At 46.3% G+C, this 105,242-nt stretch overlaps 2 protein-coding genes and 4 pseudogenes across 4 annotated transcripts; 4 read left to right on the forward strand and 2 right to left on the reverse strand.

Moving 5' to 3' along the window:
* Positions 1 to 3,484, forward strand: part of LOC136511108 (cytochrome P450 71A1-like) — an 11,232-nt pseudogene extending 7,748 nt beyond the window's left edge.
* A 7,529-nt stretch (positions 3,485 to 11,013) lies between these two features.
* LOC136512370 (cytochrome P450 71A1-like) lies at positions 11,014 to 14,425 on the reverse strand. Of its 2 annotated transcripts, none has more exons than XM_066506334.1 (2): positions 13,376 to 14,425; positions 11,014 to 11,788 (listed from the first exon to the last, which is right to left on the reverse strand). In XM_066506334.1, the coding sequence occupies exons 1-2, from the start codon at positions 14,345 to 14,347 to the stop codon at positions 11,177 to 11,179; spliced, it is 1,584 nt and encodes a 527-aa protein (XP_066362431.1). In that variant the 5' UTR covers positions 14,348 to 14,425; the 3' UTR covers positions 11,014 to 11,176. The 2 variants fall into 2 exon arrangements, with proteins under 2 accessions (XP_066362431.1, XP_066362432.1); XM_066506335.1 differs by having other exon boundaries at positions 13,388 to 14,424.
* Positions 14,426 to 20,550: 6,125 nt separating this feature from the next.
* On the forward strand, positions 20,551 to 32,817 carry LOC136511109 (uncharacterized; annotated as a pseudogene).
* Positions 32,818 to 42,790: 9,973 nt separating this feature from the next.
* Positions 42,791 to 44,981, forward strand: LOC136512115 (cytochrome P450 71A1-like; annotated as a pseudogene).
* A 3,363-nt stretch (positions 44,982 to 48,344) lies between these two features.
* On the forward strand, positions 48,345 to 53,870 carry LOC136512114 (auxin response factor 14-like). Of its 2 annotated transcripts, none has more exons than XM_066506111.1 (10): positions 48,345 to 49,239; positions 49,337 to 49,393; positions 50,126 to 50,308; positions 50,403 to 50,487; positions 51,134 to 51,224; positions 51,306 to 51,470; positions 51,861 to 51,977; positions 52,052 to 52,127; positions 52,575 to 52,740; positions 52,830 to 53,870. In XM_066506111.1, exons 1-10 carry the CDS (start codon positions 48,991 to 48,993, stop codon positions 53,693 to 53,695), a joined length of 2,055 nt encoding a protein of 684 aa, XP_066362208.1. In that variant the 5' UTR covers positions 48,345 to 48,990; the 3' UTR covers positions 53,696 to 53,870. The 2 variants fall into 2 exon arrangements, with proteins under 2 accessions (XP_066362208.1, XP_066362209.1); XM_066506112.1 differs by having other exon boundaries at positions 49,107 to 49,239; positions 50,047 to 50,308.
* Positions 53,871 to 56,507: 2,637 nt separating this feature from the next.
* On the reverse strand, positions 56,508 to 59,561 carry LOC136511940 (O-methyltransferase ZRP4-like; annotated as a pseudogene).
* Between the last annotated feature and the right edge of the window lie 45,681 nt (positions 59,562 to 105,242).

Here is a 105,242-nt window from a genome sequence, read left to right on the forward strand (position 1 = left end):
GCTACGTGTTTGATGAAATGTCCTACAGCTGCTTACTTGAATCAGTTTGATCATACAGTATGTGCAGTCATATAGTTTGATCATGCAGCTGTAAATGCTAAAACCTAGGTTTGTCACATAGTGTGTGCTGTCTGTTTCTTTGTGTTTCTAGACGTATTGCTAGTAAGTAGTACATTGTTACTTAGTAGCACGTTGTTCAGCTCTATTCATCAGTATACTGATAAGAACAAAAGCATAATTTTATTTTTGGTTACTAGGATAAACATAGTAGGGACTCGTAATACTTGACAGAAATTGCTCTCTGAACGTTAATGGTAGTTTGTTTTTAGAGTACTTGTATTTTCTCTATGAAACAAACTTATATTTTCTCTGTGAAACCATCTTGTGCATCATTGGAGCATGGCTGGATACATATGTGAAATCAATGGCTGGCCTCACCTCGTAGCTTGCAATTGCAACTACGCTCCCATTAGGCGGATACTCAATGTTTTTGGAACTGTACCATCAATGCTCAATGTTTTTTGATGTGAGGATGGAGTATATATACTTTAGACCTATAGAACTAATATATGTCCAAACTTGTCATGGAATTCTCTATGCTATCAGCATAAAGATGCATAATTATTAACTTATGTAAGATTACAAGTAATACATAGTTATGTAGCCTTGTGCATTAAACTAGAAATATTTTTCAACAATCCTATCTTATTATGAGTTTTTGCATGTCACTTTCATGGGATAGTATGAGATGCATATTTGTCCCTACCAACCATGTAAGTTTTAGATCAAAGTATCACTAATTTGAAAAGATGCTTAGCTGCACTGATACTTGTGAAAGAACCTCACGCCGATGGTTGGATGATTTATAGTGAGACTGAAGACTCTGAGACATCTCTAGGAGTATATTCAAAAGTCTTAAACTGGCTCTCTAAATCATCATTTGGTTTTTAACAAATAAAAAATATTCTTTATATCTTTCCTACATCTAACAACTATTACTAAGGCACATGAATAGTTGTTTTTCAAACACTCCTATCTATGCAATGGTTGTGTGTTATTCGTAAATATATTAAATTGTATAAGAATACATCATGTTTGAATGACAACCTAATTTACTTAAATGTATAGGCAACCATGACATGGTATGTAGTGCATGTTGGTCACATGTCTGGGATTTATCGAACCTGGAAAGATTGCTATGCTCAAGTCAATCGCTACCCTGGTAATTTGCACAAAAAATACAACACAGAAGCTGAAGCTTTGAGGGCCTACTATACTCATCCGGCCTACCTTGCAATCCATGGGCAACCGACCTACTATGGTCCAATGAATGCAAACCATGGCCATCCACTGTCACTGGAGATCGAAGAGAAGCCACCCGCTGGAGATGTGAAGATTAAAATAAATGCTCCTTGGTCTTAGAAAGATGTCATGCTTTTATTTATGGCTATGGTCATCGCTTTTCTTATTTAGAAGTTGATGTAGGCTTAGTTTCATAGAATAGTAGGTGGACTTTGTTGTATGTGGTCAATCAAACAATGAATTTGTTCTAGGTGAACATATGCTATTATTTGACTTTGTTGTATGTGGACTTATTACTAGACTTTGCATTAAACATATTATATATATATGAACATATGCTATTAGTAGTTGTCCGCGGCCAAAACTAACCACGATCGTGTCATAGCCATGACTCATTGTCGCATGTTACCCCGTCGCCGAAGAACAGATCGGCAACAAGAAGCGGCTGATATCGCTTGGACGGTAGAGCCGCATGATCCGACAAACGGTGACGGTGTCAATCAGGTCAGTGAGAACGAGCAGCCATGGACCCCGTCCAGCCTGCTCGATCTGGGTTAAAATGACCAAGATGGCCAGGTAACTTTAGTATCATATGACTATGTAGCCACGCACGCTAATCAATTGAGAGGGTTATAGCTTACTTGGTGTCTCTAGCAGGAGCCTCCGTCGGTCGAGGAGCCAGAGGGTTCGGGTAGTAGGAAGGCCAGATCCAAGCGAGGCGTGTCAAAGATTTCTATTGGTAGAAATACACACTGGCACATTACTGAGTTCGATGAATTCGGGGATCCACTCTCACCGCCTATAGCTTTGACCAAATACAAGACTATCATCGGGTTACTTGTTAGGGACTTCATCCTGATTAGGTACAGAAAGTGGATTAGAAAAGATGATAACCCGTGGAGGATTCCTGAAAGTGAGAAGGATTACATATGGGATGTCAAGATCCCAGAGTATTTTACTTTCCCAACCGAGTATGACCAGGGAGTTAGTCAAGAAAAAAACAAAAGAAATCATGGGGACATGCTTCAAGAATTTTAAGGGGACATTATACAAGAATTTTGTCCTCCAAAATAAAGAGTCAGATTTCGATGGTGGACAGTTTAGCAAGCAGAAGGACTTCTGACAGCATTTCAAGGAATACAGGTTATCGGAGCTCGCAAAATTCATCTTAGCTGAGGTATTAGAAAAAGATGGAGTATTTTGCATTGCACAATCCGTGAGGTACAAGGACTAGTATGGCCAGAGCGGCTCGCCAGATTATTGTAAGAAGTCCAAGAAGCATTGCACGATCTGTGAAGTCCGATAACATTTGTTTTTTATTTTGAGGGATCGAGATCTGGATAAGAATATTTGAACTGTAACCGTAACATTTATAATATTTAATATTGATGGACCTGTCGTCTACGTAGCGTATATAAAGCGAAACCCGATTTCACGAAAAAATATAAATTAAAATCAATTATAAAACAATAAAATGCGAATATGCCATCACTGCCGGTTAGCAACGAACCGACAGTGTTGTCATGCAAAACACTGCTGGTTATCAACAAACTGACAGTGTTGTCTTGCAAAACACTATCGGCTTGAACCATGAACCGACAGTGTTGTCTTGCTCAACACTGCCGGTTTGAACCATCAACCGACAGTGTTGGCTAGCTCAACACTGCCGGCTTGAACCATGAACCGACAGTGTAGGCTTGCTCAACACTGTTGGCTTGAGCCAAGAACCGACATTCTTGAAGCAACCATCACTGTCGGTTAGGACTACAAACCGGCAATGCTGTTCAACTAGACACTGTCGGGTGGAGCCAGAAACCGACACTGTTTCCTGTAGATCAGTGTCGGTTTTTAAGAACCGACAGTGATGTCAACCCTCCATCACTGCTGGTATGCCACTGTCGGTTCAAAATCCGACAGTGAAGGGGGTTTTTGAACTGATAGTGATGTCCAGATCTGAGGCAGTGACTGCTTCATACCATTTGGCGCTGGGAGGAGGGGATGCCCCGGCAATGCCTTTGCAATGCGCCTCGCCGAGCTTGCACTTGCCAATTTGCTATTTCATTTTGATTGGGAGCTGCCGGAGGGCCAAGACGTCGAGTCATTTGAAGTTGTTGAGTCTAGTGGCCTGTCGCCTGCTGTTAAGTCTGCCTTGACCCTTGTCGTGAAACCCCTGCAAGTATGAACCTTTGCAGACTGCAGTAGGCACTTTTGTAAATAAATAAAGAGTACGTGTACACTTGTCTAGCTATATATACTAACAAACTCTATATATGTATGTTGATATAGAAGGTGGACAAGCAATTTATCCACATGAAAATTAGATTGGAACACAAACGAACGTGTTCTGAGCAAAGTATAACCATCGGAGGAAACAACCAGCATATGACATGTAACAAACTGAGAGGCAGAATGCGAAGCACTCTATATCTATATCTTTATATCTATATAGATTTTACAATTGTAAACCCCTCGATGGATTCTATCTCGACATGTAAGTCATCTATATCATCCATCCATGCAAGTTGTCTCCGTCAGCAATCTACATCATCCCCTAACATAATTTTGTCCATATTACTATACCAGACCATGCACTCAAATTCATTCGTGATCCTCGCAGCAACATGCAGGTACTCTTCTAGTTACTAAACGAGAAAACATATTGAAAATGAATATGACACCTTTTTCTTTCTAGATGGACTGAACACGGTACCTGATTCTTAAAAGCTTCAATATTGAGTAGAAACTACAAAGCACAAATAGATTTTAAGTGCATTTATCTGATTTTAATTTTTTTAGCTTGCACGCAATGTTTTTAAAATGACTAATGAGCTAAAGCAGTGATGTATACATAGCTTTGGCTTATTCTTCACCTGGAAGATTTCAGTGATCACACAGACAATGGGGCCTTAAGAAATAATTGACACAAACAATTATCTCCTACCTAAATTTGCAATAATGTGTGTGAGAATATGAAATGCACTACTGCACATGTTAAATCATCCTTCACATATTCCGTGCTTCAATTCGATCTGTAGCATACCATGAGGAAACAATTTCTATAGCCTACACAAAAGCTTGTGAATCTGCCAATGTGGTTTAGGACATGTTTTGCTTAAAAAAAGCATTGATTCAGACCGACACCAACATATATTGCAATTGCTAGTATTTTCTATATAAAATGAAACAGCACAAGTTTTATTACCTCGCTTGACAGATCACCGGATTTGACTTGATCTATCAGGTATATATTTAGCGTCAAATGGCTAACAGGTATGCTTGAGATTAGATTAAATTAGGACGCTTTCCCCGAGGATACAAATACGATACTTTGGAATACTCTCGGGTGAAGTACTACAGTGATATTCGGTGCAGATGCAAAATTATCCATTTGAGCACAGGAAATATCGACAGAGTGGAGTTGGGAAAGATAACGACTTTGGAGAGAATGGGCAGCTAGCAGTAGACGTATAGGACGACAAGTTGGCTAGGGTTTTGAAATTAGGAGCGGTATGCCATGCCGAACGAGAGGAGGATGGTGTGCATGGAGTGTTTATGTGAGGGTGTAGGAGGAGGAGGCTCAAAGGAATGAATCACGAGAACGCGCATGGGCCTTGCCATGGTGCACAAGGGAGGTGTCAGCAACACATGGATCGAGCTGAGGTAGCTCGTGTGCGGGAACAACCGAGGGAGGCAAGGAGAGTAGGCCCACATGGGGCACAAATTTGTGGGAGAGTCGTGGAGGCGTGGATGCAGGACGGGAGAGGGGCATCCCAATTGCAAAACACGGGGTTACGTGCAGCCTGGATCCCAAATCTTGTCGTGCGAGGCAAAGATCGCAGACCAAGGTTAAGGCATGTGTGGACACGTTTCCTCGCAAGTGGGGACGGGGCACAGGGAAGGGAGCTGAGACAAGTGTTGTGAACGGATTCCCTTAGACTTTTTTTAAGAGTAGCGTAGAGATAGTCACGTAATTTCAGTTCAGAAAGATAATGCGGGAGCGGGACATGCAACAACAAAGCATGTAGCTCCTACCTCTTCCTTATCACTGCCATATATTATATTGATTGCAATTCATATTGGGAGAAAAAAGAGAGAACTACCCCGTATCAAAAAGAAAATAATACATTAATCATAATTCTTAATAGATATACTTTGAAAATTATAATTTGATCTAAGACAAATTATTTGACTATATTTATAGAAAACAATATCACTAAAAAATAATTCTTACTAAATACTTGTACAATTAAAATGTATTTCATGACAGTTATTTGCTATCATAAATATTAGTATATTTTGTAAAAATAATTGGTCAAACTAAAGATAGTTTAACTTAGCATCGATCCATAATTTGGTGTTACTGTTTTTTCCGAATAGTTTTGGTTAGGTGTTAGAGCAACTCCAACAGAAGAGCTATCCATGTTGTGTAATCTATATTTGACTACTTTGAAAAAAAAAAGAGTCCAATAGCTATAGTATCTGGCTTTCTAAAATAGCAAGTCATGTGTTCCGGAATTCTCGCATGTTAAATATAGCTTGCATGTGTTGCTAGCCATTTGCCTCATCCTATTGGAAAGGTTGTTGGGGTTTTCTGTTTTTTTGCTGGGGTTTCTATTTTAGAGATTGGCTAAATCATGAGCTTAGCCAATTATTTTTATCAAATCTGTTCAAGTTGCTCGTACGGACATCTCTTTGCATAGTCGGAGACTGTTTACTGATTGGCGACGTTTTATCTGTCGTCGTTATCTCTCTAGCACCACTAGAGATCATTTAGCACCCAACGCCCCATTGCGCTGGAAATAAGTGAACAACAAGGCTAGCTGGGAGCATGTGGCCGCACCTCACCCTCTTGTTGGCAATTTTTTACTGCACTAATCGTGTCTCCGTGCCGTGCGTGGCTCCCGGTGCCTTTTCAGTCGACATCCTTGATTCAAGTCCGATTGGACACCGGCGTTCATCCTTTCGTGTGCTGCTGACTCAGCTCACTATTTTTTTTTTTTTGAGCTTCAGCTTATCTTCTGTACCTAAACAGGAGAATCTCACTGGTATATTTTTTTTGCAATTTCGTAAAGCCACGTCATTAAAAGGTCCCACAAGTTACTAACTTCTAAGTCATGTAGCTGCAGCCCAATCGTCTCGATCCGCCTATCTATTGCTTGACCATCTCAGCGTCTCAACGTTAGTATCCTGTGACCTCCCTTCGTATTCTCACTTCCTCCACCCATGATAGTTGACACGCTATAAAACTGAACCATTCCTCGAGCTAGCATATAGTAAGAAAATGTTTTCCGCTTCCGCCTATCTGTTGCAGATGTTCGTAGCGTCACCACTCATGGTGACCGAGAGAACACAGTAAGCGGCACCAAACAGCCCGACGCCACCCTAAGCTTCAAGGTGAATGGTGGTGGTGGCCTTCACAGGCTCTTGCAAGTCGAGAAGATCTGGAAAGTCCATGTTCTTCAGCATTACTTCAGCAGTATTTTTCAGCGAACTAACGAACAATATTTTTCTCTCGTAATAAATCAACATAAATATCAGCGTAAGCCAAATTTCAGTGAAACCAACAGGGCCATAATGTACTTCTGCTTCATAAGCTTGAGCATCAGCCGCTGTCCTACTTAACAGGAATCGATGAGGGGCTCACTATGACGGTGGCTCCTCCCTCGCGTGTCTTCACAGTTCGCCCTCGATCTGAGATATGCCGGAGCAGAGGACGGAGGAGTCTGGGCGGAGAGCACACGCTTGATCCATCCGGAGGAAGGTTGGTGATGACATCGACGAAACGATAGGCAAAAGCAGTGCCCCGAACGGAGAGACGGTGCTAGACGATTGGGATTTGTTGGATCTTTTATTTGTTAGCGGGGCCCACATGTATAGACCAACCCAATTTCAGTACTGTATTGTGCTATATGCGACCACCTGAGAAGCTCCAAAGGCACTTTTACATGTTGGACGTCAGTAGTTGTATGCCTTTCTCTCTTTTTTTTGTCATATTTATTTGTACATCTATTTTCTTTACTAGCAAACGTGGCCGTGTATTGCAACGGGATCCAATACATATTGAAATAAGATATCATATCATTATTGGACTAGAGTGAGTTGTAGCACAGGTCATGAGTTTGAGTCAAAAATTAAATTAATTTAGTGGCAAAAATCTTTGTTTCTTAAGGAGTCAAAGATTAAAATGGTTGTGGTCTCTTATTTATTGTTGTTTTTACTCTTATTATATTTATTAGAACACGAAAAAACCAGGTGGAGAAAACCATGAAAAACAATGGAAACAAAATCAGAAAAGTTGAGCTAGTGTAAAAAACAAGCGCGAGAAAAAAATCTGAACATACTCGAAGTCAAGTAGAAAACAGTCATGACAAAAATTGGAATGTACTCTAGGAAATAGCCACAGAAAAAAACAGAACATATTCAGTGCCAAAGTGAAAAGCGTCCAAATCAGAACGTAAAGCAACACGTACTCGGAGCCAGTAAAAACAGACAAATCGGTAAAAAGTGAAAAAAGAACAGAAAAGAAACGAAACAAAGAAATTCTACCCTGTTTTTCTCTTTATTAGATTTCTATTCTTATACTTTTTTTTATTTGATTAAGATTCCTGTTTCGTTTACTCAGAGAGTCAGAGAGATCTAATTGGATTAAGATTCCTAACTATCCATATTATTATATATTTTTTCTATTTGATTATGATTCCTGGTTATATAAAGAGAAGGGCTATAGACGGTTTTCCACATTCACATAGTTAGCTAAGGGATGGCCGGACCAGAAAAATAGAAAAGAAACGAAACAAAGAAATTCTACCCTTCTTTTCTCTTTATTAGATTTCTATTCTTATACTTTTTGCATTTGGATTAAGATTCCTATTCCAGTTACTCAGAGTGGGAGATATCTAATTAGATTAAGATTCCTAGTTGTTCATATTATTATATTTTTTCTGTTTGGATTAGGATTTCTAGTTATATAAAGAGAAAGGCTATAGGTGGTTTTCCATATTCACAAAGTTAGTTCAGGGATGACCGGTCCAAAAAATAGGTGGAGAAAAATTTTGCCTCTTTAATATTAGGTATAGACAAGGAGATATATAATGTTTGGTCAATAAATGCTTTATCAGGCTTGAATCATTGTTTTCTATTAAAATTTTTAGCTACATTCATGAAGAAGCCAAGGAATATTGCATATAGTATATATGTGCATTTTTCTCTACATGAAGGAAAGTGTCTAATAGTTGCTAAAAATGACATGTTTTCTCCTACGTACAACGTTATAAAATTTCCACAGCAACGCACGGGGTATCATCTAGTTATATATATGAAGAAAGGCTAAACAACACTCAGTTGTTTCTCTCCCTCTCATTCTTCTCCAAATCTGGCGACTATCCCCCTCTTCATCTCCAAATCTAGCAGCCTTGGAAGGGGAAATCGGGGGAGACAGGCCAGCCAGGTAGTGGGGACGGTGGAAGGGCGGCGTTCGAGTCCTGGGACGGTGGAGGCAGCCGGGCCAGGTTGGGGCGGAGGCACCCATGGTTGGAGCTCGCCACGCGGAAGGAGGAGAGGGGAGGGGGTGGAAGGAGGCCGCCGTGGCCGTGGCGAACGGGGGTGAGGAGGAAGAAGAACAGTGAAAAAAACGGGTGCTTGACACTTGGTTGTTGGATAGACAGCTCCTTGTATTTTGTAGCAGCAAGGTACAGTTCCTTCTTCCTTAATTAGTTAGGAGTGTACGCTGCAAGAGGTCTACTACTCATGGATCCTCCTCAGCTCGGCACGGACCTAGCACTCGTCCTAGTTCTCGTGGCTTCATGTTTCGTCATTGTTATTAGATGCCTCCATTCAGGCCGCAAGAATATTGGCCAACTGTTCCCGCCTTCGCCTCCTGGGTTGCCAATCATCGCAGCTCCCAGTCTGGCCCCGCCCCTCCCTCCTCGATGTAGTCAATCAATCTCGCCTTCGTCTCCTACTGGGTTGGGTTGGGCCCTTGAGGAGATGGGGCAGTGCCGTCGTAGGGTTGCGGCTGCCACCTACGCACAGAGACGGACAGCTCACCGCAAATGACGCCAGTCATGACAACCCAACTCACATGCTGTTCATTCCAGCTGCCTGCCGTCGGCGGAAGCCGGAAGGTGATGTATCCATTTCCACGCCTCAGTTTCATCTTGCGATGCCTATTCGATTTGTGTAACACCGGTACATTTGGTTTCTGATTTTCGTCCGACAAAGGGTCTTAGTTGTGCCGCAACTGCACATTTGTGCTTTTTTCGAGCGAAAACTCTAACGCACGACGGTCGTGCTGGATTTGCAGCACTGCACGACCGTCGCACCAGCGGCGCCCCCGGCTCACCAGAGGCATGTAGGGTTTGGAACTCTTCCCTACTCTAGATCCCTGGCAGCAGGTTGGCCCAGCGGTGGGTGACGGTTGGTGGGCGGGGTGGCGAGGCAGTGGAGTGCCACCGGCCGTGGTGGTGATGGTGGAGGCAGCGGTTAGGGTGGGGCAGGGGCGGGGGAGGCTCTTCAGCGACCAATAATGAAGACGACGGGTTAGCGAAGGGCAGGGGCACACGACAGGCGGGGCAACAAGGCGGCAGGGTGCTTGCGGCCGTGGCCAGTGGTGGGCACGGGTGGGGTCACATGCTCCTCAACACGCATGATGGGTCGCGCATAACTCTCTCCTTTTTCGAGCCTCCGATGGGACAATACACCATATAGATGTCAAAATACATGGTTTCAGATTTTTGTATTTTGTACAGCAACCTGCAGATTCAGAGAACTACTTATATCAAATCTCAGTTGGCAGTTTGTTGCTTAGGTTTTGATTCTGACCATGACCCAAGCCATTTTCAGAAACGATTACTGTACTGCTGGCCCAAGCCATGTTACTGCAGTAGTACATAAAACTGATGCATGTTGGACTGAAATTTTGCTCAATGGTACCATGCTGGATTTATCAAAGCGACTTGTGTTGTTTTATTTTCTAAAGAAAAATACTAGCAATTGCAATATATGTTGGTATCGATCTGAATCAATGTTTTTTGAAGAAAAAATGTCCTAAACCGCATTGGCAGATTCACAAGCTTCTGTGTCTATAGAGACTGTTTCCTGATGGTATGCTACGTACAGCATTGCAAATTTGGGTAGGAGCGTGTCACCACTAAAATCTTCCAGGTGAAAATAAGCCAAAGCTATGTATATATCACTGCTTTAGGTCATTGATCATTTTAAAAACTTATCTGTGTGCAAGCTAAAAAAAATTAAAATCAGATATATGACCGTAAAGTCTATTTCCTAAAATCTTTAACAGAGACGTTCCATTAAAGTGTGTCCGTCTCTAAAAATAAAAGTCTATTTTTACAGTAGTGGCTCCGTCGCTCCCTGTTTAATGGCCCAACCGTTGGTGGGCGGAAGGCATGGTAGCACTGGTTGGTCCGGAGGATTTCCGGTATGGAAGTACTCCCTAGGCTTATTTCGTTTTGTTAGAAAAATCCTTTGGTCAACAATTACTTTATTGATGTGCTTTTTTGAACACAATAATGGTGCTATTCGATCATATTAAAAATACTTAGCATGTTTATGATTTTGTATCACATAGATGAAATATTATATCATTTTGTATCACGCACATATATAGGTCAAAGTCTTATTGTAATGAATGGCGGTATACACCTTGTGAAAATACACAGAAGGAAAGGAGAATATAGATGGATAACTTCCAAATTTAGAGAATTGTGGCCTTCTTCTATATATAAATACATGCCCGACAAATTTCTTATCAGTTGTTGTTTCGAAAAAAAAAGGTTAGAGGTTGTATTTATACTAAACAATAGGTGGCCTTCCACCTTATCTAACATACATAATAAGTTCTGTGTGTTCCCCTAGTTCATGCTTGCGGTGTTTTCGATACAAGGGTCAAGGGATACTTAAGACCAGGGGAAAGGCCACTCGACTCCACGACTTCAAACGACTCAAGGTCCTGGTCATCTGGTAACTCCCAGTCAAAATGATACAACAAATTTGCTAGTGCAAGCTCCGCGAGGCGCGTCCCAAAGCCAATGCCAGGGCATCCTCTCCTCCCAGCACCGAACGGTATGAATCGGAAGTCTTTACCACTGTAGTCAAAGTTTGTATGCACAAACCTCTCTGGCCTGAATGCATCTGCATCCTCCCATAACTCTTCGTCTCTGCCAATCGCCCACGCGTTGATGAGGACCCGGGTCTTGGCTGGGATATCGTAGCCATGCAGCTTGGTGTCCTGGACCGCCTCGCGGGGGACAAGCATTGGCACTGGTGCATGCAATCGTAGAGCTTCTTTGATGGCAGCCTGTGGTCGTGTCGTTGTACTCAGTAACTCCTCTGTGACTCGTCCATGTTCCCCTACAATTTGTCGCAGCTCGGCCTGTACTTTCTCCATTTCCTTTGGGTTCTTCACTAGCTCGGCCATTGTCCACTCCATCGTTTTGGAGGTTGTGTCGGTGCCAGCTAGGAAAAGGTCCTGCATTAAGAAATTTGTAGTATTGCTGTGTTAGTGACGAATACTAGCGTGCTTACTACTCAATGTGTCGTTAATTCAATGAAGTTTATTGGAAGTCAGGGATCCACAATTTTAGTCGTGTTGACATTATGAAGGTTAAATACATGTAATTTTCAAGTTTTAATATCCACATTGGTGGATAAATTAGACTCTACCCCCTCCTTCGCAAGATAAATCAACTCCAAGAATCATCCTAAGTCAAACTATATTGAGTCTAACCAACTTAATAGTAAAAAATGACAACTCCTAGAATCGCCATGTAGTATGACATACTCCCTCTGTCCTAGTTTAAATGCACGTCTAGGTTTTAAATAGCAAACTTAGTATCCATGTAAAATAACACTGCTACCCCTATGACACATCCATCTGACACTCCACTCGCCAAGACTAGCAGGTACACCGAGGGATAGAAGCCTCGGTGGGGAACAGATGAACGAGTGGAAGAGAGCAATCGAGGGCCCCTAGTGGGTTTTCTTTTCTTTTTTTAATAATATATTGTCGTTGGACTCGTCCATGGAAAGAGAAAATAAAAACTAGTGTTGCACTTCTCTCTTGTTGGTTCCGTCTAGTGCTGCACGCCTCTACACTTTCAGGCCTATATGTATGGATTATTGCGGGACAAATTTTGAACCACAAAGGTGCATTTAAATCGGGACGGAGGGAGTATTATCTTGGAGTTCAACTTCAACAAGCAGACTTCATTCGTTAAAAAAAAGTAGACTCCAAAACTAAGATCCTAAGTTCGTGTCAGAGCAAATGTAATTTTTTGACCTATTTAATTGAGTAGAAATTATGTGTTCTTTGATAAAAAAAAGATATTATATTCCTATTTGTAGGTTATTTACAAGGACACATACTGGACTCTCAAGTATACTCCAAACTAACATCCTAAGTTCGTGTCGGAGCAAGTGTAATTTTTTTGACCTATTTAATTGAGTAAGTAGAAATTATGTGTTCTTTGATAAAAAAAGATATTATATCCCTATTTGTAGGCTATTTACAAGGACACATACTGGACTCTCTTCTGTAAGATTGTACCAACCAAAAGAAAAACGACAAACTGAGGTAGCCATCTCGTGTTGCTAGAGACGATGGTATTGAAGATCTACGCTAGGCATGGATGGTTGTCGTATATAGACTTATTATAATGATTAGCTAGACGTCGCGTTTTTTAGTTTTGCTTTTTCAGAGCTTACCTTTTACGTTTAGAGGCAGGAACGTACTATAATAATAACATTGATTATACTCCCTCTGTTCGTTTTTTATGCTATAAGTTTAACTAGATTTATAGAAAATACGTATAATATTTGTATCTTCTAATTAATAAATTTATTATGAAAATAGATTCAACGATTTATCTAATAATATTAATTTTTTTATATTTAAAATTAATTAAAGTTATTTATCGGTAAACAATAACGATAATTATTTAGGAATGGAAAGAGCATGCGCTATTTCATAGATAGTAGACAGGTATAATTTCCTCCCTTTTCCAAAAAGGAAAAATAGTCAAGATCAATAAAATGTGTACGATAGTGAAAGGAGAACCCTTTGGCTTACGACGATGAGTCCCTTGACATCAGTCCTGTCAAGATTTAAGCCCGCGCCGCCTTGCTCCACGGCCGAGAGCAAGTCGTCGAGGAGGTCATCGGCATCATCCCCGCGCCCGCTGATCTTCTCGTGCTCCTGCAGCGCTACCTCAAGAACGGCGTCAAGCTTCCTCGCCGTCCTCTTTGTCCTTGCGTCGAGCCCCGTCGCCCAGTCCACCCAGCGGAGGCACGGGAACACGTCGCTCACCGCGATCGTCTCCAGCAGTTGGCTGGTCTCCATCATCATCGCGCGGATCGCTCCGGGCTCTATGCCTCCGAGCTTGCTCCCGAACGCTGCCTTGGAGATGACAGTGTAGGTTAAGCTGATGAACAACTCACTCACATTGACCCCTCGTCGGCGCTTTCCACCGCCGTCGTCCACATGGGCGCTAGCGGCAGCGCGGACCCGGTCCACGAAGGACGCGACCGCCTCTTCCCGGAGCACGCGGAAGGAATCGACCCGCTTCGCGCTGAGGAGGTGCACGACGGCGATGCGGCGCAGCTGGCGCCACCGCTCGCCGTAGGCGCTGAAGGCAACGTCCCGGCAGCCGTAAAGGAGGCCACGCGCCGTGTGCTGCTGCGGACGGCCGCAGAAGACGTGGTCTTGGGCCTTGAGCACCTCCTCGGCCATGGAAGCTGAGGAGACCACGAGAGTGGGCACGGAACCAAGGTGGAGGAGGAAAAGCGGGCCGTGGCGCCGCGCCAGCTCCAGCAGTGTCCGGTAGTGGTGGCTCCGGCCGAGCTGGTGAAGATTGCCGATGATGGGCAGCGCCGGAGGGGAAGGCGGCAGTACTCGGCTGCCATCTTTGCGGCCTGATGACCTGAAGCTTCTTACGATGACGAAGCAGGAAACCGCGAGGACGACGACAGAGAGAAGCAGGTTAGAGTAGTCGAGCTGAACGGGAGCCATCAGCCACGACTCCACGAGCATATAGCGATGCTTAGCGGCGGAGCTCAGGAGCGAGGAGTGAATTCAGCAGTGGCCAATGAATAGATCACGCAGAAATTAGATTATGCTAGCTTTAAGGACGCTTGCAATGCATTTTTTGCCACATGACACAAGAGGACACATGCAACTGAAGAGATAAGACATGTGTGAATGATAGTACAAGTGTACAACAACCTTCTCTATCAATGAAATATGCATAATCTCGTGCCCCTTCATTCCAAACACTAGAAGCGAAGCACACCGCGACAACCGCATCGCTATTTTTAGATAAAGGACAACCGGATTGCTATGTTTGAGAAATGAGATCCACATATAAGACTCAAACTAATAGGAAACGATAGCGAAAATACAACAAACGAGATTTTTTCAGACCAGAACCTTCGTGCAGCAACGAGACTAGAGGTGGGATTTGGATCGTGTCGTACGTGCCAGCATGGCCCTAATTTTTTATAATTTAGCTCTTTTTTTTTAAGAAAATTTACGTTTGACCCTCTAGAAGATTTAAACTCATCTTTGGACCATGGGGTCGGCGCCAGGAATCATGGTGCCGAGGTAACACGTCTCGACACCACAGATCTTAGCGCCGAGGTGCCTGGCCGAGCACAGCAAGCCATCCTAGGTGGCGTTCACGTGGCCGGCACCTCGGCGCCACAAATCTTGGCGCCGAGCATTGATTCAAAACCCGCGGCCGCAGCTCTCTCTCTCTCGCGCGCTCTGTCTCTTCCATCTCACCGCCGCCGTCTACGCCCTGTCCGCGGCGCCGTTGACCGCGCCTCCTGCGCCGGCAGCAGGCCACCGGCGGCCGCCCGGTCCCTGCGCCTCCCTTTCCCGGCTCCTGCTTCCCCGTGCAACCGCCCGCAGCAAGCCGCCGCCGCGCCCCCGTCGCCGTGCGAAGCCCGGCCGCCCTCGTCGCCCCTTCCCTCCTCCTCATCTCTGTCCGGCGGCGAGGGCGGCCCGCCACCGCCCGCCAGAGCTCCCGTCGGCCGGCTGGGCTCCGGGCCCTGCGCCCCCTACCCCTCCAGGTCCCTGCGCCCCCCTGCCCCTCCGGGCTGTGCGCGAGCAGCCCATCCAGGTAACTTAAATTAGTTAGTAATTTTTTAGTTAACTTAAATTAGTTAATGTACTTTAGATAATTTAGTTAGTAATTTTTTTAGAATATTTAGCAAATTTAATTACATAGGTTGAAAGTTAGATGCTTGTTTATTTTGTTATATTATATACTTAGGAATATATGTATGTAGCTTATTTAGTTAGATTAGATTGTTAGAGACATAATTAGGAAGTTAGTTACCTATTGATTTAGTTAGCTAGTTGGTAAGTGTAGTTACCAAATCTCTTATCTTGTTATAGAGATAGTTAGGCAGTTAGATACTTATTTGTTTAGTTCAATAGTTAGGTAATTTAGTTAGCAAATGTAGTTAGATATTATGGTTAGTTATCTTATAATAATATACCCGTAATAACTTGGTTGATATGCATACCAACTAGATGGACAACGTAGTCACCTTGTATCATGGAGGAAGTGTGGAGGAAGATAAGTTTGGTAATGTCAGTTTTGTTGGAATGCAAAGGGTGCCAGTGATATTCGACGATCGGCCATTGTTTTGTGAGTTGTTTGGTAGGGCTCGTGATGAGCTTAAATGCAATTCAAATGAAGATGTCATCTTAGTTGAGGGGGGTACTTCACTATGGCAGGTCAAAGACAATTTTGAGGCGGTTGGTCCCAATTGCATCAGAGGCTCAATGGGACAAATATGTCAAAACTGTCATGAAGAATGAGTTTCAATGTTTGGATTTGGTTGTGTGGAAGTTGTCCAATGATCCCACCCCTCATTGGTATTCACCCCTAATGTTCATTCACCCCCTCATGGGTTGTTTCCAGCACCAGAGAATCCGGCACCCTATGAGCCTCTGTTACCCAACTGTGAGGTGGATGTGGAAGATGCAGTTGTAGTGCCCGATGCTCAATCCACCCCCAATGAGGTTGGTGTATGTCCTGGTGTCCGTGTAGAATGTGGGACTGATAATATTGTAGGCGCCCCTTAGGAGATCCCTTTGACCCAGAATCATCCTAGTAAGTGATTTAGTAACACTTTGTGTCGAGTTCATAAACCCGGGGTCCCTAAGGGACCGGCTTCCACGCTAAGGCTAGGCCCAAGCAGACAACACGTAACTCATGGGCCGACCCAAGAGTCTAAAAACAACAGGCCAGAAGGACGGTCCAGTCACCGACCGGAAGGTCTGGCCAAAGAGGAACAGCGCCCGCTCATCGACTACTTCGGCCCACCTCTCCGACCGGAGCGCTCGCTTCGGACTCCAGCCGCCTCCGGATGGCCTCTCCGATCGGAAGGCCTGGCCCAAGCACTACTGCCGATTCCGACCCCGCGTCTTCGGCCGGGGTTCATAGAAACCCTGCTCACCGCTCTTCTCCGACTGGCGCGACCAGAGCCGACTGGGGCCATCCGACCGGGGACGCCCGCTTGGAAAGGACCAGGGGACAAACGGAGAAAGCAAGCCAGGGCGCAGAAGTCAAACCACGACCCAGGGACCATACCCTGTACGCTTGCAGAAATAGTACTCTACAACCGCCCTAACACAAACAGTATTGTAGGCGCCGACATTTCCCTCTATAGTATTGTGGGCGCCATTAACTCCCATACGGTAAGACCCCCCACATGCCTCTGTGCATCGATAGTGTTGTGGGTGTCGGGATTTACCGTACCAGGTGAACGTGGTGAAACTCCTCACATGCCTCTAGGCATCAAACAGTATTTGCAGGTACCGACATCTACCATTCCTGAAGAAGGCAATGCAATCTCCCATAGGCATCTGATATTCTATAGTGACATCAACAATATTGTGGGCGCCTACCATTATCTTGTACCCGTCGGCATGGGCAACAAAGCTTAGTAGCATACGTACCCTCACCCTCTCACTTGTGAAGCCATCCCCTTTATCTATAAAATGGGATGTGCTCCCTCCAACGAAGGAGAGTCTTTTTAGTTAGTCAACATCGATCAAGTTCACTAGCTCACAACCATAGAACCGCCGAGTTCGAACCTCAGGCACACGCTTGAACACTTAGCTCATAGCGTAGCTCCTGTCGCTCTCGGCCCTTCCGACCAGAGCCGACCGGACCTCTTGTACACCCCATCTTTCTCCTTCTTGTTTGTAACCCCACTGCAAACTTTGAGCACCTGGGCTCAGGAATAAAGTCACTGACCGACCCAAACTGGACGTAGGGCACGTTGCCTGAACCAGTATAAACCCTGTGTCATTGAGTGTTAGGCCACCTCCGATCACAACGTACGGCAAAACTACAAATATTTACTAGTTGGTCACTTTCTGCACTGACAGTTGGCGGCGTCCGTGGGGAAGACGATGTACGTTCAACACTTTTTGGTCATCGGATAGCCCACTTTTCTGCCACCCTCGTCGTGGCGGGCTCGGGCGATACGATTCGCTTTGGCTCGCTGGAGTTTCCCGCACTCTCACCTGTTGGGATGTCGGCTCCACCCGACTTCGAGCCATCCCATGCCTTCCTCTTTGGAAGCCTGGACTTCGTCGCCAACCGACTCGGCATACTACACCTCCGCGAGGAGGCTCACGTCTCGGCACCCGTTGGAGGGGCGCCCTCCATCGACTCCGGGACGCACAACTTCGATGATGCGGCATCTGTGCTTCATTCCGAGCACACTCTCTACTCAAACCCCACTGTAAGTAATATGCGTACTTTTATTTACTCTTTATTTACTATCTCCCACCGATCACCCAGAGGGATTGTATCCCCTACGCCACAAACAATGTACGATCAGTTCCCCTATGGCCTCGTGTCCTCCACGGACACGTATGCTCGGGGGCTCCGAAGGATGCTGGCACCATCCCCCCTCGCATCCGAATTCGTGGGAATGGCAGGCTACACTCCTGCCGTTTTCCATGAACTCCCGGATGACGTGGGTGAGAGCAACGATTACAGCATCGGCGATGTGGCACCCCGCCACCGTCCGTCCCAGGAGTGCGCTATGGCGGACGCTCCGGGACAGCCGCCGGTGGTTGTGGAGTCTACGCAGACTCACACCCCTCTGGACCCGCATGCGGGGGCCCTCGCGTCTATGCACACGCATGCTGAGGAATTACGACAACAGCGGCAGAACCAGTCGCCGCCTGTGCTGGCGCAGTCGGCACAGCACATTGCGCCCCATGCACATGGCCTGGCGGGTGGCGCCCGGGGTCACGCCCGTCAGGTCCAACACGACATCATAAACGAGGGGAACGATCTCCCACAATTCACCTGAGCTGGCTAGAACATCGCTATTGCGGCAATGCTTCTGCGTGGCATTCCTGAGCCCGTTGACCCCTAGGAGCGGGTAGTCTATCGGAACCTCTGGGTTCTAGTAGAAGCCGCCGCCATTCAACAGGCCGAAAGCTCCGTGTCATGACTCCGACCCGCGCCCTCTCTCCCCACCGGGGGAACGGGGACGCTCCATTCAGATCGCTCCATTCACTCATCGCTACAGCCGTCAAGCGCGGCTCGGGGGGCGGCAGCCGCGCCACGGTCCAACTTGGCGCCTGCTCCACACCGACCGCTGGTACACGAGCGGTCCGATCCACACCAGGATGCTCGTAGCATCATCAGCAACCGGCATCGGCCCCGACATGATGATGATGTCCACCATACGGTGGTAGGCGACACAGATCCTGGCTGAACCATCGAGGGGAGCGATGAAACACGCCCAGGCGCGGTCACCGGCCAGACGACCGGAGCCCCCGCCCTGAGGGCTCGGGACCATAGGCCTTCAGCCGGCATGTCCGGAGAGCACCGTTCCCGCAGCGTTTACGACCACCCGCCAACATCACCAAATACACCGGGGAGACAAACCCAGGCATTTGGCTCGAAGACTTCCGGCTCGCCTGTCGGGCCGGAGGAGTGGATGATGACTATTTCATCATTCAGTATCTTCCCATTTGCGTGGGGGAACATGTTTGGGCATGGCTTGAATTCCACCCACACGACAACATCAGCGACTGGGCGGACCTCAAGATGGTCTTCGTCGGGAATTTCCAGGGGACGTATGTCCGCCCTGGAAACTTCTGGGACCTCAAGAGCTGTCAGCAGGAGCCCAACGAGTCCCTGCGGGATTTCATCCATAGGTTCTCCGAACGATGCAACTCCCTCTCTGATGTCATCAATGCAGACGTCATCAACGCATTCTTTCCGGGACGAACTGCGAGTCCCTGATCCACAAGCTTGGCTGCCAGAAACCTCGTACCACCCGCGACTTGCTCGATGTCGCCACTAACCATGCCTCTGGTGAGGAGGCGGTCAGCGCGGTCTTTAGCGGAGGCCGGGACAAAGGCAAGGCCAAGTGCGCAGACCCAGATGAGGGCCCCTCCACACAGAGGGCCAAGAAGAACAAAAGGATCGGCGCCGATCGGACAACACCACGATGGTCGCTGCGGCTGATCGCACGGGCAAGCAGCCCCAATAGGGGCTGCCTGACCACTTCAACAAACTCATGGATAGTCCATGCACCAACCATGTCTACCCCATCAAGCACCTCTACAAGGACTATGAGCTCCTCAAACGTTTCCTCCGACAGGCCGGTGGGCCAAAGGAGGGAGACGGCAAAGAGGCGGCGGCCAAGAAAGGAGGCGCGACAGGCAAGGATGGGGACAGTTTCCCCGACGCTGACGAATGCATCATGATCTTCGGCGGATCTGACACCATCTGGTCCAAGCGACAGCACAAGGTTCGCTATAGAGAGGCATGCACCGCCGAGACGACCATCCCCTCCTTTCTCAGCTAGTTGGAATCTCTGATCACCTTCGATCAGAGAGACTATCCCTCCCACGTCGTGAGACCGGGATGCTACCCACTCGTCATTGACCCCATCGTCCGCAAGAAGTGCCTTACCAAGGTGCTGATGGACAGAGGCAGCGGCCTCAACATCCTATACATCGACACCCTCGATGCCATGCGTATCCCCCAATCGGAGCTCCACCTGGTGGGCTCCCCCTTCCATGGGGTAATCCCGGGAGCGCAGGCATACCCACTCGAACAGATCGATCTACCCATCATGTTTGGCAGCCGGGCCAACTTCTGCTCGGAGGTCCTCACCTTCGAGGTGGTGGACTTTCCAGGGTCCTACCACGCCATCTTGGGGCAGCCATGCTACACAAGATTCATGGCAATCTCCAACTACACCTACCTCAAGCTGAAGATGCCTAGAACAAACGGTGTCATCACCGTGAGTAGCGCCTTTTTGCACGCCTTCGCATGCGACCGTGAGCACTATGAGCTCACCACTACGGTCGTCAACTCGTCCGAGCTCCCACGGCTCAGGGAATCGTCGGCCCCGGCAGTCCCAGACTGCAACAAACCAACTTTCTCGATGGCCTTCTATCTGCTCGAAGAAACCAAGGCGGTGGGAATCGACCCCACCAACCCAACCAAGACGGTTTGGATTAGGACCCAGCTCCCAGCCAAATAGGAATGCGAGCTCGTCGACTTCCTATGCGACAATCATGATGTCTTCGCATAGCAGCCTTCTGACATGCCGGGGATACCGCGGGAGGTCACCGAGCACGCATTGTGCCTTATCCTGGGCACAAAGCCCGCCAAGCAGTGCCTGCGTTGCTTTGACGATGAGAGGCACAAGGCCATGGGCGAAGAGATCGCCAAACTCCTGGCAACCGGATTCAGCAGAGAGGTATTCCACTCCGACTGGCTTGCCAATCCTATTCTTGTCAAAAAGAAGACTGGGAAGTGGAGAATGTGCGTTGATTATACTGGACTCAACAAAGCGTGTCCAAAAGATCACATTCCTTTGCCACGCATAGACCAGATAGTCGACTCCACCTCGGGTTGCAAGATCCTCTCCTTTCTAGATGCCTACTCAGGCTATCACCAGATCATGATGAAAGAATCCGATTAGCTCGCAACCTCGTTCATCACCCCGTATGGTTCGTACTGCTACGTGACCATGCCTTTCGGCCTGAAGAACGCTGGCACCACCTACCAAAGGTGCATGCAGCAATGCTTCGCTAACCAAATCGACCCGCTCGATCAGCCTGATCAAGCCGAGCGGCCGAAACCAACAATCGTTGTCTATGTTGATGACATAGTGGTCAAAACAGCTCAAGCTTACGACCTGATCACAAACTTGGCCGCGACATTCACGAACCTACGATGGTTCAACATCAAGCTAAACCCCGAAAAATGTGTTTTCAGGGTTCTAAAGAGGAAGCTACTTGGATACATCATGTCCGAGCGCGGCATCGAGGCCAACCCCAAAAAGATCATAGCCATCTCCAACATGGGCCCCATACGCAACGTCAAGGGCATACAAAGGCTCACCGGCTGTTTGGCTGCCCTGAGCCGCTTCATCTCCTGGCTCAGCGAACGGGGGATGCCACTCTACAAGCTCCTCAAAAGGACGAATGCCCTCATCTGGACTAAGGAAGCCCAGCAGGCTCTCAAGAGCCTTAAAACGTCCCTAACATCAGCCTCAATCCTCGTCGCTCCCAAACAGGGAGAACCCCTCCTCCTTTACGTCGCGGCAAGCAACCATGTGGTGAGTGCCACCCTGGTCGTCGAAAGGGAGGAGCCGAGACACCAGCTCAAGGTACAGCGATCCGTATACTTCATCGAAGAGGTACTTACCGACCCCAAGGTCCGGTACCCCTAGGTGCAGAAACTCCTATACGCCATGCTAATGGCGACCAGGAAGCTCGTACACTACTTCACCGACCACGAAATTGCGGTCGTCACTTCATACCCACTCGGAGACATCATTCGCAACCGCAACGCCGCGGGACGAATCTCCAAGTGGGCACTCAAACTCATTGGCCATGTGAAGGGTCGAGATGGCGGACTAGAGGGGGGTGAATAGTCTTTTCTAAAATTAATTATGTCGGCTAACCGATACAAATGCGGAATTAAAACTATCGGTCTAGCCAAGACTATACCCCACTATATATGTTCACTAGCACCTTGCAAAGATAACAATTATGCAACAAAGGTGCCGGGCTAGTTAGAGCTCTCCTAACCAATTCTAGAAGCAAGGTCACACAAACCTATGCCACTAGTACTTTAAGCTACAAGGGAGCTCCTACACATGCTAGTAAGCAAGAGCACAAAGCTAACTAAGCTCACTAGCAATACTCAATAACAAGGCAACCAATGCCTAATTAGAGAGCGCAAATACTTAGCTACACAAACTAAGCAATGTGACTAACAAGGTTACTAAAACCAAATTAGCCACGCAAGGGAGCTACTTCTATGCTACACAAGCAAGAAGGTAATTAGCAAGCTACACAAGCTATCTAATTACAAGAGCAACTACACAAGCTTAATATGTATAAAAGTAATTGCAAGCTTGTGTAATGGGGATGCAAACCAACAGGAAGAACAAGGTTGACACGATGATTTTTCTCCCGAGGTTCACGTGTTTGCCAACACGCTAGTCCACGTTGTGTCGACCGCTCACTTGGTGGTTCGGCGGCTAATTAGCATCACCCGCTAAGCCCGCACGTCGGGCGCCGCAAGAACCTACCCCTTGAGTGAGGGTAGCTCAATGACACGCTTTACTAGAGTTGCTCTTCACGGCTCCCGCGGGGCGAGCACAATGCCCCTCACAAGCACTTCTCCGGAGCGCCGCACAAGCTTCTTGCGCGCTTCGACGGAGACCACCACCAAGCCGTCTAGGTGGTGGCAACCTCCAAGAGTAACAAGCACCACCGGCTTGCAACTCAATCACCTAGTGCCACTTGATGCAACCTCACGATGCAATCGCACTAGAATTGCTCACTCACACAATCGGATGATCGCTATCAAGTATGTGTGAGATGGAGGGCTCCTAAGCACTCTCAAGCATGGACACAAAGTCCCCCAAGGTGCTCCACACCAGCCATGGCCGAAGGCCACTTCTATTTATAGCCCCAAGGGCTAAACTAGCCGTTACCCCTTCACTGGGCAACGGTCGGGCCGACCGGACGCTCCGGTCGTATTGACCGGACGCTGGACCTCAGCGTCCGGTCGCTCGCAGACGACCACGTGTCCCGATTCCAATGGTCACTTGACCTGATCGGACGCAGCAGCTTCAACTGATCGGACGCTGGACCCTCAGCGTCCGGTCGTTTCCAGTAAGCTCCCGAGCATGACTGGACGTGTCCGGTCGAACGCGATCGGACGCAGCACCAGCGTCCGGTCACTCTCCAGCTACTGCTACACTCCACGTCAGCGCGATCGGACGTAGGCAGTCAGCATCCGGTGCATTTGGATCCAGCGTCCGGTCACTTGACCAATGCTGGCATCTCCTCCATTTTCTTCACCCTTGCTCAAGTGTGCTAACCACAAGAATTTGCATCCGGCGCAATAGAAAATAGACATTCCATTTTCCCGAAAGCGCCGAATCCCGAGGGACCCAAAACCCATCTCACCCCTACAAACACCACCTCCTTTGTAAATGTGCCAACACCACCAAGTGTACACCATCATGTGTATGTGTGTTAGCTTTTTCACAATCATTTCCCAAAGGATGTTAGCCACTCAACTTGCCACGCCACTCGATCCTAGCGACAATGCAAAGTTAGATCACTCGAGTGGCACTAGATGACCGATATGCAAACAAGTTTGCCCCTCTTGATAGTACGGCCATCTATCCTAAACCCAGTCATAAACTTCTCTACACACCTATGACTGGTGAAATGAAATGCCCTAGGTTATACCTTTGCCTTGCGCATTCCATTCCATTTCCTTCAATGTCGATGCAACACATGCACCAACACGATCAACAATGATATGATCCACTTCATATCATCACATGATCATATTGGTTCATCGATCTTGACTTTACTTGCTCTTCACCGTTGCTATCGTCCATCGGCGCCAAGTCTTGCTCAAACTTCACCGCCACGCGGTCCATCACTCCAAAGCCTTTGACTTGCCCTTCACTCTTGCAACCGGTCCATCAAGCCAAGTCTTGTCTTGATCTTCTCCACCTTGATCATATGACTCAATGTCATGTCTCATGTGCAATAAGCTCCTTCATCATCACATGTGTGAGCTTTGCAACATCTCCAAGCCATTTTCACCTCCATGGCATATGTTGCTCATACACATGTACCTGTGGACTAATCACCTGTGTATCTCACATAAACACAATTAGTCCACCTAGGTTGTCACTCAATTACCAAAACCAACAAGGACCTTTCACCATGACATCAGATATACCCCTCGCACCGCTATTAAGTCTCAGGCTCTCACGGATTTTGTCGCCGAATGGACAGAGGTCTAGCTACCGACCCCGGACGTCACCCACAAGTACTGGACAATGTACTTCGACAGGTCCATAATGGCGCCCGGCTCGAGGGCTGGAGTGGTTTTGATCTCCCTGGATGGGAGTAGGCTCCGCTACGCAATCCGCCTCCACTTTTTAGCTTCAAACAACATCGCGGAATACGAGGCCCTTATCAACGGACTACGCATCGCCATTGAGCTCGGTGCTACGTGACTCTACGTTCGCAGTGACTCGGAACTAGTCGTTGATCAGGTCATGAAGGAGTCCTCCTACAAAAAAACCCCTCATGATAGCATACTGCCAAGAGGTGTGCAAGCTCGAGGCTAAATTCCAGGGGATCGAACTGCATCACGTCCCTCGAAGGGACAACAATGCAGCCGATTTCCTTGCAAAACTGGCCGCCAGGCGGGATCCACCCCCGAGTGGGGTCTTCATCAACGACATCCACGAGCCATCCACCCGCATCCTAGAAAGTCCGATCTAGACACACCCTGATGCCCAGCCGGCGCTCGGGGGCTCCAACCCCAACGCCAAGCCAGCGCTCGAGGCTTCGATCCTAGTACCTCTATGATGTCGTCACCCGCGAACATCGCCGTATTGGCACTTGGTCAACCCGACTGGCGAGTACCGCTACTCGCCTACCTCCTCGAGGAGGTTCTCCCACCCGAAAGGACTAAAGCCCAATGGATCGCTCGACGCGCCAAGACCTTCATCACGCTCAGTGACAAGCTCTACAAACGAAGTCCATCAGGGGTACTCATGAGGTGTATCCCCACCAACCAAGGGAGGCAGCTCCTCCTCAAGGTCCATGCCAGGATTTGCGGGCATCACGCGGCCCCAAGGTCGCTGGTCGGAAAAGCCTTCCGCCAAGGTTTTTACTGGCCCACCGCGCTACGAGATGCAGATGAGGTTGTCCGCAGGTGTGAAGGATGCCAGTTCTACGCTCGGCAAACCCATTTGCCGGCACAAGAGCTCCAAACCATCCCCATCACCTAGCCATTAGCGGTCTAGGGCCTTGACATGGTGGGACCCCTCAAAAAGGGCCCAGGCGGTTTCACTCACCTACTCATAGCAGTCGACAAATTCACCAAGTGGATAGAGGCCAAGCCCATCACCAACATTCGCTCAGAGGAGGCAGTCAAATTCTTCCTCGACATCATCTATCGATTCGGCGTTCCTAACTGTATCATCACTGACCATGGGACTAACTTCACCGGAAAAAAGTTCCTAGACTTCAGCGATGGATACGGCATCAGGATCGACTGGGCTTTGGTCAAACATCCACAAACTTACGGTCAGGTCGAACGTGCCAATGGCATGGTCCTCCAAGGACTTAAGTCACGCATCTTCGACCAACTCAACAAGTACGCGGGGTGATGGGTTGCAGAGGTCCCAACGATCCTCTGGAGCCAAAGAACGACCCCAAACCGATCCACAGGGTTCACATCCTTCTTCCTGGCCTACGAAGCTGAGGCAGTATTGCCCTCCGACCTCGACCACGGCGCCTCAAGAGTGAAGGCTTTCGACCACGACCAAGTTGCAGAGGCTCAACAAGACACAATCGACCTGCTCGAAGAGGCCCGTGAGACGACCGTCATCCGCTCTGCTCGCTACCAACAAACCCTCCGCAGGTACCACGAAAGGAAGATCAGAGGGAGGATACTCGAAGTCGGTGATCTTGTACTCTGGAGTAATCCGACCGGGCGCCTACCGACTGGAGGACAACAACGGCAATGTTCTCACCAACACTTGGAACATTGAACAGCTACGTTGTTTTTCCCCTAAATTTGGTCTAACCGCTTTTTAGTTAACACATGCTCCTGTAAGAGCGCCCTAGCCCGAACACTTTTAGCCCGGGTCGCTCGGGGGCTCCATAAGGGTACAATATTGAATATTACCCCTCTTTCTTTTTACTATCACATGATAAACAACTTTGTCCCCGAACGGAAGCACATTCCATTCCTTTGATTGCCCTACGTAACTCTGTTCTTACTCCCAACCGAACGCACCCCGCCACGACCTACGGTTACAAGCGGCCGAGCCCCGCGGGCCATGCCCAGGCTCTTAACAGTTGTAGCCTACGGAACTAACGGGTAGGTGAGAGAGAGAAAAGGATAAAAACAAAAGTTATGCTAGGATAAAAACAAGGAACAGATATCATGGTTCTATCACAAAGCAGTACTGATGTATTCATTGATACAAAAAACTATTCACATGGGGACTCACCCACAAACTCAAACTATTACATTTTCTACTACTACAAAATACTACTGCGGCCGCTCGACGACATCACCTGAAACACCAAAGGAGAAACCACGGCACACGACGCGAGACATAACCACAACCGCTGGTGCCCCACCCGGTTCTGCTCCCTCAACTTCGGCGAGCGCAACGGGTACCTCAAGGGACCCGCTTGGTTCTGCTCCCTCGACTTCGGCAAGCGCAACAGGTACCTTAAGGGCGTCGCACCCATAGATGCTCAGTAGAAGAGCATGGAGCTCCTGACCTTCTCATGCAGTCGAGGCAGCTCCTGGGTAGGGGCACTACTACCGAGGTATGACCGCCATGGCTGGAAGAGATCTCATCAAACTTTATGAACTGGCCAACCTGAGCAGCTATAGGCATGGGACCCTCCACTAGCACGATCCTAAGTGACTTCCCCTCCGACAAAACTCGCCCGGTGAAGATCCACAGGAGAAAATCCACACATGGCTCCACCCCGAAGAAGGCCTCACAGGTTAATCTAGCACCGCCTGTGGTAGTCTCTAGTTCGACATCACGCTCTAGATTCATAAAAGGATCTGTAAGTCCTCCCCATCGCTCACCCCCTCTCTCACTTAGGAATCGCCACAGCATACAGGCACTCTCGGTGAGAAAGAAGGAGGAGAGATAATAGTTGGAGAATAGGCGATCGGACATTTCTGACTGAAGCTCTTCGAACCCCGTCACTCAAGTCATCAAGGTGAACACTACCAACCCCCTCTATTTCCTTATAATCATTTCATACATCCATACACGCATTCATTCCATATGCCCGTGCCTCCCAGATGATTCGGGCCCTGAACCGCTGGAGGCTCGGGAACTAAGCATCGCACGTGTAGCGAAATGCATCACAATGCTCCGTGTTGCGTCACGAAGCGACGGTTGCCTCATTCGACATGAGCAACCAATAGATCCAGGGGAGAAAAACATAGATGAGCCCCATGCGGCCCTCGCCCAGTCTGGCAGACTGGGTCATCTCAACCTTCTTGTTCGATCCTGAACCTCTCGCCAATCCCACATAATCTCCATCGAGGGGAGGCCGTTAGGCCACCCGGGTTGGTCTCTGGAATGGCCTAGGCATCTATCGAGTTGCAGGTAAAGGAGCAGTGGAATGTCACAAGAGGGCTATGCCGACCCCATCACGAATGACGGACCCGGATTCCGCTCGATCATACCCGTTAGCGAACTCACCGAGCGCGTCACTCGAGCCCGAGCGATCGGGACAAGCGACAAAACTCAGCCCCTCCGGTTGTGAGGAACCGAGGATGGGGTAATGCACACAACTCACACCGACCCCTACTAAGGTCCAACGAGGCTCGGGGGCTCAAAGACACAAAAAGTCTAGGTCTGTGACCCCGAACTCGCCCCTTCTGACTACGCTCCAAAAAACACCTGGGTCTGTGACCCTGATCTCGCCCCATCTGGCTACGCTTTGATTGCGCTCCAAAAAGCCTAGCTCTATGACCCCAAACTTGCCCCTTCCGACTGCGCTCCAAAAAACACCTGGGTCTGTGACCTCGATCTCACCCCATCTGGCTATGCTCCGACTGTGCTCCAAAACACCTAGGTCTGCGACACCGATCTCGCCCCATCCGGCTACGCTCCGACTGCGCTTCGAAAACTACCTAGGTCTACGACCCCGATCTCTCCCCATTAGGATCCGCGAGCACTGCCTTGTCGCCTCACCCGATCCCAAACTAACTATATAAACTGCCTCACCCGATCCCACAGCGCGCATCGACGCCAGGATCCACAAGCTCCATCTCACCAATCTCTCAAGCGACTAAACGCCACGGCTGTGCAACGATGCCTTGGTTGACAAAACTCCATCCCAACTAAAAACACGCACACACGCCTGCAACCAAACACCCCCCAGACAGTTCTGCCTGAACCGCCTGAGGGCTCGGGGGCTACACCTGCGGGTGCGCTCATGCGCACTCATCGACAAAATGAAAACCTCCCCCACTGACAACATAGAAAAACCCCCCAGACGGTTCTGCCCAAACTGCCTAGGGGCTCGGGGGCTACACCCACGGGTGAGCTCACGCGCACTCACCGACAAGACAAAAATCTCCCAGACGATTCTGCCCGAATCACCTGGGGGCTCGGGGGCTCCTGTCGGATTCATATACTCGGGGTCCCTCGGGGACCGGCTTCCATGCCAAGGCTTGGCCCAAGCAGACAACACGTAACTCATGGGCTGGCCCAAGAGTCTAAAAACAACAGGCTAGAAGGGTGGTCCAGTCATCGACCGGAAGGTCTGGCCAAAGAGGAACAACGCCCGCTCGTTAACTACTTTTGGCCCACCTCTCCGACCGGAGCGCTCGCTTTGGACTCCAGCCGCCTCCGGACAGCCTCTCCGATCGGAAGGCCTAGCCCAAGCACTATTGCCGACTCCGACCCCGCGTCTCCGACCGAGGTTCACAGAAACCCTGCTCACCGCTCTTCTCCGACTGGTGCGACCAGAGCCGACTAGGGCCATCCGACCGGGGACACCCGCTCGAAAAGGACCAGGGGACGAACAGAGAAAGCAAGCCAGGGCACACAAGTCAAACCACGATACCAGGGACCATACCCTGTACGCCTACAGAAATAGTACTCTACAACCGCCCTAACACAAATAGTATTGTAGGCGCCGACATTTCCCTCTACAGTATTGTGGGCGCCATTAACTCCCATACGGTAAGTCCCCCCACATGCCTCTAGGCATCGATAGTGTTGTGGGTGCTGGGATTTACCGTACCAGGTGAACATGGTGAAACTCCTCACATGCCTCTAGGCATCAAACAGTATTTGCAGGTACCGACATCTACCATTCCCGAAGAAGGCAAGGCAACCTCCCACATGCATCTAACATTCTACAGTGACATCAATAGTATTGTGGGCGCCTACCATTATCTTGTACCCGCCGACTTGGGCAACAAAGCTCAGTAGCATACGTACCCTCACCCTCTCACTTGTGAAGACATCCCCTTTATCTATAAAAGGGTATGCGCTCCCTCCAACGAAGGAGAGTCTTTTTAGTTAGTCAACATCGATCAAGTTCACTAGCTCACAACCACAGAACCGTCGGGTTCGAACCTTAGGCACACGCTTGAACACTTAGCTCATAGTGTAGCTCCTGTCGCTCTCGGCCCTTCCAACCAGAGCTGACCGGACCTCTTGTACACCCCATCTTTCTCCTTCTCGTTTGTAACCCCACTGCAAACTTTGAGCACCTGGGCTCAGGAATAAAGTCACCGACCGACCCAAACTAGACATAGGGCACGTTACTTGAACCAGTATAAACCCTGTGTCATTGAGTGCTAGGCCACATCCGATCACAATGTACGGCAAAACTACAAATATTTACTAGTTGGTCACTTTCTGTAGCAACACTTTGGCTCTCCTTATTCTTTGTTCATTCCATTCCTTTGTCTCAGTGGTATCCATATTTGTGCTTTAAATGCAGGAGACAAACCTGATAATGATGGTTGTGCCCCTGTTCCTCCATCAACCAACGTGGACCCAGGGTTTATGGCCTCTAACAGTGTAGATGTTGATATTGCGGATGAGGAGGAGCCTTATGGCACAGCAAGGGCTGTTGATTCTGACGATGACCGCCCAGTTGCAGCTTTGAGTGAACAAGAAATGGAGCTCATCAGACGCTTGTGTCCTGATCGTGATCCACTGGTTCATGAATTCAGCGACCTTAGTCATTCTCAACATGCTTATGGAGAAGAAAGAGATGACAAGCTGCTAGAGGCTCCTGAGGCCGATGGCAGCGTGGAAATTCAGTTGGGCATGGTCTTCAAGGACTTGCCCACCTTAAGAAGGTGGCTACAGGAATATTCTGTGAGACGTAAGAGACCATTCAAGGTGAGGCACTCCCATGTGGAGCGCCATTACATGGTGGTGTGCGAGATGGCAGATTGCAATTGGAGGGTCTGTGCTCGCAAACAGAAGGCCACAGGGAAATTCAAGATCACCAAAATTGTAGGTCCACACACTTATGCCCAGACAGATCTAAAACAGAAGCATAGATAGTTGACCTCTACCCTCATTGCCAGAAAGTTATACACAACTTTGAAGGGTCAGCCCAACTTGAAGGTCAGGACAATTATGGAGATGAGTAAGGAGATATTTAAGTATGACATAAAGTATGGGAAAGCATGGAGGGCAAAGCAACGGGCCTGGAATATGATATATGGGGACTGGGAGGGGGGTACGAGTAGTTGCCTGCATGTTCAATGCAATGAAAGCAGCAAATCCAGGCATGCATTACGAGTATATCCCAAAGCCAAATGAATGGAAGGATAGGAGGCAGATATTCTTTCATGCATTCTGGTGCTTTCCCTAGTGTGTCGAGGCCTTTAGGCATTGTCATCTAGTGTTATCCATTGATGGTACTTTTCTGCTTGGCAAGTACATGGGCACACTTTTGGTAGCCATTTCCTATGACGCAGACAACGTATTGGTTCCTTTGGCTTTCGCTTTGGTGGAGAGGGAGAACAAAGATAGCTGGGGATGGTTCTTGCGGCTTGTTAGGATCCATGTTGTTGGCCCTCATAGGGAGGTAGGTGTCATATCTGATAGACACCAAGGCATATTCAGTGCCGTACAGGAGTAGATTTAGGGGTATGCACCTTTGCACCACTGTTGGTGCACTCGACACCTTGCCGAGAATTTACTTCAGAAGGATGGTACGAAGGACAACTTTCCTCTATTTGAGGAGGTTGCTCGCATGCTTGAGGTGCCGTTCTTCGAGGAGAAGTTGGAGTAGCTAAAAATGACAACAAATGCAGAAGGTAGGCAGTGGCTAAGAGGATTGATGAGAGAACCTGAGAAATGGACAAGAGCCTACGATGATGGTGGATGGAGGTATGAGTTTCAGACTAGCAACATGGCGGAGTCATTTAATAGTGTACTCAAGGGTATACGTGCCAAGCCCATCAATGCCATTATATCATTCACCTTTTATAGGCTAGTTACATGGTTTAACGATAGACACGCTCAAGCAATGGCACTACAGAGTAATAATCAGAAATGGGCACCTAAACCTAATAAGCAACTCGACAAGGCAAAGGAAAGGGCTATCACACATGACGTCGATTGCTTTGACCACAGCACCGGCAAGAACCAGGTCATAGAAAGGGGTGGTACAATGTCCGGTGGTGAGGTCCGACCATCAAGGGTTATATTGTGGTACTTAGTAATTTATCATGCCGATGTGGGAAAACCAGGCAGTACCACTTCCCTTGTTCTCATTATGTTGCAGCATCTCAGCATCGCAACTTTGCCTACGAGACCCAGATACCATCAGAGTTCAGTGTTGATAGCCTTGTACAGACTTGGTCTCCCTGTTTTGAGCCTTTCCTAGATGAGGTTTAGTGGCCACCTTACACTAGGCCAAAATGCATTGCGGATCCAGGTACCCATTGGGACAAACGTGGAACCCGGAAGAGGACGAGGCACAAGATGGTCATGGACCAGGTTTCTGGTAGAACAAGGCGAGGGAGAGCAACCCCCTTTCTTACTGACCCCGAGCAGAACCAATGTGGCAAATGTGGTCGACTTGGGCATAATTCATGTACATGCCATTGGCCGCTTAGTCAGGTGTAAATAACTAATGTTTCACATGCATGTTTACTAGTACCAAAAAGTTATTTATTTGTTCATATGAAACTTATCTGTACTTTATCATTATATTTTGTAGGATGCAGCCGTTCCACCTGCTGGAGCCGTACTACGAGGAGAACCACCGAGGATGACTCACCACAGAGGGGGAGGTAACAACTTTACTTCTGCATGTTATTTTTCCTCTGCACATGTACTTGTGTTCATGAATTAATATAATAATTTCTATTCTTTGCAGGAACTGAACCCTCTTCGTCCTCGTTCCCACGATAAGTTCGAGGACATGCGGTATGACGATAGGTACACTCCTCTCCTTGAGAGGGCTGGACTTGATGTTGTATTGTTCTAGGTTCACCGTGGGGTGCCTGCCTTCAACCCCGCAGTGATCTCAGCTCTAGTCGATAGGTACCAAAATTATGAATAGATTCACTTCCATTTATATTTTCGGTTCTCGATGTGCATATAACCTTAGTACTTCCTTCTTGTTTTGTAGCTGGAGGTCGGAGACGCACAGCTTCCACCTACCTTGTGGAGAGATGATCGTTACTCTTCAGGACACGTAGAAGTTCCTGGGTGTCCATATAAGTGGCCGCCTAGTTATCGGCCCCTGCACTGCTGCTGGTTGGAGAGGTAGAGTGGAGGCCTTCCTTGGAAGAGAGCTTCCTCTAAAGACACCAGGTGCCCCCTCCTCTGGAGTACTCATTAGTTGGCTGAGGCAGAACTTTGGTTAGTGTCCTGATCATGCGGATGAGCAAACAGTTACCTACTACTGTAGGGCATGGATCATGCATCTTTTTGGTTGTGTTATGTTCCCCGACGCGACGGGAGACACCACGTCATGGATGTACCTGCCCTATCTTATTGACTAGGACACGGCGGGGGGGGGGGGCTATAGCTGGGGCGAAGAGGCACACAGATCATTGACATGGCACATTGAGAGGCCTCCATTCCTCGTCTCAACCTATAAATAACCCCTCACTCCCTCTCATTCAAACACACAACAAGGAGGAAGAGCACTCCTCAGCATTATCTTTCATTGCAGTACCAATGTCTAGAGGGTCGTCTAGAGGGAGAGAAAAGGGGAAGGGAACTACCATTAGGTGGGAGGGTCCTCTTGGTCCCGATTTCTTTGAGGAAGCTCTTTATGAGAGGTTCCTAGTCGAGAGCAAAAGTGATTTCACCAAAGAGGCACCACTGATAGGATACGATGAATGGAAAGAAGAGTGGCCAAAATGCATGCATGGTGAGGGAATAGATGGAGGCCAATGTTTCTTCAAATGCCCATGAGCATGGGTAATTGCTATTACTATTTGTTTCTTCAATATGTTCATCTTCTATACAACTTACATGACATACTTGTTGCAGTCTTTCTTGTCCGAAGAAAACTATGGGTTCACTAGGTGGGTCGATCCTCGACCTATTTATCCACATGCGGAGTACATCTACTACCTGCAGGACCGTATCTTCGATCTAGAAAGGGAAGTTAGCAGTGGTTACAAGGACGACAAATAGGAAGACGACAACAATGGTGCCAGTTCATAGGAGGCACTCTGTAATGATCCATATTACACCTGCCCTAATCACAGGAACAAGGGTCCTCTGCCGCCACCCCCACCACCGCCACCACCAACAATAGGAGGATACTTTGGAGAAGGTGCAACACAATTTGCTATGTGGCCACACTACTAGGACAAACCAATCTTTTTAACGGGCGACATCCATGTGTTTGTCTTTTTGCTTTAATCATCTAAGGCATGTTAGGGTTAGTCGAAGAAAATATGTACCCTTGTTTGGCACATGTTCTCACATGCCATTTTATGTGCTTGTTGTTTGTTTCAATTACCTAAGGCATATTAGGTTTAGTCCAGGACCTCTGTACCCTAGTTTGGTACATGTTATCACATGCCATTTCATGTGTTGTGTGTGTTGAATTAGGTAATCCACTACTTCGTTACATTTTATTTGCACTACGTGACCTTGTTTTACTACCTATGCAATATTAAACTCAATATTATGACAACAAATAATAAAACCAATGACACTATGAAACGTCCAATAATAGAGCACATTAATCAACATAACAACATTTGAAGTACATGACGACAAACTAAAAGTGCATTACATGACAACACAATGCAAAGTCCAAGATTAGACAACATTGTTCGTGAATATACTATAGAAATAGCAAGTTATGAAGACTACTGAGTGCAACGAGGCCACTTTCCCTTCCTCTGGGCATCGAGATTCTCCTCCATCAATGCCTTCACTCGCTGCGCACGCTCAAGCTTTCTCTCCCTCTCCTCCCTATGTGAAGCAACACGCCTCCTTTCCTCCTCTTCCTTGTGCTCCTTTTCTAGAGCCTCCTCTCTGCGTCTCTTCTCCATCATCTCCTTGTCCTCTGCCTCCCACCGTAACAGTTTCTGTATCCACTCCTTGTCTTTCAGCTTGATCTTAGTGTCGATCCACTGCTCAAAATCACAGAGCGGTGGAGGGGTCTGCAACAAATGCAATTGTTACAAAACAAATAAATCATGCAAGACTTTATTTGACACAATAAATATTAAACAACATTAATTTCTCACCATCTTGTTAATGCGGCGCTGATGAAGTGTAGGCTCAAACGCAAAATTGGCACACATCCAATACCTCTGCCTATATGTGTCCTCTTCATCGGACTTGGCTACCTTGCAAGGATCGCCGCAAAAGCACATGGGCACTGGAACACCACTAGGCAGAGGCAACGGGTCGAAAGCATTTCAGTCATCCGGCCATAACTACAATTGAACATAAATACAAAAAATAAAACATAATACCAAAAATAAAAACATAATATAACAAGATGATAAGAGATTACCTTGGCTTACTAGCTTTACCACGCCTTGGCATCCTACCGTCACATAATATAAAAAATAAAAAATCACTTCAAACATTAGGTACTAACGTATCTAGGGTCGCAAAATAGACGTAATATATACCAAATCAATGCGTAAAATTTGAAAAGGGGAGAGAGGATACCTTGCTCGTGAAGATGTATGGATCAAATCCAAGTATCCAAGGTCAAATCCGTGGATTCAAGAGATTGGGCAGGGTAGGGAGAGGAAGAAATCGAGAGGGTGATGAAGAAATGAGAGCAGCATCGGCAAGGAAAACTTGGTTTTGGATTTTAAATCAATGCTCGGCGCCAGAATACATGGCGCCGAGCTCGGTGCCAAGATCTGTGGCGCCGATGTTGGCGCCAAGATCTGTGGCGCCGAGGTGCCGGCCACATGAACGCCACCTAGAATGGCTTGCTGTGCTCGGCCAGGCACCTTGGCGCCAAGATCTATGGCGCCAAGATGTGTTACCTCGGCGCCATGATTTCTGGCACCGACCCCCAGGGTCCAAAGATGAGTTTAAGTCTCCCAGGGGGGGGGGCAAACATAAATTTTCTTCAAAAAAAGGGCCAAATTGTAAAGATCTCTCGTGCTTTATGCTGTTTTGGATTGTAACCTAGAAACGTTGGGTCACGCCGTTATGGCACAAGATAAGTGTCATTGCTTCAGTCTATATCACGTCTTTGTGTTGTTCCGACCCTAGCACGGTCCTCTTGCTGATAATGCCAACTCCAGCTCAGCGGACCATTCGTACTGATTATTGCTAACTCCAGCTCAGTGGACCTCTTGCCCGCCGACCCATCACGCACACTGCCAACCTGGTTTTTTAGTGAAGAAGTCTTTTCTTCGTCTCCTTTTTGAACTAGACTTTTTTTAAAATTACACAGTACAACGTAAACGTCCACAACATGCACGCAATCTCACCTCTATGAATACACGTACACAAGCCCCTATCTCTATGAGTACCTCTGAAGGACTGAGGCGGCAGATTCTGAGATTCACGAAGTCACCACAGGTGCCTCGCTATCGACGGGGACGTTGTCTACCACTGAAAGCATAGCGCCGTTAAATCTTGGAATAAATCCAGGAAAATGCGAGCACTAATCTTCCTTTCTACCCAGGTGGAATTTAATTTTCTTCTACCAACCCTCCATGTGGGCTTGTTTCTTTAAATGTTGGCAAGTTTCTTTCGCAATGTTAGCCCATGGGTCCTAATAGACCGTTTATTTGTTTCATTTATTTGTTTTTATTTTATTTTTACTTATTTTACTCTATTAATTGAATTGAATATAATTTGAATTTATTATTTGAAGAGTTTCATAAGGATACATTGCCCCTTTTTAATTTAAACTTTGGCATAATAACCCTTTACTAAAACAAAAGGAGTCTCAAAACATAAAGCAATATTGTCCTATTTGCGTACTCAATGTTAGTTTTAAAATTTTCACGAAGGTATCCTGCAATAGGTTAAGTTTGGTGGCTGATAGTATTATACTATTCTAAGGCCGTCACAAACAACTTTCATATCAGGTAGAAATATTATGGAGGGAGTGGTAATAATTCATGAGACCATACATGAATTGCATAGGAAAAAGTTGAATGGTGTTATTTCAAAACTTGACTTTGAGAAGGCTTATGTTAAGGTGAAATAGTCCTTTTTGCAACAATATTTGCGAATGAAAGGATTCTCTCCAAAGTGGTGTTCTTGGATAGAACAATTTGCCACAAAGGGTTGTCCCGGTGTGAAAGTAAATGATGTTGTGGGAGATTATTTTCATACAAAAAGGACTTAGACAAGGTGATCCACTTTCCCCAATATTTGTTTAACCTAGTTGCTGATATGTTGTCAATTTTAGTTTGCCCAAGAAAAGGAGGATGATCAAGTTGTGGGAGCGTTACCACACTTAGTGGTTGAGGGACTTTCTTTATTACAATATGCATATGGCACAATTATTTTTATGGGGCACGATTTTGAGCAAGCAAAGAATATGAAGCTATTGTGATGTGTTGTTGAACAATTATCGGGGCTCAAAATTAATTTCCATATGAGTGAGCTTTTTTGTTACGAAGAAGCAAGGGATTTTCAAGAACAATACTCTCATCTTTTTAGTTGTGGTCTTGGTTCATATCCTTTTAGATATCTCACTATACCAATGCATCATAAGAAAATTAGCAATAAAGATTGGAGAGAGGTAGAGAATAGGTTTCAAAAGAAACTTAGTTCCTGAAAGGGATGTGTCTTATGGAGTCCATTTAGTTTTAATTAATTCATGCTTAGCAAGCTTGCCTATGTTTATATTATCCTTCTTTGAGATTCCTAGTTTTTTTTTAAAAGTTGGATTATTTTAGATCCTGATTTTTCTAGCAAGGCGATGGCCCAAAGAAAAAATATTGACTAGCAAAGTGGAATATTCTTTGACGCCCTAAAGAACAAGGGGGGGGGGTCTTTGGGATAAAAGATCTTGATGTGTAGAATAAATGCCTTCTAAGTAAATGGTTTTTCAATTTAATTAACAAGGATGGGGTCTGGCAACGTTTATTACAAAATAAATATTTAGAGTCCAAACCTCTTTTAGGGGTGGAAAAAAATACTAGTGACTCCCAATTTTGGACAGGTTTGATGAAGGTTAAACTTCTCTTTCTTAATGGGGGGAGATTATAAGGTCAACAAAGGGATCCAAGTGAGATTTTGGGAAGATAAGTGGCTAGGAAGTCTTCCTTTAAGTGAATAATAATATCTGAGTCTCTATTACATTGTGCATATAAAACATGATACTGTGGCTAATATAATGAGCACAACTCCACTAAATATATCCTTCCAAAGAGCACTAGTGGGAAATAAGCTAGTGGCATGGCATGATTTGGTGGCAAAAATTGCTAATATTAGTTTGAATGATCAAATTGATTCATTTAGATATGGCTACAAACAAAAAATAGACAATTTACAGTACAATCTATGTATAGAATTCTTATTGACGATGTTGCGGTGGCTCAAAACCTTATTGTTTTGGAGGCTCAAAATACCTTTAAAGGTTAAGATTTTCATTTGGCTTTTACATAAAGGGGTTATTCTTACCAAGGATAACTTAATTCGAAGAAGGTGGCAAGGAAGCAAACTTGTTTTCGTTCAAAGGATGAAACAATACGTCATTTTTTTATTGTCCTTGTGCAAATTTCCTTTGGAGTATTTTTTGGTGACTTTTGGTTTACAACCTCCTTTTAATGTTGCACACATGTTCAGTTCTTAGCTAAATGGAGTAGACAAAACAATAAAACACCAAATTTTGGTGGGAATTTGTGCTCTATGCTGGGCTTTATGCCTAAGTCAGAATAACATTGTGTTTGATAAAACAAAAGGTACCATCTTTTATGCAGGTTTTATCAAGGCCACATAATAGATAAGGTTCTGGCCATTACTACAAAAGGTGGAGAATCGACCGTGATGGCACCGCATAGAGGCATGTACGATCAGGCAGGCGAACAAGACTACTTGAGGCCACCACCACCATTCGTCCTTAGGTCCGTTAGGCTATTAGTGTCTAGACTAGGCCGTCCATTTTTGTTCAGGGAAAGTCCATTGGACTTCTCCCAACTTCTATCGAATTGAGCAGTTTCAAATTTAATAGCAATTTTGTCCAAGTTAGTACAAAATAATTACATACTCCCTCTATTCAGAAATGGTAATCGTATTTGAACAGAGGAAAAGTATGTAACACCCTAAAATTTGCTCCTTTCGAAATAGAGTTAAAATGATTTAATTTTGTATTTTTGTGCTCATGAAAACATAGGAAAATAATTTTTTATTAAATTAAAATTCATCATAGGGAGTAGCAACATTTTTGTGCATACATGTTGGTGCATATGTTTAATTGTGATGAGTGGTTTTGACTTAAACTAAAAAAGGATTCAAAACTCTATTTGAAAATGGCTTTGGAAATTTAGAAAAGAAAAGAAAAACCTCACCCTCTCTCTCTTTCTGTCCGAAGGCCCAGCTCGCTCCGCCCGCAGCCCACTCGATTCCCTCCATCCTAAGCACTCGCAACCACCGGAGCCCTCCTGAGCTCCCCAAACCCTAGAACGCCGCCGTCGCTCTTGCCTTCCACATCCACCACCTCGCCGCCGCTTTGAGCCACTCCCTGAGCTTCACGTGCTGGTAAGAAGTACATCGGTACCTCCGTTGCTCTCTCTCCCTTCCTTTTTCATAAACGCGCACGCCGGAGCAACGCCGGAGACCCAAGCCGCCAAATCGAGCCCGCTCTCGCCTCTGTGCCCTCGCGGCCTCTCCCGATCCCCTAACCGAGTTCGCCTGGCTCTGCTCTATCTTCGTATGCTTTCCATTCGGCCGATGATGCTTGGAGTCGCCGTATTGATGAACTCCGGCGAGGTCTTGACAATTTCGATGACGGCGCCGCCGGCACACCTCTCCCTTTCCCCTCTAATCTGGATCATCCAGGTTCGATCCAACGGCTGGAATCAGCCGATACTGTTTCGGCTGGTAACTTTGCTAAAGAGTCCCTGCACTTTTACATATTCAAACTGTAGTCCACTCAGATTGAAAATCCTGATTTTTATTTATTTTAATTTGAATTAAAATCTAGTTAATTACAGTTTTGCCACTGAGTTTGTTTTTACCATAACTTCTACGTTTTAGCTCCAATTTGATCCATTCAAGTTGCGTTAGATTCATAACGACATAATCTACGTATTAGTAACAAGGTTTACTTTGTCACTAGCTCTAGAATTTCATGGTTTAATCCTAACTTGATTAATAATTATGCAACTGGATTTATAAGTAAAATATGATTAATTTTACTTTAGTTTTTCAATACAAATATAATTTGGTTTAATACAATTTAGATGTTTCTCCAAAGTATCTTATACATGCTTTTATATAGTTAAAATAAATAAAGCTTAAAAGTAAATCTTTCGGTAGCCGTTTCTTTCGCATCATAGCTCCGATTAGCGTGATTTTCGTGAGTGTGTGTTCGTAGCAATATGTAGATTAGTTTTCAAACATTTTTATTGATTGGTGTAATGTTCTAATCTAGTTATATTTGTATGCTATGCATATTTGTGCTTGGATGTGTGTGTGGTGCTTTATGGTCATGTCCAGTCGATGAGTTTTACGTGGTGATCAAGAAGCAATCTTTTGGAGCTACGAATCAGCAAGAGATCTGAGTTTAAGGCAAGTATAGTATGGGATCATCCTTGTCGTCCTATTTAGATTAATTATATTTTAATCATACTGCATGTGTCCCCCTTGATTACCACTAAGGATTCTCTTGTACTTGGTTACCTTATACCTTGATTCCTATGGGTTTATGCATTTGAGTAGTATGATGCTAGCGCTCAATTAAAGACCATGATTTTATACCTTAACTAATGGTATATGCAATAAACACTTAAAGATATTTTTTAGCAACAAGGAACAAGGGGGCTAAAGCATAGTTTTTGTGATGTTCTAGATTCCTCTCCTTAAGGACTTATCTGTAAGTGGTTAACCAGGACTTACAATACAACCATGAGGGCTATATGGCTCTGGCTTTAGTCAAGTATAAAGATCTTTTCTAGCTTGTTAGTGGTTATCTTTATGGCGCAAGAGGGGCTTGACGAGATGGGTACGGTGCGGCCTCTATCCCTATGTGTACAGTCTGCGTGGAATGTGTCATTCGAAAGGGGGCTCTACATCTGCTTGCCAATTGAAATCCTAGCGGCCCTAACTTGTTAGACGAACCTTTGAAAGACTTCATAGTGAACCCTGTCGGCCATCCTTGGTAGTGGGTCAAGAGGCTAGCTACATCGGACAAAAGGGTAAATCACGGCTCATGGTGAAAGTGTACAACCTCTGCAGAATGTAAAACTGTTATAACAGCCGTGCTCATGGTCATGAGCGGCCTTAGAACTCTTACGAAATAGATGATCATTAATGGTTAATTGTTTATGCTATTCATTATTCATGTTTACCTGATCATGTGTTTATATGGGCTTATAATAAATTTGATGCTACTCAGTTGCTTAAAACCGTGACTTACTAAAAGCTAATCGTAGTAAACCAGTGTCAACCTTTTAAGCCTTATAAACCCTATGTTATATTGCTGAGTACGATATGTACTTACGCTTGCTTTACTTTTTTATACTTAGATAAAAACCCCGGATGGGTATCAGATTGCTAGATTCTATAATAGTTAGGCTTGTGATCAACCAGTCAGTTATCCCTATGGAGTAGAGTTTTCACCCGAAGATTGAAGTTGTCTATCCAGGTTTGTGCTAAGGTTATTTTTCTCTGTACTAATATGTTATACGTTAAGCATTGTCTTTTGATATTACCCCTATTTGTAGTTATATGTGTGTGATTTGACTTCTTAGACTCACATATGGTATGTATCTGGTTTTATCTTTAAAATCGGGTGCTATAAAGTCAAACTTTATAAATTTTGACCAACAATTTGTTAAATTTTATGAAAGCTTAGAGAAAAACTTGCATCAATATATTTGTATTAAAAGTGCCTATAAGATGATATTGACTTTTAAGTTGTCAACTTTATATTATAAGAGAAATTAGTAGTCAAAATCTATTTTGTATGACTTTTTCTCTGAGCTACGATTACTATTTTTGAACGGGTGGAGTGTGTTATTAGAAACAGTTTTTTTCAATTGGGGTAGGCAGATCAAACTCGGAAGTTAAAGAGGTCAGATAGACTTTTTTATTTTTTTAAGGAAAACTTCTTTTTAATTTGTATTTTTAGCAACTTTTATTTTGTTATTATATATGTTCGAATGGACTGATGAAGATCCAGATGGATAGGCCTGGATGTACGATCAGCTAGTTCACCACATAATATTGGATCTCTAGATTGGTTCAGTATTTACTCTCTCGTTCCAAAAATAAGTGTCGCTACGACGTGTCGATCAAGCTTTTTTAAGTTTAACTAAATTTATAAAAATATTAACAACATTTGTATGTTCAAACAAGTTTATTATAAAAATAAATTGAACAATTCATCTAAATTATGTACTATCAATATTAATACTTATATATATATATATATATATATATATATATATATATATATATTTGATTAAAATTTAAAACGTTTGACTCCTCCAACAGCAAGAAGAACACATTGTACTACTATCATGGAGTGTCATTCACACACGTCTTATCTCTTGAGACACACGGCGCCCTATGCCCTATATGCACGTGTGTGCGTATGTCAACACAAGGCTTCCTTAAAGCCAACAGCAGATCGAGCCGATGCATGCCTCCCCTCTAGTCTCTGGTTTTGTGACGACCTGTATGTAGTCAACATATATTTCCACGTAATCCGTTTCATCATCTGGATACTCCTGAATTCACTCCTCAGCGTGCTCTCATGGCTCCCGTTCAGTTGGACTTCTCCAACCACAGCACCCAAAATATAAGACACATTTAATGTTTGGGTAGCGCTACAGTTAAAGGGTTCAATACCTATTCGACGTCCTCTCCAACAATAGAACCCAAAAGAGAATTATTTCTATAAATGAGTTTCCAGAAGAGAGGATACTCATATTTGGGTTGTGCCTCTCAGACAACCTAAAATAGATCTCCCGTATAAATACTACGTTGAAGGTTGATTTTGGGTCTTCTACTGCCTATTGATCCTAGTGGAGACGGTCTAATCAGCTGCTTCTCTACTACGGCCTTGTTTCGATTGTAAGTTTTTGCAATCTGGACACTGTAGCACGTTTCATTTGTATTTGACAAACTTTGTCCGATCATGAATTAACTAGGCTCAAAAGATTCGTCTCGTGATTTACAACCAAACTGTGCAATTAGTTATTTTTTTTACCTACATTTAATACTCCATACATGCGTCCAAAAATTGATGTGACGGAGAAAGAGTGAAAAAACTTGGAATTTGGAGGTGATCTAAACAGGCCTACGTCGTCCACGTGGTTTCCTGCTTCGTCATCGTCAGAAGCTTGTGCAGGTCCGGCCGCAAACGTGGTGGCTCGGTACTGCCGCCTTCCCCTCGGGCGCTGCCCGTCATCGGCAACCTCAACCAGCTCGGCCGGAGCCACCACCACCGGAAGCTGCTGGAGCTGTCGCGGCGCCACGGCCCGCTTTTCCTCCTCCGCCTCGTTTCCGTGCCCACCCTGGTGGTCTCCTCAGCCTCCGTGGCCCAAGAGGTCCTCAAGACCCAGGACCACGTCTTCTGCGGCCGCCCGCTGCAGCGCACGGCCTCCTCTACGACGGCCGAGATATCGCCTACGGCGAGCGCTGGCGCCAGCTACGCCGCATCGCCGTCCTGCACGTCCTCAGCGCGAAGCGGGTCGACTCCTTCCGCGCGCTCCGAGAAGAGGCGGTCGCGTCCTTGGTGGAGCAGATCCGCGCTACGAGCGCCCATGTGCACGGCGGTGGACGAAACCACCGCCGAGGGGCCGTCCATTTGAGTGAGTTGTTCATTAGCTTAACCTACACGGTCATCTCCAAGGCAGAGGAGACCACCGTGCTGCTCGAGACGATCGCGGTGAGCGACGTGTTCCCGCGACTAGGGTGGGTGGACTGGGCGACGGGGCTCGACGCGAGGACAAAGAGGACGGCGAGCAAGCTGGACGCCATTCTCGAAGGGGCGCTCCAGGAGCACGAGAAGGGCAGCGGCGGGGACGCCGATGACCTGCTCGACGAATTGCTTTGGGTCGTGAAGGAGGCAGGTGCGGGGTTAAACCTTGACAGAACAGATCTCAAGGGACTCATTCTTGTAAGCCAGGGTTATCTATCCTTTCACGTACTGCCATGATTGATCTTGCCTGTCTTCAACTTCAAGGCATACTTCATGCTGCACAATCAAAAATTTATACGTATTTTTCGATATACAGAAACTTTTGATGAGAAAACTAAAGTGAAACCATAATATGAAACGGGGACAGTACTAAATATTGAGTGTAGCTAGAATGCTGGCATTTGTTGCTAACACAACAATACTACAAATTTCTTAATGCAGGACCTTTTCCTAGCTGGCACCGACACAGCCTCCATAACGATGGAGTGGACAATGGCCGAGCTAGTGAAGAACCAAAGGAAATGGATACAGGCCGAGCTGCGACAAATTGTAGGGGAACATGGACGAGTCACAGAGGAGTTACTGAGTACAACGACACGACCACAGGCTGCCATCAAAGAAGCTCTACGATTCAAGCTGCATGGCTACGATATCCCAGCCAAGACCCGGGTCCTCATCAACGCGTGGGCGATTGGCAGAGACGAAGAGTCATGGGAGGATGCATGCAGATGCATTCACGCCAGAGAGGTTTGTGCATACAAACTTTGACTACAGTGGTAAAGACTTCCGATTCATACCGTTCGGTGCTGGGAGGAGAGGATGCCCTGGCATTGGCTTTGGGACGCGCCTCGCGGAGCTTGCACTAGCAAATTTGTTGTATCATTTTGACTGGGAGTTACCAGATGACCAGGACCTTGAGTCGTTTGAAGTCGTGGAGTCGAGTGGCCTTTCCCCTGGTCTTAAGTATCCCTTGACCCTTGTATCGAAAACACCGCAAGCATGAACTAGGGGAACACACAGAACTTATGTATGAGGGTGTTTGTTTTCGATTAAAATCGGATCTGTGCGGTCTCCCTACCGCGAGAATCAATAAGATCCTTGTAATTCAAATGTAAGGAGTACTTGCATACGAGAATAAGTATGATGTGACGATTCAGAAGGTGGATTATGAATTTAACCACAACCGCAAATCATCATCAAGAAAATTTATCATATAAGAATTCATCTCAAGTTAAAGCTTTCTTCATCTAAAAGACCGACCGACATATATGTAAAAAAATACAGTTTGTCTAGGCAAGAGTGATTTAATGGAAACCATCATTTGATTCTTTTCCCCTTATATTAGATCTAAATTGAAGAGGCCCAGATCAAATCTCCATATATCTTCCTTCCCAGATCAAATCTCCATCTACCTGGGCTGAGGGGAGGATTTCTGAACTGTAGTTCAAGGAGACGAAAAAAAGACTTGTTAAAAAAATAGAAAAAGTTGGTCATGTGTGATGGGCCGGCGTGGACAAGAGGGCCACCGCATGCGTTTGAGTCAGCCATTAATAGATCAATTAATGATTAGCTAGAAGACTACTAAGCCCATGTTTAGTTCTAACCCAAAATCCCAAAAAGTGCTACAGTAGCCATCACATCGAATGTTTGCGGCCCGTGTATGGAGCATTAAATGTAGACGAAAAAAACTAATTACACAGTTTGGAGGGAAATTGCGAGACGAACGTTTTGAGCCTAATTAGTCCATGTTTGAACACTAATTACCAAATAAAAACGAAAGTGCTACAGTAGCCCAAAATTCCAACTTCCTGAAATTAAACACGCGCTAACTATTAGTTCCACTGGCAGACATAGAGCTGCTAATAGTAGTAGCAGGTCCTAAGACGTCAACCACTTTTTTTTTGAATTAGTCAACCACTTATTAGCAACATATTAGAAGATGGATCTAATTAGGCTTCTACTAAGAATTAAGGGCTTTTATTCCGCTGCTCCTGTCCCGGCCCATCTTGGAAGCCCATCAAGCGGCCCAGCTCCTGACATCCATGCAGCATCAAGGGCTCCCGGAGAGCAGTAACGACTACAGTAAACGGCCAGCTGAAGCGGGAACTCCCGGGCTCGCTGGGGCTCACCACAGCCCACAGGTATTTCATGGTTCACGCCTTGACGGCCCCAGAAAAGCCACCGACGGGCCCTTCTCTCTTCGAGCGTCACATCACTGAGCACGACTACAGTATCGGTCACGGTCGCCGAGGCAGAAGCACTGCTGCATTGACCGGTCGTCAACAGGAGTGGCAGCCGCCAGTGAGGCCCAATGGCCCGGCCATGTTTAGTTGTCCTCCAAAACGCTAAATTTTTTAAGAATTTTCGTCACGTTGAATCTTTTGACGTACGTATGAAGCATTAAATATAAATAAAAAATAAAACTAATTACATAGTTTAGACGAAATCCACAGTACAAATCTTTTAAACCTAATTAGACTATGATTGAACATTAATTATTAAATAACAACGAAAATGCTATAGTGTTATTTTACCAAAATTTTCGCATCTGCCCGTAAAAGCGGTCGTGTCACTCGTATCACGGGCGGGCCACGCCACGTGAACATCGCCAGACCTGCAGGGGCAGACAAGAAGGGCAGAGGTCAGAGCCGAGCAAAGACGGCTGGACGCAGCGCGCACTCCCGGAAAAAAGCAGAGCCGCAGCAGCAAGCGCGCGCCGGGTGGGCGACACCGCCCCCCGTGAAAGCCGCGCGGCCTCTCTCCCTGCTGCTGCTGCTGCGTGCCGTCATGTCGTCTGACGCGACGCGCCCCCACCAGAAAGGAACTCGCCGCCCGCACGGCAAAGGTGGCTCTTTTGTTTTCTCCTCCTCCTCCCCGCCGAATGGGCCCGGTTGTCTGACGCCCGGCGAGAGGAAAGGAGCGAAAGCAAGGGGTCGAGCGCCCGGCCGAGGCGCTGCTCGGCTGCTGGCCCGGCCGTGGCACAGGCGCGCTGCGCTGCGCAGGCAGGCGGACCCGGCGCCGGCTGACCGCGCAGTCGCCACAAAAGCGACGCGATGGAGCGGCTGCCGCCGCTTTTATGGCGTTGCCTCGAAGAGCATCGCGTTGGGCCGTTGGGCACTTGGGCTCGCTTGATGCGCCGGGCTGGGCGACGGCGGCGCAGTAGACGGGCGATTTTGCGGTCGGGTCGCCGTGTTCCTGACAAGACGCAGACGCCGCTGGTGGTGCGCATGACTCGTACTCGACCGGGGCCTACTTGGCTGTTTCGGCTAAACACTTGCCGCTGTATGAGAAAGGCAGGAGGGAATCGTCCGAGTGTTCAACTCGGCTGTATCTGTATCCGTATCCCTGGGCTCTCTTCTCTGCCCAGAAAACGCAACCAGGTGGCAGGTGGGGGCGTGTCCTGTTCCCTCGTAACACTGTCCCAACAATAACACCTAAACTATATAAGACCCATTTAATCTTTGGATAGTACCGCAGGTAAAGGGTGATAGTACCACAGGTAAAGGGTTCAATACCTGTTTCGACATCGTCTTTGACAACAGGACCTAAAAGAGAATTCTTTATGTAAATAATTTTTAGTAGAGATGATACTCATATTTGAGTTTTGTCAACCTAAAATAGGTCTCCCATATAAATAGTTTGTTGGAGGCTGATTTTAGATCTTCATTACATATTTTAGGTTTAGATGGCCATATAGGCCTCTTGTTGCAGATCGTGTAACGTACGGCATCAAGGTCGTCCATTGGCCCAGTCGGGCCGGCACAGCACGGCACGACACGGCACGAGGGCTTTAGGACCGTGCTTGGGCCATTGGTGTCGCCCGTGGGCTAGCACGGCATGGCCCGCAGCACCAGACGGGCCATGCCGAGCACAGGTGCGTGCCGTGTAGGGCCGGGTGGTCCGAATTGTCATCTATATCCGTAACAAATCTGTAACGAGGGTTCTGTTCGCTTGAGCTTATAAGCCAGAATCAACTCTATATTTTCAGTCATAGAACAATATTTTTCTCTCACAACAAATTAGTCATGCAAAACAGCCTCAGCAGCTATAAGTTCAACCGAGGTTCCGGCCACTCTCCTCATCCAGTGGTTCCCGTATGAAAGACAAAAGTAACTACTCCACCGTTTACCTGCTGCTCGATTTGATGACAATTATAAAATGAGACCACGGATTGCGCATTTGCGTTCTCCCTGGCAAAAGACAAACAATAGATTCCATTTGCCAAAAGCAAATCTACCCACAATTCATGGGAAAAAAATAAAGGTAAATCTGCCGGTAAAACGAAGCAAAAACCTCCTCCGCCTTTCCGGAGCGCGGCGCTGCCGCCGGGGCCGTTATTCGCGAAAGCAGCACGCACAGCACACAAGCAACGCAAAAAAGCACCAAACAACAATGGCAAACGAGCGAACGCGGAGCAAAAGCCACCTTTTCTTCGATTTATAGCCGGTCCCGACGCCCGAGGCGGCGAGAGGAGCAGACACCGGGCCTCCCTGTGCGGGAACAGTCCCGTCCGGCGGCCGTTACGGCACGGCACCAACGGTTCCGCGCCTACGGACGCTGTGCCGCGGCGCCCGATGGGAAGAAACCCCACCAAAACCACCCGGAGCCGAGCCAAAAGCCCGGCGGCCCCATCGCCACGGCCCTGGCCCCCACCATAAAGTCGCCACGGCCACTGCTGACTGCCGTGCTGCCGCAGCGGGCGTGGCGGGAACAGGAGCCGCGGCCCGCACGCATCGAAGCCGCTGCGCTGCGGACTGCGGTGGTGGGCTCTGGCTCTGGCTCTGGCTCTGGCGCAGGGGCGTGGGGGACGGGGCACTGCCCAGCCTCGGCGGGAGCGGCGCCTCCGGGGGGACAAGCGCATTAATGCCACTGCCGCCTCCGCCGATTTATCTGCACCGCCCGCCTCTATCACCCTCATCCCACTTGTACGCCGTCGGCTTCTTCGCTTCGGAGGTTGCTGCCTGCCTGCCATTAACGTGCTGCCGCGGGTCGGCCGACGGACGGACCCCATTAGAAGGCGGGAGAGAGAGATGGGGATTGATCTAAACACCGTGGAGTTGGACGAGCCGGCGGGCGGCGCGGTGTGCGCGGAGCTGTGGCACGCGTGCGCGGGGGCTGGGGTGGCGCTGCCGCGGCGGGGCAGCGCCGTGGTGTACCTGCCTCAAGCGCACCTCGAGGCCGGCGGGGGCGACTGCGACGGTGGGGAGCTGCCGGCCCTTGCGGCGGCGGCGCGCGTGCCGCCGCACGTGGTGTGTCGCGTCGTCGACGTCGAGCTACGCGTGAGTTGGTCCAACCTTGCGTCGTGCTGCACGACTGCTGATTTGGTTTGGTTTTGTTTTGTTTCTGACGCCGGTGCGTGACTGCGTGTGCGTGCAGGCGGATGCGGCGACGGACGAGGTGTACTCGCGGCTTGCGCTGGTGGCGGAGGATAAGGTGAGTGCCGCCCTTCCATCCCTTCGAACAAGTTTGTAGCTCGCGGTGGGGGCGCAGTGTTTTCGGCCAAATTGTTTGATTGATTTCTAGTTTTCTACTGGGGATGTTGGATATGGTATCTGTTCCATTGACTTCTTTCCCTGTTCCTTCTGCAGTTTGCATTTTGACAGAGCGTTTCAGCTAGATATCACTAGAGTATTTTTTGGTAACGGAAAGAAACGTGGAGGACAGAACCAATTTAGAGTTTTTTTCTCTCGAAATGGTTGAATTGGAGTCAAGAGTACAGTGTCACATCGATTTAGAGCTAGTGCTTAGTACTAGTACCTTGGTAGAGGCTTAGGCGTCGTTAACAACATTACCTTGTCATTGATTTTTTTGGTCCTTTTCCTGTTTTCCTTATTATTAATATTAATGCTTGGTTTCACTTTGGTGACTTACGGCTTGATAATTTGATATCAGTCACAGTAACAAACTATTCCTTACTGTAGTAGTAGTCCTTTTTTCCCCCTTGGGATTACTTTATTATAACTTAATTTTGGAGGCATTGCTTCGTTGTTGGTGTTAGTACTAGTTGCTTACTAGTACTGTACTACTAGGAGAATCGATCATAGCTTATTTCGGCACCTCATTGTAATGGACAATGGATGAAATAGGTATCTTGCATGCTGTGTGGTTGGAAACAAGAAAACTTTCTCCCATAGGTCTCTAGAAACATTGTTTATTTGGACCCAGATGTTTGGCCGAAACATCCATGATGGTGAAACTGAAGAGAAGAATGGTGAGCAAGAGGATGGTGATGGAGAAAAGAAGCTCACATCGCACATGTTCTGCAAGACACTCACAGCTTCTGATACAAGCACACATGGGGGATTCTCTGTTCCTCGGCGGGCTGCAGAGGACTGCTTTCCACCATTGGTGATACACATGGAACAGACTTTAGTTTGCTCTTAATCCCAGATTAGGTTGAAATGCTGCTCTAACCAATTCCTGTTTCATCTTTTTCTTCTAGGACTATGAGCAGCTTAGGCCTTCCCAAGAGCTTGTTGCCAAGGATTTGCATGGCGTGAAATGGAGGTTCCGTCATATCTATAGAGGTACCAACACATGGTCTAGTATTTTGGAGTACTCCTACATTGAAGGTCTAATTTGTATTAGAATTTATAATTGCTAATGCAACATCTATATGGCGTATGCTTCTTCATGCTTCACATGGAAAGTGAATGTGCGCTACTTTTCCCCATGTAACGTTGTGTTATGCTTGGTAAATGGTATGGGCCTGAACTAGTGGGTAAACTTGGGTCAGTATTAGTACGGAGCATGTTTATTGTTGGACTAAAAAGAGTTCATGTGTTTCAGTTTCTAAAGCAAGAGTTCATTTTATTGTGGCAAGTATTCAATTGGTTACATCACTGATGTATGCACTGCAGGAGTCTTTCCTATTGTTTTGATTTGTAGAAAGGAATTGTTGGGTCAGTAAGGTAAGAAATGAAATTTGGGAAGAGTATTGAGTAGTATTAGAAGTTACTGCCAATTGTATTAACTAGGGAATCTGTTGATGGCTCATGTGGAAGCACTTTCTGCCTTCCTTTCTGACAGTGTGCTAAGTTTCATAATTTGTTCCGCCTGGTCCTGTTATCTGTCGATGCTTGTCAGAACTTGGGGCAAAACACAAGGCCCAAAGAGTTAGATTAGCGCTAAAAGTTTGTTAGATTAGAGCTAAAGCTTTTTCTTCAATTTCAGGTCAACCTCGTAGGCATCTTCTGACAACTGGATGGAGTTCATTTATCAATAAGAAGAAACTAGTCTCAGGGGACGCAGTCTTGTTTCTTAGGTAAGCATGTTGGCAATGTGCTATACGTACCAACTTGAGTGGTTTCCACTTCTCATTTGTGTTCATTCCTTTGACATACAGAGGTAATGATGGTGAGCTAAGATTGGGTGTGAGGAGAGCAGTACAACTGAAAAATGAAGCTCTACTTGAAGCTGTGAACTGTACTGATTCGAAGCTACTTATGCTGTCTGCTGTGGCCAGTTCTTTGGACAACAGAAGTGTATTTCACGTCTGTTTCAACCCAAGGTCTGTTTACTGGTGCACAGTAGGATCATTAGATTCTAGTTAGTCACTGTGAACTGCACAGGGGTAGATACAACCATACAGTTCTTTGCAAGTTCATAATTCTTCAGCTTCTGTAATCTTTTTTTCACTTTCTCACAGAAAAATTTATTGGGTAGCCCAGTTAAGTGGTCTTCAAAATTTGGATCCCTGCACCTCCAAGGTCACCTAGTGATGCCTGACATGCCTTGAATTAGGGCTGTATTTTTATTTTGTGAATGCACATTTGTCTGTACTGCTTAACTCATGCGCATTTGTAAATTTTAAGGAACATGCAACCTCCAAAAAACAATGTCTACTTCGAGTATTAGTATAGTTTTATTTAACTAATGACAGTGTTTTGTCCTTAAACAGGGTTAGTGCATCAGAATTTATTGTGCCGTATTGCAAGTTCTTGAAAGGCTTGAACTATCCTTTTTCAATTGGAACCAGGTTTAAAGTTGGTTGCGAGAATGAAGATGCTAACGAGAGGTCTACATTCTTTTAACTTTGGAAATCATTTTTCCATGTACAACAGTATCTTGAATTGTCTTCTATGTTTGTAGGTCCTTTGGATTGATCTCAGGTATTAGTGAAGTTGATCCCATACGCTGGCCTGGATCAAAATGGAAATCTCTCCTGGTATGCATTTTAGACGTCCTGAGCCATAGCCAGATTTTCCTCTCGTTCTTAATTGTGGTGTACCACTGATACCTTTAACCCACTGAATTCGACCTGACTAGCTTGCAATGAACTTCAACAAGTTCGTAAACTTTGATCTTCCACTTGCTGATTTTTTGGGTGGAAGTAGGATCATCATTAAGGTTGAACCCAACCTGGCTATATATATGTGGGGTAGGAAAAGTGTAACCTAGAGTGGTCTGTGTACCCAAATCTAATATGGTCCACAACTATGCTTAAATATGGTGAGATGGTGTTAAGATTCTTGGTGCTTTTATAATCTAACCTCCTACGCAATATAAATAGAAATGGATATATTGTTTAAGTGAGTTAGTACTTATTTCGACTTAATGTATGTCTTGGGGGTACTTGACTTTCCTTCTTCTCATCTGTTTGCATGATTTACAGGTAAAGTGGGATGGTGATACTAAGTACAGCCACCAGAATAGAGTATCTCCATGGGACATCGAGAGAGTTGGCAGCTCAGTTTCAGTTAATCACTGTCTTTCATCTTCTGTTTCGAAGCGAACAAAGTTGTGCTTCCCCCAAGGTGATTTGGACGCACCAATTCTGGGTAGGTTCCACAGCATGAAACTAATACAGATTCATAGCTAAAAAGTTCCTTTAGTCAGGTCCGTTTAACTATTTGCATGAAATATGTAGATGGAAATGGTCGTCCAGACTATGTGGAAGCTGAACGTTTCCACCGGGTCTTGCAAGGTCAAGAATTGGTGCACTCTAGGATTCATGGTGTTGCATGCTCTCATTCATCAGATACCCCCAGATGTCAAGGCTTTTATGGAAGGAGATTCTCTGCTGATGTGTGGAACTGCAAGATGAATGATGCAATGAGTGGCCATCAACACCTAAATGCCACTGGGTTTGCTTACCAGCCCCTAGGCTTCATTGAATCTGTCAAATTCTCAGAGGTCTTGCAAGGTCAAGAAATGTCTCAGGTGGTTCCTTCTTTCATGAGAACTGCTTTCAATGCTGGCAAACAGAATGGCAGGCTTCGATCATTTGATTATGTGCAGAGATCAGCTGCAAGTCGAGGATATGGTCTCCAGCAGTTTAATCTGCCAGCCGCAGCAGTGCATTCTCCCTCTTCTGTTCTTATGTTTAACCAAACCATGGTACCACATGCTGAGCTAGATGGTGTGACCAACCGTGAAGAAGCATATGGCAGCGGGTACTCATCCATTGCATTACAGAGAGAAGCTGAACCATGGCTATCCATGCAGCAGCAAAGAGTGAGCGAAAATGGAAGCGAACCTCTCGACATAACTGAAGCCTCAGCTCCAGCAAGTATTGCTAACTCTGAATTGGTCAACAATGGCATCGGGCGAAGCAGCTGTAAACTTTTTGGTTTCTCCTTGACTGAGAAGATCCTTGGAACAGAGGGAGGTGGTGTGAAAGAAGGGAACTACGAATCGGGCCAGCAAACTCCCCGGGTGCTAGACTTGTTTGGGCACGGCCATTCTACGCCCGGTGCTCTGCATGCTCTCTGCGCTGCTCCCTTGGGAATATGATGATGTTTTACTTAGTGTGTATAGTAGTTAGATTTATGTAATCCTTCTGTCATTTCCATAGTGTTGGACATGGACTATCTGGACAAAACCACAATATGTCCGACGTAGTCGGTAGTCTTCAGTCCTGCCTGTAATTTGGCGTTTTTCTGGTATGAATAGTACTCATGTTGCTACACATCCTCCCTTGCGAAGTTAAGATCCATGCATGCGATTTCTGGCAGGCATGCGTGACTGGCAAAATCCTGATCTTCAGCCGTTGTTTTGAACTTCGGTCGTCCGGCTATTTCCCCGTGCGGATCACAGATCGGTCAAATTCTGTTGAAAACCTGAGGACCGGACCGTCCGATGATGGTGAAAGCCGTTATGTGCGGATCACAGATCGGTAAGTGCTGTTGAAAACCTTGTCACCGGACCGCCCAGTGATGGTCAAGTGCTGTTAAAAGCCTGAGCACTGGACCGTCCAGTGATTGTGAAATCCATTGAAAACCTGAGCACAATCTGTACTGTAGTACTGGAACTCGCTGACTACTGATGATTAGAAAAAAGCACGTGGCCGACTGTCCGCTGTTTGTTTTTTTCATCGAGGAGATCCATGAACATCTTCAGGAAAATACATCGGGAAGACACACTTATAGCATTTTTATAGGATCAGTGAAATTATCTAGAATGCCCATAAAACCCGTTGAGAAACTTGTACAAAACACCTGATACAGGGTTTGGAAAAACTATTTTTTTAAAAAATAGTATATTCTTTTTTGTATTTCGATCGAATGATACCTCAATCGGCTGTGAACCTTTATATTTATATAGGGTGTGAGGTTTATTTTTTAGAGGTAAAAGTCAAAATACTCTATCCGGTGCTCGCATTTTGTGTGGGCCTGTCTATTTTGGCTGCAAACACCGTACTTGCAATTGTGGGAGTCTAAGCATCTAATTATCTGATCTCACGGAGCATTTCTGCCCCAACCCCACTCGATCATTGTTCGATCAATCTCCATCTAATCACATGTTGCGCGTTGATGCTCTTAGATATTCATATAAATTTTAATATAGTACTGACCATATGGGTGAAAAAACAAAGCAATAGTTCTTGCAGAAGTACACCTAGAGACACAGGACCTGTGCGAAAGGCACTTGTGACGCTATTCCTAGTGATTGACATAGCGGATTCAACGATCATACCTGTTGGCTCGATCGTTTACGTGACTTATAAGCCGGCTGATACTGTTTTGGTATGAAAAAAAAAACATTGTATCATGACTGATAAGACTAACTGATACGATCAAGCGAACAGAGTGATAGTTGTTCGTGCTCGATGCAATGCAGAAATGACATCATGTAGTCGTTCCCGTTTGCCTCATGTCAGGTATTGAGAAGTTGCTAGGAACAGAGAGAGGAAGCAGTTACATGAAGCGCTCTCAAAAACCTAATTGCTCGTACATCCAAATAGATATACCACCATGTTCGCTGATGCTAAAATTTGGCTTGTGTTGAAATGTTGTGAGAGAAAAATACTATTCTATGACTGAAAAGTAGTTCTGACTAAGCTCAAACGAATAGGACGATAGTAGGTGGTTTCGGAGCCCTATTCTCCCGGTGAGCACCTCTTTTGTAAGCGCTGACGGTGGAAGGTGAAAAGTAGATAATGAACCTGAATATCACCAAGGCACACAGGAGTTACCAAGCCCGTTACAAATCCAGCCATCAACCACAATCAATCCACCGTTAATCAGACAAGTGATAAAATTAGCTCACCACGCACCACATCTTGTCGTGGCAGCCCGAGCCTGAGCGCGTGCAATGCCACGCCACGCCATGGCTTGGCTCGGCTCAGCATGCACGTGTCGCGCGTCTCCGTCTCTCTCAACTTGACAACACGTGCACAAACGAATCACTATTTAAGCTAAGTCAAGTCAAATCTTTGTGCAGGACTAAGATTTTATTGAACCTAGAATTTAATCTTGGCATTATGATTTATTTGATTTTAGTTGAATAAAATCAGTCCAAGAACCCTTGCTTTTTTTTTTATAAATCAAGCCGAGGTCCAAACTTGTTGAAAAAGAATTAGTTTTAGGTCCTATTTTTAATAGTTTGGTACCTAGAGTTTTATAGAAACAGAAGCAGCTTTCCAACACCTCTAGTTTTGTAAGCTAATATGTTTTGGCCCTCATTTTTTTTTGCAGTTAGACGCTTGATACCTATGAAGGTTATTTTACGTGACTCCAAGGATAATTTACGTTCTATTGAGTAGTATCTAATTAGTATAATTGTAACATTATCAATATCATGTCTTGACCTGTGTCACATTCACGTCACATACCTTGGCTTGGCTCGACGAGTGAGTGTACCGCCTTTTTTTCAATATCATAATCTGTGCAACAAAAAGTACTCTTAAAATTTGGCTGAACTCCTTTAATCTGTTTCATGTGGAATTAATGCACTTAACTTCTAACATTAAACATAGGGCTTGGGATTTTGTTGATTTAATTAGAAAAATAGATCAAGCCTAGTTAAATCCTATGCTTGGCAGCACAAGAAAGATTGATCACCACAACGAGGCAAGCCACTTATTGTGACTATATTTTTTTGCGAAGGGAAGAGAAAATTATATTAAAATTAAGGACAGTACATTCTCAAATTACACATGAAAAAAAATCTGAAATAAATAAGATACGATATTTTATCTAGATTCTTTCGTCGTCTTCTTCGTGGCTTTCTTTGATGCAATCATCTTCCCTATTGTGAGTTGTGACTGTGAAGTTGACAAGAACAACCTATTACCAAAAAAAGGAAACACTTATTCACCAAACAATTATGGGTAGACCTCAATGATGGATCGAACACCAACGGCCTGTTCGCTTGAACTTATAAGCCGCCTTATCAGCTAGAATCTACTGTTTTCTTCTCTCACAACAAAACAGCTTCAACCGGCTTTAATACCAGCCGAGAACGGCTATGATTTTGTAATCGCTAAATCCAGCTTCGAAAATGATCTTCTTCCACTCTTGTTCGTCTCGCTCAACGCCGTTGACAAACATGATGAAGAGATCAAACAAGACCTGAGTCACTTTTGTGCTTAATGTTTGACGATTGGCCCCCAATAACCTTATCTAGGATTATGACCTTTCCTCCTGCATCGCCCCAGTCATGCAAAACCCACTGAAAGCAGATAAATAAATAAATAAATAAAGAGGTGCCAAATCAAACAATTAAAAAACAATACTAGTAACGGACGATGTTTTTTTTTTGAATTCTTACAACAAAACGGTTACATCTCTTACAAACATTTGCAGAATGAAGGTAGGGGGGGTCATCTATCCAAACAAGAGAGCTTTTGCCTACCAAAACTTGCCTAGCTAACTCATGAGCAACAGAGTTACACTCCCTGATACAATGACTAATAGATATAACATTAAAATCATTCCAATATTGCTTGCATTCATCATATATCATCCCTGCTGCCGTGGCCGAGAAACCTCCCTCTTGCATTGTTGTGACGACTTCCATACAATCTGATTGGAACTCCACGCGACTACAACCGATCTGCTGCGCCAGTAGAATTCCATCTCTCAGAGCTGCAGCTTCCGCCATGGCCGCATCCACGATATGTGGAATGTAGCTATGTGAAGCAGCGATAAACCCGCCTGTGGAGTCTCTGATTACAGCGCCTGTGCTTCCTGATCCTGAGATCTCATTAAACCCAGCATCAACATTGATCATCAAGATACCCTCTGGCGGTTTCCACCAGCCCTTGTTGATCACAACACTTTGTTTGGTCGCCACGTTATTGTTTGACGTGATCACTACAATGGACAGGGCTGACCTTGGTGGTGATTGAATATCTTCTCCATGAACTATCTGTCTTCGCTGCCACCAGATATACCAGCATCCTGTCAAAATAATCTCGGGCAGGCCAATATTACTCCACTGCACAGCTCACCCTCCCCTTCTGATTGCTTCTTGTAGAATAACTGAGCCAGGTCTATCCTATGCCACTAGCGCTTGAATTTGCTACCAATTACTAAGTGCACTCCACACCTCTCTAGCCCGAGAACAAGCAAACAACGCATGCCTTATGTCTTCAGCATCCGATTGACACATAGGACATGTTCCTGAATTCATGATATGTTTGTTTGCCAAAATAACAAAGCATGGGATACACCCATGAAATACACGCCAGGCAAAGATTTTGATTTTGCTAGGTAGCGCTAGGTTCCATAGCTGCCGCCAAACTGGAGTCACCCCCAATCCACTCGCCGCCACATGCTGCACATTGTTTCCAAAGCTATGACTCCATTGACAATGTAGGCCGATTTCAGTGAGAATAAGCCGTTCCGATTGAAGTGCCATGCAATCAATTCCTCCGGCACAGGGGCAATTGGAATTTGGAGGGTACGGTGCACATCCACAGACCAGAAAAGGGATCTAATCAACTCTTTATCCCATCGACCATTAATCGGATTAATAAGTTTATCCACCGTTGAGACTAAAATATTACCTCGAGGAGTCAGCACTTTCATATTGTGGCTACTTGGAATCCAGTTATCGTTCCATATGTTTATTTGTGTACATTCTCCGACTCGCCAAATATATCCGAGTTTGAAACATTCGAGGCCTGCTAATATGCTTTGCCATGTAAACGAATTCCCACTCCTCATCCTTGCTTGAAGCAACTTACCATCCAGGTAATATTTTCCTCTCAAGACCCTTGCACATAGGGAGTCTGGATCACATAGCAGTCTCCAGACTTGCTTGACAAACATGTAAATTGAAGCTATGAAAATCCCTAAAGCCCATGCCTCCTTTACCCTTCGGAACGCATAATTTCCACCAAGCTTGCCAATGAATCCTTCTCTTTTCATCGTCATCACCCCACCAAAAATGTGATATAGCGTTCGTCATCCCTTTGCATATTTTTTTGGGATTTTGAAAACCATCATCGCATATGTTGGCATAGCTTGGGTGATGGATTTAATTAAAACCTCCTTTCCACCCATACTTAGCAGTTTCTCCTTCCATCTACCAACTCTCTGAACAATTCTATCAATGAGGTGGCGAAAACAATCACTTTTGTCTGCTCCTACTAATGCAGGTAAACCCAGATATTTGTCATTAAGGGATTCACTCATAATATTCGGCGATTCACGTACCTCTGACTTCACATCAGTTTCTGTGTTTCCAGAGAAAAAAAATACTTGACTTGTTCTCGCTCAACAATTGACCGGAATTTAGACAATATCTGTCTAGTAAATTCCTGAGGCAATCCGCATTACTTTTATCAGCATGCATAAGGATTAAAGAATCATCAGCGAATAGAAGATGAGAAACTCGGGTCCCCTGCAGCTCTCCACTCTCCTCAGCGTGCTTGATCATACTCGATAAGCCTTCTGCAACAAAAAGGAAAAGATAAGGGGATGGGATTCCCTCGTCTAACGGGCGATGTTACCTTAAGGAAGACGGCGTCTACCGGTGCAACGCTCTCAAACATGTCACCAGCAATATACTTCACACTGGTGCTAGCTGGAGCATTGGCGGCGACATGCGGGAGATCCAGCACGCTGCACTGGACATCCAGGAACGCGGTCGAGATGGCCATGGCCGCCCCTCCGAGCCCCCCAGCGACGTCGACAAGGGAGCTCAGCCCCTGGAAGACGTCGCCACACTCCTTGATGACGATGTCCATGATGAAGCTGCTGTCGCAGACCATCCCCTGGTTGAATAGCTTGCCGAAGGCAGGGTTGTGGTCGTTCAGGTCCCACGCAGTCTGCCCATGCGTCATCTCAAACAGGGACGGGTCTGAGTGCTCTTGCTGGAACCACGTGCCGAGGCCAAGGAAAGGGGACACGAAGATCCCATGCAACACCATGTATTAACTGTTTTTTAGTTCAAATTATATAGCTGAAAAATAAAACCCTAAGACCTCATGGTTCATACTTTAACGTTAACTACCAATTGAAGATTGGGTATCGAAACTTACCTCAGCTCGTCGAGGTGCTTGAGAGACAGGAGATGAGTAGAGAACTTCTCTCTAGAGGCCGTCGGCAAGTCGTCACTCGTATTCCGTCCGGCGGCCGGCCAGGCAAACAATCTGCAATCACCGCTAGGAGGATTTGCGCTGTGAGAAGATGAGAATCACGAAGTCGAAAGGGCGACCAGCGACAGCCTGTAGCGGCGGTCGAAGAAAAGGGCAAGGAAAGTATGCAAGTATGGCCTTCTGGGATGCTGATGCGAATGGATCGATTGATCACTAATGGGTTGGGAGATGAGGATACGGACTTTTGGTGCTGTAGCCTGTTGGACTGCCAATCTACCAGGGTCCGATATATTTTTTATTGGGGTCTTTGCCGGTAAAAAAATCCTGGATATAAAGAGCGACGGAAGAACCGTTGGGGTCGACCCACCCCGATGAGTCCACGTAGCTTCGCCACTGTACGTGATGGCCACCCATGCTGGCTAGTGGCCCATCAGGGTGTTACCCCCGTTCAAACAAAATGCTGCTATGAGATTCATGTGAGTCAAACGAGTTTAAGTTTGACCAGAACTACAGTGAATACTATTAACATTTATGTCTTTGATTTAGTTTATTATAAAATTGTATTCTATAATTGAATTATGAGATTTATTAAAGTTTCCGCTGCGTATTTAAAGTTATTATGGACTTTTAATTAAATTCGAACCAACGGGAGAATTTGATTTTAAGAGCCAAGAGATAAATATGAGTTGATTATGATATTGTTATTTTCTGACCAACGTTGTTAATAGCAATATTATAATTTTAATGATTATGCATTATTTCTATTTTTGCCCAACGGTGATGTAGATTTAATGTATAAAACAATTGTATGTTTTAATTTTGACCAACGTTGAACTAAGGCATGCAATTGTTGTTATTATTTGTGTTCTCACACTATTTGAATTGTGTTTTCAGGAGGATACAACTTGATGAGTTGTATCAAAGAGATCTTCACTCTAAAAGGTGATAACTATATTGAGTGGAAGAAAAAGATAGACCTGGCTTTCATCCTCGCTGAGGTAGACTGGGTTGTCACCACACCGTGTCCCAAAGAACCTGTGGCACCGGTGAGGGAGACAGATGAGACTGATGCTGTATGGCAGAACAGAGAGCGGGACTTTGCTCCCGTAAAGATGTCTTTTGACCTTGAAAATAGAAAGTGGGTCACAGTCAATAAGAAATGTTTGGCTGTGATAAAGAATACAATTGAGCCTGCAATAGTGGACTCAATTCCAGACTGTGACACGGTTACAGAGTACCTAAAAAGAATAAAGAGTCAGTTCACTGGCTCTTCAAAGACATATGCAACCCAGCTGATCAAGCAGCTGGTTACAGAAAGGTACTCTGGTGGCGGCAGTGGCATTAGAGAGCACATACTGAGAATGAGCAATCTGGCATCTAAGCTCAAACCAATAGATTTGGCACTCAATGATGAGTTTCTTATTCATTTGATTTTTGTTTCTTTGCCCAAAGAATTTGACACCTTTGTTGTTAATTACAACATACAGCCTGAAAAATGGGATTTAGAAAAGCTCATAGCCATGTGTGTGCAGGAGGAGGAAAGAATAAAAGTTTCACAAGGTGGTACTGTCAACTACCTAAAAAATAAGAAAAAGAACTATAATAACAGCTCTTCCTCCAAGTCATCTGAAAAGGGTCCCATGCAACAGTCTCAGAACAAGCAATTCCCAGTGGATAAAGATCAGTGTCTCTACTGTAAGAAGACGGGACATTATAAGAAGAATTGTCCTGATTTCCTAAAGATGATAATGAAAAATAAAGGTGAGAACATTATTACGTTCGTAAATGAATCCTTGTATGTAAAGTTTTCAAAATCTACTTGGTAGATTGATTCAGGTGCAACTATTCATGTTGCTAATTCATTACAGGGATTCCATTCGATGAGAACTTTGCAAAGAAGCGAAAGTTTCATTAAAGTCGCAAATGGAGTACAAGCAGATGTTGAGGCCGTTGGCAATCTTCCGCTAGAGCTTGCTGATGGCTTCATACTTTTTCTTAGAGATGTTCTTTATGTACCTTCTTTGCAAAGAAACTTGATTAGTGTATCAAAGTTGGACCATGATGGTTATGATTGCCATTTTGGAAATGGCAAATGTCAGATATTGTTTAATAATAGATGTATTGGTCTTGCCTTCCAACAAGACGAGCTTTATTTGTTATCACTTCGTGAAAATGTGAATTCCGTATGTGATGTGAATGAGAATGTATCCTCATCGAACAATGCAAACAGAAAATGAAAGAGAGCTCACGATACGTTGTCGAAATTATGGCACTATCGTTTAGGCCATATTTCGAGGGGGAGAATAGAAAGACTAGTTAAGAATGATATTCTTCCTCCATTAGAGCTCTCAGATTTAGAACAATGTAGAGATTGCATAAAAGGAAAATATGTAAAGAAAATTAAGAAAGATGCCAAACGAAGCGCAGGAATTCTACAGATTATTCACACAGACATATGTGGTCCTTTTCCTGTGAAAAGTGTGGATGGTTATGATTCATTCATAACATTCACAGACGATTACTCTCATTTTGGCTACATTTATCCAATTAAAGAAAGAACAGAAGTGTTGGATAAATTCAAAATATTTAAAGCAGAAGTTGAAAATCAGCATGATTTAAAGATTAAGATAGTCAGGTCTGACCGTGGGGAAGAGTACTACGGTCGGCATACCCCATATGGACAAGTTCCTGGACCTTTTGCAAGGTTCTTACAGGAGAATGGTATAGTCACCCAGTATTCAACACCGGGCGAACCTCAGCAGAATGGAGTAGCTGAAAGACATAACCGTACCCTGATGGATATGGTGCGTAGTATGATAAGTTACTCCACTTTACCGATGAGTCTGTGGATGGAGGTGTTAAAAACCGCCATTCATATTCTCAATAGAGTACCAAGTAAGTCGGTGCCCAAAACACCGTATGAGTTGTGGACAGGAAGTGTACCCTCACTTAACCTCTTGCGTGTGTGGGGGAGCCCTGCTGAGGCTAAAGTTTTTAACCCAAACATTGGGAAGCTAGATCCCAAAACAGTGAGTTGCCATTTCATTGGCTACCCAGAAAAATCAAAAGGTTTTCGTTTTTACTGTCCTAACAGACATACAAAGTTTGTGGAAATGAGACACGCTGTCTTCCTAGAGGATGAAATGAATAGGGGGATCATGGTAGCTCGAGAAATTGACCTTGAAGAGAAGCGGGTGTATGCACCCACTCCGATCATTCATGAGCCATTTTTCTCACTACCTGCTGTTGCTGCACCGACAGTACAAGACACTGTGGTGCCAGTACCTGTTGTTATCCTGCCTGTGGCAACAATGAATGATGATGAGGAACCTGTGCCTCAGGATCCTATAGAACCTATTGCCACACATGAGGGGGAGCAACAACAGCCTCAAACAGAAAATGTGCCAAATGAGGAGGTCCCTAGAAGGTCTCAAAGAGTTAGAAAATCAGCTATTCCTGCTGATTATGAAGTGTACAACATTGAAGAATTTCAAATGGAGGATGATCCCACCTCATTTGAAGAAGCCATGAAAAGTGATCATTCATCAAAGTGGCTTGAGGCCATGGAAGATGAAATGAGATCAATGAATGCGAATAAAGTTTGGGATTTGGAGATAATTCCTAAAGGAGCCAAAACAGTAGGCTGTAAATGGGTCTACAAAACAAAACTTGACTCTCAAGGGAATATAGAGAGATATAAAGCCCGACTTGTGGCAAAAGGTTTTACACAAAGACAAGGGATTGATTACAATGAGACCTTTTCTCCAGTCTCATGTAAGGATTCCTTCAGAATCATAATGGCATTAGTGGCACATTACGATTTAGAATTACATCAGATGGATGTAAAGACGATATTTCTCAACGGAGACTTAGAAGAAAATGTTTACATGGCACAACCGAAAGGTTTTGTCATGGAAGGAAAAGAACGTTTGGGATGCCGCCTAAAGAAATCCATTTATGGATTAAAACAAGCTTCAAGACAGTGGTACTTGAAGTTTGATCAGACAATAAAGAATTTTGGGTTTAAAGATAATGTTGAGGACAATTGTGTCTACGCAAAGTTTAAGAATGGGAAGTTTATCTTCCTTGTCCTGTATGTGGATGATATCTTACTTGCTAGTAGTGATGTCAGTCTACTACTGGAAACAAATAAGTTTTTGTTCTCAAAATTTAATATGAAAGATCTTGGTGAAGCTTCGTTCATTCTAGGGATCGAGATTCACCGAGATAGAAGTAAAGGGGTATTAGGACTGTCACAAAATACATACATAGAAAAAGTCTTAAAGAAATTCAGTATGCACAAATGTAGTCCCTCACCTGCTCCTATAGTCAAGGGCGACAGATATGAGGATTTTCAATGCCCCAGGAACCAATATGAGATCGATCAAATGAAAGTGGTTCCATATGCTTCAGCTGTCGAAAGCTTGCAATATGCTCAAGTGTGTACGCGTCCTGACTTGGCATTTGTTACCGGGTTACTTGGCAGATTCCAGAGCAATCCTGGAATAGAACACTGGAAATTGGTAAAGAAAGTCTTGTGTTATTTGCAAGGAACGAAAGGCCTCATGATGACGTATAGAAGATCTGATTCACTCCATATAGTGGGATATTTAGATTCTGATTATGCGGGAGATAATAGAAAATCTACGTCTGGATATGTGTTCACTCTCGCAAGGGGAGCTATTTCATGGAAAAGCTCAAAGCAAATCGTCACTACATCGTCCACAATGTATGCCGAGTTTGTAGCGTGTTATAAGGCAACGGGGCAGGTGAACTGGCTAAAGAAGTCCATACCCGGTTTGAAGGTGGTTGACGACATCAATAGACCACTGAAGTTATACTGCGATAATAATCCAGCAGTACAGTATGCTCACAACAATAGGTCAAGTGGTGCTGCCAAACACATTGACATAAAGTATTATGTTGTGAAGGATAAAGTCCGAGATCAAATGATAAGTCTTGAGCATATAAGTACCGAAAAGATGCTCGCGGATCCGCTTACAAAAGGCTTACCACCCAACGTGTTCAGAGAACATGTAGCCGGCATGGGTTTAAGGGAAAGCCTATGATTCCTGGACTATAAAGGGCCCAAAAGTTAAAGTAACTATTTCAGATCAGAGACGTGCATTGTAGCTGTTAAATCTATCGGCGATTGACCGTGACGATGAAACATGCTCTATGCATCATCTGTGAAGAAATGAGTAAGGATAAAAGGATTGAAGTTTAAAGTTTAAAGATAAAAGTAATAGTGAGATCAAGGGGGAGAATGTTAGACTGATCTCTCAACCAATAAGCCCAACGGCCTATTGGACCTTGGTCACGCGCCCTAATCGGGGGCGTCCAACCCTACATGGTTGGTGGGCCCCATCGCACTGTGCTATATAAAGAGGTGGGGGCCGGTGGCTCGAGGTACGAGGTTCACCGTGAGCCGCAAACCCCACCGACAAACCCTAGACCGATCTGAGAGGGCGCGCAGCCAGCGACAGGAAGCTCCACTGACTTCGCCGTCGTCACTGCTACGCCGTTCGTCTCCACTACGTCGCCTCTCCTCACCGACCGTCGTTGCCCGTGTGCTGCCTCCATCACCGAAGCTGAGATGGCCGGCTCCGCGACTCCCTCCGAGGGCTCAGGTTCAACACCAACACCTCTCTCTTTATCTCTCCGATCTTTCCCCTCTGTTCATCCCGTATTCAAAGGAACGAACCCTAGATCTACTGCTAGAGATCCTAAATATATTTAACAAATACTATTAACATTTATGTCTCCGATTTAGTTTATTATAAAATTGTATTCTATAATTGATCTAACAGTACTTACTCCCTCCTTTTTCAAATTATCAGACGTTTTGATTTTTGTAGATACACTTAAGAGAATCACTCCTCTCTAAAAAACTATTTGCAGAGTTCCCGCTGGATTCAGCAGAGAATCAGCTTTGAGAGCTCTGCCAAACGAGATTACGGGCCGTAATTCTCTGAAATGAACTAAGAGACTGAGAGCTAAAAAGTAGCTTCTCCTAATTCTACAAAGTGGTTCTCCTTTCAGCTCTGAGCAAAATTATTGCATATTCTGATGGGGATTCTCTCCCCCCGGTGACTTTCAAAAAAAAATTTACAAAGTGATTCTCCATTACAATTTTAAAAGTTTATACTAAAGAATTAAAAAGAATCATTTTCAGCCACATAATTAGTTCTATGCCATAAGTAGTTACAAGTACTCCTTTCAGCCACGGTAATTACTTCTATGCCATAAGTAGTTACAGGTACTCCAATATGATCCTATCCTCCAACACGATGCGGATCGATCTGCTCAGGCTGTGTTTAGTTGATAGAAAGTTAGAATTTGGGTATTGTAGCATTTTCATTTTTATTTGACAAATAGTGTTTAATCATGGACTAATTAGGCTTAAAACGTTCGTCTCGCGATTTCCAACCAAACTGTGCAATTAGTTTTTTTCGTCTACATTTACTGCTCCATGCATGGATCGCAAGATTCGATGTGACAAGTACTGTAGCACTTTTTTAAAACTATTTTTGGAACTAAACACGAGCTCAGATGTCACCGGCCCTATTTTCTTGAGAGGATATATTTTTTTCACAGGTAGATCTCACTGTATCATGTACTGGATCTTTGTTACAGAAGAAGTCAGTGCGTGTTTAGTTGGATGAAAGTTGGAAATTTGACTATTGTAGCACTTTCGTTTTTATTTGACAAATAGTGTTCAATTGTGGACTAATTAGGCTCAAAACGTTCGTCTCGCAATTTCCAACCAAACTGTGCAATTAGTTTTTTTTCGTCTACATTTAATGCTTCATGTATGTATCGCAAGATTCGATGTGCTGGCTACTATAACACTTTTTTGGAATTTGGGGTGGAAACTAACACGCGCTCACTATCGGGACCCGGAATTTCTCATCCAGTGTTATTAAGCCGACAGACATTTAAGAAAATCCTGACACACAGAGATATGATTGCCCAGCACTGAAAAGCCTGCAGACTTATCTGGCCACCACTGAGGGCTTCTTCAGCGCGGCCACAACTCATGTATGCCTCGCACTAAAGACCCAGGCCACATAGGCATCAAAGTTTTGGGCTCCCAAAACTTCCAACGCAGGCAGCAAATGGCGTCTTTCCTCGCTGGGCCAGAACGTGCGTCACCTCCGTTCGTCTCCACGTACCTCCGTGCTGCTCCGTCGCCGCAACGCTCGCTCGATCGCTGCCTGCAGCTTTTGTTAGGTGAAACCGTCGACTCCTCTGCAAAAGCCAACCTGCAAGGCTATCATCTGCGGTGACATGGAGGCTGGGTGAAGACGTGGAGCACCGAGCAGCACGCTAAGCCCTGATAAGCCTACAACTGCCGAGCTTTATTTTGGATTAAAGATCCACGTGAAAAATCGTGGCAGCAAATAAGCCACGTACTCGTGGTACCAACTCACCACGTTCTTCTTCTTCTTCTTTTTTCTGCAAATATGTGCATTGCATGTATCTCATTAAAGAGGGTAACTCATCACGTTCATGGTAGACCTTAGCAGCCAATGCAAGTTCTCGAAACATTGGGATCAACTTTTAAAACCTATGGTACGAAGAGAGTGTACCTATGCCTATTTTTACTGTTCCTATAAAAAAATCCAAGGTCTATCAAGTATAATTGGAACAAGGTTCCCTTAAACCAAAAACAGTGATGCTTGTGTTCGTGCGTATGGACGCATCGGACACTCAGCGGACCCACAAGGAGGCTCTCACAAGTAAGGTCGGATGTCTTCGTCCTCAGGCTTACTTTATTATTTCTCTCCTACCTTTTCCTCTCATCTTACTTTTCCACTACAGCCAACCCTCGCTGTACGGCGCCACTGATGGCTAAGGGATACACACCGCCATTCGCCGCCGCTCAACGATTTCTTGGCTTCCCGCGCGGCGAGCTGTGGCTGCCTTTCGCAGCTGGTGTGGCTGAGTGAGCTCCTGTCGGGTATCAGTATTAGGGATATCTGGAAGAAGCAAGCTGATGACCGCGAACGTTAACTCGTCCGGATGGTAAATAGCGTATCTTGGTCTCGCCCGACCCCGAGGGCGTCGGCTCCGTCACGCCTGACCCCGAGGGTGTGGGCTCCGTCTCGCCAGACCCCTCGGGCGTAAGCTCCGTCACGTTTGACCCCGAGGGCGCGGACTCCGTCTCGCCCGACCCCGAGGGCGTGGACTTCACCTCGCCAAACCCCTCGAAGGGGGATTCCGCCTCGCCCGACAGGGTCCGTACCGTACCGCCTCCAACCACTACGGGTCTAAGAGTACGAACTAGTACGTTAGTCATTAAAGCTAGCTCGTTAGCTTGCGGAGCGTAATAGTATTTTAGAGTTGCAGTTGTCGTTGATTATTTACGTCTCTGCGTTGCATCCACGTATATCATAATAGGAACAACGATGGGTCATGGAGTCGACCGAAGAAGCGGAAAAGATGGTGCCTTGATGATCATGTCACCAATGGAATGCTAATCTTTGGTTATATCTTGCCCAGGCAAGCCCTGGTACATAACCCCTATTATTCCGCACTTTATTTTATGCTTGTGCATTAAGTTTTAAGGAGTTTTAAGGAGCTTGTGCACCTTATCCTATGAGTGCTACTAGTATGTCAGAATCGAGTAGATTGCTATGCTATAAGATCCGGTAGAAGTCGAGTGATTACCTATCACTCGCGAGAGATAGAAAAGATATAGGATCCTATGGGTTGGTCTTGTTTGTGCCTGGGGTACAAGTGAGACGTGTGTTTCTGTGGCAGAACCGCCTAATCTAATGCCTTCTAGGAGTGCTCGTCTTCCCTTAGACACTAAGCACTCGAGGGAGAGCACTAAATTACTCGGTTCCGTCGGGCACACCTCAGGGAGAACCCGAAAATCCATATTTTTCCATCAGGATCACAAATGAGAGAATAAAGCTTACATCATTCTTAACCATTTCTTACATCACTTTTAATACAACATCAGAGTATAATATTTATTATTATAACAGCGGAATGTAATCATATTATCAGAGTTATGAACAATTTAAATTAACAGCAGAATATAAACATGTGATCAGAATTACAATGAAAATAATTATCTAATCATGGCATGATGAAGTATTGACATATAAACTACGACAACAGATTATGAAACTTTCATTTATAAAAGCATTTGGTGAGAGTTATAAATAACAACTACGATCGCAGCATAAAGGAATCTTCGCTGAGCCCACCAGGAGGTATCCACACACAAGGGTCAGCTCTAGCATCCACCAGTCACCTGCAACAGGGGGAGTAAAACCCTGAGTACTCAATTGTACTCAGCAAGACTTACCCGACAGGAGGAAAGAAAAGACTCCAAGGATATGAAAGGCTATCTGGCTTGTGGGTTCATTGCATCTGCAGGAAGCATTACTAAATGTGCGTCACTATATTCAGTTTTTATTAATAGCCGCATTGGTTCATTAACTAACCATTCTATGTAAGCACATGTGCTACTTTCAAGCAGGTGGTAAGCAATCGGATTTCCTTTTTCCATCTTTCATCTTCGGTTCTTACTACGATGCTAGGCATAAAACAAGCCGTACCGGATTGCCCGGCGATTCGCGAATCAATGCCCCAGCTGGGTACCTTGAAAACACACGCCCCGCTTGTACCCAAGGCACAAGCAGGACCAACCCATTACTCTCCTGTCCCGGGTGTCCAGGTCTCCGTCCAAACTTGGACTCCAAGCCCCCGCCCCTAAGTCCCGAACTCAGAGTGGTGTAAGGACCTCCACCATCCCCGCCTCCAATCAGTCGGTCCGGAAAGAGCCAGATCCGCGACAAGAGAGCAACAAGTCTTCCAAGCGCCCATACCCAAGTATGTGCTCGGGATAATAAGTCTGTGACTTACCTCGATGGCTTATGTAACGATCGGTCCTTAACTGACCAGACAGGGAAAGCAGTGTAACCAAGCCATGCCTGCCCGATCACCATTTTCCTTTCCACCATTTATATTTTCCAAGTGATAATAGTCCAATAAGATATTTCCTATCTCTCGCGAGTGACAGCCATCACTCGACTTCTACCAGAGTCCTGTAGCATAGCAATCTACACGATCCTGTCATACTAGTAAGACTCATAGGATAAATATATATATATATGCAAGTGGGTTTCATTCAACTCCTTAAAACTTAATGCACAAATATAATTTAAACTGCAGAAAAGTAGGGGTTATGCACCGGGGCTTGCCTGGGTAAGAGATATTAAAAAGTTAGTATCAACATCTCCAGATCATCCACATCATCTGAATAGAAAGCCCATTGCATCATCTCCTGAAGAGAATACCATTACACCATCTTTGGATTCCCAATCATCCTTCGATCGATCCGTTGATCCATCATCGTACCTATATGATATGCATGCGATGCAATGCAAATATGTAATTAAACAACTGCAATCGTGACTCGTAAAATACGACGTACGCCTCTCGAGTTAACGGGCTAGTTCTAACGACGACCGTACTTAGGCTACACATACATGTTGTCGGATAAGGCGTTATTTCCCAATAATAATTTTAGTTATATAAACCAAGGTTGTTTCTTTATTCTATTCTATCAATTAAATCTTTATTCGCAATAGGACATCCTTATCTACCTAGCAAACTAATTATTGCTAGGAACCTACTGTAACAATTTTAGATTCAATAATATTATTAATTTATTAGAAATTCCTACAAGTTTATATTTTATAATATTAAGCACCTTAACGTAATTATAGAGCTTCCAAGAATATTATTAAACTATGTGAACCAAATATACTAACAGGTAGATCATGATTTTAGGAGCCTATTAAAATTGGTTTGGTATTTTTATGATTTTTCTACATTTTATTATCAATTTTCAAGTATTTAGATGCTTGCTGAAATTAACAAAACATCGAAAAAGGAAACTAAAGCTCCTTGGGCCCGAAGCGGACCAGCTCGGCCTGGTCCACCGAGCAAGCAGCCCAAGCGAGGCGAGGCGCGCAGCACGAGCGGCCCAGCCGCGGCGGCCACCAACCAGCCCAGGCGCGGGAGCGTGCCATCAGTCGTGGCCCAAGACTGGCAAACCGTCCTGGATCGAGGGCGCGCACGCGGCCCAGGCGGGCACGCGGCGCAAGCACGGCCTAGACGCGGGCAGATGGCTCAAGCGGGGACTTCGGCCCACGAGAGCATACTAGCCAAAGGCCTAGGCGGGTCGTGGCCAGCGGCGACCGACCGGCCCAACGCGCGGACGCAAGCCGACCCATGCGCGGCCTGCTCCAAACCGGACTAGCGATTTATGCATAAAGGACCCTGTGTTTTCTCAAACTTAACCCGCAGGACACAACACTATTTAAGTGAGTCTAGTATTTTGCACTGAGAACCCCCGTACAAAAATCTACTTGGACTCATACCCCTGTCTTCATCCTCCAAAGCAGAGCAAGCACGAAGCAGAGGAGACCAATCACCGGCCATGGAAGCGGCGCATCCAGGCATGCGGCCGCCGAGGGCGGCCATGGCACAGCAAGCACCACGGCACCGGCGGCATAGCGTGCTCGCACGTGGGCTGAGGGGCACGCACATGAGAGAGGCGGAACTGCGCTCGGCCCAGGCGGCTACGGGCAACGCAGCATGGCAAACACGGCGCGCAGCGGCGTTGGCCGGGCGGTTGCGGCGATTAGGCGCATGGAGCTGGAGGCGAAGGAGCGGCCCTGGAGGGGAAAACGCCGTGCAGCAGTGGGTGCTACGCGGGACCGCGGGGCTCGCACGCGCGAGGGAGGACTAGACCGGCGTGAAACCATGGGCACGCGCGTGCATGTGGGAAGCCAGCAATGGCGCAGTAGGCGCGAAGGGAGGCGGTTGTGGTGCTCGGCGCGACGGCGGGCACACGTGTGTGGGAAAGGAGTGCGCGGCCGGTCGGAGCGCGACCACAGCAGGGTGCGGCGACTCCAGCGCGAGACCAAGGGCGTCCGCATGGGGAGCATGCCAAGGTGGCGCGACCGCTGCCATGGCGGTTGCTACGGCTCGGTACGGTGGGGACGGCACCCAGCGGAGCAGGCAAGCAGAGAGAGCGGGGAAAATAGCGCGGGCTCAGCCGGCTTGGAGCACCACGGCAACGGCGCTATAGCAGAGATGGAACGGTGCTACGGTACCATGGGATGCGCTCGCGCGAGATGGGGAAGAAACCGATAGAGAGAGAGAGTGACTGAGAGAGTGAGCGGGGAGGGCGAGCTGAGCTAGGCTCCTCAGCTGTAGAAAAAGGAACGAAGAGCACGCGACAGTAGCAAGCATATTTGCTTCCTTTTGGCCAATGCAGCAGACAACTTTAGGTGCACCATACCGGCCAGCCATCGAGAAAACACTCTCTCCAAAAGTTGGTCACCACAGACTCCAAGGCAAGTGGGTGCACCATGCTACAGCGGCTCATTCGTACGCGTGACGTCCCATCGAGCAGTTTGCTTGCCATAACTCAACCACGATAGCCAGCAGAGGCAAGTAAGGCAAACCACAGAGGCACGCAAGGCAGGCAAAGCCAGCAGAGGCATTCAATGTGGTGCAGGGTGAAGCGACGAAAAGCAAGGCAGAGAGCAGAGAAAAGAAAGAGCGAGGAATAGTCGGTCAACTAGTACAGTGCATCGCTGAGTACGTTACCCTTTCTTTTAATTCTTTGTTTTAGAGTTATCGTCATAACATATATATACCTATATATATATCTAACGGTTTACTTATTTAGATAATTTGCAACGTCTAGGCACTGGAAAATTTCAACAAAGCTCGAATTTAAATTTGGTTCAAAAGCTATATATTTGTATATCGTTCTATTTATTAATGGATTTTATTTTATTTATAAACGTTGCTTTTCATGCTCAATCTAATAGAACAAACTGTTTGCTAGCATCGTCGTTCGACATTCCTAAATATCTTTACGCACTGAGTTGTTTAACTTGACCGTTTATTTGAGTCCACAAAATTAAGTCGCACAGGATTCACTCATTACGTCAAGTACGCTTTAAATAAAAAATCCGGGAAACTCGTTTCGAAAAATTTGACTTAGGCCTCAATCACGGTGCTAAACGAGATTGTAACACCGGGGGTGTTATAGCTTCGGGGTACCCAGCTGGGATACATTGATTCGTAAGTCGTCGTTTCTGTGAGACAGTACGACTTGGCTATGGTCTAGCACCGTAGTAAGAACTGGAACTTAAAAGGTGATAAAATGGTTCTGATTGCTTACCACCTGCTTGAAAGTAGCATAGGTGCTTATATAGAATGGTTAGTTAATGAACTAATGATGACTGCTAATAAAATTGAACATATGGACGCACGTTTAGTAATTCTTCCGTAGATGTAATAACCCACAAGCCAAATAAGCCTTGCATATCCTTGCAGTTATTTATTTTCCTCCTATCGGGTAAGTCATGCTGAGTACAATCGAGTACTCAGGGTTTTATTCCCCCTGTTGCAGGTGATCGGAGGATACTTAGAGCTGACCCTTGTGTGTGCAAACCTCCTGGTGGGCTCAGAGAGGATTTCTTTCACGCTACGACCGTAGTGTTTATTTATAACCCTCACTAAAGGTTTTTATAAGAAAAGATGTAAAATCTGCTAGCATCTCTGGTATAAAAATGTCCACTATGTTAATGCTCCACCATGTCATTAAATTAATATTTGCTTCCTCTGTAACTCTGATAACATTGTTATATTCCGCTGTTGTAATCAATTGAGGTAATATTCTACTACTATAATAAAGTGATGTAAGAAATGACTTAAGAGTGTTGTAAGCTTTATTAGGGTGTGCTCGACGGAACTACGTAGTTTAGTATCCTCTCTTAAGTACTTAGTGTCTAATGGAAGACTAGTACTCCTGGGAGGCATTAGATTAGGTGGTTCTATCACAGCCTTAAGCCTAGGATCTTCAACCGGCTGAACAAATTCAGCGGATGATGGGTTGTGGAGGTTCCCATGGTACTCTGGAGCTTAAGGCCAACCCCCAGTCGGGTGACTGACTACACACCTTTCTTCATGGTCTATGGTTCTGGGTCCTCCCAATCGACCTCGACTACGGAGCACCAAGGATTAGGGCATACGATGAGTAGGGAGCTGAGGCGTCCCTTGAGGATGCCATGGATCATCTCGATGAAGCACGTGATGTTGCCCTCCTCCGCTTGGCCAAGTACCAGCAAGCGTTGCCTCGGTACCATGGCCATCGGGTGCGAGGTCGGGCCTTCAACGTTGGGGACTTGGTGCTCTGCCTCGTCCAGAGCAACAAGAACCGCCACAAGCTCTCTCCGCCGTGGGAAGGACCGTACATCGTCATGGAGGTGCTCCGACCGGACACCTACAAGCTTAAGACCATCGACGGCAAAGTCTTCATCAACGCCTAGAGCATCGAACAGCTACGTTGCTTTTACCCCTAGCCTATGCATGTACTTACGGAAATTAAGTATGATGTTTCTAAAATGCGAAAACTTTTTTTCTTATTGGTTTCACTATTTGTCCCCTCGATCTTCAGTGACACCCGACCCCAGCAATAGCAAGGGGTCGGGCCTCACTCAGGGGCTGATAGGAGTATATCCTCTCTTACATTAAGACCTAGAAGTAAGGGCTGTGGAAACAAACGCTGAGTAAAACTGGTCGGACCACAAAAAACCTACGCCCCAGCGGCTACGGTGTTTTTGCTCACCAGCGTGATCAGAGTTTTTTACCCGCACCCCGAGCTTTATAGCCTTAACTACGGAAAGGGTCGGAACACATTAACCTTTTTATACACAAAAAAGGAGAAGTACCAAAAGTCTATTCGGCCATAACAAAAGTTCAAAACTTGTCTACTTATTACAAGTTCGCCGCTTGGCCTATCTATCTAACTAACTGCTCAGGGGGATGACCTCATCCTCGATCTTGATAGATGGGTCCTGCGCCAAGGGGACCACCGACTCCTCGATCTCCTCTAGCTTGGTGTTGGAGTAACCAGGCGCGAAACCCTAACTCATCGTCGCTAGACCGATGTTCTCATAGTGAGAACGAGCAATCGTAAATGACTGATGAACACAAAAGTGAAGCGTCGCAATCTCGCATGCCCGACCTATAATTCGGGCAGCGCGGACCACGAGCGAGCTAATCTCCTACTCCGAGGCTAGCTTGAGGTCGTCGTTGACCAGCTAGACGGTGACACGTAGGGTATCACGCTCATCGCTCTCCTTCAAGAGGAAGGTCTTCACCTCGCCTAGCTCCTTCTCCAGGCCACGGCTCTTCATCACCTCTGCCCCAAGCTTGTCATCGAGACCTATCCAAGTCATATACCGACCTTGTCAAAAGGCCTACAATGGATTCTAGGGAGAAAGACAACAAGGGAAACCAGAGGCTTACCATCCACGTCCGACCAAAGCTTGCGCACCTCATCACGTTGCCGGGTCACCTCGGCCTCCAGGCACTGGACCTCTTCATGGCACTGACCGACCTCTATGGCGAGCCTGGTGGACACGTCGTCAGCCATAACTTTTAGGTCCCTCTCCTCCTCAAGCTCACCCTTGAGGAGGTCAATACACTGCTAGGCGTCGGCACGTTCCTAGCGAGCCAAGTCACACTCTGTGTGGAGCCCCTCTATGACCTAGAGTAAATCGTCTCGCTCCTTCCATAGCCGCTCGGCCTCCGTGGCGTCCGTGCACGCCCTCTCAATCAGGGACATGAGCTTCTCCCTAGCCTCGTGGGCATCATCGCGAGCATCCTTCTCCCTGACTTGGAAGTCAGCCAGCTCCTAGGCCGCGGGGGCAAGCTTAGCCACCTCCTGATGGGGTGGAAGCGAGCTGAGTGGCCAGCCCCTAACTCTGCCATGTCTCTTCGGCGAGGCGGTCCCAAACATCCTTCTCATGATAAAGGAATTGGGACTTCTCCCAGCTATGGACCATAAGGGACTACGAAGAGGACAAGACTTAGAGGCGCGGAAAGGGAAAATGAGAGTCGGAAACACGGTCATATCATACCTAGCCAACTGGGGCGACGACATCACGCAATGAGCTTAGTGCGGTGATCAGGGCGTGAACCATGGTCCCAACCTCCGTGTGGATGCTCCCCAATTCCCTCTCCTCCGCTGCATCGTCAAGGGCAAAAAGCATCGCCCCTGGGTCTCGTCGGTCTCCCCACGCATGCGGGTCACTGCCCACCCGAACCAGAGACTAGGATGGCTCCACGCCGATCCCAAGCGGCGCCGACCACTCTTGCGGTAGTAACTCCTCTGGAGTAGCCCCTCTAGCGGTAGAGGGGGCGGGTGACATCGACGTGGAGGCCTGCCCCATCACCACTTCCGCTATGGACGCCTCGGGTGCACCCTCTTCTGTCCGCTCCATCACAGATGCAGCCACCTGCACGGACAACAGCTCCGATTGTGCCGTCTTCGCCTGTGACGTCGTAGCCACACCTAGCCATGCCACGTCTGCCATGGATGCCTCAGGTGCGTCCTCCTCCATCCACCCCATCACAGAAGTGGCCACCTGCGCAGATGATGGCTCCGGCTATGCCATTTCCACCTATGACGTTGCGGCCACCTACGCGAATGATGGCTCTGGCGGCGCCGTTTCCGCCTATGACGTTGCGGCCACACCCGGCCATGCCACATTTGCCACGGGCGGTTCGGACGTGCCTTCCTCCTTTTGCTCCCCCACGGACGCAACCACCGGCTGCACCCCCCCTAGTCGACACCGAAGCTGCCCCGATGCCACTCCTGCTCGCCTCCGGCGTAACGCCAGCTGGCTCCTAGCGCGTCTGCCGGAGGGCGAGGCTCTTCTTCGGCACAAGCCTTAGGAGAGTCCTGCGTCCTCCAACGCTACGAAGGACATGACGTAGCCGTTGAGCAACATCAGCACACCACACGACTAGGAACGAGCCACTCCGTCGTGTTGGTCCTCCCGCAAAGAAGGCCACGCTTGACAAGGCCCTCCATGCGCGCGTGGGTGACATCGGAGTGATACTACGACTCCATGGGAAGCAAAGGCAGAGGAACGAAAGCTTCGCTGATGGCAGAAGAGCATAGGCAGAGGAACATGGATTTCACATGTGGCACAACAGCGAGGACAAGAGGTCTAAAGCGCTGGCAGTGGAGCAGCGAAGAAGGCGAGGCTACGGTTAGGTGTACCAAAAGGTGAAGGGAAAGGCCGCTATTTATAAGGAAAGGTGGAGCGAGGGGTGAACCGTCCACCTAGATTGACGTGCCTGCCACGCCTCGTCACATCACCTCTCCGGCAATCGTGCACATGCCACCCCCAACCGCTCCTCAAAGCACGCGCTGGACAGCGGTTTGCCCCCTCAATGGGCCGAAAACCGCCGCTGGTAAGAAGGGATACAGAGCTGAAAATGCTCCCATGACCCATTAAGGCCGAGGAGTTCAAAGGTTGGCCCACCAACGGGTTCACAACTACTCCAGGGCACCTTTAGAGTGAGGGTTGGTAAGGGATGGGCCCGCTAGCCACGTTCGGGTCTTGACCGGAGCACGGTCCAAGGTTTTTCTTCTTAGAAAGGCAATGAGTCCTTAGGACCAGTCAAACGGACCCAGGAATTATATGGATTGGCCTCCAGAAATCTAGAGTCGGTCACTAGCTGACCCATGCCAGACCCTCACGAACAGGAAGCCAGGGCCCCACTTGAACTAGCCCATTAATAGCTCACTGAACACCATGATTCATCCATCGAGGAAAACACGGCACGGCTCAGCCCCTCTGTTTTATCAAAAAAAGCGCTTGAGGGAGGACGACCACAAGACGAGCTGACCCCTCGACCGAACCCTTGCTATGTGTGGGGGCTCGAGGAAAGTTGGACTCACAAAGAGGCCGAATACGCGGTTGCACGACAATGGTGGATCGATTGGATCCTCAGGAGGGATTGAAATCAAGAGAAATCTTTTCCGACCCCCCGAATCCTGCAGTTGCATGCTCCCGAAGAGTCTGAATGCGACGAAAAGGAATTGCGACCCTACCAAGACATCTTGTGGCCCTCAAAGGGAGATCAAGACCCTCAGAATCCTTCCATCTAAAAAAGCCTTCGAAGGAGTATTCTACTCCTTCGTAGGCTCGGGGACTACTGCCGGGTATCAGTATTAGGGATACCTGAAAGAAGGAAGCTGATGGCCACGAACGCTAACTCGCCCGGATGGTCAAAAGCGTATTTTGGTCTCGCCTGACCCCGAAGGTACGGGCTCTGTCTCGCCCGATCCTGAGGGTGCGGGCTCCGTGTCGCTCGAGTACGAGGGCGCAGGCTCCGTCACACCTGACCCCGAGGGCGCAGGCTCCGTCACGTCTGACCCCTAGGGCATGGGCTCCGTGACGTCTAACCTCGAGGGCATGTGGATTCTTGTGTGCGCAAAATGGAGCAGGCATGGGCCGACCCTATGTACGCGCGGAAGCGGAGCCGACGTGCGGGGTGGTCTGTGCATGTGCGAGCGAATCCCGCGTATGCGCGGGATGGGACTGGGAGCCGCGTGACGTGTCCTGCGACCGGACGCTAGCTGCCCCGAATGTGAAACATGTTCTATTCTGGTACTGCATGCTGAGGTAACCAATTTAAACTTATTCCATTGTATATCATTACATTTTCATCTAGAACCTACATAGTATTTACAAAACTAAAATAGGTGATATAATCTAATCGCATGGCGAAGACAAGGAAGTTTCACTACTATCAGCATCCTAAACTTCTAGTTTAGATTCCCCCACTTTGTACATTTCCGCTACGTTTGGAAATTATCATGATGTTTTCATTCCTCATTTGGCAACGAAGTTCCGGAAACATACAATGAGGCCATGCGCTTCCTAAGGGCTCGTTCGGTTGTCTGGAAATCATTCCATGGAACGATTCTCAACTGGAATGTTTGGCTAATTTGTATAAAAATTGATTAGCCGAAATGGTTCCTAGCCTCAATCCAGCATAACCGAACGAACCAACACTACTACTGAAAGGATCAAGATGCCCAAGAGGGGGGGGTGAATTGGGCTAATTCTAAATTTTCTTGCAATAATCAAATCCTATGGATAGCCCAATTAACCCCTTGTGCCTAGAAAAGTGTTTCTATCAAACTAACGCACAAAGGACTTGCAACCTATATTCCAAACTTACTCTAGCATGGCAATTCTATGAATGTAAAGACAAGTATTGAATTGCTCAAAGTAAATACTCAAAGTAAATGCTCAAAGTAAAGAGAGAGAGGAACGTGGCGATGTTTTGCTGAGGTATCGGAGAGTCACCACTCCCCACTAGTCCTCGTTGGAGCACCCGCGCAAGGGTGTAGCTCCCCCTTGATCCGCGCAAGGATCAAGTGCTCTCTACGGGTTGATTCTTCGACACTCCATCACGGCGAATCACCCAAAGCCGCTCACAACTTGAGTTGGGTCACCTACAAGCTCCGTCGGGTGATCACCAAGCTCCTGGTCACCACCAAGCCGTCTAGGTGATGGTGATCACCAAGAGTAACAAGCACAAACTCTCACTTGACCACGCGAAGCCTAATGAGAAGATGGATGCACACTTTGCTACTCTTGATTCACTAATGAGGCTACTCTCTTGGATTCTCAAATCTCAATCACCTCACTAGGACCTTGCTCTTCTTGGCACTCACAAACGTGTTTCTCAGCTGTTGGAATGAGCAAAAGTAAATTCACACACAAGTGGAGCTTCTATTTATAAGATAGCCTGAAAACAAACCGTTATGAGCTTCTGCGGGGTGACCGGACGCTCTGGTCATGTTGACCGGACGCTCCAGTCAGTTCAACCCATGAGCCAGTGAAAATGTATTGACCGGACGCTGGCAGGGTCCAGTCACCACTGACCAAACGCGTCTGGTCACATGAAACCCTCACTGGATGCTTACTGGACTCGACCGGACGCTGAACCCTCAGGGTCCGATCAGCACTGACCGGACACGTCTGGTCACAGATTCCCTTCTCTGGAACCTTACTAGAGTCGACCAGACACTGCCTCTCAGCGTTCGGTCACTTGACCTCTCCAGTGTCCGGTCACACCGAACGCTGTCTGTTGATCAAATGAACTGACCAGACCCTGCGGCCAGCATCCGGTCGTACCAGAGCCAGCGTCCGGTCAGCATTTGACCCTCCATTCACTTCCAACTCTCGAATATATGTGAATGAAGTTTGCTCCAAAGGATCTTAGGCATTCATAGGAGCTACCTAGAGCTAGTTTTAACAAGTGTGCACCACACCTAACTCACTAGACTCATCTAGGTCAAGCTACCCATCCATACCCCCCTTAATAGTACGGCCAAAGGAAAAACAAAGTCCTAAACTACTCTAAGTGTCACTCTAACTCCAATCGACACTTAGAACTAGTCATCCTTAACCTTATCGTCCATCCTTTGAAAACCGAAACGATTTCCATCGTAGGGGCATGATAACCTCGATTGTCCAATCGATCTCCATTACTATGACCTAACTTAATTGCCTCTGCAAAACACACGTTAGTCATAGTAATCTTGTATTGACATTAATCACCGAAATCCAACTAGGGGCCTAGATGCTTTCAATCTCCCCCTTTTTGGTGATTGATGACAATACCACCTCGAGTATGTGAAAGAGTGAGGTTTTTGACGGGCTTGGTTCATATAAGCTTTTGTCAATAAGAACAAAAATGTTAGTCAAGCTTATATGACCCAAGCCAACACAATGTACTCAAAGGATATGAATTAAGCATGAGTACAAATAACAAAGCTCATTTGCATCGGAGTATAAACACGGAAGCAAAAGCAAATGAGCATTACACAAGTGATATGACATATAAATAATGTAAAGTAGAGAGCACACATGTCATATATCACAATCACGTAGATATAATAATATGTATGAAAGTAACACACAAATGCATAATAGTAATAGTGTATCACACAAATAAAACTCCAAATGTATATAATAAGCTACTACTAGATAACTAGCTCCCCTAAATGTCGCTCCCCCTGAGTCTACATACTCGAACCCTCTCCCCCTTTGGCATCAAACACCAAAACCTAGGGGTCGGTCGGTGGGGCTGCAGCGGACGAGCCGGGCACTGAAGTACGTGGAGCAAGATGAAACTGGGTGCCATCATCATCTGACCCTGAGCTCTATACTGATTGACCCTCTGTAGCAAGAAGTGTCGCTGAAGCGGTCTGGGTCTGAGCTGGGGCAGGTGCTGCCTGTGATGCTGTAAGTACGTCTGTCGTAGGATTTGACGAGGCGACAGATGAGGGGAGCCTTTGAGTAGTCATGATAACAGGGGCTGCTGTAGAAGGACCAGCGGTATGCATGTGTGGCGGTGTAGGCATGCCGGTCAACTTGCTGAAGGATGCTCTAAGACTCTTGGAGACTGACGTGTCAAGCATAAACAACGAGGGTGACTGCTCCGGTGAGAAGCCCGTGTGATATGGAGTGAACTGCGGGGCTACCACCGGTGAGGACAACCACTAGGACACCTAAACTGTGGGTGAAGCAAATGGACCTAGAGGCCGTCCCTGACTCTGAAGCCCACTGGGCTGTACTGCTGGAGTTGTCGAAGTGGTTGCAGGCTGAGCAAGCTAGGGCGAAGGCTGTGGCTATGGGGCCCCAAGTGCTGTGACGACATGCTGCATAAATCCCATGAGCTGCTGCTGCATAAGTAACTGCTGGGGCTGAAGGAGCTACTACTGCCGCTGGAACTTGTCCTGACGAGCCTAAAACTGTGCAAAGTTAGCAGCTATCTCCTGAGCCTGTCGTGCCTGCTCCCGCTGCATCCGCTCAAGAATGGCAATCAATGCGGGGTCCGTCTGCGGTGCGGGTGGTGCTGAGCTAGAACTGCCGGCCTCTGCATCATGTCTGTGTGGAGGCATCTAAGGTATCGGCTGATAGTCATCATCCAAGCTATCACTAGACTCGGTCATCCCCTATTGTGCCTCAAGCTGCTCCTCCTCTGTAGCGGCTATGCCTCTAATGATCTTGTCCTGCTGAGCTACTGACTTGGGAACATCTGGACGACGACTGGGCTGAGTGGGTGCCTATGGAGTGCTGTGCCTGATCCTCTGTGCCATGTTATATGCTGGAAACTCTATGGTGGCACCTCTGTACTCTGCAACCATCTCAGGGTCCTGACCTGCACAGACTTGAGCATCAAGAATGTGATCCAATGTGCATAAGGAAGCTGTCTGTGACCCTTGAAGCCCTCAGCAATAGTATCCTCCATCTCTGATAGAAGGAGGTCCCAAATGTTGAACACGGTCTGCTGCATTAGGGCGTTGAGGAGCCATAGCTATAAACGAGTCAGACCCTCCCTGTATCCCAACCTGGGAAGCAGTGTCCTCCTGATAATGGCCTCTAGCACTCGCGCTGTAGGAGTCAGGTCACTGGGGTTTCTACTCGACCCCTCACCAAAGGGCTCCTTGAAGCAATGTCGCACCAGATCTATAGGGGGCACCATCCCTCCATGAGGACGCCTGGGAGGCTCCTGCTGTCCATAGCATACCTCATGCAACTTGATAGGCTGATCCTGTAGTTTCAGTATCTCTTGGGCCCTGAAACTCATCACCCTGTAGTCTTTGTCGTTGAATGCAAAGTGAATGAAGTTGTGATGCGGATCAACGTAGAGTGAAGCATAAAACTGCTAGGCCCAAGATGGTACATATACTCCTGTCCGGCCAATCAGATCTACGAGCCCCGGCAAGTATGACAAGTAGGGGCAGATGTGCTCTCCAGCTGCTGCCACAATAGACTCTAAACTGCAGACCCGCTGAGATCTGAACACTGCCCCACTGTTGAGATAGGCATTATAGAAATCCTCCTGGAGCAGCGTGTAGAACCCCTCTGCTGCTCTCTCATCCCTCCTTGGAGGAAACCACACATCGAACTCAACAAACCTCAGTTGGCGAACCTGTATGGCTGTGGCGGCCCTCAAGTCGAGGTGTACCACTGGAGGCGGATCCTATGGTCTGGGCGGAGGGCGTGAACCCCTGCGTTGTGTAGCTGGCCTCGCTAGAACTATAGCACTGGTACGACCAGAGCGGTGAAGCTAGGGTGCTGGCTCGGTCTCCTCGGCCTGCTAGCCCTCCTAAATCTCCTGAGCTGGCTAAGGCTCTGCTGGTGGGGGCTGCTGCTGTGGCTCCTGCTGGGACTCCCCCTGACGCTGAGGCTCCTCAATAGCCAGACGACGTCCTGCCATCATGACAGTCCTAGGTGGACTACCATGAAGTCGCTCAATCTCCCTCAGTCTACCCTGCGCATCTGGTGCCAGCTGATCTGCTATGACAACTCCACTGCGGGCACCACCTCTCTCAGCATGCTCTATGGCCTCAGCTACTGCAGCTGCTCTCACTGTCTCTACGTCAAGGTACTTGCGCTTCTTGGATGTCACCTGCTTCGTTGCCTTGCCCTTCGGTCCTGTAGGCTGGCGAGGTGGGGGCCTCCAATCGTCATCACCCGAACCACCACCAACATTCTTGGTGCGAGCCATCTAATCTGACAAGAGGATGAAAAGCTGCTGATGAAGATCAACTATCAAACTGACACTCCCGAGGCTTGGCCTCGATCCTTACTCACGAGCTTGGCTCTGAGTTGACTGCCAACTGCCACAAGAACCTCAACGGCATCGACTCGCTGCACGATAGAATAGATAGATATATGAATAAATACAATATATCTAATAGATGCGAAAACCTAGGAAGCAAGCAATGTAGGGACGAAATTGAGACGACAGGCAAGCTACCTGATGAACAACGATCTGGGAAAAGAAAAGACGTCACGTGGGGGAACCTCGGAACCGACTAGGGTAGATCGAAAGCCCTGAATGCGATTGGAAATCAGTGCATTGCAATTGATCTAGGTCACAGGCAAATCAAATTTGGAGCAAAGGTCAGGCCTTACCAACGATGGAGGAGGTAGGGCTAGGGCACTGGAAATGGCCTTGAGTGGCACTGGCATGGAGGGTTCGTGGCGGCTTGGACGCACGGAGAGGCTTGGCTACTGCGGCGCGGTGGCAAGCGAGGCTAGCGGATGCGGTGGCGTGAGGGGCTCGGCACGGGGCAGCGGTGGCACGGTGAGCTGCGGGTGGCTAGAGATGAATGGCGGCAAGAAAACTCGGTGGCGTGGTCGGCTAGGGTTTGGATTAGGCCAGGGGCGGAATAGATCAGCAAGGTACGGTCGATTGAAATAAATAGGTCCCCCAACGCGACAAGAAAGGAAACGGAAAAGAGTCCTGAGACCGCGCGAGATCCACTGACCGGACGCTCCGATGGTAGCGACCGGACGCTACCACCCAGCGTCCGGTCGATTCCAAAGAGGTCCAATTCCTCTGGAATCGGGACCGGACGCGTCCAGTGGTCCATGACCGGACGCAGGCAGGGTCCGGTCAGTACAACCTATTCCTTCTCCAAACGACCGGACGCTAGAACCCTTCCTGACCGGACGCACAAACGTAGCGTCCGGTCACTCCTTCTGCAGCAGTTCACCTCCTGTGAACTGACCGGACACTGGACAATAGCGTCTGGTGCCGCGTCCAGTGCACCTTTTCTAGCAAAACTTCAAAGTTCCTTCGCGCTGCCTGTTCCCAATCAAGTCCCAACTTGAATAAGCTCCAAATAAACACCAATTGGGACTGATGTGAGTGACCTCTCTCAAACCCTCATATTTTTCAAAATATTTTGCCTTTAGGCTTTTATTCTTTTTAAGAAAATAGGCAATAAGAGGGCAAATGGAACAAAATGACAAAACAACATTCATGCATATGCAATACTATGTAAGTAAATCTAGTTGCTTGTCAAGTTTGATCCAAGGTTAAGCTTCTTCACACGCTTTTCGGCGGTTATCTTAACCATGTTAGACAAGCCCTATATGCATTGTCAAAAATTAAACATGTTGTATATTACAATGAATGCAAGGGACAACACAAGCTCAATTTTTAGTGAAGTTGCTAAAATCAAGTACATTGAGCTCATTCCGCAATCTACAAAATGTGGCCTCATCTAGCGGTTTAGTGAAGATATCCGCTAATTGATCTTCGGTTCTTACACCTTCTAGTGATATATCATTTTTAGCAACATGATCTCTTAGAAAGTGATGGCGGATATCAATGTGCTTGGTGCGAGAGTGTTGAACCGAATTATTTGCAAGTTTTACCATACTTTTATTGTCGCACAAAAGAGGTACCTTTTCTAGAACTACACCATAGTCTAGCAAAGTTTGTTTCATGTATAATATTTGTGCACAACAAGCACCCACGGCAATGTATTCCGCTTCGGCGGTGGACAAAGCCACACTATTTTGTTTCTTGGAGAACCAAGACACAAGTGATCTACCAAGCAAATGGCACCCTTCGGATGTGCTTTTTCTATCAACTTTACATCTGGCGTAATCCGAATCGGAATAGCCAATTAATTCAAATAAAGCTCCTTTGGGATACCAAAGACCAATGCTTGGTGTGTGCTTAAGATACCTAAGGATTCTTTTTATGGCAATTAAATGTGTTTCCTTAGGACTAGCTTGAAATCTAGCACACATACACACACTAAACATGATGTCGGGCCTAGATGCGGTTAAATATAACAAGCTACCAATTATAGAATGGTAGAGAGTTTGATCAACCGGGTTACCTCCCTCATCTAGGTCGAGATGTCCATTGGTAGGCATTGGTGTCTTGATTGGCTTACATTCATCCATCTTGAATCTCTTGAGAAGATCTTTTGTATATTTCTCTTGAGAGATGAAAATGCCTTCTTTCATTTGCTTGACTTGAAAACCAAGAAAGAATGTAAGTTCATCAATCATTGACATCTCGAACTCCTTCGACATCAATTCACCAAACTCTTTGCATGAGTCTTTATTTGATGATCCAAAGATGATATCATCAACATATACTTGACAAATGAAGATATGCCCATCAAGCTTCTTGGTGAATAGTGTGGTGTCGACCTTCCCAATGGTGAAGCCCTTCTCAATGAGGAAGTCCCGAAGGCGCTCATACCAAGCTCTTGGGGCTTGCTTAAGCCCATATAGTGCCTTGGACAACCTATAAACATGATTAGGATATCTAGGGTCTTCAAACCCGGGAGGTTGATCAACATAGACTAGTTCATTAATAAAGCCATTTAAAAATGCACTTTTCACATCCATTTGATATAGTTTTATTTCATGATGTGATGCATATGCAAGTAGGATACGGATGGCTTCTAATCTTGCAACCGGTGCAAAGGTCTCCCCAAAATCCAAACCTTCAACTTGGGAGAACCCCTTTGCAACTAGTCTTGCCTTGTTCCTCACAACAACACCTTGATCATCTTGCTTGTTGCGGAACACCCACTTTGTTCCAATGACTCTTGCACCTTTTGGTCGCTCTTCAAGAGTCCAAACTTCATTGCGAGTGAAGTTGTTCAACTCTTCATGCATGGCATTGATCCAATCCGGATCTTTAAGAGCTTCTTCTACCTTGGTAGGCTCATAGCAAGAGACAAAAGAGTGATGAGCAATAAATGAAGTAAGTTTTTGAGATCGAGTCATTACACCCTTTGATGGACTCCCTATGATGAGATCTTGTGGATGATTGTCGACAGAATATGCTCGGCAGTCCACCGAGGGGTATCTCGCGATGGTAGATTTATCGGTGGGGATGCGCGTAATCAGGAACCAGATGGCGACACAAGGCGCAGAGACAGCGATTTAGACAGGTTCGGGCCGTCTGATCGACGTAATACCCTACGTCCTGTGTCTTTGGTGTATTGTATTGAATACATGATGTCGAGTAGAGGACCCCTGCCTCTCCTTATATACTTTGGAGGGGCAGGGTTACAAGTAAAGTATCATATTTGGTACTATACAATGTCTTGCGGTGCACGCCGAGCAGCGCCGTGCACGCCTTGATCTTGTGGGCCGGGCCACCTCCGATGGTGCGGCCCACGTCTTGGGGGCCATACCCCCATAGTTAGTCCCCGAGCCTGACAGTAGGTGATGCAGTCACGTGGTGCCAGGATCATAAAGTTGAAGACCAGCCGAGCAGGTAGCCAGTCCCCGGGCGTAGCCTCGAGATGAGAACAAGCACATTCACCGCAAGGTGAAGTGTGCCCACTTAGTCACTGAGCCTACTAGAAGATGAAGAATGAATCTTGTAGCAGGGTCAAAGAAGTCTGAAAGCTTGCCGACATCGTCTGACATGCGCGTATTAAGACCCCAGACGTGCTGCCCAAGATCAGCACCCTGATCCAAACAGCATGGAGCGGCTTGATAGCACAACAACGAGACGTAGCAAGATCCGAGCAGCAAGGGAGTCCCCGGCGTCGCTGGCGATGACCGAGCATCGAGGAGCGAGGAGTCCCCGGCGTCGCTGTCGATGACCGAGCACCGAGGAGCGAGGAGTCCCCGGCGTAGGCGGCGATGTCCGAGCACCGAGGAGTCCCCGACGTCGCTGTCGATGACCGAGCACCGAGGAGCGAGGAGTCCCCGACGTAGGCGGCGATGTCCGAGCACCGAGGAGTCCCCGACGTCACTGGTGATGACCAAGCACCGAGGAGCGAGGAGTCCCCGGCATCGCTGGTGATGACCGAGCACCGAGGAGCGAGGAGTCTCCGGCGTTGCTGGCGATGACCGAGCATCGAGGAGCGAGGAGTCCCCGGCATCGCTGGCGATGACCGAGCACCGAGGAGCGAGGAGTCCCCGGCGTCGCTGGCGATGACCGAGCATTGAGGAGTCCCCGGCGTCGCTGGCGATGACCGAGCACCGAGGAGCAAGGAGTCCCCGGCGTTGCTGTCGATGACCGAGCACCGAGGAGTGAGGAGTCCCCGGCATAGGCGGCGAGGTCCGAGCACCGAGGAGTCCTCGGTGTAGGCGGCGATGTCTGAGCACCAAGGAGTCCTTGGCGTAGGCGGCGAGGTCCGAGCACCGAGGAGTGCTCAGCGTAGGTGGCGAGGTCTGAGCACCGACGTAGCTGACGACGTCCGTGCGGTGAAGTGTGCCCACTTAGTCCTCGAGCACGAATAATCCGAGGGCCGAGGAGTAACCGGCGTAGCTAGCGATGAAGCACGAGCGGTGAACAGTCCGATCAACTGGTCGGTGACGGAGTCCATGAACCAAGCGGTCCGACCAGTTGATCGGTGGAGAAGTCCGAGCACTAGGTGGTCCGATCACCTGGACGATGATCCTGTAATACAAACATGTAGAACGGGTAGTACATGATGTAAAAATAAATAAACTCCGGAGAAAAATCAGCAATGGTGATGAAACGACGTATGCAGTTCGGTGATCAGTTGACATGAAAATATATTTATGTTTAATATAAACCGCCCGAACAATTAGTGTGTAGCTGAGTCTCCAGCCCTAGCTAGCCCATAGTCCATAACGTCGAGCGTGGAGCCCGTGCACGTGTAGGAGGAACAGGCATCGCTAAGGAGCCGCTGTCGACCACCCATAAAGCAGAGCGCGGAGCCCGTAGCACGTGTAGGGAGGAGCCAGAGACAGGGCCGTCTCTGGAGGCGTCCGAGCATCAACACGACTGTTCGGGGGTTCGAAAAATCGTTTGGAGAGCAAATATGGAGAAAACAGCTCGGAGGAAAATAATGACGATATACAGAGATTGGAGAATATTTAGAAGAATATTAAAACGTGACTTAGCTTTTAGATAGAATGTTGGGTCAGCGGCGTATGGCGTTATCTGGTCGGTGACACGGGTAGCTTGCTTGCAGCTCGGCGGCGACGAGGGATGTCGGTGAGGGCCGCCGAGTAATGACGACGAGACAACGGTGAGGGGTGTCGGCGAAAGATGTCGGCGAAGGCCGCCGAGCGGTGACGACGAGTCGACGGACGTCGGCGAAAGATGTCGGCGAAGGCCGCCGAGCCGTGACGACGAGTCGACGGCGAGAGACGTCGACGAAGGATGTCGGCGAAGGCCACCGAGCGGTGACGATGAGTCGACGGCGAGAGACGTCGATGAAGGATGTCGGCGAAGGCAGTTGGCGAAGGCCGCCGAGGGCAGCGGCGGCGAGTGGTCGGCGAGGGCTGACGAGAGCAACAATGATGAATCATCGACGAGGGACATCGGCGAAAGATGTCGGCGAGGGCTGTCGGCGAAGGCCGCCGAGGGCAGTGGCGGCGAGTCATCGACGAGGGCAGCGGCGGCGAGTCGTCGACGAGGGCTAACGAGAGCAGCGGCGGCGAGTTGTTGGTGAAGACAACCTCGGAGGTCGTTCCGAGATCGGATCTGCTGTCACAGGGGCTGGTGTAGCAGTGATGAATCGTCGTCATGGACCGAGATGGATCTCCACGAGATTGACGACGAGAACGCGTTGTTGATTTGAGATCCATCTGGCTCGCCATGGATCAAGCGCACACCCCTACCTAGTGCGCCAACTGTCGACAGAATATGCTCGGCAGTCCACCGAGGGGTATCCCGCGATGGTAGATTTATCGGTGGGGATGCGCGTAATCAGGAACCAGATGGCGACACAAGGCGCAGAGACAGCGATTTAGACAGGTTCGGGCCGTCTGATCGACGTAATACCCTACGTCCTGTGTCTTTGGTGTATTGTATTGAATACATGATGTCGAGTAGAGGACCCCTGCCTCTCCTTGTATACTTTGGAGGGGCAGGGTTACAAGTAAAGTATCCTGTTTGGTACTATACAATGTCTTGCGGTGCACGCCGAGCAGCGCCGTGCATGCCTTGATCTTGTGGGCCGGGCCACCTCCGATGGTGCGGCCCACGTCTTGGGGGCCATACCCCCACAATGATCTTGTAGGAGAGGTGTATTTCTTCTATTGACCACTTGAGGAGGAGGTTGTGGAGCATCAACATCTTGTGCTTGAACCACCATTTGCTCATGGGAGATATGAGTATCTTCATTTTCTACTCTCCCATCCTTTTCACCATCTTGTGGCACACTTGATGAAGAAGGTTGGTTAATGACTTGTACATCATCTTCATCATCTTTTGGCTTGATGTCTCCCACCGGAATATTCTTCATGGCCTCCCTCAATGGTTCATCACCTACATCATCAAGATTCTCATGTGCTCCTTGGGAGCCGTTAGATTCATCAAATTCCACATCATATGTTTCTTCAACTAAACCGGTGGCATGATTAAATACTCTATATGCTTTGGACTTCAATGAGTAACCAACAAGAAAACCAATATCACAACGTCTTTGGAACTTCCCTAGGTGTTGCCGCTTCTTGTAGATGTAGCATTTGCAACCAAACACCCTAAAGAAGGAGACGTCTGGCTTCTTCCCATTGAGCAACTCATAAGGTGTCTTGCCAAGGAACTTTTGAAGGAATAGACGGTTTGATGCATAGCAAGCGGTGTTGATTGCTTCCGCCCATAGAGCTTCGGGGGTGTTGTACTCATCTAGCATTGTCCTTGCAAGAGTGATCAAAGTCCGGTTCTTCCTCTCAACTACACCATTTTGTTGAGGAGTATAAGTTGCGGAGACTTCATGTTTGATTCCAACTTCATCACAATAGGCTTCAATGTTTGTGTTGTCAAATTCTTTGCCATTGTCACTTCTAATCTTCTTGAGCTTCACTTCAAATTCATTTTGAGCTCTCTTGGCAAACTTCTTGAAGCAAGATGCAACTTCAAATTTGTCATGAAGGAAGAACACCCATGTATACCTTGAATAGTCATCCACAATCACAAGACAATAGAGATTTCCTCCCAAACTCTTATATGTTGTTGGTCCAAATAAATCCATGTGTAGGAGTTCTAGCACTCTTGTGGTTGACATGAAAGCTTTGGTTGGATGAGTATTTGCAACTTGCTTGCCGGCTTGACATGCACTACAAAGCTTGTCCTTCTCAAACTTCACATCCTTCAACCCTCTCACCAAATCATTCTTCATAATCTTCTTGAGTGAGCTCATCCCAACATGAGCAAGTCTTCTATGCCATAGCCACCCAAGTGTTGTTTTGGTGAATAGGCAAGTCTTCAAATTTGCATCTTCGGAGGTGAAGTCAACTAGATATAAGTTGTTGTATCTAAATCCATTGAATATCACTTGATTATCATCTACCTTGGATACAACAACCTCCTTCTCGGTGAATAAGCATTGGAAGCCAAGATCACACAATTGCCCAACAGATAGCAAGTTGAAGCTTAATGAAGCAACATAGAGCACATTGGAGATGGAATGATCATTTGATATTGCCACTTTGCCCAATCCTTTAACCTTGCCCTTTGAATTATCTCCAAATGTTATTTTCTCTTGTCCATCTACTTCTTCATCTAGTGAGGTGAACATACGAGGATCACCGGTCATATATTGAGTGCAACCACTATCAATAACCCAATGACTTCCACCGGTCTTGTAGTTCACCTACACACAAGAGATTCAAGCTTTAGGAATCCAAACTTGTTGAGGGCCCTTCACCTTCTCAACAAGTGACTTAGCCACCCAAATCTTCTTAGGCCTACTCTTGTTAAGGGGTCCTAAGAACATGACTTTCATCTTTCCACTAGAATCTTTTCTAAGCATGTAGTGAGCATTGAAAGCAAAGGGTCTAGCATGCTTGGGCAAGGGTTGTGGTGGTGGAGTTTGACACTCATGAGCAAAGTGGCCTTCTTGTCCATACTCAAAACATCTCTTTGGCTTTGGCTTTGGCTTTGGTTGTTGTTGTTGAGCTTGAGCCTTCTTCTTCTCTACACTTGCCACATATCCAATGACACTTCTATCCATCTTCATGACGGTGTTCATAAGTAGCTCACTTTGGAGGTGCTTGCCTCTAGCAAACTTGCTCAACCCAATCTTGAGATGCTCTTTCTCCAACTTGAGCTTCTTATTTTCTTCCTTTAGAGCATCATCTTTCTTCTCTTCCTTGAGCTTCTTGTTTTCTTCTTTGAGCTTCTTATTCTCAAGGATCAACTCTTTGTCATGATCAAGAGTTTCTAGCACAATGATGTTGTGGCTTTTCATCTCTTCTAGATCTTTCATGAGCTTCTCATTATTACTCTTGAGCTTGACATACTCATCATAGTCATTGCACTAAACCACTTGCTTGCCTTTGCTACTAGATCCTTGCTCAATGCTCTCATCAATTAAGTCATCACATGAAGTAGCTATATCAATCTTGACAACATGGTTAGTAGCATCATGTGGCTCATTTGGTAAAAATTCTTGAGCAATAACAAGAGTATCATAATTGATCTTAAGAGTTGTATACTCATCTTTTAGCTTGTTGTGACTAGTGATGAGCTCATTGTGCACCCACTCAAGTTTATCATTTTTATCCTTAAGCTCTTTCTTAGAAGATTTGAGCTCCTTGAGTTTGGATGATATAGCATCATTAGTTTCTCTAAGCTCATCATTAGCCTTTTCCAATGTATCACACTTAGCTAAGAGTGAATCATTTTTAGCATCAAGTTTTTCATTTGTAGCTCTACTCTTTCTAATGATCTTAGTGTATTTTCTTAGTATTTTGACAAGATCATCATATGTAGGTGAATCATCATCGCTATCGCTATCATCATCACTAGCTTACTCATCATCACTACTATCATCACATTTAGTTACCTTGCGTTCACCCTTGGCCATAAGGCATAGGTGTGTAGAGGATGATGGCGATGGTGGCTGTAACAGAACCGACCAAATCATAAGAATGTAAGTACAAAAACAATCACCGAAGCGATCAAATTCCTGTACTTAAGCCCCCATAATCCCGGTAGTCCGGAAATCACGAAGGATTTCAACCAACTCTCGACATACAAACCAAGACCTTAGTGATTCAACACAACATATCATTCGTTACAACATCTCACAAGTAGCATTCGGATTACATCCATCAGAGTTCAAATAAATATTACAAACCAAGTTTGAATTTGCAGAAGCAACATAGTTTAGTACATAACTTCATAGTTTCAAATACATTGCCAGATCTGAGTCATGTCCCACAAAAGCATCATCAGGTACGAGAACTAGTAGAGACCGCGCCCAACGGTCTAGTCTTCATCCCCAGCCGGGAGAAGGCAATACTTGTAGCAACCAAAGTAGAACTGGTCATCTGCAACAGGTGGGAGATAAACCCTGAGTACGAGAAGGTACTCAGCTAGACTTACCCGTCAAAACCAGAAATAAAAGACACCAAGGATCATGCAAGGCTTATGAGGTGGGCTAGCTTGACACAGTTGCATAAAAGAGCTTATGATTATAGTAACCAATTTAAACTTAGCATCAAGCTTATCATCATTTACCTGTCCACTAGATTAGCACCTGTACTAGAGCACTCACTTATTAGGAGCAAACAATATTAACCATAGCAGGTATAATAAGGCTGTCATCATCATATCATCATTTCCGAACCATTAGGTTATTTAGTGTATCTACATTGGAGATAAGCCCGTCAAGTTCTCACTAACCGGGAGAGACGGCGACTCGAATCGAATTACAACTCAGCTGAGGGGGTATTTCTAACTCTCACCCTGGCATATTTAGCAAGGGTAGCCGTGGGTCACCTTTGGGACAACTCAGGAACCAAATTCACGGGTTCGATCAGCACCAGCACTCTCAGGGATTACCCTTATGCTAGGACGATCAGGACTTTTAAATCACCTGCCCTTGGACTCACGCCTACGGCTCCCTTCCGAGGCATACTTTATATTTATCGACTCCCGGCCTAAGGTGAGCTACTCGGCTTCGTGGTTGGTCTCCAGACCCGGCCAACTAAGAGAGAGGCATGCGTTCAACATGAACAGGAAAGGCTCCAAGATTTAGTCCTTAATCGACACAGACGGAGTCACTGCAAACCGGCAAGCCTCCGTCCGGTCTTTATTTCAAATTAAGACTGGTTCTTTTCCACGATAGCAAATATAGCCAACCATGCCATATGTATCTTCCTATATCTCGTAGGTGATAGGAAATCACCTGACTTCTACCGTGTTAAAGCAGGGCTAAGCACTACACGAGCCTGAGCTACATAGGATTTAGGGTATCAATATCTGGACAAGGATTTGGATAACCAATGCAGCAAGTGTTTGCATCCAACACCTAAACTTAATGCAACAATATATATATGTAACACTAATACTGTAACTGCATTTCGAAAATTAGGAGGCTTAATATGCTCCGGGGCTTGCCTTTCATAAAGTTGCACGGACGGTGATCCGAGCACTCAACGGCGACCTTGTCTGGCACCTCTCCTGAAGGCTGCACCTCCTGAACCTCCGGTGTCGGCTGCTGCTGCTCGCTCAGTTCCTCGAATTCCAGCAGTGTTACTCCCTCCGGTACACCTATTGCATGCCGATGCATAAGATAAATATCATGGATGCATAAGGAATGACATGATGCTCATGATGAATGAATCACAGTAAATGTTTAACGAAAACATCACTGGACACTCGTTTACCGAGTAAAATAGCTCTATTCAAATCACTTTAAAACATGTATTTAACTTAACTTGAAGAACAAGACCTACTTACCCAACTTGCATAACCTAAGGTAAAGATGCTCATCTTCAGTTAAAGGCCTAACACCTAAGAACATTACCACAAATTTAGGAAATATTAAAGGCGTACTTAAATCAAAGTTAAGGTTTTACATGCAACGAGTAGTTCCTTAATTCAATCATAACCAGAGTTCTATAAATCCAAATGACTTGCATGAGGACATTCTGGAAAGCTTATGAAATTCTCTACAAATCATTTGTAACATAAAAGCATGATTCTTACGTTAACCAAATCGAATTCCAGTAAACCTATAATCTGTCCAGAAATGACAGGGTTACTAACTTAATTATTTAATGATGATGCAAAAGCATAATTGTACCAAACCAAGTTTACCAACTTGTTGCACATACCAGAGGAACACTAGAAAGTATAGTGCCAACTTCTAAATAATTTATTTTAATACCCTTTTCTAATTTATTTAGTTAATTAGGTGATTAAAGCAATATATAGTAAAACTATTCAGAAAAATCTAAAAAAATTACAGTAGCTATATCATGTTTCCCATAGACTACCATAAAAATTTCGAAGCAATTGGACAAGCAGAACTTGCTGTATCCAAAATAACAGATGGCATGTCTATTTTTAGCATAATTAGGAAACCCTATTGAGAAGTGTCAAGCAATAGATTTATCATTTTTCCTAGCCTCATTCTGGCATAAGAACAACACTCACCAAATTTTACCTTTACTGGATCTATAGAAAAATTATGAAAATTCACACAAGATCCATCCATGCAAACAAGAGAATTTTATATCTCCTACATACAGTGTCCAAAATATATGAAAATTTAACTACAAGCTATTTATGATATGAGCAGTACACCATAAAAATTTCATGCCATTTGGAGCTTCATAGCAAAAGATATAATTATCCCTAATTCCTCCATGATTAAAAGAGATAAATAGAAACTCTCATTTTCATAACAGAACATGGCATAAATCATATTTTTAATATAAACTAGACATTATCATGGACTCAGCAAAATTGGAACCACATCATTTGAAGCTACCAACTAGGAGATACATATTTTTTAATCTATACCCAAATCTGTGAAAAGAATAAAACTAAAAATGAATTTGAATCCTAACTCTACTGCTGGGCCGGCCTGGTCAGACTCGGCGGCCCACGCAACACGTGCTGGCGTGGCCCAATGCGACACGGCCCATGCTGGCTCCCGCCTTGACTCAGTGACTGACGATGGGACCCCACGCGACAGAGAGACAAACAGGGGAAGGGAGGAAGACGACGGCGCAACTCATCGCCGGTGGCTCCTCCGATGAGGTCAGCGGTGCTACGGCGGTCACCTCACCCGTGCGCATCTAGTGGTGCCCTCAATTGAAGCTAATGCTGCGGCTACAGGGGGTGACGACGATCATGGCGGCGCATGGCCACGGCAGGGCCGGCTCCGGCGAGACGACTGCGTCTCGGCCCTAACGGGTGACTCTACGAGCTTCGGTAGCGTTCACCGGACCTAGCCCAAGGGATAGAAGAGATGGCAAGGCCGCGGTGGTAGTTGGCCATGTGGAACGCCAGCTCCGGCGAGGTCAGCCATTGCAGGCGGTGGAAGAAACGACGAATTCGCCCTTACCAAGGCTCAAGTGGACCGACTGAACGGTGGAGGTGGTAGAGGGGATCACGGCGAGGCTCTGGGCGAACTGGGCAACACATTTTTGCAAAGACGCGTGAGCTAGGTGAGGGCAAAGGCTTGGCCGGCAATGGCGGCGGCTGTGGCTCGGCGCTGTGCGCGGTGAAGGCGAAGGAGAAGCGAATGGAGCAGGCGAGTGCGTTGAGCAGCCGCTGCCTTCTTCTAGAGCGCAGACGCGCGACGTGGTGGCGTCGACAGAGCATGAGCACCATGCGGTGAGCAGCTCCTGCACCGGTCGGCCACGGCGGCTCTGACCATTTTCTGAAATTTCAGATTCAGAGATCAACGACGATGACTGACAGGCGAACTTAACCGTGATGGATCTCTTAAACCGTGACGATTTAGTGAAAGTAATGTATACAAAAGTTGCAGAGCTATAGTAGGGCTACAACTTTGATTTAGACATCAACAGCTAATTCACCCTGTATCCTGAGTTGTATCAAGCCAAATGTGGCTCAATCAAACTGAAAATGGATTATGACTTAGCAATTTTTCCAAGTGTGAAATCAGCATGGAATTCTGACTTGTGGGCCATGTTTGAGCATGTTCTAGCCATTTTCATGAGATGATCATAAAACAACTTTTGTTCCTTGATAAATTAGCTACAACTTTGGTAAAGAGTGCATAGCCATGCAAGGTCTCTAAGTTGGCCTTTTGAATCAGTCAAATAGTGGCACTCTAAGGGTCAATTCAAGTCAAACCTCTCCCAAAGGGCAATTTTGTCATTTTGATCTACATGAACAATGTCCAAACAATTACCCTAAGTGTAGTTAAGGTGTATTAGACCATGATCAACCACTTTACACAATTGTTATACCAATTTCTAATGATCACATGTGATGAAGCATAAAACAATCAATTCACTCAATTGTTGCAATTTCATGTTTCCCATGTTTCATTACTTTTGTTGCAAGCTTAACTTGCCACATTCCTACCATGTTGCCATGTTTCAAGGTATGAGAAACTCATGTTACATTCACATGTTGCACTACTACCATTCATAAGCAATTAAGTATGAAACAAACAGAATTTGTGAATGTTGCATATGTATGTTTCAGTGATAATGGCATGGTGACATGGATGATGCATATGTTTATGAGATGACATGCAATTTCATGGAAGCCAAACACCTAGGGTGTTATAGCCCTCCCCCTTAGAAAAATCTCGTCCCGAGATTTGGAAAGCGTACCATTTAGTATAGAAAGTTGGATGATTTTCCTTTAAATAATCTTCCCGCTCCCAGGTTGCATCCCATTCACTATGATTACTCCAAACTACTTTGTATAACTTAACTACTCATCTACGAGTCACTCTTTCTTGAGTATCCAGAACTTGCACGGGCTTCTCCTCATAAGAAAGATCAGATTTCAAGTTGACTTTCCTTGTTGCTATTCTTTCCTCAGGAATACGGAGACACTTCTTCAGCTGGGACACATGGAATACCGGGAATATAGCTCCCATTTCATGTGGTAGATCGAGTTTATACGCTACTCTTCCACTTTTCTCGATAATGCGGTAAGGTCCAACATATCGAGGCTCAAGCTTCCTTTTGATTCCAAAATGCTTTACTCCTTTCATAGGGGATACCTTCAGATAAACATGGTCACCTACTTCAAACTCAATAGGTTTTCTTCTCTTGTCAGCGTAGCTCTTTTGCCTAGCCTAAGCGGCAGTCATATTCTTCTGTATAGTTCGGATTTGCTCTTCGGTTTCTTTTACAAAATCAATACCATAGAATCTTCTTTCTCCGGGTTCCACCTAGTTCAAAGGAGTTCTACACTTGCAGCCATAAAGAGCTTCAAAAGGAGCCATTTTGATACTCTCTTGATAACTGTTGTTATAAGAGAATTCAGCAAGAGGTAACCAGTCCTCCTAAGAGCCTTTACAAGAGATAAGACAAGCTCTAAGCATGTCTTCAAGAATTTGATTAACACGCTCAGTCTGTCCTGATGTTTGTGGATGATAGGCAGAACTACGGATTAGATGAGTGCCAAGATTCTGATGTAAGCACTCCCAAAAGCGAGCCGTGAATTGCGGTCCTCTATCTGAAACAATGGATTTGGGTACACCATGGAGATGTACCACTTGTTGAAAGTAAATCTCAGCATAATTGTGAGGGTGATAGGTAGACTTGACCAGAATAAAGTGAGCGGATTTAGTTAGACGATCTATGATAACCCAGATGGAATCACAACCCTTTTTGGTAGTGGGTAATCCAACAATAAAATCCATACTAATTTCTTTCCACTTCCAGCCAGGAATAGAGAGTGGCTGCAATAATCCGGGCCTCATGTGAATAGCCTTGACTCTGCAACAGTTATCGCACCTTGCCACGTAAGCTGCGATTTCTTTCTTCATCTTGGTCCACCAATAATACAGCTTAAGATCTTGATACATTTTACTGCTACCAGGATGGATGGACAATTTAGAAGAATGGGCTTCAGCCATAATTTGATTTCTAAGTTCTTTATCTTTGGGTACTACAAGCCTATCATTAAACCAGAGAATTCCTTTATCATCGACCCTAAAGTGCTTGGTCTCCTGATCTTTCATCTTTCGCTTGATATGAAACACACCTACATCAGTCTTCTGGAGTTTGATAATTCGACTTCTAAGAGAGCAATCCACAGTGATATTGTGGAGTACTACAGGATGAAGGAGGTGTGCTAGATGAAAGTCTTCACTAACTAAGGAATTGCAATGGGCCTTTCTGCTTAAGGCATCAGCAACCACATTTGCCTTACCAGGATGGTAGTGCACTTGAAGGTTGTAGTCTTTGATTAATTCTAACCATCGTCGTTGACGCATGTTCAACTCGGGTTGAGTAAAGATGTACTTGAGACTTTTATGGTTAGTATAGATGTTGCACACATTACCCAGCAAGTAATGTCTCCAAATCTTCATGGCATGAAGAACCATGGCTAGCTCTAAGTCATGGGTAGGATAGTTGACTTCATGTTTTCGAAGCTGGCGCGAAGCATAAGCAATGACCCGGCCCTCCTGCATAAGAACACACCCCAAACCGGTGCCACATGCATCACAGTAGACATCAAAAGGCTTCTCGATGTTAGGTTGTGCCAATACAGGAGCAGAGGTTAGTAAGGTCCGTAAAGTGTGGAAAGCCTCTTCACACTTCAGAGTCCACACAAACTTCTCATCTTTTTGAAGTAGTCGAGTCATGGGCTTGGTGATTTTTGAGAAATCTAGGATAAAGCGACGATAGTAGCCAGCCAAACCCAGGAAACTTCGGACTTCTGTGACCATAGTAGGTGCCTTCCACTCGAGGACTTCTTGCACCTTAGTAGGGTCAACTGAAATTCCATCACCAGATAACACATGACCTAGGAAAGGTATCTTGTTCAACCAGAATTCGCACTTGCCGAACTTAGCATAAAGCTGGTTGTCACGTAACTGAGTTAAAACAATTCTCAGATGTTCAGCATGCTCTTCTTCATTCAGAGAATAAACAAGGATATCATCAATGAACATGATGATGAACTTGTCCAATTCCAGCATGAATACTGAATTCATCAGGTACATAAAGTGTGCTAGAGCATTTGTCAACCCAAAGGACATGACAAGGTATTCGAACAAGCCATAACGAGTAGAGAAAGCTGTCTTAGGTATATCTTCAGGACGAATTTTGATCTGATGGTAGCCAGACCTCAGATCGATCTTGGAGAATACCTTAGCTTTGGAGAGCTGATCAAACAGAATATCGATGCGAGGAAGAGGGTATTTGTTCTTGATAGTAACAGCATTAAGGGGGCGATAATCCACGCACATGCGTAGAGACTCGTCCTTCTTCTTCACAAATATAGCCGGACAACCCCAAGGAGAAGAACTAGGCCGAATCAAACCTTTCTTTAATAGCTCATTCAACTGACTCTTTAGCTCAGCCAACTCATTGGGCGGCATTCTATAGGGCCTTCGAGAAATAGGAGCCGTACCCGGAATGAGTTCTATCTTGAATTCTACATCACAGTCCGGAGGTAATCCAGGCAAGTCATTAGGGAAGACATCTGGAAACTCATAGACAATCGGTATATCTTCAATGGCTTTGGCTAGGGTAGCATTGGCTGTATTGTGGATAGCGATATCACGAGGTAACTGCACTAGAAAACCCTTCTTATCCATAGAATCTCTCAACATTACCACACGGGTTGATGTATCGATCAACACTCCATTCCCGCTCATCCACTTCATTCCTAGGATTACATCGATTCCTACCCCCGGCAGAACTACAAGATCCGTAAGGAACTCTCGATCCCCAATCTCAATCTTTACATCTTTAACTACTTGGTTAGTCATGATATTATTTCCAGCAGCACTAATACAATAACCACCCTTGACAATTGTAATCACATTCATCTTATGCCTAGATGCAAAAGTAGAACTCACAAAGGAATGCGAAGCACCCTAATCAAAGAGCACAACTGTAGGGTGATCATTAACAAGGAACTTACCAGCGGTGACCACTTCATCAGCAGGAATTTCCTCCACAGTAGTGTAGTGAACACGCCCCTGATGGATGTTTCCCTGAACATTCTACTTGGAAGGATAGGGGCACTTATTAGCCCAATGACCAGGCTGGTTATAGTTCCAGCACGGCCTGTTAGCTGGTGGGACATTGGAGCTGCCCTGCCCAGAGGTATTCTTTGGCAAGGAAATTGTGTACCACTTGCGAAAACCAGTTTTAGCTTGATTCTTCTTCTGAGGTGGGCGGTACCGGACATTAGCATTGGGTGGACAATACTGGGTCTTGGATACCACTGGTGCCTTAGACTAAGAAGCACCAGCCTCAAAGTTTCTTTTACGGGTCTTGGAAGCAGCATATATCTTATCATTATTCTCCTGAGTCAGGGTGTCACTGATAAACTCATTGAAGGTGACACACTTGCAGTTGCCCATAGACTTCATCAGTTTTGGGGAAAGTCCCCTCTTGAAACTAGCTATTTTCTTGGCATCAGTATCCATGAACTCAGGAGCATACCTTGCTAGGTTGTTGAAGGCCTGGAGGTATTCATTAAGACTCTTGTTGCCTTGGGTTAGCTTCATAAACTCGGTATGCTTAATGGCCATGAGACCAGGAGGGATAAAATGTCCCTTGAAAGCTACCTAGAACTGGTCCCAAACTATTTCGATGGTTGCAGGGAAGGTGGTCCTGTGATGGGCCACCAGATGCCTGCAGGGCCTTGGAGCTGGTGTCCTGCATATGAGGCCTTCATACCTTCTGTTAAATGGAGCAATCCAAACCTTTGCTCTATCGTACTCAACCATTCATCAGCTTGTAATGGTTCTTCTGCCTCACGAAAGATAGGAGGCTTTGTGTCCATGAAGTCCTTAAAGCTATTGTACTAGTTCGGCTTGGGTCCCTGGCGGACATGTCGGTCATCACGGTTAGCCATATGGCGCATAGCCTTAGCTAGCATGCACTGACTTTCTATGACTATCTGCATTAGCTCAGCTGGTGTGGGCGGTGGAGGAGGTGGTTGTTCCTCATCTCCCATGCTACGACCGCGACGAAGGTTATAAGCCATCTACAAAAGGTATAGCCAATGAGCACTGACGATGTGGAAACTTTTGTAGATGAATTGTATAATTATGCCAAACTGATTCCATTGGAGAGAATGCATTTATATAATCAACAGAGGCACAATCATTCATCACAATCACACAACTCATCAAGCGCGTCAATTGACATAGTAATGCGATGAACTTAACCAACAACAAGATCTATAGACCGCAAAGACGGAATTCGTCAAAAGCTCACATACGTGGAGCATAACACGTTTGATAGGTTACATCCAAGCCATAGCGGTTCCAAACTGACATCAAAGATAACTTAAGGTTCGATATTACATCTCAACGATTAACTTGATACAAAGCTACTCGTTCATGCATGAGGATCAACAAAAGACTAGCTCTTGCGCATTAGCTAAGTAGTAAGCTAAACTACGCATCGTCCTCGGAGTCAGTGTCGAAGATCTCTCCTCCATCTTCATCACTAGCAGGCTCTAACTCCTCATCTTCCTCCTCATCAGGTGGAACATCCTCAGGTCCATTGACCTCAATGCCATCATCACCTTCAGCCATGATGACACTAGAGCCCATCTCATCCTCATCATCAGGTGGCAGGAGAGGGTGAAGTTGATTATATAACAGGTGAACCTCCTCATGGAGATGGTCATTGTACTCTTCGGCAACTGCCAACTGCTGCTCTAGCTCCACCTGTCGCGCTCTCAACACATTCTCTTCGTGCTAGGCTTCATTCCGTTGGTTCATCATGTGAATCAACATACATTCATAGTTGCGGTGAGCAACTATCAACCTCTGAACCTCCAGGGTCTCTTGGTCCTGTTCCTGTGTTACTTGCTCCAAACGGTGCTGAGCCGCATTCCTCTCAGCAGTCACCCGGGCCAGCTCTGTCCTCAGCCTTTCCGCCTCAGTAGGCTCAGGACGAGGCTCACGAGGAGCTAACTGGTGATGAGGCGCCCTGCCTCCAGCGGACTTGCGAGCAGTGAGTTTCGTGCACGCCATCTGTAGCAAAAAGTTACAACGTAAGGGGAGAATCATTTAAGGGATACGAAATTTAATTAGTCGGGACAATCATATTTTAAAGGAGGGAGTAATGCAAGAAATGCCATGTATGCTTGAACATGATGCATGCACGATCCGTACGTCCTCACAAACCTAGAAAAATTTAAAGGCTAGCGGAATATACGGTGTCATACATACATTCTCTCGTATACGGTAGCTAGTTGATCTACAACGATACGTTGTTAGTGTACCTGCAGAAAATTTCATTTCAGCCTAATAATTTCCCAAAATGCATGTAAAGTAAGCAGTAAACTAAATACTTTCATACATACATCCCCCGATGTATATATTCTAGTATCACAGCTACCCGTCAGAGATACCCACATTTAAGTAACCCACATTTAAGTACTCTCATAGATACATGATCGAACATGTAAGTATGCGAGCAACCACAACTACTCTCCCCTAGACCGACGATTGGACGGTCATGCTCTCACAACTCCCACTTACCAGAGTATAGAGGTATTTGATCCATACATTACCACCCAAGCGAATGGCATCGATACCATAGCACGCCGTATGGACGACGAAATAGAAACAAGCAGGAACCCCCAAGTTAGTACTTTAATAAGCCACCTAATAGTCCTTATTTGGGCATAAGGGATATGACCACTGGCAATACTTAGTATTTAATTTAGGATTTTCGCAAATACTTTTGTTTTAAATGCACAAATGACATGTTTAGTGTCGAATCTTGCTCTGATGCCAGCTATAATAGAACTGACCAAATCATAAGAACGTAAGTACAAAAACAATCACCGAAGCGATCAAATTCCTATACTTAAGCCCCCATAATCCCGGTAGTCCAGAAATCACGAAGGATTTCAACCAACTCTCGACATACAAACCAAGACCGTAGTGATTCAACACAACATATCATTCGTTACAACATCTCACAAGTAGCATTCGGATTACATCCATCAGAGTTCAAATAAATATTACAGACCAAGTTTGAATTTGCGGAAGCAACATAGTTTAGTACATAACTTCATAGTTTCAAATACATTGCCAGATCTGAGTCATGTCCCACAAAAGCATCATCAGGTACGAGAACTAGTAGAGACCGCGCCCAATGGTCTAGTCTTCATCCCCAGCCGGGAGAAGGCAATACTTGCAGCAACCAAAGTAGAACTGGTCATCTGCAACAGGTGGGAGATAAACCCTAAGTATGAGAAGGTACTCAGCTAGACTTACCCATCAAAACCAGAAATAAAAGACACCAAGGATCATGCAAGGCTTATGAGGTGGGCTAGCTTGACACAGTTGCATAAAAGAGCTTATGATTATAGTAACCAATTTAAACTTAGCATCAAGCTTATCATCATTTACCTGTCCACTAGATTAGCACCTGTACTAGAGCACTCACTTATTAGGAGCAAACAATATTAACCATAGCAGGTATAATAAGGCTGTCATCATCATATCATCATTTCCGAACCATTAGGTTATTTAGTGTATCTACATTGGAGATAAGCCCGTCAAGTTCTCACTAACAGGGAGAGACGGCGACTCGAATCGAATTACAACTCAGCTGAGGGGGTATTCCTAACTCTCACCCTGGCATACTTAGCAAGGGTAGCCGTGGGTCACCTTTGGGACAACTCAGGAACCAAATTCGCGGGTTCGATCAGCACCAGCACTCTCAGGGATTACCCTTCTGCCAGGACGATCAGGACTTTTAAATCATCTGCCCTTGGACTCATGCCTACGGCTCCCTTCCGAGGCGTACTTTATACTTATCGACTCCCGGCCTGAGGTGAGCTACTCGGCTTCGTGGTCGGTCTCCAGACCCGGCCAACTAAGAGAGAGGCATGCGTTCAACATGAATAGGAAAGGCTCCAAGATTTAGTCCTTAATCGACACAGACGGAGTCACTGCAAACCGGCAAGCCTCCATCCGGTCTTTATTTCAAATTAAGACTGGTTCTTTTCTACGATAGCAAATATAGCCAACTGTGCCATATGTATCTTCCTATATCTCGCAGGTGACAGGAAATCACCTGACTTCTACCATGTTAAAGCAGGGCTAAGCACTACACGAGCCTGAGCTACATAGGATTTAGGGTATCAATATCTGGACAAGGATTTGGATAACCAATGCAGCAAGCATTTGCATCCAACACCTAAACTTAATGCAACAATATATATATGTAACACTAATACTGTAACTGCATTTCAAAAATTAGGAGGCTTAATATGCTCCGGGGCTTGCCTTTCACAAAGTTGCATGGACGGTGATCCGGGCACTCAACGGCGACCTCGTCTGGCACCTCTCCTTAAGGCTGCACCTCCTGAACCTCCGGTGTCGGCTGTTGCTGCTCGCTCGGTTCCTTGAATTCCAGCAGTGTTACTCCCTCTGGTACACCTATTGCATGCCGATGCATAAGATAAATATCATGGATGCATAAGGAATGACATGATGCTCATGATGAATGAATCACAGTAAATGTTTATCGAAAACATCACTGGACACTCGTTTACCGAGTAAAATAAATCTATTCAAATCACTTTAAAACATGTATCTAACTTAACTTGAAGAACAAGAGCTACTTACCTAACTTGCATAACCTAAGGTAAAGATGCTCATCTTCAGTTAAAGGCCTAACACCTAAGAACATTACCACAAATTTAGGAAATATTAAAGGCGTACTTAAATCAAAGTTAAGGTTTTACATGCAACGAGTAGTTCCTTAATTCAATCATAACCAGAGTTCTATAAATCCAAATGACTTGCATGAGGACATTCTGGAAAGCTTATGAAATTCTCTACAAATCATTTGTAACATCAAAGCATGATTCTTACGTTAGCCAAATCGAATTCCAGTAAACCTATAATCTGTCCAGAAATGACATGGTTACTAACTTAAT

This window comes from Miscanthus floridulus, chromosome 16 (assembly GCF_019320115.1).
Source record: "Miscanthus floridulus cultivar M001 chromosome 16, ASM1932011v1, whole genome shotgun sequence".
Classification (NCBI taxonomy): Eukaryota; Viridiplantae; Streptophyta; class Magnoliopsida; order Poales; family Poaceae; genus Miscanthus; species Miscanthus floridulus.

What these genes read in the sequence shown, in the direction of transcription:
- LOC136512370 (XM_066506334.1), bottom strand. Translation starts at nt 14,347, where the DNA reads ATGCTCGTGGAGTCGTGGCTGATGGCTCCCGTTCAGCTCGACTACTCT. An exon ending in TCATCGTCGTAAGCCAAAGG is followed by an intron (nt 11,789 to 13,375) that starts GTTCTCCTTTCA and finishes TTCTTAATGCAG; the next exon opens with GACCTTTTCCTAGCTGGCAC.
- LOC136512114 (XM_066506111.1), top strand. Translation starts at nt 48,991, where the DNA reads ATGGGGATTGATCTAAACACCGTGGAGTTGGACGAGCCGGCGGGCGGC. An exon ending in TCGTCGACGTCGAGCTACGC is followed by an intron (nt 49,240 to 49,336) that starts GTGAGTTGGTCC and finishes GTGTGCGTGCAG; the next exon opens with GCGGATGCGGCGACGGACGA. An exon ending in TTTGGACGCACCAATTCTGG is followed by an intron (nt 52,741 to 52,829) that starts GTAGGTTCCACA and finishes TGAAATATGTAG; the next exon opens with ATGGAAATGGTCGTCCAGAC.